This window comes from Thalassophryne amazonica, chromosome 4 (genome assembly GCF_902500255.1).
Source record: "Thalassophryne amazonica chromosome 4, fThaAma1.1, whole genome shotgun sequence".
Taxonomy (NCBI): Eukaryota; Metazoa; Chordata; class Actinopteri; order Batrachoidiformes; family Batrachoididae; genus Thalassophryne; species Thalassophryne amazonica.
The window spans coordinates 111,607,376-111,751,554 of NC_047106.1; the positions used below are offsets into that span (position 1 = coordinate 111,607,376).

A 144,179-nucleotide genomic window follows, 5' to 3' on the forward strand; every position below is an offset into this window, starting at 1 on the left:
GGAATATATAAAACATAAAAGCACATATCGTTACAAAATTGCTTATATAATAAAAAAAAATAAAATGCTTTTCTAATTTTTAAGTAGCTCTCTGAAAATGACTTCTTGCTCTTTCACTGGTTTGTTTGACCAAGAAGGCATAAGCAGAAACATCAGTCAGACCCATTGATGTCACATTAGTCGTTGTAATTATTTTTATTAATTTATTGACCCAGGTCAGGTCATGCTTGCAAACGTGCTCACAGAACTGTTGTGAGTGCCGCCTTATAGACTACCAGGGAACACGGCCGATTAATCTGCACCACCTAACTCAACTCAACTTTATTATATAGCACTTTAAAACAACCGCAGTTGAAAACAAAGCACCGAGCAGGAGCGTAGGGTTGAAGGAGCTCACAGAGGTAAGGGGAGACGAGACCATAAAATGGACTCTAAAATGCACAGGCAGCCAGTGGAGGGAGGCCAGGATGGGGGTTATGTGCTCCAGTTAGGAGGCGAGCAGGTGCATTTTGCACCAGCTGGAGATGTACGAGGGAGGACTGGACTCCAAAAGCAGGGCTGTGAAATGAAAATTGTGAAATTGGGGAAAATTTGCAAGGGGTCAAGAAACCTAATTAATTTTGTATCTAATGATACATTTTCAGCATCTTCTGCCAGAAAAAAAAAATCTCAAAAGAATGCATATTTAAGAGTGCATATTTAAATGATCCTAGACTCGACATTTCATTTGAACTGCCAGTGATCATGTTGAAATAACAGAATATGACATGGAAGTAGAACCTGGAATGATTTTCCTTTTAATTGTAAACCAAATTATGCATTAACTCAGAACAATTAAACTACATGAAGTTCATGAAGACTGAAAAGACTGTTAAAGCATTTCAAAAACCAGAGCTAAAAAGCTTGTACAAGATTTTGAAAATCATGGTAAAATATCATTAACATACCTTATAGTAAAAAAGTCACATATTGTGTAAATTCCTGTAAATCCAGTCTTTTTTCCTATGAAAAAAACTCTACATTAATAAAAACTCATTTACATTCTTGTGTAAATTCATGTAAATCCATGCAAAGCCACATCTATTTTTCCAATGAAAGAAAGTCTACATTAATGATAAAAAAAAAAAAAAAAAAAAAAAATCACATAATCTAAAATCCTGTTTGAACAGCACAATGTTTATTTTCTAGGGAGAGAAAAATTCTGTTTCCTGATGGCACAGTTCACTTTTTCCGTTTATCTTTCAGGTGTGTTCATGAAGCCAACGACAATTCCGCAGAATTTTGTCCTTATCAGACTTTTTCAAGCCGTCTTTCTCGCCATCTTCCCTCTGTCTGATGTTGCTCCGTAACACAGACATGCTGCAAAATTCTTCTTTTAAAAACTTGAGAGCTCTAAAAGTTTGTGATGTCCACATGCTACATTTAGCTTAAGCGTCTTGCAGAAGCCACGCAGCATCGCTGCAGCAACCAGCCAGTCCCGCTTTATGACAACTGTCCCAACAGCTACACTTTGAGTGGCATTTTTCCTCTGCGAAGTTCCGCAGATCCGAGGACACAGATTTGTATCTGTAACACAGATCAGTGTCCGCAGACTTATAAAACTTACACAATGTCCTTAAAAAAAAGGAAACGCTTTGCGATAGAGGCATTTTAAAAACTCAGTGATGGTCACAATTACAGAGTACAACACTAACATGATGAAATCTGTGGAATTCCTTGGATCCAGAGTTTTCACAGCCCTGCAAAAGTAATCAGCACCACCCAAAAATAGTCAGCACCACCCAAAGGTAGCCATCTATATACAGCTGACATTCTGTCATGATGCAAGTAGTGCGAGTCTCTCCAGTGGGGTACCAAACGCATCCAATTCACTGCTTTAATGTTTCCCATAATCCGCCTGCACTTCCCAGAATGCATCGCAGTGCCAGCAGAGTTCCAGCAACTTGCTGTTGCTTGATTTTGACCCATGTGTCATCAACATATCTGAACCAGTGACTGGGAGAGATGCCTGTGAAAGACGTCAAGGCTGTCTTCTCCACTCGCTCCATGTACAGATTGGCCACAATGGGGGATACCGGAGACCCCATCGCACAACCATGAATCTGAATTGGGTTGTTTTTCTTTTTTCTTTGTTCTTTTTTTGTTTTTATTGTGCCCTCTCTTCTCCTCTGGCTCCAGCTGTGTGAGCCGTAGGTTGTCGGCGTTGCCGGAGTGGTGCAGTTTGGTTATGCTGGGCATTTCCCAGGTAACCTCTGCACCCGGGGGGGGGGGGGGGGGGGGGGGGTTCGGGGTGTTTTTTTTTTCTTGATTCCCTGTTCCACCTCCGGCTTCAGCGCGCCTTTGAGCCGTATGCCATCGGCGTAGCTGAGGTTTGGGGCAGTGGAATATACCCGCAGCTGGTGGCTGGTTTGGAAGTCGGAGGGGTGGCGCCATTTTGTGCCGTCTGCCATTACCGCTGTTCCACTCCTCCCGGTTGACTTCTGGGGTATAGTCGTGGTTGGTGACACTGGACGTACTTCCAGTTTCCACTGCGCCGAGGGGGTGGGGTTGGGGTTGTTTTGTTTGTATGTTTTTTTTTCTTTTGTTTTTCCCCACAGTTTCCGCCCTCAGGGTGTGACTGTGGTGTCCTCTGGGGGGGGAAAGGGCTGTGGGTCCATCTAGCCATAGACGGCCGGGGCTGGGTCTGTTAGTCATGAGGGGGGGCGTCTCCTGGGGTTTGATGGAACGGTCCTCTGGGAGGCGCTGGGAGTCCCCGTGGGTGACTTTGGATCCCAGAGGGACCTCGGCTGTGGTTATTACTCCTGGAGCTGGCGGGATGTCCTCTGGGGGGTGTTGGTCCCTACATGTCGTCCGGGGGGGGGTGTTAGCATTTTTTTTTTTTGCAAGCTTAAGTTTGGTTTGTGTTGTTTCTTTTCTCCTCTTCCCGGGGTTTGATGGAACGGTCCTCTGGGGAGGGGGGGTTGGTTTGGTTGTTTGTGTTTGTCTTTTTTGTTTTATGACTAAACAGACTTTAAACATGGTCGGACAAAGGCTGACCGCACAGGTTCAAGAACTCCTGGCCACACCTGTGCAAATTAAATGACAGAAACAAAGGCAAAGATGCAGTCAGAGGAGAAGACGTCAACCGTTCTGTTAGATGAAGATTCAGTTGGAAGATGAATGCAGATACGGTTTCCAGCCATGGTCCCTGGAGGGGGGTGTTTTTCCTGGGCCAGGTTTGTGTGGTCGCCGGGAGGCTTCCCGTGAGGGTGGGGTGCTGTTGTGTGGCTGGGGTGCCTGGCTGGCTTTTGTTTCTGTCTTCTGTTTTCTGTCTTCTGTTTTCTGTCTTTTGTTTTTCCTTCCACGTGGCATGCATTCAGGACTGAGTGGCTGTGTGGCTGAGTTATTAGGACCTCACCCTGATCACCTGAGGCTGGTCATGTGCAGCTCGTCAGGACTCACAGCTGTGGTGCATCTATATGGATTGGGGCATGGTTGCATTTAAGTCTGGAGTACACAGTGTGTATTTGCCAGAGACTCGACCTTGTGACCAGACGGGTGAGATCGACGTTCGGAGAACCATCTCATCATCATGGACGCAGAGACCGTACCAGGTTTGATGCCATGGTCTGTGAAAGAGGAGGGGGTGAGGTCTCACGCTCGTCAGCACACTTCCTGAGGTACTTTAGGTTTTGTGACTAACATGAGTACAGTCAGTAGATATGGTGTCCCTCACACCTTATTATATTGAGCTGTTATGTTAGTCGTTTAATCAGCTTCCACTGCAGTGGAGAATTGAACTGGGTGTTCCATGCCTGCAGGGTGGGAAGCTGATTGGTGATTAAGCCAGGAAGTGTTTGCTGATTATGTACACCTTTGAGTGGTCTCTCTGTGTGTGGAGTGGTGGACTCACATTATGGTTTGTTCTTTCACAGACTCGGCTGGTCGTGGCCACCTGGGGGGTGTCGGCGGGGTCCTTGGGTCCGAACTGTTCTGGCTCTGGACCGTTTGTGCTGCTGGGAGCGCACCGTTTTTCCACCTCGCCAGACCGTGCACTTATTTGTTATTAATTAAGCACTCACTGTTATGTCATTAAATTCTGTTATCCTTTGAACCGTGCTCTGCTTATTTTATGCTGGGTCCTAATGTCAAACGCTGGTCGGTTCTCCGACTGCGTCCGACACATAACAGCTTTGGGCCTTCTGCAGTGCTGACAAAGCTTTCCGTTCTTCTCCTGTGATGTTGGACGGAGGAGGCTTAGCACTGTTCAGCACTGCTGTGATTCTTAGTCGGAGGTCCCCAGCTTCTGACTCTGACAAACTGTTATGTTTAATGGCTGCCTCTACTGCAGTGACGTAATCTACTGTCGGTATATGTTTAGGGGTCACTGAGAAATTTAGTCCTTTAGCGAGCACATCCTTTTCTGTCTGTGTAAGAACCCTGTTGGATTCTTTACCCAATTTTCCTTGTTGTCACTAATTTGTCTGGGTGTATCTGGGTGTATTTAAAAATACTCCCACTGAAAGTACGCCTTTTCTGCACTAAAAGGTTGTGAAACTTCCTGATTTGCCGCTCCTTACTTTTTAAATGCTCAGCCATTTGAATTTTAACTATGAACTTTATCTTATTATGGGCCTCTTCCCCCACTAAGGTTTCTAACATTTTGTGCAGACTATCCAGATTATTTTGGAGGTCTAATATTTTAAAATGAAGCCTTCTAATTCTAAGACCCAAAATCCTCCTAAGTTAACTGTGCTGGATCTTTTCTGCTGTGTGACCTGGTTCTAGTGCCTTTTGCTTCATGCATTTGGGAATAACATTGTTTTGTTTGCGTCTCAGGTTAAATCTTAAGTGGTTTCTAAAGTTAGCTATCTTTTTAGCAGTCTTTTCCAGCTTACGTACCAGTGCCAAGGTCTCATGCCCACAGTTGGTCGCAATGTTTCTGTGTAGGCTCTCAAAATGTGGCTTGAATTCAGAGTTTGGGGGTCGTCTCACAAACTGTCTGCACCCCTTGGACCCAAAAAGAACAATTTTACTCTCATCAGTCCACAAAATATTCCTCCATTACTCTTTAGGCCAGTTGATGTGTTCTTTGGCAAATTGTAACCTCTTCTGCACGTCTTTTATTTAACAGAGGGACTTTGTGGGGGATTCTTGCAAATAAATTATCTTCACACAGGCGTCTTCTAACTGTCACAGCACTTACAGGTAACTCCAGACTGTCTTTGATCAACCTGGAGCTGATGGGTGAGCCTTTGCCATTCTGGTTATTCTTCTATCCATTTTGATGGTTGTTTTCCGTTTTCTTCCACGCATCTGGTTTTTTTTTTTTTTTTTTGTCCATTTTAAAGCATTGGAGATCATTGTAGATGAACAGCCTATAATTTTTTGCACCTGTGTATAAGTTTTCCCCTCGCCAATCAACTTTTCAATCAAACGACGCTGTTCTTCTGAACAATGTCTTGAACGTCCCATTTTCCTCAGGGTTTCAAAGAGAAAAGCATGTTCAACAGGTGTTGGCTTCATCCTTAAATAGGGGACACCTGATTCACACCTGTTTGTTCCACAAAATTGACAACTCACTGACTGAATGCCACACTACTATTATTGTGAACACCCCCTTTTCTACTTTTTTTTTACTAATAGCCCAATTTCATAGCCTTAAGAGTGTGCATATCATGAATGCTTGGTCTTGTTGGATTTGTGAGAATCTACTGAATCCACTGGTACCTTGTTTCCCATGTAACAATAAGAAATATACTCAAAACCTGGATTAATCTTTTTAGTCACATTGCACGACTATTATTCTGAACACTACTGTACAAACAGTGTTTTCTTAATTTATTTATTAACATTGTCTTTGATGTGTAACTTATAGACATACATTTGTGGGCTGTTTACCCAAAGACTTAATTTTGTCTGGGTCTATCAAACACATCAAGTTGGCTATACACTGTAAAAAAAATTTGACCAATGGTTACTTAAAAATGTGGCAACAAAGTGACATAATATTACTTGAATAGATTTTAAGTTGTACAATTTTGATTAGAAAGTACTGAATACATTATCTAAACTTATAAAAAAAAATGTTAATAAAAGCAACAGTTGAAAAGTGTTGCATTGCACGCCAAATGAGTTATATCGCCAAAATATATTTAGTAAATCCGAGTCAATTTCACAAGGAAAGCATCTGGCGTAGGATTTATGCCAGATGCACTTCCTGACGCAACTCCACATTACATGGAGAGATGTGACACGAGTGGGGTTTGAACCGGAAATTAAGCAACAATGTGCTAGAATATGAGTCAGGTAGGGGTGGTGGCCAAGTGGTTAGTTAACTTGGTTTTAGTGCGGACGATTCGGTCACTCAGTTTTTGAGGGCTGACTCCTCCAGATTTACCGTACAATAGCATGCTGTATTTTGTAGTGAATGAAGGAAATGAAGTCCAAGACATATTCAGTAACTTGGAAATGTTTTATGCACTTGTCAAAAGAAAACTGGCTGTAAAGGTGATGAATATTTGTCCAATTACTTATGGGCTCTGAAAACAGAGGAACTATGCAAAAAAAAAAAAAAAAAAAAAAAAAGGCTGTATTTCCTAAATGACTGATAAATTTATTAAACCCCTTAGATTAAGGCTAAAATTTGTTACATCTAGATTGTTTTATTTCAACCCCAGTGTGGCGGTGTACCCAAGTAACATTACAAAAACCGGATTATTATACGATTATTGATTAAGTGACAAAAAGAGACATTTACTGTAGTGTAATTACACTAATTTTCCACACTCATCTCAATATGACTTTTTCTTCAAATCTGGCTGCCCAAGTCACTGCTGGTCATTAACATCTTGATAGGACTGTGTACTTAGTCATTGTGTTAAAATGAGGAGGAATGGAACTGTACTACCATCTACTGGTCAAACTAAGGAACTGCATGGCAATAGAAGGAAAAACATCCTAAAGTGGAGCACCGCGCTTGTACGACACTAGTTTCCAATTACACAAATTTTTACCTTGGAAAACATTTTCAAGGTCAACATCCTGTTAGAAGCGGCTTTTCATAAGATAAATAACATCATGCACTTCAAGTTTTTTGTGGCAACAGTTTCTGAATTGTTTTTCAGATCATTTGCACAGTTATCTCTGCTATGCACAATTTGTCACTGTTTTTTTGCCATTTGGTTTCCGTCGATAACTGGAAGATAAACAAAGGCATAAAATTTAAATGGCCACAAATCTGTAATCTGGATCAGATCCGGATCAAACTGTGTCAGTCAATTAAGTACACCATACTACATATTGCTCTCAAATATTAAAGAAATTCAGTCTTTTATGACAGTAATGAATATCTGAAAATTTGTTCAATATTAAAGGACAGGGATTTTCTGAGATTTTTCCTATGACCTTGAAAATTGAATCAGTTCTTGCCTATCAGGATATGAATCCTCTGTAAAAATTTCATGATATATGAAATATTGTGGGTTGCAGGCTGTTCATAAACAAAAACAAACGGGTGAAAACAACCTCCGCCAAATTTTGTAAATATAAAATGAAACACCCAATGGTTTAAAAAGATACTTTTTATTTGAATTTTTTCAGTCATTTATTAGAAAATGCTGGACATGCAAACAGATCCAAACTTAACCGAATGTCATCATTATTGACCTATAGGTTAATGTGCAACAGTGCTTTAGATAAGAATACACAAAGACTGCCTTTGTCTTTCTGATGTTCACTCTGTACTACTGCATAAGGCACAAATAGCATCAAATAACACAATTTACTTAATGCTTCTGGACACCCTGCCACTATACTTCAAATGTCAAGACAAGATGTCAGTTATTCAAATTATACATTGGCATTCAAATAATGTTGAAGAAATACATTTGCATTAAACAATTCACATTACAAACAATTCACTAGACCAACAAATCAGGGGAGGTGATAGTCTAGTGGTTAAAGTGTTGGGCTTGAGACCAGAGGATCCTCGGTTCAAATCCCAGCCTGACCGGAAAATCACTAAGGGTCCTTGGGCAAGGTCCTTATTCCCCTAGTTGCTCCCGGTGTGTAGTGGGCGCCTTGCACGGCAGCACCCTCACGTCAGGGTGAATTTGAGGCATTGATGTGTAAAGCACTTTGAGCGTCTGATGCAGATGGAAAAGCGCTATATAAATGCAGTCCATTCACATTAATGTACTTTCAAAAGTTTTGTTAGTGCTGTGCATATTTAATCATTAAAGTAGAATAGCAGTGAAGATATGGTGCAGATTAGTTAATGTAAAATCAAAGAAATGCTCAACTAGCAATTAACTAGCGAGTTATGTCTGCACATCATTTAAGAATCGTAGGAATCAAAATCATAGGAATCGTAGGAATCCGCTTGTGTGTTTCCCTGAGAAAATGACGTGTGAGAAATCACCACAAAATTGTCTGCACCTTGAAGAATAACCGGCATTTCTTTACAGATTCTATTTTTCGATAGTGAAATGTATTTGTCATGTTAAGATACCAGATGCTAAGATCAGGCAGAAATCCAACAGGTGAAACATTCGGGAGATATTTTTCCCCGAAAAGAAGTTACAGTAAATGCTACAAATTCCTCACACTCACAGGTCCTGCAGGAACAGGAATGACAGAACTGGAATTGATCTATGAGTATTCATTAATGTCCAGACAGGCGCTCAGGAGGGCAGTAGGAACAGGACAGCTCTGTGGAGAGCCTACCTGCTGCTGCTCCTCTGTATGCGCTACGGCGTAGTGGATTGAGTCTGCAGGCAGCACAAGGGGGTCGCACTCTGACGAACAACTTACCATTTCAATGGCATTGTCTGAGTGCTCGTTCTTAGCCAAAAGGCCTGCAGAGGGCATGTTCACATATGAGGAAGAGAGCTTGGCAAGAAGTTGCGGGTAGTCCTGCTCTGAGTCACAGTCGATGTTCAGAGTCGCACATAACCCGCACAGGCTCTGTCGAGCTTCCTCAAGGTTGTTCTCCAGCTGAGTCTGCTCGCACAGCAAACGCTCCTTCTCATTCCTCTGCAGAGCAGGAAAGGATGACACAGCAGCTAAGGAACAAACTTACAACCAACACACGATGACGTGTCACAAAAGAGCTCAGCAAATGATTGACAGAATTCTATTCTTTAACCTCTTATGATTAAGCCACAATACCTGCTGCTTCCCTTCCTTTTGTCCATTTTTTATCCCGTGTGTGTGTGTGTGTGTGAATGTGAGGCATCGATGTAAAGCACTTTGACCATGAAAAGGCTATGTAAATGCAGTCCCATGCAACCACTGTTCGAGTAAAATTTACGAAGAAAACAAAAAAGTAGACATCTGTGACCATTAGGGATGAAGCTATCAAATATTTTTGGAATTGAATATTCTATCAATTATTTTAACAATTAATCAGATAAAAAGTACTTTTGTGTTTTTAAACAATATCAATAATGGCAGGGCTCTCCCTAAGCAATGGCACAATGTCGCTGTGCCATCAAGCAGATTTTTAAGATTAGGGTGTTCCCTCTCTCTCTGTTTTCTCAGGTAATTCTTTATTTTTTTCATGTTGTTAAAGAGTTTTGGAGCTTTCCCAAACCATAAGCCCAGGCGGTCGGTGAAATCTTCAGTCTGCGGACAGGACATTCTTTTTTGTTTCTCTTATTGCACATTTTATTTTACTTGCACATTTCATTTGCACTTTTTATTGCTGCGATTTATCCAGTGTTTAGTGTGTGTATATATATATATAATGTGAACTCCCCAAAGTTACATATTCTGAACCACCATGACATGGGCTACAACCTGGTACTATTTTCAAACTAAAAAAAAATAATATTAAGACAACAATATTAACAATAATCTGGTACATACAGTTGAACCATATGTACTTCAGTGACAGTTGTACTCCAGCACAAATCTCTCAGCTTTAATAGCTGGTCGCTGGCCCTATGCATATATGCAGGAGCTCAGTAGCCTGCCTACTGCTATAAACAGAGCCCGGACCCCTGGGCTATCTGCTGCTGGCTAGCACACATAGCGTGGGTGTGCATGCCAGCTTGGTTGTATAACCAAGCAGATTCAAATATCCCCCTTGATATGAATGCATCCTTTCTCTGCACATGCTGCATGTGGGTGCTACAAACCTGTTTGACTCTCCTTGAAAGATTTGAACAACTCTACAAACTTTAGTGTTTTCAGACCTGTTTATAGCAAAAACAAATGTGAGTATTCTGTCATTTACTGACTAATCATATACGATTATACGATTTATATTCTTACAATCATATGATTGTAAGAATATAAATACACAATTCAATACAAAGTAACTTTCTTCCATGTGCTTTGTTATCCCCATACTCCCCTCTACCAATATTACACCCATGACATTTGACACCATGTGTGAATGAGTAGATATGCCATCCTACTTAAAAATAGTCCTTAAATCTGGTTTAATCATTATGGCAATATGCACCCTCAAATTGAGATTTTTCTGTACCTAATGGCCAATACTGCGTTATGTTTATCAACTTCAAAATAAATACAGGGTAAACTTGAGATTTTTCTGTACCTAATGGCCAATACTGCGTTATGTTTATCAACTTCAAAATAAATACAGGGTAAACTCTTCATAATGCTGTCCCCAGGAACAAGGATTTAGACCTGCAGATAAGGTGCCAGCTCAGAGATGTAGATGGGTTCTCCCCATGCCAGGCATTGGTGGCTGAGAGGGGGGGCAATCCACATGAATTTTGATAGTTCTCCCCATGCCAGGCATTGGTGGCTGAGAAGGGGTGGGGGTGGCTGGGGGTCAAACCACATGAATTTTGATAAAACTTGTACACAATCACTATAATACTTATCAGAATACAGCCTACTCCTTCTTGGAATGAAGGTTTTCACTCTTAGCAGAGAGCTTTCAACCACAGGCTGTAAATTAAACTTTAAAAGTTTACTGGATAAACTATCAAGCTTTGTCTTTTCTTGCAATTTGTACATGTATTTCTAAACATCTGCACATTTTCTAAAAATAAAGGTGTAGAGTGTACATGATGTGTATCACTTGCCTAGCGTTGATCATAATGTATCAGGCAAACGCATGTTTTCTGTATCACAATGGCACTCTGCAGATCATTTGAAAAAGTGATGTAGTTCTAACTGCTGATGGTGCAGCATCCTTTCAATCAGCCAGTAAGCAGGCATAGAGCCTGTGTTCTCCAATGGCACGTTGTATATAGGCTGGTCATTATGATGTAAATATCATAAATTAAATTTTGTTATTCATCAACTCTTCACAACCTGCTGTCCTATTATAATAGTGCACTAGCTTTGGGGTTGATCTAATAGTTTTGGTATGTTGATGTTTCATGGCTCAAACTGTTTTTAGTGGTCAAACCTCTTTTTTTACAATTGAAAATACTGTTTGTTCTCTAAATATACCAATGAATGCATAACTTTAAGAAATATGCAAGGCAACATTTACACCATTTAAAGATGGAATGCCTCAAAGTGTGCAAAAAGAAACCACTACTTTTGCTGATAATGTGGCTGGCCTGAATGTGGCAGAACCTGCGATCTTCCACAATTAGTTAGTCAGATACTTCAGAGTTGGTAACCCCAATCAGCTGTATATCCACTTTCCTGACAGAAGGACAAGGAACATTGTCTACCAAGAGGCTTTTCAGAACTATTGGTCAGTAAAAGCTACATTTAAATATATATTCAACATCTCAAATCCAAAATTAACATTTGCTTAAAAGCCATTTTATTTTTGTAGCATTCTTATAAACTAGATTTGCAATGTATCAACAATTATAAAGGTCATAACATCAATTCTGATTAATGATTATGAGCATACTTGATCTGCAATATAAAGTCTGAAGAACTTCATTGTTGTTTCTTGCATGCAGCAAAATTCAGTTTTCTCTCTTGGTTTGGGGATTCCACCTATTGTGGGTTTTTAGTTCAAACCTTTGCCTATTCGGACTACATATATACTTATAAGATATCTACAGTTATGACAAAATATAAACTTTGGAATATTTTGTAGATTAAATCTTAAACAGGTTAACCTGGGCAACACCGGGTACCCCAGCTAGTATATATATATATATATATATATATATACACATGTCGTACAGAGAGAGTGCGGCTCAAACCGATGTCAAATTCCTTATTTTCTGTGGATACTTGGCGAATAAAGGTTATTATGATTCTGAGGCTGCATGTGAAGGTAAACACAGCCCATGAAATCAACTGCAAATTTGTGTCATCACACCAGAACCTAAAAATTGTACACAAAGCCTCACAAGATTCCTTTTAAGTTTTACAACAGCCAATGTCATTTTGAGAGGGGAAAACTTGTTCTGTCATGATATGTGGAGGTGAATGACACCATCCCGTTTTGTACATTAAAAAAAAAAAAATGATGTTATATGTTATGGTGGTAGTCAATTCGTGTATGATGCAATAAGCAACCCTGAATTGTGATAGTAAAAGCTACCAGAAAATGATTAAAAAAAGGCTTAATGAGTAATAGTTTATGGCACATTAATTTTTTTCAAGATTGAAGAAATAGATCTACTAACGTGTTTCCTTTGCGTCATTTAATAGCAATAATTAATTAATTTTAAACTGTATGTACCTTGCTGTTGTACCTTGTCTCAACGGTGTAGGAACTCTACTTCCTTTTTGTGACATCACTGGCAGAAGGAGTCAAATTACCGTTATATTGTCCATAAGCACACACACTCAAGCAGGAGGCTGCCATTTAAACCTGCAGCTGCTCACACAGGCACACAGGCAAACAGCCGGGTAGCGACACCTGGCGGCTAACATACTTGACCCGCTCTTTAAACAAGACCGGCACGTATTTAAGGCAGGCGCTTAATTATATGATATATAATAATTATTATATTATACAAAGCAATTTCCTTTGGAATTAATACAGTCTTCTGATTCTGATATAAGAAAAATAAATTAAATAAAATTTCAGTCAGATATAAAGACTTGTTTTTAGAGAAATCTGAAATATCTGAAATACAAGGTCTATTAGAAAAGTATCCGACCTTAGTTTTTTCAAAAACCATATGGATTTGAATCACGTGTGATTGCGTCAGACAAGCTTGAACCCTTGTGCGCATGCGTGAGTTTTTCCACGCCTGTCGGTTGCGTCATTCGCCTGTGAGCAGGCTTTGAGTGAGGAGTGGTCCAGCCTCCTCGTCGGATTTTCATTGTCAGGAAATGGCGGAATGATTTGGGCTTTTTTTCCATCAGAATTTTTTCAGAAACTGTTAGAGACTGGCAGCTGGAAACCATTAGAAAAATGTATCTGGCTTTCGATGAAAATGTTACAGGCTTGGTAGAGAATAAGGAGTGTTACTGTCACTTTAAGGATGGCCCCCAGCGGCTGTGGGGCGTGCCGCGCTCCGAAGCCGCCATCGACAGGCTGAATGACCATTTCATTTCTAAACGGATGGCTGTCTGGATCCGTGACCATCGTGTACCATTTCTCTGGTTATCACAAGAGCTGGACATCAACCATTTTCCGGCAGATTTCACTTTTAACAAGGGATTTTGTCATGGAAAGCCGAGCAGAGGCTTCGCGCGTCACGATGGATTCGCTACTGGAGCGAGACAAAACCACCTCCGTTTTGGTCTCACAGGACGGCTTTGAGATGGCGTTCAGACAGCTGTCGGTGGTTTTTCCATCGAGTGATTATCCGAGAAATTGTGGATGTGCCTGGACATGCCAGAACATGTCCCGTGAGGCTTCATCACGGCGTTGCTCTGCGCCATGCGGCACCGCTGCGACGCGCGGAATTCCTCCGCACGTCTGTCTCAATGTGCCGAAAAAGTGCTGATGTCCACGTCTTTTCACAATTCCTGTGCTAGTCAGACGACGTCCCGGATAAAACACAGCATCCAGTTTGGAAATGAACGGCACATTCCACTGTTACAGGAGTTTTTGTCATGGGAAGAGGAGCGGAGGCTTTGCACGTCGCGGCGGTGCCGCATGGCGCACAGCAACGCCATGATGAAGCCTCACGGGACATGTTCTGGCATGTCCAGGCCTTTTCTAATAGACCTCGTATCTTAAGTGAATGAGTGCTGGACACATCTTGTTTTGAGTCACATCTGAGATGAAACCAGCTTTCTGACTTGCCATGAGATTTTTAAGATGCTTTGTTGCTGAAGTGAATTTGTTTTTATTTTTTTACTTGTTAAAAAGTGAATATCTAAACTGACAACTCATGAAAAGTTAGGATGAAAATGTTCAGCTCATGGTGATAAATACACAAGAGTCATCAAACAACTCTCAAGTTCTAAATCAGAGAGTGGCTTAATGTAGTTTTTATTTTATTTAACCTTTTGCAAGGGAGACCTGGACAATTCTAAAGTTTCCAATTCACCTAACCTGCATGTCTTTAAATGTGGGAGGAAACCAGAGCACCCGGAGGAAGCCCACACAAACATGGAGACAACATGCAAACTCCACACAGCAGTGACAGAAGATGGTACAATTTTCCATACCAGATTCAAGACACTTTTGGAGTTTCTGAAAATGTGATCTCATTGAGCACATTACATTAGATTAAATTATACTGCCTCCCCCAACCCCAAAGTCTCATATCTCTCTATACATGAACGTCACTGAATGTCCAACACCCTCTGCACATTAACTCTAACAGCTGCTAACAGAGCTCAATTTACTGCGTTGACTTTTAATATCTTCTCATGCTCATTATCACTATATGTAACTCAACCTCACAGCAAACTGTTTTTGACAAGTGTACTTTGTAGCATTTCTCATCAGTTATCATTATCTGTCATATCAATGTATTTATGCTACTGTTCATGATTGTGTTCATTTATTATGCTACTGAATGTGCACATGTATGCGATATTTTAGGGCAGAGTCATGGTCACACCGGTGTCAAATTCAGATATTTTACAAACATAAATGTGAATTATTGTGTCAAAGATCTGAGAATGCAATATTATCAGGTCATATGTTGATAATCGGCAGCACGGTGCCTTAGTGATTAGCACTGTTGGTCACTGAAGGTCATGGGTTCAATTCCTGCTTGTGGCCCCTCTGTGTGGAGTTTGCATGTTCCCCCCGTGTTTGCGTGGGTTTCCTCCGGGTGCAAGACGTGGGTTAGGTGGATTGGAATCTTTAAATTGTCCATAGGTGTGCGAGTAGGTGTGAATGTGTCTGTTTGTCTGTTTGTGGCCCTGTGACAGACTGGTGTCCTGTCCTGAGTGTACCCTGCCTTGCGCTCTATGACTGCTGGGATAGGCTCCAGCCCCCTGAAGATGAGTGAGTGACGTTGATAATCCCGCAAAGTACAAAGACAACATACCAGTGTGTTGATTTCACACTCCAGCTGTTGTATGCCATCTAGCTTTCGCTTTCGACAGCGCTGAGCAGCGACGCGGTTTTTGCTTCGTCGCCGGACATCCTGGACAAACTCCAGCTGTTCTTGACTCAGATGCTGCCGTTTCAGAAGCTGCTGGAAATCACTCCGAGTCAGCTCTGAGATCTCTTGCACTGAGAACGGCAGCTTCATCTGTAGGAAAGAGCGGTTAAAGGGGTAAACATGTTTGACTTCATTCTTCAATCAGCTACTGTGTGTGTGAGTGTTTGTCAGTGACCTCTGCTGCTTTTTTGTTGTTGGCCTCAGAGTCTCCATCTGTGTCCAGATCTGAGTCATCTGCTGAGTTGAGTGCAGAAGACATACACGGACTCTTCTCTGACTGGGACAAGTTGTCCGTCTGTGGAGGTGGATCATCACCTGCATCCAGGTCCCTGAGGAAGGGACAGTCTCCCACAGTGGCGGACAGATCCAGCTGCTTCAGCCAATGGAAGTCTGATGCTTTTGCTAAACTATTTTGGTTCATGGCATCAAGAGGGAGTGGCTGAACTTGAGATGGGTGTGAGTCTGGCCAAAATCCCTTTGCCAAATGTTCAGCCACTTCCCTCTCCACACTGCTCCTCTCCTCAAATGCTTCTTCAGTCAGTGTGGGCTCTGAGAGCTCACCCATTACTCGCTCTACAAGGCCAGCCTGACTCTTCTCCGATAACTCACAACAATCTCCAGGCTCCGATGCATTGATCGGACATAGAGCAGGGTTACAGTTAGTTTCAGCACCAAGTGTCTCGACTGTCTCGATGCTTTTGCCTGCTGGGTGAATGAGTTCTGGAAGATTCGTGTGTCTTGTATTTGACAACTCGCAGGTTAGGTCACAGTCTGACAAAGTGAACTTGCTTTGATTACACACATCCATCCCTAAAATGTTTCTGTCACAGAACTCAGAGGAATGATCTGCTTTGTCTGAGTTAGAACAAGGCAAAGGCAGCATAGGACAGATACCATTCTCTGTTAACTGAAGAGTTAGGGGAGCCACTTGTGGTCCACAGTGGTCTATATTCAAGTGTTCTTCCTCAGACTTTGTCGCACTCTGAGGACACAGGAACTGGAAGTCTGCCTGTTCATCACCTTTAGAAGACACCGAGCTGGGTGAGTCAGATGACTGTGGTTGGCTGCTCTCTACACTCGGGCCAAAACTGCCACTGGGATTTCGACTCTTACAACAAACTCTTCGGCTGTGCACCTGTGTTGCTCTTCTGCCTTCAGAGAACTTGGGAATGAGGAAATCGAAGCATGCCGACTCCAAGCTGTGAAATCCTAAAAACTGTGCACTGCTGTGAATGGCTTGAATGTTTTCTTTGGTGAACAGCAGCTTTGATGTGTAGGCAAACTGCAGCAAAGGTTCAAATCCATCCACAGTCACCTACAGGGAAAAGATGCAAAAGAAATTTGAAATAAATCTCACTTTTTCTGATATTAGTCAGCAGTAAACCCTTCTACATACTTTTCACTTGTGATCTATTGCTGGCAATGTCTCTTTTGTGCAGAAAACCTATTATAGTGTTGTAAATGCCAGCATCTCAAACATTACCAAACATCTGTTGGGTAATTTTTATCTTTGGCTCATATAGATAATAGTTCCTTTCTTTATCAATTCAAATGCCAGTCATGTTACATCAAATGCTCCAAAAACAAAAGAGAAACTGTTGCTCAAAATATACCACGCTAAAGGTTAAGGCAGTATTCTCACAGCATGACAGCACCATTTCTTCAGTAGTTACTCACTGTTGTGCAATAATGTCAAAAGCAGCTAACTATTTTCCCGGCACTGGACAGAAATGCGGATGTGATTTTTCTGTAATCACAGACAAAATGTGCTTTATCCACACTATAACACCGCAACTTATATTTCTCAGTTAAATTATCTATAGGTGGAAGCAAGACTCAGGACAGAGACCACAACAGAAATACATCACTTGCACATAACGGTACGCAACTAATGCAGGATGTCAAAGACGCTCGTGGATGTTATGTCAACATGCTTACCAGTGTCATGTCTAACACCTAACGTGGGAGTAGGGATAGGTATTGATACGATTTTATCAATATTGATATCATTATCAATTCCGCTTATCGATCCGATTCCTTGTCGATTCCCCTATCGATACCTCCTGTAAATTTTCTATGTACTACAAATAGGCTTTACAGGTTTGCTATGGCAACAACATTTTTGCTATGGCAACAACATAGAGTCTTAAAGTAAATAAATATGAAATTGGTCACTGGATCCTTGATCTCTGAACATAAATAGAAATAAATAAAATCTTTAGTTTTTGTCAAAAGCATTTCCTTTCAAACCTTAATGGCATGAAAGTCTCTCCATACATCTGAGTTGAACTCAGACGGCTGCTGGAGTCTGTAGGTTTGCAGCAATACAGTCTTGGGCTGCTGCACGTCAGCGCAGGATGTCTCATTTTTGGAGGAAAAAAACATTTTCATCGATTGCAGTTTATTGGAAAGAGGTGTCATTTGATTTAAATGGTGATTCACTTTGAAGTTATTAATTCCAAGCTCACTCTATCTTCCTAACCTGTCTCAGTAGAGAGCGGCGCAATATTTGGAGAAACGGAACGGACGACTAACACAGGACTAACACAGTTAGTCACTTTAATCTGCACAAAAGTGACTCACGATTGACATACAGTAGTGTTCAGAATAACAGTAGTGCTATGTGACTAAAAAGATTCATCCAGGTTTTGAGTATATTTCTTATCGTTACATGGGAAACAAGGTACCAGTAGATTCAGTAGATTCTCACAAATCCAACAAGACCAAGCATTCATGATATGCACACTCTTAAGGCTATGAAACTGGGCTATTAGTAAAAAAAAAAAGTAGAAAAGGGGGTGTTCACAATAATAGTAGCATCTGCTGTTGACGCTACAAACTCAAAACTATTATGATCAAACTGCTTTTTTAGCAATCCTGTGAATCACTAAACTAGTATTTAGTTGTATAACCACAGTTTTTCATGATTTCTTCACATCTGCGAGGCATTAATTTTGTTGGTTTGGAACCAAGATTTTGCTTGTTTACTAGTGTGCTTGGGGTCATCGTCTTGTTGAAACACCCATTTTAAGGGCATGTCTTCTTCAGCATAAGGCAACATGACCTCTTCAAGTATTTTGACATATCCAAACTGATACCTGGTATGTAATATATAGGCCCAACACCATAGTAGGAGCTTATTGCCCATATCATGATGCTTGCACCACCATCCTTCACTGTCTTCACTGTGAACTGTGGCTTGAATTCAGAGTTTGGGGGTCATCTCACAAACTGTCTGCAGCCCTTGGACCCAAAAAGAACAGTTTTACTCTCATCAGTCCACAAAATATTCCTCCATTTCTCTTTAGGCCAGTTGATGTGTTCTTTGGCAAACTGTAACCTCTTCTGCACGTCTTATTTAACAGAGAGACTTTGCGGGGGATTCTTGCAAATAAATTAGCTTCACACAGGCGTCTTCTAACTGTCACAGCACTTACAGGTAACTCCAGACTGTCTTTGATCATCCTGGAACTGATCAATGGGTGAGCCTTTGCCATTCTGGTTATTCTTCTATCCATTTTAATTGTTATTTTCCGTTTTCTTTTCTTTCTTTTTTTGTCCATTTTAAAGCATTGAAGATCTTTGTAGATGAACAGCCTACAATTTTTTGCACCTGCGTATAAGTTTTCCCCTGTGTTTGGCAAACTGTAACCTCTTTAGCACATATTTGTTCAACAATGAGACTGCGGGGGCTTCTTGCCCATAGCCTGGCCTCACATGGGCATCTTCTAATTGTGACAGTACTCTTACAGGTAACTTTAGACCTTGTCTAATCACCCAGGAGCTGATCATTGGCTGAGTCTTTGCCATTCAACTCTTCTTTGATCCATTTGGAGTGTGGTTTTCTGTTTTCTTTCATATCTTTCTGGTTTTGGTTGCCATTTTAAATCATGTGAGCTCATTTTAGCAAAGCAGCCTTTTTTCTTTTTTTTTTGCACATCCTCTGAACAGTATCTGCAATGACCCATTTCACTCAGATTTTCAGAGAGAAATTCACTACAACCAGCATGTACATTTGCTGTGTTTGTCCTTAAATAAGGGCCACCTCTAAGGCTGTAATAAGGTCACAGGAGAAATGCAGACACTGCTTAGTCTTCACTTTCTGTAAAGTAATAACAAATTTAATCAATGTTACTTAATGTTTTGATTTGGAATAGAATGTGCAGTGTTCCCAATCCATTTTGGTGTATGGAAATAAAAGCTATTATAAAGAATTTGTGCTTTGCTCACATTTTTTAAACACACTGCTGTTATTTTCAACACAACTGTATCAGTAGTAGTAAATCTTTTGTTACAAAATATCTTTATTTGCAAATTGGTGAACCTCTGTACAAGTAAGCAACATGAGACTTTGTGGGGGATTCTTGCAAATAAATTAGCTTCACACAGGCATCTTCTAACTGTCACAGCACTTACAGGTAACTCCAGACTGTCTTTGATCATCCTGGAGCTGATCAATGGGTGAGCCTTTGCCATTCTGGTTATTCTTCTATCCATTTTGATGGTTGTTTTCCATTTTCTTCCACGCGTCTCTGTTTTTTTTTGTCCATTTTCAAGCATTGGAGATCATTGTAGATGAACAGCCTAAAATTTTTTGCACCTGCGTATAAGTTTCCCCCTCTCCAATCAACTTTTTAATCAAACTACGCTGTTCTTAAGAACAATGTCTTGAACGTCCCATTTTCCTCAGGCTTTCAAACAGAAAAGCATGTTCAACAGGTGCTGGCTTCATCCTTAAATAGGGGACACCTGATTCACACCTGTTTGTTCCACAAAATTGACGAGCTCACTGACTGAATGCCACACTACTATTATTGTGAACACCCCCTTTTCTACTTTTTTTTTTTTTTACTAGCCCAATTTCATAGCCTTAAGAGTGTGCATATCATGAATGCTTGGGCTTGTTGGATTTGTGAGAATCTACTGAATCTACTGGTACCTTGTTTCCCATGTAACAATAAGAAATATACTCAAAACCTGGATTAAACTTTTTAGTCACATAGCACTACTATTATTCTGAACACTACTGTAGGTTCAAATCCAGCTGAAAAAATATGTGTTTGTTTTTAAAGTGTGTATCACTAGTAAATGAAATGTCAAATGAGCTGCAGGCTTGCTCACACACCCACATGCTCACCTGTCATTCACCCACAACACACATCCACCAACAAGAGGACAGGAATACACAGAGGACGGACGAGACTCATGCACACACTCACACACCACCATATTAGGAGAAAACAGGCAGGGGTTGCACGTTCTCATGCGCCACGCACTGCATATATCCACACAGAACACGAGGGGCAGACACACACTCACAGAAGACAGATAGGTGACAGGGACTCATGAAGGGCACAGACCACGAACAGACAGGACAGAACACGACCAAAGACATAAAAGACACGAGGACAACAACGACCAAAACCCAATAATATCATACTGCTATCAATTTCTTATTTTTCAATTTCTTATATTTCTTTTCGCCTTTGACTTTGCTGTTATGAGTTTGGTTGTTTCTATACGAGTGAATTTCTGTTATGCATGGGTGTCTAATAAATTCAGTTCAATTCAAGTCAATTCATTTACTGGGATAATTTCTCTGCACGGTAAGAATTTGCCATACTGATATAGTTGATGAAATGCCTATATATGCCTTGCATGTGGCATAGCAGCTCACATGCAGGGAAAAAAAACACGTTAGAAGGCAGTTCACACCTTAGGCCTTTCCAAAGGGAAAGAAGAAGTCAGCAGGTCACAAAGCTTTTTCTGATTGTGCATCTTTTCTGTAGAATAGTTTACATGCTGAGATAAGTTTAATTCTGTGAAGTTATTTAAAACTAGATTAGTTTATTGAGTAGTGCCTTGAGGCAATTTGCATTGTGATTTTCCACTGTATAAATAAATTGATCTGAAATAAAATGAACTGTATGAATAAAATGATATGGCAGGATGTGATCCTGCCACATCATACAACCCCAATTCCAATGAAGTTGGGATGTTGTGTAAATTGTACATAAAAACAGAATACAATGATTTGCAAATCCTCTTCAACCTATATTCAATACACCACAAAGACAAGATATTTAATGTTCAAACTGATAAACTTTGTTTTTGTGCAAATATTTGCTCATTTTGAAATGGATGCCTGCAACACGTTTCAAAAATGTTGGGACTGGCAACAAAAGACTGGGAAAGTTGATGAATGCTCAAAGAACACTTAATTGGAAACAGGTGAGTGTCATGATTGTTCATCACTGTGTTATATCACCTTTCCTTCTAACAACACTCAATAAGCAATTGTTGAAGCTTTGTAGGTGGAATTCTTTCCCATTCTTGCTTGATGTACGGTTTCAGTTGTTCAACAGTTCGGGGTCTCCGTTGTCGTATTTTGCGCTTCATAATGCGCCACACATTTTCAATGGGCGACAGGGCTGGACTGCAGGCAGGCCGGTCTAGTATCAGCACTCTTTAACTACGAAGCCACGCTGTTGTAACATGTGCAGAATGTGGCTTGGCACTGTCTTGCTGAAATAAGCAGGGACGTCCCTGAAAAAGACGTTGCTTGGATGGCAGCATGTGGTCCTCCAAAACCTAGATGTACCTTTCAGCATTGATGGTGTCCTCACAGATGTGTAAGTTGCCCATGCCATGGGCACTAACACACCCCCATACCATCACAGGCGCCGTCACCAATCTGGATGGTTTTTATCCTCTTTTGTCCGGAGGACACAACGTCCATGATTTCCAAAAACAATTTGAAATATGGACTCATCAGACCACAGCACACTTTTCCACTTTGCGTCTGTCCATTTCAAATGAGCTCGGGCCCAGAGAAGGTGGCGGTGTTTCTGGATGTTGTTGATGTATGGCTTTTGCTTTGCATGGTAGAGTTTTAACTTGCACTTGTAGATGTAGCGACAAACTGTGTTACTGACAATGGTTTTCTGAAGTGTTCCTGAGCCCATGCCGTAAGATCCTTTACACAATGATGTTGGTTTTTAATGCAGTGCCGCCTGAGGGATCGAAGGTCACAGGCAGTCAATGATGGTTTTCGGCCTTGCCGCTTACGTGTAGAAAGTTCTCCAGATTGTCTGAGTCTTCTGATTATATTATGGACTGTGGATGATGGAATCCCTAAATTCCTTGCAATTGAACACTGAGAAACATTGTTCTTAAACTGTTGGACTATTTTTTTCATGCAGTTGTTCACAAAGTGGTGATCCTCGCCCCATCTTTGCTTGTGAACAGCTGAGCCTTTTGGAGATGCTCCTTTTATACCCAGTCATGACACTCACCTGTTTCCAATTAAGTGTTCTTTGAGCATTCATCAACTTTCCCAGTCTTTTGTTGCCAGTCCCAACTTTTTTGAAACGTGCTGCAGGCATCCATTTCAAAATGAGCAAATATTTGCACAAAAACAATAAAGTTTATCAGTTTGAACATTAAATATTTTGTCTTTGTGGTGTATTCAACTGAATATTGGTTGAAGAGGATTTGCAAATCATTGTATTCTGTTTTTAATTAATTTAATTAATTTAATTAATTTATATTTGACACAACGTCCCACCTTCATTGGAACTGGGGTTGTAGATACATCAATGTGATGCAGAATGCAGAAGCACACTGCAGAAGAATCACAGAATAACAGCGCTGGAGTGCCCCTCTATTTGATCTGTACAGTGAATGAGAACAGGAGGAGATGTGCAATAGTTTGGTCCTATCTGTACTCCACGCAGTGGCATTTGTACTTACAGTGCATCCAGGAAGAATTCACAGCACTTTTTGCCACATTTTTTTTTATGTTACAGCCTTATACCAAAATGGAGTAAATTCATTTTTTCCCGCACAATTCTACTCGCAACACCCCATAATAACAACATGAAAAAAGTTTTGTTGAAATTTTTGCAAATATATTAAAATAAAAAACTAAGAAATCACATGTACATACATAAGTATTCACACACTTTCCTGATGCACTGTATGTGGATAATAAACACAAAAATACATTTCTTGAGCACACTAGATTTGAACTGTTCAGAGATTCTGTGCATGCAAATGCAAAATACTGTTTTTGTCATATCTACAGGCAAAAATATTTAATTACACTGGTCAACAACAACACCACAATTTTTCTTGCATGGACTCTGAGAACTGATTTAAGGCAATTTTGGGGTACTGAATCTAAATCTGAGCTCAGATGTCCTCTATCACATCACATTTCTTTGCAATCTGCATGTTCCGTATTGATGGATTATGCAAATGTTGCTCCCTCACTCAGGAGTTTGACCCCACAGATTGCAGCTTTTGCTTCAATGCTTGATACAAGAAATATGTTATCATAGCTCAAAAAATGTGATGTGACTGGCAAACGCTAACACCAGATTTGGATTCAGTGCCCCCAACTTACCCAAAATTGTACATGACACTCTGCTGCAGAATGGAATTGTTTCCCAAACAAAAGAGTTCCACTGACCTCATCAGGTAAGGTAATGATGGAATTGTGCCTGGTGAAATTGGTGAATCTGTTGTGAAAATATGCACTGCAGGAAGCCAGCACGGAGCAGTGGGCCTGGAAGCTTCTGTTTTCCACCATCACTGTGACATCACAGAGGATGTCCCGCTCTCGTTGTTCATTCAGACACTGGAGAACATGGGCACTGTGCACCGCAGACTGAAAGGTGAACACTGAGACGCGTGGTTCTTGGAGGGACATGGTTATTACAAGCTCAGCCTGTGTGACACAGGGAGCAAGGAGAAGTTAAATGGAGACCTAAAACAAGCACTGTACATTTAGACATCATATTTCTGTTAATGTTAGTTTACTGTAAAAACTACTAACATTTAAAATTCTGGATGCTGAAGTTAATAATTATTTGAACAACATGTATGGTACATGTTTTGTTCAGTACTGGTGGAGAAGCATGTCATATGGCTGACTAATCCACAGAGATCCAGATCTGGCAATGCATAACTTTTGTCTTTGTTCCATAGTTAAGAAAGGATATAAAGTTCCAGCCTCATATTATCTTAGAGAAAAGGAGAGATTCACACAGAGTGGTATACAAATTTTAGGAGCAGTTTTATGCAGTGGTATTGATACTGCAGTGACGTGCATCACAGATACAAATAATCTGCAAATCTGAGACGCTCAAACCATCCAATCTGCCAAAAACAGTTCCAGAATTAAAGCCACTCTGATCATATTTCTTCTCCATCTTAATGTTTAGTCTAAACAACTGAATCTGTGCACTTACAAAGATTCAGTTTTTTTCTTATGATTGGCTAATTAGGGACTTTAACTAGCACAGTAATTCTATTGCAAGTTTTTATGACCATTTTTCCAATTCCCATTCCCGCATACTAAAACCTTTTCAAATTGTTTGCCACAAGTACAGCAAACCAATCTGCAATAAAAAAATAACTAAATAACAACTGCAACCCGTGACAACAACAGCAACATTAATAATAGAAAGGAGTTGCATTTTAAAAAACTGGACCCAATCAAATGAACCTGATGCATACAGACAAAAAAGTGGCTCCAGCAACAACAAACATTACTGCTTATTTTTAAGTTCTTACTTCGCCTGATGTCAAACTACCATCAGTTCCCTGCAAAAGCATGAAAACAATATCTGACATAAGATTCGATCGACAGTGTCCTCTTTTCAAATTGTTTCAAATACACCAATATCATACATGTTAAATTCACATTTAAAAACTGGTATGTCCAGAAAATACCATAGCTGAACAGAGCAATATGCCAGAAGCCTGAATTTTCATGATGTCAGTGAGAGATGAGACTAAAAGTGGTGCCATACAAATCACATTTGGCCACACCTCTTCTTCTTAATTTAGAGTATGCACACTTTCTCCAGTCACAGCCAAAGAAGTCTATAAATTCTCAGTGTTGTCATGAGTGTCTTGGTGGCTGACTCAGTTTTGGAGAAGTGCCAAATCTACTTAGATTCTATTGCTTAATCATTGTTTTTCTTAATAATTATATTTCTTAAAGACAGATGGAAATGAAGTCAAAGACATATTCAGTTACTTGGAAATGCCCATCCCGACTCATCTACAAATAAATGTAGCAGTAGTAGTAATAATAATGGTGGAATCGTTGCCTCACAGTAAGGAGGTCCTGGGATCTCTTCCCACCTGGTCCTATCTGTGTGGAAATTGCATGTTCTCCCCGTGTTTGTGTGGGTCCCTCAGGGTCCTCCAGCTTCCTCCCACTTCCAAAGACATGAAACTTATGAAATGGAAACTTCAAATTAATCCTAAGTGTGAATGAGAGTGTGCATGAGTTTGTCCTTACATGGCCCTGCAACAGCCTGGTGACCCTCAGCTGGAATAAGCAGGTACAGAAAATGAATGAATGAATAAATAATCATAAAAATAAAAATAGATAGCTGTGAAAGTAGTGATTGAGTTGTTACATGCATAAGGGTTTCCATACTTACATATCATTGTTTTTGATTTATATTTTTATTTAGGTCATGTTATACAGATTTGTTTTCACTGTGCTCTTACGGGGCGTCATTTGAGCAATTTTAATATGAAGGAGATGACTCAGACATGTAGAGAGTAGGGAATACAGGGTCAAGGATGGTGAGGATGGAGCCACCAAGCCAGACTGGAAAGTTTGTTGTTTGAGAAGTTCTTTCCCATGCAGTTGTCCCCACAAAATTTACATCCGTGCAAACGTATGCTTCTAAGCAACTGATATTTTCACATATGCACAAAATAAGAACTAGAAAAGTTAAAAATCCACATGATTTGAATGCAAAAAATACGCAGTCTGTACCTACGGCCTGTGTCCGGTAATCTGCAGACGTAATAATTGCTGTCACTCGCTTCCGAGGACCTGCGTGAAATATTATTACTCATACGAGGTCTGTCCGTAAAGTATAGGTCCTTTTTATTTTTTTCAAAAACTATATGGATTTCATTCATATGTTTTTACGTCAGACATGCTTGAACCCTCGTGCGCATGCGTGAGTTTTTCCACGCCTGTCGGTGACATCATTCGCCTGTGAGCACTCCTTGTGGGAGGAGTCGTCCAGCCCCTCGTCGGAATTCCTTTGTCTGAGAAATTGCTGAGAGACTGGCGCTTTGTTTGATCAAAATTTTTTCTAAACCTGTGAGACACATCGAAGTGGACATGGTTCGAAAAATTAAGCTGGTTTTCAGTGAAAATTTTAACAGCTGATGAGAGATTTTGAGGTGATTCTGTCGCTTTAAGGACTTCCCACGGTGCGAGATGTCGTGCAGCGCTCTCAGGCGGCGTCATCAGCCTGTTTCAAGCTTAAAACCTCCACATTTCAGGCTCTGTTGATCCAGGACGTCGTGAGAGAACAGAGTTTCAGAAGAAGTCGGTTTCAGCATTTTATCTGGATATTCCACTGTTAAAGGAGATTTTTTTTAATGAAAGACATGCGGGCGGATTGCAGCGTCGGCTTGCAGCCGCCGCGACGCTCCGTCACAGGAAAAACACCTCTGCTGGAAGCCTTAAGGACAAGTTGGAACATCTCCAGCTGATAAACAATTTCTCATATACTCACTCCACTGAAAGCCATCAAAAGCCAACTGGATTTTAACAAATGGTTAAACACGGAGGTGTTTTTCATGTGCCGCCGCGCCGCATCGGCTGCGTCCCGACGCGCGGACCCGTCCGCACGTCTTTCATTAAAAAAATCTCCTTTAACAGTGGAATATCCGGATAAAATGCTGAAACCGACTTCTTCTGAAACGTCTCTGTTCTCTCACGACGTCCTGGATCAATAGAGCCTGAAATGTGGAGGTTTTAAGCTTGAAACAGGCTGATGACGCCGCCTGAGAGCGCTGCACGATGTCTCGCACCGTGAAAAGTCCTTAAAGCGACAGAATCACCTCAAAATCTCTCATCAGCTGTTAAAATTTTCACTGAAAACCAGCTTAATTTTTCGAACCATGTCCACTTCGATGTGTCTCACAGGTTTAGAAAAAATTTTGATCAAACAAAGCGCCAGTCTCTCAGCAACTTCTCAGACAAAGGAATTCCGACGAGGGGCTGGACGACTCCTCCCACAAGGAGTGCTCACAGGCGAATGACGTCACCGACAGGCATGGAAAAACTCACGCATGCGCACGAGGGTTCAAGCATGTCTGACGTAAAAACATATGAATGAAATCCATATAGTTTTTGAAAAAAATAAAAAGGACCTATACTTTACGGACAGACCTCGTATGCTACTTACTGCAGTTCATTTGTGCAATTATAAAATGGATCAAAATGTCTTCCTCACACACTTAACACTTGTGATCAGCAGAGGAATCAAAACATCTGGTGTCTGCGGTGTGCACGCTTTTTCTCACTCACTCATTCCTGCAAGTTTGAAAGTAACAATCTCTAAGACGTTGCAAAGGTGAGTTAGCCATTCAGTGTTTTTGGTTCAAGAGTGGGAAAATACTTACGAGAAAATTTGCTGGTTGTGGATCACTGAAGCAGCAGCCTCGTGTCAGTACTTGTGAGCCATGTGTACTTTGGGGTCATCTCAACATCACGAATGGGCATGAATGTGGGGGCTTTTACTTTTTAATTCGGGAGAAACCTCACCTCCACACTTCATTTTTTGCTCGTAAAAATGTATAACAGTGCCTTTCGAAACCAAGTAAATTCTCATTTAATAAGTATAATTTATATCATTTTGTGTTCAAAACACATTCTCGGGAACAGTGTGTATCATTCTGCATTAGAAGGCCTCCAGCCAGATGCCAGGAATGACCCCAAAGTGACACAGAGTGTCGTGATCCAGAACCGGGGAAAGTGATCCATTTCCGGCAAATATTTGCACCACACATAATGTGGCTTCACACTTTAAGTAGAAGAGCCATCCAGACTTCTTCAGCTATAACATCCAAAAACCCAATACAATACCCAATAAAGGACATTCAGTTGCATAAAGTCCGTATAGTGGGACTTTAAAAAAGGTGATCCGGAACTGGGTAACTGTCTGTACTATTAACAGTAACAGCACGTCATAACATTATTACATGTAATAGCATTTTTTATTTTTTTTGGCTGCCATGGACTTGCACCATGCACCTTTAAAAATATAATATTACCATGAATTTATTGTAATTGGATGGGTTTATATTTAATGCTGAGTCATGTTTAGCCAGCAGAGCTGGGCCTGATGTCGTAACACACCAATTCAGTCCAAATCATAAAACTAAAACAAATCATGCTAACGTTAGCCAAGTAAAACAGCTAACTCATACACCGAGCCGAAATACCTCCCATTTGTTAAAGCTTTACGTTAAAGGGTAGGTAAAAAAAAAATGCCCACTGACCTATAATCGTGTCGGCTCGATAAGAACGCCATGGGGGAGTTTGGACACAGACGGTTCTGGTCCTCTGGAGCTTTTCTGTCATCATGTGACAGACTGGACCAGGAAATGTATTGAACCGCTACTGCGCATGCTCAGTACAAATCAACTACAACAGCTGTTTTTTTAAAGCGTTTTATTACACAGAATTGTAAAAAAACAAACAAAAAAAACCCATAACTCACTTTCATTTAACTGAAATGCTGAAATTATATATATATATATATATATATATATACATACATACAGTCACAATCGCTTTTACAGTCAGTTTCTGTTAAGAATAGGGACTTCTCCAAAAGTGAGTCATCGTACAAAATAGATATGCGTGAGGAAACCGTGACAAATCTAAAGGAGTTATAGGTTAATGTGATTGTGAATGAAAAAACTGACACGGTTCATTGTGCAACATTTTATTAAATTTTTACCCAAGGCCAAAATACGGCCATCGGCTATTGCGAAGACTTTGCGTTCGTCCGCCTGCGCTCAACGTAAGTCCAGTTTTATTACTGCCAGAGTCTTCAAATTCACAGGGAACATTCTTGGGACCCAGACCTTAGACAAGTTCAAAGATGGCTAACCTTGACCTATTTTAAGGGATAAAAAGGTCACATTCTTTCTACACACTCTTTCATTAATTATACATGCTCATAAGGCTGAGGGTACTTTAGCATTGCGTTCAATATTTTTCTGTTGTCAGTCAACGTTTACAAGGCTTCGTGGTGAAGGAGCACAGAAAAGGATAAAAAAAAAAAAAAAATCAGCCATAGTTTAGAAGGAGCATGGCAGAATCAAGCCTAAACTTGAACTGTTTACTTGTATTTTTACCTGAGGCCAAAATATGGCCATTGGGTATTGCGAAGGCTTTGCATCCATCTGTCCGGGCTCAGCGCAAGTCCAGTCCTATTACTGCCAGGGTCTTCAAATTCACAAAGAACGCTCTTGGGACACAGACCTTGGACAAGTTCAAAGATAGCTAACGTTGACCTATTTTAAGAGGTCAAAAGGTCACATTGTGTTTCCTGTTGTTATGGTCATACAGCTGACAGCACAGTCCAGTCCTATTACTGGCAGGGTCTTCAACTTTAAATGGCCCATTCTTGGGACACAGACCTTGGACAAGTTCAAAGATGGCTGACCTAGACCTATTTTAAAAGGTCGACAGGTCACATTGTTTCCTACGGCAGAGGGTATTTTAGCATTGTGTTATATTTATAATTTCTCTGCTCCATTTCACCATGAAGCTGTGATATATTATGCAGTTTGTCCAATCACATCCACAGAAGCCCAAAACAAGCCCTCGACTCCAGAGTTCTCACGGTTTTCTTGGTGGCTTCCTTCGCTAATCTTCTTGCATGACTGCTCAATTTTTTTGAGAATTATCCAGTCTAGGTAAAGTTACCATAGAGTAACGTCCTGTTGATTGATGCAAATTTAGTCAGACATATTTAAGCATTTTCTATATTTACTTATTGCAATTAAGGGTCACAGGGTAGCTGGAGCCTATCCCAGTAGTAACTGGGCGAGTGATTTGAAAATGTTACTATATCATCCCGACTTGTCAAAAGAAAACTGGCTGTAAATGTCACAGTTTATATTAATAATAATCCTTATATTCAGCTTGTCCATGGACAAAGCATCACCTATGAAAATAGAGGGACTGCATAGGACTAGATTTTTTGACCAATCTCACAAATACTGCCTGTACTGACATACTAGTTGTTGTCATGTGTTATATACAGTTGTGTTCAAAATAACAGCAGTGTGTTTAAAAATTAAGTAAATGTCAAAATCCTTAAAATAGCTTTTATTTCCAGATATAAATGCATTGGGAACACCATGCATTCTATTCCAAATCAAAACATGAAGAAAAATGTATCAAATTTGTTATTTTGCAGAAAGTGAACAGAATATGTAGTCTGCATTTTTTTTAAATCAACTCATTTACTGTATAAACTGAAAAATACTTTAAGATTTAGCTTTGCTGTGAATCACTGAACTAATATTTAGTTGTATAACCACTGTTTCTGAGAACTGCTTCACATCTGTGTTGCATGGAGTCGACAAACTTACAGTAGTGTTCAGAATAATAGTAGTGCTATGTGACTAAAAACATTAATCCAGGTTTTGAGTATATTTCTTATTGTTACATGGGAAACAAGGTACCAGTAGATTCAGTAGATTCTCACAAATCCAACAAGACCAAGCATTCATGATATGCACTCTTAAGGCTATGAAACTGGGCTATTAGTAAAAAAAAAAGTAGAAAAAGGGGTGTTCACAATAATAGTAGCATCTGCTGTTGACACTACAAACACAAAACTATTATATTCAAACTGCTTTTTTAGTAATCCTGTGAATCACTAAACTAGTATTTAGTTGTACAACCACAGTTTTTCATGATTTCTTCACATCTGCGAGGCATTAATTTTGTTGGTTTGGAACCAAGATTTTGCTTGTTTACTAGTGTGCTTGGGGTCATCGTCTTGTTGAAACACCCATTTCAAGGGCATGTCTTCTTCAGCATAAGGCAACATGACCTCTTCAAGTATTTTGACATATCCAAACTGATACCTGGTATGTAATATATAGGCCCAACATCATAGTAGGAGAAACATGCCCATATCATGATGCTTGCACCACCATCCTTCACTGTCTTCACTGTGAACTGTGGCTTGAATTCAGAGTTTGGGGGTCGTCTCACAAACTGTCTGCAGCCCTTGGACCCAAAAAGAACAGTTTTACTCTCATCAGTCCACAAAATATTCCTCCATTTCTCTTTAGGCCAGTTGATGTGTTCTTTGGCAAATTGTAACCTCTTCTGCACGTCTTATTTAAGAGAGACTTTGCGGGGGATTCTTGCAAATAAATTAGCTTCACACAGGCGTCTTCTGTCACAGCACTTACAGGTAACTCCAGACTGTCTTTGATCATCCTGGAGCTGATCAATGGGTGAGCCTTTGCCATTCTGGTAATTTTTCTATCCATTTTGATTGTTATTTTCTGTTTTCTTTTCTTTCTTTCTTTTTTGTCCATTTTAAAGCATTGAAGATCTTTGTAGATGAACAGCCTACAATTTTTTGCACCTGCGTATAAGTTTTCCCCTGTGTTTGGCAAACTGTAACCTCTTTAGCACATATTTGTTCAACAATGAGACTGCGGGGGCTTCTTGCCCATAGCCTGGCCTCACATGGGCATCTTCTAATTGTGACAGTACTCTTACAGGTAACTTTAGACCTTGTCTAATCACCCAGGAGCTGATCATTGGCTGAGTCTTTGCCATTCAACTCTTCTTTGATCCATTTGGAGTGCTGTTTTCTGTTTTCTTTCATATCTTTCTGGTTTTGGTTGCCATTATAAATCATTTGAGATCATTTTAGCAAAGCAGCCCATTTTTTTTTTTTTTTTTTGCACATCCTCTGAACAGTATCTGCAATGACCCATTTCACTCAGATTTTCAGAGAGAAATTCACTACAACCAGCATGTACATTTGCTGTGTTTGTCCTTAATAAGGGCCACCTCTAAGGCTGTAATAAGGTCACAGGAGAAATGCAGACACTGCTTAGTCTTCACTTTCTGTAAAGTAATAAATTTAATCAATGTTACTTAATGTTTCGATTTGGAATAGAATGTGCAGTGTTCCCAATCCATTTTGGTGTATGGAAATAAAAGCTATTATAAAGAATTTGTGCTTTGCTCACATTTTTTAAACACACTGCTGTTATTTTCAACACAACTGTATCAGTAGTAGTAAATCTTTTGTTATAAAATATCTTTATTTGCAAACTGGTGAACCTCTGTACAAGTAAGCAACATGATGTATTAAAATCAACAAGGAACCAATTATCTCCTCTTGAAAACATCAGACCAGAATTATTGTCCTTTGTGTACATCTTCACATGGTGTGCTACCACTGTGTGAAGTTCCACTAAAACCCACCAAACAGTTTAAGAGGAGGTGGCCTCCCCAAATTGTCACTTGCAGGGGCTACAAAAATGGCTGCAAGACTTAAATGTTAAGGCAATGGTTTTGTTAACCCCTGGGGTCCGCAGATGCAATGCCACATCTAGATCAACTTTTTGTCATGACTTTGTTCACTCACTTTCTGAAACTACAACTGCTGTAATCTATTTTTCCTTTGATCTGTCACTGACAGCCAGTCCTTGAAGCCAGAGATCATCACATGGCTTTCCAAAGTCAGCATGTCAGTCTGGGATTCTCAGTGAAACACATCAAATAAACACTCAGAAAATCCAAACAAACCTTCACACTGATCTGAAAACAGCTAATTCTTCCATACTTTGGAAAAACAAGTGGGGGATTACTTTTTCAAGAGCAGAGCACTGCAATTACATTTGTTTTCAACGCAGGAACTGTGGGAATTTTAGCAACATGGATGGGGATTTTTTTTTCATACATTCAGCTGACACTGGCAAGTGATTTCATATTACAAAAACGTTCTTTTCCAATATACCAGTTCCCTGCTGTACAGCTCCCAGTGGGCAGCACTGCACATATTTTAAACATTTATTACATATTGATTTAAAAATGTTTTCATATATTGCTATACTGTTTTGATGGAAAGACTTTGGTGAAACCCATTTAACACCAAAACAATTTGTCCAAATGCATAAGTGTTTTCTGTAAAAATTTGAATATTTTTTAAAAACACATTTAAAAAAAATAGCTTGAAACAAGTATCTTTTACAGAGTTAAAGATATATAAATACCTCACATTCAGAAAAGAGATTGTTCTCAACATTTTGATATACAACACAGACTATGCAAGTACCTTAAAAGGGGAATTACTGAAAGTATAGTAAAATGACCTGGAAACACTGGCAAGGTTGTGGACCCCAGATGGATTCATTACACCCCTTAAATTAAAGGTGATAGTCTACACTACAAGCAAGGACAACTTTATTTTATTTCAACTCCACTGTGGTTGTGTACAAAGCCAAAATCATAAATTTGTGTCACTGTCCAACTATCTATCTATCTATCTATGTATATACAGTGAGGCAGATAAGTATTTGATCCACTGTCGATTTTGCAAGTTTTCCCACCTACAAAGAATGGAGAGGGCTGTCATTTTTATCATAAGTACATTTCAACTGTGACAGACGGAATCAAAAAAAAAAAAAACTAAATAAAATAAAATCAGAAAATCATATTGTATGGTTTTTAAATATAATTATTTATTTCAATAGAAAATCTTAGGAGGAAGCTGAAACTCGAAAGATCTGGAGAAGATCTGTATGGAGGAGTGGACCAAAATCCCTGCTGCAGTGTGCACACTTGGTTAGGAAACATCTGACCTCTATAATTGCAAACAAAAGTTTCTGTACCAAATATTAGTTCTGTTTTTCTATTGTATCAAATACTTATTTCATGCAATAAAATGCAAATTAATTATTTAAAAATCATACAATGTGATTTTCTAGATTTTTTTAAAGATTGTCTCTCACAGTTGAAGTGTACCTATGATAAAAATTACAGACCTCTATATTCTTTGTAGGTGGGAAAATGCAAAATCGACAGTGGATCAAAAACTTATGTGCCTCACTGTATTACACACACACACACACACACACACACACACACACACACACACACACACACACACACACACACACACACACACACACACACACAAATTGTTTGAATGCTGAAGAAAGCAGCTGATTAGTTTGGTCAGATGTCCTGAGCATTGAAGTCTGATACAACTAGAGGATTCTTTCGTAGAACAAAAGGTAGGCTTGGCTACTCTGGACTTTGCTCTCGGTCACAGGCTGGACACTCGTGTCACTGATATGGAACCAGGATCCTCTGGGTGACTCTAAATCTCCTGTGGGGGATGACATCAGCCACATCAGATATTAGAATAGAATTATTGTTCTGCAGTTTATTCTGTAAAATGTCCCATTCATGCAAGTGCTCATCTTTGGATTCCGTAGCATCAAGCAGATGATAGTCTATGACTCCCACTGGACAGAACGCCAGTCTGACATGGGTTACTTCCCCAGCTGAGGGTGGTACCCATTTACAGCTGGGTGGACTGAGACAAAGCAGGATAAGTGTCTTGTCCAAGGACACAAACAGATACCATGAGTGGGATTCAAACCCAAGTCTACATATTGGTAGGCACACTCCTTATCCAGTCAGCTCCTTGCTAGAAATGTCATTTAACATAAATAACACTGAGAAAGTGACAATTACAATGACCCGATTGACATCTGATCTGAGTTTTATTAAATGTCAGAAAACTGACACTTATAATGACCCTATTAACCATTCAATCAGTTTCATTAAAAGTCAAGAAAAAAGTAAAATAAATTAAAACTGACCATAATAAATTTGTGCAGTTTAACCGCTGCACACACACAACGGCATTAACATTCCAAGGTAAAACTCTTTGTATATTGTGCCTAAAACTCTTGTGAATATATTATCTAGGTTTTTAAACATTGTTATTGTGTGTTTTATGTAAACATAAGAATCTCAAGTGATTTTGTTTTATTTACAATGGGAATTGCTGTGAGCCGTGATCGCTTCTTGTTCTCGTCATTGTCAACAGTGAAATATGCTCTCTTAATGTCCTGCTTATATATATACACATACACACACACACATACATACATACATACATACACACACACATACAGAATAATAGTAGTGCTATGTGACTAAAAAGATTAATCCAGGTTTTGAGTATATTTCTTATTGTTACATGGGAAACAAGGTACCAGTAGATTCAGTAGATTCTCACAAATCCAACAAGACCAAGCATTCATGATATACGCACTCTTAAGGCTATGAAATTGGGCTATTAGTAAAAAAAAAAAAAAAAAAGTAGAAAAGGGGGTGCTCACAATAATAGTAGTGTGGCATTCAGTCAGTTAGTTTGTCAATTTTGTGGAACAAACAGGTGTGAATCAGGTGTCCACTATTTAAGGATGAAGCCAGCACCTGTTGAACATGCTTTTCTCTTTGAAAGCCTGAGGAAAATGGGACGTTCAAGACATTGTTCAGAAGAACAGCGTAGTTTGATTAAAAAGTTGATTGTAGAGGGGAAAACTTATACGCAGGTGCAAAAAAGTATAGGCTGTTCATCTACAATGATCTCCAATGCTTTAAAATGGACAAAAAAAAAAAGACGCGTGGAAGAAAACGGAAAACAACCATTAAAATGGATAGAAGAATAACCAGAATGGCAAAGGCTCACCCATTGATCAGCTCCAGGATGATCAAAAACAGTCTGGAGTTACCTGTAAGTGCTGTGACAGAAGACGCCTGTGTGAAGCTAATTTATTTGCGAGAATCCCCCGCAAAGTCCCTCTGTTAAATAAAAGATGTGTAGAAGAGCTTACAATTTGCCAAAGAACACATCAACTGGCCTAAAGAGAAATGGAGGAATATTTTGTGGACTGATGAGAGTAAAATTGTTCTTTTTGGGTCCAAGGGCCACAGACAGTTTGTGAGACGACCCCCAAACTCTGAATTCAAGCCACAGTTCACAGTGAAGACAGTGAAGCATGGTGGTGCAAGCATCATGATATGGGCATGTTTCTCCTACTATGGGCCTATATATCGCATACCAGGTATCATGGATCAGTCTGGATATGTCATAATACTTGAAGAGGTCATGTTGCCTTGTGCTGAAGAGGACATGCCCTTGAAATGGGTGTTTCAACAAGACAATGACCCCAAGCACACTAGTAAACGAGCAAAATCTTGGTTCCAGACCAACAAAATTAATGCCTCGCAGATGTGAAGAAATCATGAAAAACTGTGGTTATACTGTACAACTAAATACTAGTTTAGTGATTCACAGGATTGCTAAAAAAGCAGAATAGTTTTGAGTTTGTAGCGTCAACAGCAGATGCTACTATTATTGTGAACACCCCCTTTTCTACTTTTTTTTACTAATAGCCCAATTCCATAGCTTTAAGAGTGTGCATATCATGAATGCTTGGTCTTGTTGGATTTGTGAGAATCTACTGAATCTACTGGTACCTTGTTTCCCATGTAACAATAAGAAATATACTCAAAACCTGGATTAATCTTTTTAGTCACATAGCACTGCTATTATTCTGAACACTACTGTAAATGGTGGAAACTCTACATCTGGTGATGTCCATAGATTCCAGATGTCAGGCAGTCACTAACTGCAAAGGATTCTCATTCAAATATAATAATAATGCCTACAATTTAATGTTTTCATAGTTCAACAACCTTTGATGTCTGAAAATGCATGAAAAACTTGAAAGTCCATTACATCTCGTTTAATTTCAGCTCTTAATTTCAGTGTAAACACACTTGGTTAAACTCAATACCTCACTTTGAATATTTTGTTTTGTTCCTATTCACACAACCTAAAGATCAATGGAAACACATGCCATAATTGTTTTGCAGTAACACAAACTTAAAAAAAATAAAATTCTTTCTTTAAGGGGTGCACGTACCCCTGGCTGGGAATCAATGTTCGACAGACTCACCTTTTGCTGCATATCCATTGGACGAAGGTGTAGAGCACTGAGGTTGAACTTTCACATAAGCTGTGTAATGGCCTGACCTCATTGTTCCACTGTGTTCTACAACACCATACAGGCTGTACAAAACCTGAGATTCTCCTTCCATCACATTCTGTGGGGAAACAAGTCTTTGTTAGTGCAATCAGCAAAACATAAATAAATTCATAAATTAAATCCCTTCAGGTCAGACATTTACCTTACAATTTACAGCACAGAAAGGAGCCAGGTCCAGGATGAAAGGGAAGTGGACATGTCTGTTCACCTTACAAATACTATAGTCATTCTACAAGACAACAAAAGTCAGTCTCACTCACTATATATGACATTTTTCTAAAAATGAAAAAAAAAAAAAAAGTGACTAAAACAAATATGTTCATGAAAAGTGGTCACAACGTATAAATAACTTTTTGTTTCGTGTAACCTAAAAACTTGGTTTGCAATCAATTGGAAAAGCTTCATATGTACGTTTTGGTGTTTTCTAAAAGCGAATAACCTGTTGAAATCTCTTCAAATGAAGGGTTAGTATTGGTGGAGGAGAGGAGACCAGCATTTGCTTCAGAGCATCAGTGTACACATTCTTCTTGGTTCCTAAAAGAAGCACAAGTAAAACACACAGAACAACTTTATTGATGCCTAAATAGAAAACAGAATTAAACACTAATAAAAATATTAAGAAAATACACAAAACCTATATATAAAGTTTTCAAAGGCTTTATGTCCTATGAGAAAAGATTTATTTGTAGGTAGTGGCCTCAGATTGAGAGGTGCCTAGGAAGAGCTTATGCATTCGTGAGGCCGCGGGAGAGAGGTGTTTGGCGATGCCCATATCTTTGCAAGCAAACGAAGGTCCACGTCTTTAGGGTCCTGGTGCTACCTGTCTTAGTGTATGGTTGTGAGACTTGGCCTCTAACCAATGACCTAAGGTGACGACTGGATGTCTTTGACACTAGATGTCTTCAGAGGATCCTTGGGTACCGCTGGAATTACTTTGTATTAAACAAGCGGTTGCTGAGAGACTAAGATGAGGAGTATCACTTGCACTGTGAGGGAGCATCAGCTCTGTCATTTTGGCCATGTGGCCTGTTTCACTGTGCATGATCCAGCACATATGTGCCTGAGTGTTGTGAGGACCCCTAGTAGCTGAGAAGGCCAAGGGACTGCTCACATTTCACCTGACTGCAGCAGACAGATGGTTATTTTAGAGATTCTGGAATAATGGATTGGCTGTCTGCCTGGGTGGTTGTCCTACAGAACCCAAGATGGTTCTGTGGTGTCATGGATGGGACAAAGCACAGTACCAGCACAAGCACAAGCTCCCAGATTTGATTTGTCTCAACAGCAAAGGGACAGTGATGTTACTGTATGTTGTTCACCTACTTAAAGTTGCAACGTCCACATTTGACTGTAATGGTTTTGTCAAGATAATTGGAATTCGATTGTTCTGTGTCTGATAATATTTGCTGTTTAAAAAAATACATCCAGGGAATATGGCCTTGCCCCAATTGATGCAGTTCAACTACCTCGGGGTCTTGTTCATGAGTGAGGGGACGATGGAGCGTGAGATTGGCCGGAGAATTGGCGTAGCAGGGGCGGTATTGCATTCGCTCTACCGTACTGTTGTGACGAAAAGGGAGCGGCGCCAAAAGGCGAAGCTCTCGATCTACTGGTCAATCTTCGTTCCTACTCTCACCTATGGTCATGAGTGTTGGGTCATGACCGAAATAACTAGATCACGTGTGCAAGCGGTCAAAATGGGCTTCCTAAGGAGGGTGACTGGTGTCTCCCTTAGAGATAGGGTGAGAAATTCGGTCATCCATGGGGAGCTTGGAGTAGAGTCGCTGCTCCTTCGCATTGAAAGGAGCCAGCTGAGGTGTTTCAGGCATCTGGTAAAGATGCCTCCTGGGTGCCTCCCTAGGGAGGTGTTCCAGGCACGTCCATCTGGGAGGAGATCCCAGGGAAGACCCAGGACTAGGTGGAGAGATTATATCTCCACACTGGCCTGGGAACACCTCGGGATCCCCCAGTCAGAGGTGGTCAATGTGGCACGGGAATGGGACGTCTGGGGTCCCCTGCTGGAGATGCTGCCCCTGCGATCTGAACCCGGAAAAGCGGTTGAAGATGAGTGATGAGTGAGTGACATCCAGTGTGAAGTTGCACATTAAACCTGAACAAATGTTCCTGCCTGGCATTTGTACATGTTTGAAGCATGCATTACATAAGGCCAACTAGGTTGTGAATCAATGCTTCATAGTACCTCATTAAGACATACAATGGAGTCAGGGACAGCCAGCCGTGATGTGACACTGTTGTTGGTAATAAAAATTAAAGTTGGCCAAAGAAAGACGTCACAGAACAGTGTTAGATGGCTTTAAACCAGGGGTCACCAACCCTTTTCCTTGAGGGCACCTGTCCTGCATGTTTTCTAATTCTCCTGTTCCACTACCAGGCAATGAACTCAGGGGTGTTCAGCCAATCAAGAGCTGGAAAACAAAAATCAGGTGTGACTTGAGTAGGTAGACGTGGAAAATGTGTTGGGCAGGGCCTCTCCAGGAACAGGGTTGGTGACCCCTGCTTTAAACAGTCTTGAGTATGTGTCATTTGCTGACTCACAGACTTCGCAAAAGATCCATTACTTGAATTGTCATACTAATGCCTCGTTACCACCGAGTGGTGCAGGTCCATATGGCACGGTATGGTACGGTTCAGAATGGTTAAACATGGCTTGGCTTGCATTTCCACTGCCAGCAGTACACTTTGTTTGGTAGGTGGAGCATGGTAGATGCCCACATGCATGTTATCCAGATGGACAGCGTGACCTCATATCATTGTTCCACTGCAATGATCACCAGGATAGTCTGCACCTCCTTATTTGACCAAGCTTGGCTGCTTTTCACTGACATTCTTCGTTATGCGGATATTTAAAATGCCACATATATTTTCAACAGGATTCTGTCTAATGCGTAAATTGTTGCAGGGTGATGATGCGTTCCAATGTTGCTATGAGCCTGTTCTGGGAAGTCTCCTGGACTCAGTGCAGCAGGTGGGAGAAAGGAGGGTGACGGCTAAGCTGTCATCCCTGCTGGAGAACGCCTCCCACCCCGTGCGTGACACCCTGACTGCCCTGGACAGCTCCTTCAGTGACAGGCTGCTCCACCCCAAGTGCGTGAAGGAGCATTACGGCACATCCTTCCTTACTGCTGCTGTCAGACTCCACAACCAGCACTTCTCCCAATAGACCACTCAGATCACTCAAATCGCTAACACCATTATAGTAACAATGTTTCTGTCTCTTGTGTGCAATAGTACTACACATTCTTGTACAATAACCTGCACACTCATGTACAACATCACTTAACACTCATGTGCAATATTATGAAGCATTCTCTTTTTTCTTGCTTGTATTCTACAGCATATATTGCTATTCCGCACAGAACTTGACTTCCGCGTGTTTTTGGTATTTATCTTCCTTTACCTTATTTCTGCATACTTTGCAAAATTGTTCTATGACTACCCCGTTGATGCTGTAGTACTGTAAATTTCCTCGCCGTGGGATAAATAAAGGATCATCTTATCTCATCAATGGAAAGCAGTGGGTTAGTTCCTCGCTTTTGTTGCTGTTCCAATATATTGGTACTCTAAGTGAAGGTGCCAAAATCTGAAAGCGGAAATGCTCAAAATCGCATTTTGTACTGTACTGGCTGCTCTGTGCAAATGAGGCTTAACATCATCTTCTAGCTGCTCTGTCAGGTGTTACCACACCATCTTATTGTCATCTTGCCATCTGTTGGTCAAATAATTTTTAGCACAATATTATAATATACAAAGTTATTTTTCTTTTGGCTTCTTCAACTATTAATATTATAGTCATTATTGACTAGCTATGTAGAACAACTCCAGCTAACAATTACTAGGGGTGCCGGAAGGGGGGGGAATCGATCCAAAATATCCAAGAATCGATTTTTAAACAGCATTTTTTTAAAACATTTTCTTGCTTACTCACTGCGTGTACTGTTTGTCAGGCAATGGCTTCCGTACTGCAGCGCTCCCGCGAGGGGAGGGTCCAACATGCTTCAAACATTCATGAGCTGCAGCTTAGCATGGCAGACGAAGAGCTAATTCAGCCAACACAGTCTTTGCTGAAGGTAAATGTTTGGGTGCATTTTGGATTTTATTATTTGTTGTGTAAGAGCTTGACATGACTTTTGCAGTGTGCAAAATCTGCAAAATGAAAGTCAAATACTTTGGAAACACTTCAAATCCTCGAGCCCACATGCGACGCCATCACCCAGAGCTAAAAGAAGTGGAGCAGCGGTTTCTGCCAACTACTGACCAGCGCATACTCCACTTCACTAAACTGCCAGCCAACTCTGAACGAGCAAAGCAGATAAGTAAATTTACATCTTTAGAATCACTTGATTAACCTTGTAAAGCTGCATTTCCTTAAACATAAACATTTTTTAAGTAATATAACTATTTCTCAGAGCTCTTTGAATCAAAAATTGATTCTGAATTGAATTGTCACCCCAAGAATCGGAATCGAATTGAACTGTGAGTTGTAAGATTCACATCCCTATTAATTACTACTGTAGATTTTTATTTATCTACTGTATGTCTGGATCATACAATTTTATTGGGTGCATTTAGTCAATACCATTTGTGAATATATAAATAAAGCTTAAAAGATTAGATATTTTTGTTATTTAATCAACACCTCTGCTTGATCACTAGAGACCTCTCTGGAGAATTGTGTAAATGCATTGGCAGTGATATCAACTACTAAATTTTTGGTATTGTGAAACCCATAGTTCATATGGTCTGTAAAGAAATAGAAGTCAAAGTAAATGCAATCTTCAAATACACCCTGCAGTGCAGTAGTACCCAGAGTTGTACCGTCTCAGCTTACTCAGTAATTTCAGAGTGAGCAGAGATAGAAGTCAAAGTAAATGAAACTACTTTTGTTTTTATTTTTTTTTTTTTTTTGCATTTTCCGTTTTGGGGTTGTAATAGTAAGTTAAATGAACACAACACAACATTTGAAGGCGCAAATATATGAGTCATCTCTGTAAATACCTCCAGCTTTGTTGTTGTTCGGCTGCTGTTTTGTGCAAGTCACACACAGCAGGCTGTTATTCTGGGTCAGAGGGTCCACTTGTGTGAAATGAAACAAGCATGAATGTACTGAACACTCCTGCTTGTCTGGGTCCCTTCTGGATGCCCACGTTTGGAAGGCTTGTTCTGGGTCCTGATTTACAACGGTGTACTCTCTGGCCTCCAGTGGTTCATCTTTACACTCTGGGCTTTCTTCCCCAGCATCAGAGTCTTCTATGAAGGCATTGTTCAAGCTTACCTTCTCCATTTCACTCACTAACAGTGAGTCGTCCTCTAAATCTTGATCCACGTCAGACATTTTGTCATCATCGACGATGCTGCTCTTCGAGTCCTGACCCTCTGATAAAACATTAAAACGATTGCCGACCACTGACGTTCCAGATGAATCACAGTCCATCACTGAATCCTCATGGTCTTCATCTTCATTCTTGTCCTGAACTGTGTCAATGTTCTTTTGGTCCTGTTCAGAGATCATTTGCTCAGGATTCCTTTCACTCAGTGGGGTTTCTTCATCTGTCCGACTGTCAGCATTTTCCTGATCATTTGCATCACTGGAGTCAGTTTGTGTGCTCTCACAGCTCGGAGATGTGAGACTATCCAAAGTCATCCTGCCTTCAAACTTCTGCTGCCTCCTCTGATGCTGTGGGCAAATGTAAAGATTAATGTGGGCTGTTTAGTTTACTTAGCACAGAGTCAACACTTGCAAAATAAGGAAATGCACAACATTCACTGACGTACCTTTGCTTGCTTCTTTGCCTGTTTCTTGGCTTTCTTTTGCTGGTACTTGCTGCCACCACCTATGGGAATATCGTCACTTCCATTTGTCATCACAGAGCCATTCATGTCTTCCTGGCTCAGCTCACTGGTCTTCTGCACTCCTTTTCTCTGGGTCTTTTTCCTGTACACCTGCAACACATTTAAATATGACATTGTTCGAATTCAGTCACAACTTATGACAAATGTGTGAAAACATATTTCATAATAAAAAATGGTACTTACCCCTAAAATAGGTGTTTTTCAGGGACAATATTTTTTACGTTGTGATTTTTTTTCAAGCAATAGACTAGTGACAGTATGTTTTAAGATGTTTTAAGATGATGCTTTATTCCTAGTTCTTGTGTTGTTTTGTTACAAGTTGAATTTTAAGCTTTTCAGGCAGCAGACAAATCATACTTCAGGATTATTTGTCCTATGGCTGAGTGACAATTTTTTGGTAATATTTAATGCAAAGCTATATTTACAAACTGCATACCAAATTAATCAGAAAAGAGTATGCGATGTTGCAAAAAAAAAAACAACAACAAAAAAAACACATTAAAAAACATTACTTCCAGTTAAGATGGGATATGTGTCCTGTTGGCACTATTTAGAGATAAGAGACCTAATTAAGCATCTACAGTTATGAATTCTTCATCAACCTAAATTATAAAGTATGTTTTTTCTTTATTTTAGGTGACTGAAATGTGAATTTATCATGCCCAAGAAAGATAACTAAAGCTCTCAGGGTCGTGGCCAGCTTGCTGGCACTTACTCTTAGATGACCCCAGAGCAGAATCACAAAATTATTAACTCTGTGATGGTCACCCTTCATCTACTGTCAGTAGATGGCAGTGTGCCACACATTTGCTAAAAGTGATGGACTTAAACAGAATTTTCAGTTTTCAAATCGCCATTTTTTTTTAACAAATGAAAAAAAGACGACATTTACAAATACAGATTTACTTGTAAAACTCACCACACATTTCAGTAAATGTGTGTTATACTGACCAGGCAGCCAACCACTGACGTCAGGAAACTAATGTACCCATAATGCAATGCGGCATGTGTGTCTAAATGCTAAAACCTTCAAAATTAGTGCATTACTTTAAAACTAAAACATATAGCTGGTATTTTCACTTTGTAAAATGACAGACGTGATGTTAATTTCAATAACTTGTCCAGAGTTAGTTTGTTTAAAATTATAACCATAAGTGAAAACTCTCTACTTGTGCAAGACTCCAGTGAAATGACTGGTAGGTCTGTATGGTGTGAAGAGAAATTATCTTTTTGTTTTTTCCTCTCTCCACCAGGTTTCTTTTGCTGAGAGAAAGCCGATCTGAGGCAGAAGCGCTGACTCGTGTCAGTAACTGCCATGTACTGAAGTCAAGACTGAACGTTATCCGTTTATCTTTTAACTGTAACGTCCGCTAATTTTTTTAGCGATTTATCAGTTTAGCTTTATAAAAGTTAACTTTCAGTTAGTGGATTAACGGTTATCGAAGCTAACTTTTTGGTTATCTGTGCCCACCACTGGTGAGCTCAAGACATCTTCAGTAATGTGTAAATGTTCATGTATCCATCCCCTGACTAGCCTTAAGAAAAGTGTCTGTAAAAGAGATGATATGCATTAACAATAATGCTGATATTTAGCTTTTCCAATTACTGATTCATACATTTGTTTCTTCTAAATTAGACTACTGCAATGCTCCATTTTCTGGTTTACTGGCCGACTGATTGCATTCTTTTTCTCTCTGTCCGAGGTATGGATAATGTTCCATAGGATTGCAGGATTGACTGCTACAAATTGCAGGGTGCCGGAATGACCGTGAAATGCCCGGACTGAAGCGGGTGCCGCACACTGCAGGCTGCATTTGGAAAAGATGTTACTGCAGGAACAGGCCCACTATCGCCATGAGGAATGCTGGATGACCCCTGCTGTGGTGCAATTGCCTGTGTGGACTTATCATCAAATTCATCTTTTCTTTTGCCATGTTATGTTGTTTGATTTCCTGTTTTCTGTTTCTGCAGCTTTGTAAAACTCTGCAAAAAGCTTGTAACTGTTAGAATGACCTAAGCAGTGGGTCAGCCCTTGGTGTCTGGTCTGCTTGAGGTTTCTTGCTCAATATCATCAGAGGGAGTTTTTCCTTACCACTGTTGCCTATGTGCTTGCTCCAGAGGTTGGTAAGGTCACTTACTTGTGTGATGCACCTTGAGGCAGCTTTGTTGTGATTTGGCATGATATAAAACAAAATAAATTGAACTGAAGATGCTGGTCAGTGTTGTAATTAGTCTCCAACGTGTGATGTCTCTGTTTAAACTTTGTCACAAGCCCACAAGGCCACGAGGGTACACTTGACAAGATAGGGGTAAGATTTGTTATTGGTTCGGTTGCAATTTCGAATCTCAACACTAGTCGTCATTGAAAACTCTGTCAAGCGGCTTTAAACCCTTTGAATTTAAGCTGGAATTCTACACTGCAAGCACACTTGGATCATTTCATTTCAGCTCTACTGTGGTTATGTAGAGGCAAAATTTAAATAAATAAAAATGTGCCACCGTCCAAATACCTATGGACCTGACTATATGCCTCAAAGACTGTGCATCTGTAACATACACACAACATAAACATGAATTAGGAAACAAACTGTCACAAAGCCCTTGTGAAGTCTTCACCTCATCAGCAACAGGAAGAGAAAGATCCAAAAACATTTCTGTGATGACAGACACCTGCGGAAGCAAAGCAGCAACCACTCAGCTTTAACGTCATTGCAATCGCCTAAAACCTTTACATCTACACTCAACAAAAATATTTCTGATAAAAAAGTTTTAGATCTTTGAGTTCATCTCATACAAAATGGGAGCAAAACCAAAAGTGTTGCATTTATATTTTTGTTGAGTGTATTTACTTCACAATACATACCGTTTTACATTGTTGACATATTATCGTGCTTGTCATTTCCCCACCAAATACTTCATCAACAAAGGTTTTTGGAAACATGCTTTTCTCATACTCTGAAATAAAATGATCAACACTACAATCATACTCAAATGAACACTTTTCAGACTGCAGAATCTTGTCTTTGTAGATTGCAGTTATTCCTAACCTTTCACGACTGTTTTCAGCTCCTCTCCATCTGTGTTTCCTCTGGATTGTTTAAGTGCCTCCATTATCCCAGAGCTTACCCTCTGAAAAAAACAAACAAACAAACAATATGGCATCCCTTTAAACGTAAGTGATAACAAAATAACCCAATGATAAACCAACAGCATAAAATCTTGCAAATGCATAACATTCTCCAGGAGACTCGGTAATTTCACCCACTTTGCTCCCTGATTGCTCTCTGATAAAACCTCCTGTTCTGTTAAAATTATCCAGCCTATCAGAGGAGCGCTTGGGGAAAGACAAATCTCTGAGGTAATTAAATGAGAGAGAAAAGCGTTTTATGTGCAATTCTTTGCAATTCTTGCACAAGGTGTCCTTGACTAAATTTATAGTCCAAATGAGTGGGAGCAGATGAGACTGAAGTAAGAAAAAGAAACAGGAAAGTGGGATTGCAATGCACACTGGCAGTATGATTCAGATTATAGAATATCAACCAGGAGGTACAAATCAAATTACACATTTTAATATGTATTGTCTGTTGTATTTTTTGGTAATCAAATTAAAAAGCAAGACTGTCAGTTTCTGACAGTCTTGCTTCTAACTTAAAAAGTTGTTGTGGCAATCCTTCGGTGGTGAGGGAGATTGCCTTTTGATCGATTCCTGAAAGGAATATCAACATCCAGGTAATGATCTAGTGATACCTGTGTGTGGGTTTGTTCAACGTGGGAATGTCGTTGTACGCTGATAAACACATAGTCCTTGACAGATCATTAGGCAGGTCCGATGGCTGGGAAATCCCAGCAGATCAGTCTGAGGACCTGCTGCAGCACTCATGCACCTTCACAGCCGTTGGGTGACCGGTCATCACATCCTCTGCCTGAGTCACCGTTGAAGACTTCTGGTTTCAACAGAGCCCCTTTAGCCACCTCATGTTCAGGGTTCCTGTTGGGCCTTCCTGACTACCATAGCAGCCACAGAGCACACAAGGTCTCGCACAAATTTTACCCCAACAGGAAATCCCCTGCTTGATCAGATACCCAAGGTGTCATGACAATTAACTAAAAAAATGAATTTCAATTAAATTTGTTGAGCAGACAGAAAATGTTATGAGAAATAAGTTATTTGTTTTTGGAGGTAATGGGGACTATATGCTGGAACTGAGAGCTAGAAGAATGTTTATCAATTAGCTACATTTAACTCAAAAAGTTGCAAAAGGAAGCGCCTTGAGGCAAACTTGTTGTGATTTGGCGCTATGTAAATGAAAACAAATTGAAATTGGATGTTGATGAAGCCTGGTGAGCAGATGGACAATGTCCAAAAAAAATGAGGGGTTTTATTTTCAATTTAATGTGGAACATAATTTTGGATCCAGGATCCAGAAGTTTTAGTCAATACGTGGCCTTGGTGGAGGTATGGTCTGAGTCCCTTCCTAGTTTATACTGCCATTATCAATGCCACTTAGTAAAGCATTGTAGTAGTAAACCAAGAACAGCCAAAGTAATAGTGAACAACAATGATGAAAGACTGGTGGCTGTTTTAGCTGTTAACAAAAGCCATTCATTTTCATTTTTTATCCAAATTTATTTTCATTTATATAGCGCCAAATCACAACAAGGTTGCCTCAAGGCGCATCACACAAGTAAGGTCTAACCTTACCATTCATCCTCATAATTATCATTATTATAAAGTTTGTTCCCCCTGACAAAAAAACAAAACAAAACCAAAAAAAAAAACAAGGGGGGGGGGGGGGTCTTTTGTACACTCAACTTTGCACTTAGCTGAATAGGCAAGGACGTTCATTTGTATTTGTATTCACTAATCCTGAAAACAAAGAGGGGCCTTTGGTGCATACGCACTCACAATTCCAACTTGGCTTATATCAATCAATTTAATAAAATAAATGAAAAGAGCCCTGATCGGGACCAATTCCAATTGTTGTGTTTGGACTGAGACATAACCAGTTTTAAACCACACAATGAAGGCATTCCTACATTTATACTTGTACATTATTTTAACAATCCAACAAATTTTTTTTATTTTCAGCTTCATGCTGCTTTTTAATGGCCCGGTCACATGGCACTTAACAAAGGGCAACGAAGCCCAAAAGAAACAAGAAATCTGGACTTCGTTCCTGCAGCTGGCGCTTCATCAGGATTTTTAAACTTGAAAAATTTGAACGAATGCCTTAACGAAACCTTAATTTATGCTGTGGATTTGTTTGCGGGGGGGTAATGCGGGAGCATGATCAGCCTCGTTTCCTTGTAGCTGCTGAGTGCCGACAGGATCCTTGATGGCTGTGTATTTGTTCACTGCAGGGGGGGGGGTGTCTTTGCAGGAGCACGATCAGCCTCACTGCCATCATGACGTAGTAATATTTTGTGTCATCTGTGGTGATCTCTCAGAGTGAACTGTGCCTCAGTTTGTGCAAACCAGGCAGCAGTTTACAGAAGCGTGACTTTGTGCATCAAGTGTGGAAAAGTTTCAGATCTCGGATGAACAGGTTTGATCCATGCAGCCCGCAGAGTCTGTGATAAAATTATCCACACAGCCCACAGCTTGTGTGCATGAGCTGGCAGTGATCCATCCATTAAAATGCACATCAGAAAACATGGTTAGATTCTTTCAATTCATAAAATGAAAAATGTATTTATTTCAAAATCCAGAGAACACAAACTGCAGGTCTGGTCAAACAAGAAGCCTGCCGTTTAAGTATGTGAGTTTAAATGGCAATATTTTCTCTATTTTTTTGGGGGGGGGGGGGGGGGGGGGGTGCACAATAGGCTCTGAACTTTGTGATCTGATGTTACGAACCGCGATGAGACAGCAGTGTGTCCCACTGCATGTCGGAAAACATGTGTGCTGTGGCTGCAGACAGTGAGGATTCTGATGATGAAGGAGATGATCCTTCTTTTGTTCTGGAAGACGAACCAGAGCAGGTGGATCCACTGACGTGCGCACATATCTCCACAGTGGATATGATCGCGCACCTATTCTTTGCCGCTTCTCCAGGACTCAAGCACTAGAGCTCCGTTCCAGTGCCGAGTTGTGAAACGCAGAGCGGGATGCAGACACATACTGCTCCAGCAGTGGCTCCAGCCACGTTTCATTTAAAGCATGGAGATCAACGTTAGCTTCAGTTTCATTTTGTTCTTCTTTCATTTTTTTTTTGCGCAGGATAGTCAGTGATGGTAAAAGTCAAAAACTCATTTGTCCACCTTTTCTCGACGATTTGTGACTTTTTTCCCTTCGCTCAGGAATTGTTGTATGCCGTGTGCCTTAAGCTAACTGCTTGGAACAATCAAAATATTTGCTGTCAAACCATCAGTCTGTGAATGTGTACAGAAAATACTTTGAGACAGGGCGCCTACTTTGGTCTCCTCAGATCGCATTCCGTCCAGGAGGTAGCGCAGGAGCTCCTGGCTATCCTGCTGCTGAAATCCTTTGAACCTGGCAGCTCTGCAGAAAGTAGATTGGCAATTGTGAATGCAAATATCACGTTTTAAAATATGTACTTCAGTACATCTAAACAAGAGGCATTTTGAGTGCATAACAGCCCACTAAGCTTAAAGTAGACCTGCGTTGAAATAAATGTGGTCAGATTTCAGAAAGAAATAGCTGATATGTATTTATAAGACCCTTGTGAATGCAGTAAAGTAAATCTGTAAGCCCAAATTTGTAATTCAGTGGAGAAATCTTCATTTAAAAATGACAAATTTGCAGCTAAAATTTAGCCCTCTGAAAACAGTTTGTACAGCCGTATCATTTCCATGACGTCAGGGACAAGAAGACGCGCTCCCGGCTTCAGTCCGATCCCGCATTGAAATTGATTTTATCTGTTAGTAATGTTACTTATACACGTCCTGGTTTCAACATCCAAAAGTAAGCTGCAATGAATGTGAGATACAGATCTGTGTGCTCAGATCAGCAACAACATCGACAGCGGGCGCCGTTCTTCCTCTCCCGCTCTCTGCCTCCGCGGCGCTTATTAAGTCTGTGGGCTCGTTAACGAGCTCGTTAACCGCCAACGCGGGACACTCACACCGCCCGTGTCTGCTTTGCAGCCGGTGTTGTGCCAGATTCAGCGCACAACACCGGCATCACCTCTCTGTCTACTGAATGGAGCTGCAGCACACTTGGCACAAGTCCTGAGATTACGCTCGCTGTTTTATAAGCGAAGCGGCCGGTACACCTGTTGCTGCAAGGACAGACTTCTTGCGGCAAAATCCACAGCACCGCACGTCTCGGCAATCGGAGCCCCAGAGCTCCATGGACGCTGAGAGAGGTTTATATATTTGTAATGACTGGGATTCTTTGCGGATCTCGCCTCCATATCCCACGATGGTACCGGAGGCGAAAGACAGTAGATTTTCATTGCGACACCACTCAAACGGGCGTATGAAAAAGTCCCCCAAAATAATTTTCAAGCACAAATAAAAGAAATGTGTACTCACCAAACGTGCCGCAAGACAATATGAAGTTTTAAAAAAAGTAGATCCTTCCGTATAAGACAAGAAAAAAGGTGCAGATGCAAACTGACGTAAATCCACAAATTACAATTGGCGCAATGCATGCTGGGAGAGGGTATTGTCCGTGATGTCTCGGCAGCGTCCATGATGAGAGGGACAGTTTGCGAAGGGCTAAATGTTAGCTGTAAATTTGTCATTTTCAAATGAAGATTTCTCCGTTGAATGACAGATCTGGGCTTGCAGATTTACTTTACTACATTCAGAAGGATCTCATGTGTAAATGTAAGTCATTTTTTGTTCAAAAAATCTGACTGCATTTTTTCAAGGCAGACCCGAACTGAAAGTGGATGTCAGCACCTTAATTATCATACAATCCCAATTCCAATGAAATTGGGACGTTGTGTAAAATGTAAATAAAAACAAAACAATGATTTGCAAATCTTCTTTGACCTATATTCAACTGAATACACCACAAAGACAAGATATTTAATGTTCAAACTGACAGACTTCTTTGTTTTTGTGCAAATATTTGCTCATTTTGAAATGGATGCCTGCAACACATTTCAAAAAAGCTGGGACGGGGCAACAAAAGACTGGTAAAGTTGATGAATGCTCAAAGAACACCTTTCTGGAACATTCCACAGGTAAACAGGTTAATTGGAAACAGGTGAGTGTCATGACTGGAAAAAAGGAATAAGGATAAAAGGAACATCCCCAAAAGGCTCAGCCGTTCATAAGCAAAGATGGGGCAAGGATCACCACTTTGTGAACAACTGCATGAAAAAAATAGCCCAACAATTTAAGAACAATGTTTCTCAACGTTCAATTGGAAGGAATTTAGGGACTCCATCATCTACAGTCCATAATATAACCAGAAGATTCAGAGAACTTTCTACATGTAAGCAGCAAGGCTGAAAACCAACACTGAGCCCGTGACCTTCAATCCCTCAGGCGGCTCTGCATTAAAAACCGACATCATTGTGTAAAGGATCTTACCACGTGGGCTCAGGAACACTTCGAAAAAAACATTGTCAGTTAACACAGTTCATCTCTACATCTACACGTGCAAGTTAAAACTCTACCATGCAAAGCGAAAGCCATACATCAACAACATCCAGAAACGCCGCCGCCTTCTCTGAATTACAACCACCAATTGCGTCTGTCCATTTCAAAGAATGGACAGACGCAAAGTGGAAAAGTGTGCTGTGGTCTGATGAGTCCACATTTCAAATTGTTTTTGGAAATCATGGATGTACGTCCTCCGGACAGAAGAGGAAAAAGACCATCCAGATTGTTACAAGCGCAAAGTTCAACATGTGATGGTATGGGGGTGTGTTAGTGCCTATGGCATGGACAACTTACACATGTGTGATGGCACCATCAATGCTGAAAGGTACATCCAGGTTTTGGAGCAACACATGCTGCCATCCAAGCAACATCTTTTTCAGGGACGTCCCTGCTTATTTCAGTAAGACAATGCCAAGCCACATTCTGCACGTGTTACAACAGTGTGGCTTCATAGTAAAAGAGTGCAGGTACTAGACTGGCCTGCCTGCAGTCCAGACCTGTCGCACATTCAAAATGTGTGGCGCATTATGAACCGCAAAATACAACAATGGAAACCCTGGACTGTTGAACAACTGAAGTCATACATCAAGCAAGAATGGGCAAGAATTCCATCTACAAAGCTTCAACAATTAGTGTCCTCAGTTCCCAAATGCTTATTGAGCATAGTTAGAAGGAAAGGTGATGTAACACAGTGGTAAACATACCACTGTCCAGGCTTTTTTGAAACGAGTTACAGGCATCAATTTCAAAATGAGCAAATATTTGCACAAAAACAATAAAGTTTATCAGTTTGAACATTAAATATCTTGTCTTTGTGGTGGATGTAACTGAATATAGGTTGAAGTGAATTTACAAATCATTGTATTCTGTTTTTATCTACATTTCACACAACGTCCCAACTTCATTGGAATTGGGGTTGTATCACGTCATCACAGATGTGTCTACACAACGTATATACACTTTGTGACCATGACAACGCTTATCAGGCATTCTGGAGCTGCGGCTGCTGGTATTATTTATGCAAGTTGGCAGTCACATTTGCATATTTGTTGTCACCCAACCCTAATATTCACACATTCTGCATGCAAAGTCTCAATTATAAAACATTTTTGAATGGTGTGTGTGTGTGTGTGTGTTAGTGAGTGAGGTGGCATCTTCAGAAATGATAAGAAGCACATGGAAATGACAAATATGATGTATTTAAAATAATTCAACAAGTCAAATTTTCTCCAATTAGAAGACATCAAACTGGAAGTATTGTCCTTCATGCACAACTTAGTGTGCACCATTATGTGAATTTTACTGAAATCCATTAATCAGTTTAGGAGGAGCTGCGCTGTCAAGACTGTTGGACAGAGAGAGCGATGAGCAAACTGGGTGCACTTTTGTTACATAGTATATCACAGGGAGATAAAAAACAAAAAAAACAGGTTTTGACCATATGACCCCTTTCATAAGACTTTTTTTTCTCCACTGTCAAATCTGTGACTTGAAAGCTAAAAATTAGCCTTCACAAATGAAAGATTTCAACAGATTTATATGTTTAACAAAGGCATGGATATGCTGACTTAATTATAAAAGCTTAAAACGAGCTCGCAGTGCAAAGTCTGCTGGCTCACACAACAGGATCGTAATTTAACCGTAGTTTCATGAGCAGTGATGGACAAACTGAAAATTTTGAACCACTGAGTCAATAAGTAATTGTGTTGAAATGGTTAAATATGGCGACATCTGCTGGCCAATCTTCAACATAGCACGTGCATGGAACAATAAAGGGCAGCGTATCATGAAATAGTAAGGCATGGTTATAAATTTTTAATAATAAAGGCTCTACATGCATCTTGAGATTTTTGACTATTTTTTCTTTTAGACGATCATATACAGTAAAACTTGCCTAAACTGTCATCGTATAAACCGGATACTCACACTCACTGGACAAAAGCAAAAGTCCCAATGCTTTCATATGGTTTTCCATGTAATGAACACCATATACTCGTATACTGCATTTTGAATAAAGCATTTCCACTTACATCAGACAAATGTCCTGTCCCATCACAATGTACGCGTACCCAGTTGCAACAGAGGTACAAAATTAAGTTCAGCACTGACACTAGCTGATACGAGCAAAGTGGGTACTGTATTTCCTTGATTAGAAGCCCGGGCTTTTATTTTTTCAAACCGTGCTCAGACACAGCGCCTAAACGAGAGTCCTTTATTCAAGGCCAGTGATTATTAACAAAATGCTTCTTGCTGCTTGCACTGTAATAAGGTGTTAAGTTTCACACATATCCCTGTGTGTGGCAAACCAAAGATAACCGCTTTAGATCAGAGCCCTCTGTGTGGTTGCGAAGCTTCTCCATTGCCTGAAACGACGGAGACCGCAAAGGCTGTGATTGGTCAACTTTGCAGTTTCACTCCTTCCTCTCCTGTCATATTTTAAAAGTTTTTGCAGTGCACACACCGATTACATTTCAATCATGGATCAGAGGAACATTTGGCAGGAAAGTCTGCAAATATGACCAACTTCACAACAGAGTTGAAAAACTATAAAGACGCTCAAATAACCACAATTCATAGAGGGAAATTGCAGGTACCGTAATGTTGGTCTGGATGTTGATGATTGTATAAAGAAGTGGAGCTCATTGGAGGACAAACTGATACAGAAAAAGCCACTGTTCATGCGGCAAAATGAAATAACACACCCACACACAAGGACTCAGACACCGCTAGGGTTCTGCTGTTATTAGATCTCGGTGCTGCGTTTGATACCGTGGATAATCATATTGTACTCGATAAGCTGGACAATAACTTTGGGATTACTGGAAGTGCCCTTGCGTGGTTGATGTCATACCTGTCCAGTCGTTCTCACTGTTTTTTTGTATAATAACACTACCTCTAACCTTCGTGATATGAAATTTGGGGTTCCACAGGGATCCGTCTTAGGCCCCCTGCTTTTCTCCCTTTACATAGCACCCCTTGGGCATATACTGTGGCATTTTGGGATTGCTTTTCACTGCTATGCTGATGATACTCAACTGTACATGCCAATAACTGCTGGTAATCTCATCCACATAAAATTCTTCGAAGATTGCCTTGCATCAGTGAGAAGATGGATGTCTAGTAACTTCCTCCTTTTCAACTCTGATAAGACTGAAATGATGAGATAAGACTGAAACCAATACTTTTACGAGGGGGGGGGGGGGAATCTTGCCAAGGTTTTGTCTAATATTGGGGCCTCTGCTACATCATGCCTGATTAGCCTATTTTTTATACACTCAGCTTTATGGCTGTGCATCACTAAACCAGTGTTATTTTTAAAGGAAGACTCACTTTTTACAAACTTGTGCGAACAGCTCCCGTGGTGTCACCACAGCTTTCTTTGACTCTTGGAGCTCATTGAGCAACTGATACATAGCTGAAGTCATGGATCCAGGCTGGTCTAAGTGGACTGAGAGAGGCTCCTGCATTCACAACAAAACAATGAGTCACACCCACAATACACAGCAGACCACATCTGCCTTTATTAAAAGATACGTGGAAACAGACCAGATGTGAGGAAGCACCAGACGTAACGTTCAGGCTTGTTTTCTCTTCAGTCACTTTACTGAGAGTCTGTCGTAAGAGTTGAGTTTGAGAAAGGCTCTGGAAAACCAAAGACAACAAGTCATGATAAACCTATTAACATTTCATTTTAATGCAAAAATGCAGTCAGTGATGACATATATTCATACCTGAATAACAGCATTAAAAAAGCAAGTGTTTCCAAGATTGTTAAGTCCCTTTACAGATACTCCATTGTTGTCTTGAAATGTGCCACATTTTTGCAAATTTACGCTCTCTTTCTTGCGGTTTTTCATTTGTTGGTTCTGATTCTCCTTGTCCTCACTTTCCTCTGTTTTTACATTCACAGGCTCTTCCGTCAACATGACGTCTTCTTCCTTCAGCCCTACAGTCACCAAAACCAATAATGGCAACAAAACCTTCACAACAGAGTGATTAATTTCCTGTGCCACCTACTTTTCTCTGATCTATTTGTGGTTTCTGATGAAGCGTGTTTTTTTATGTTGGCCACCAGCTGAGCCACAAGGCCGGTTCCAGAGTACAGGACTTCAGTGTCGCATATGTAACACCTGTAGGATTGACAAAAGATAAAGAGAAAAGCTCAAATGTGACAGAAAAAAAAAACCCAAACTCAATCTTACATGATTGCACATCACAGCAGAACACACACCAAACACTCCAGGTGTCCAAGCTGACCACCAGGCAATGAGGATCTGATCGAGGAGTGTCATAATGTTTGACTGCATGTTGGTTTTCAGAGCTTCGCCCGCAGCCCTGAGAGGAAAAACATAACTTGACATTTTGCACAAAAGTGACATCATGCACTGTGAAAACCTGCATGATCAATGTGTCTCTGAAACTCACTCTGTGGCCACATTTCAAGCACATCCATAGCGATACGGTTTCTTTTTCATCTTCAGAGTCCTGTGGCAGGTTTGAGCTGCTACCATCTTTGCATTTGGTCTGTTTGCAATCTTGGCAAGTCGTCCAGTCAAAATTCCAAGACTTTTTAAGGAAATTTTGGTCTATTCCCTTCTTGATATGCCTGCATGATGGCCCTATGATTATTGGAGAAACACACACACACACACACACACACACACACACACACACACACACACACACACACACACACACACACACACACACACACAATAAATAACAAACCCTTTGCTTATTTGACATATTGTGGTAGAAAATGCTGAAATGTTCTTGGGTCATTCCGTGTGAAATCATCAGATGCCTCCCAAGTCACCGACTCAGATTTTTTTTGCAAGTACCTACATATGTCTGATGAACACATGCAAAACGTTTCTGCTTAATTCCAAGTAGTTTTTTATATATTTTTTTTTAATCAGGGTACCCACAATCCTATTTTACACTCATGAATGGATTTTGAGCTTTTTTCCATTTTTAAAAGGCATTATCTCAGCTAAAAATGCAGATATGAAGTGCAAATTTGGAATATACCCTATTTGGGCACCCCAGATACAGTAGTAAATTTAAAAAAAATGGGATAGAGCTAATTTTTCATTCTGTAGCGTCACATAAATGGCAGTTTGTCCATACTCGCAAAAAAAAAAAAAAAAAAAAAAAAAATTCAAAGAGCTGTACTAAAGAAGAGATTCAATGGATAATCTTCATATTGTAGAATACACAAATCTGGGTACTAGTTATATGTGTGTGTAAAACACTGTGGTCATACCTTGAAGGGTTTTCGAATTATTGACTCTTAAAAATTGAACATGATCGTAGAATGTGAAAAATAGGCCTCTGAAGTACAATTTGTCAAAAAAGGTCTATATTTAATCAGTGTACAATTTAAAGAAATATGATGACATTTTGCACAAAGATGATCTTTGAGTCATGGAAGAGATTATTAAGTTTTTGTGATGCTCTGGCTTTGCTTTGAAGTTTCTTCTTTTATCCCTCTGACATTTTAAAATTTAATTTAGTCTTTATTTAACCAGGTTAGTGCCACTGAGATCAAGACCTCTTTTACAAGGGAGACTTGGACAATTATAAAGTTACAAGCTAACCACCTATGAACCATGCTGCCCTGAACTGTTGCTGTGCTGTCTGCATTCTGAATGGACATTGTAGCAGGAACAGGCCCAATGATGGCATGAGGAAGTCTGGATGACCCTGCCTGTGGTGCAAACACCTGCATGGACTTCTCATCAAATTAATTTTTTTTTTTCTTTTGCAAAGTTGTGATGTTTGATTTCCTGTTTTCTGTTTTTTCAGCTTTGTAAAACTTCGCAAAAACCTTGTAACTGTTAGAATGGCCTAAGCAGTGGATCACCCCTCTGAGTTTGGTCTGCCTGAGGTTTCTTTCTCAGTATCATCAGAGGGAGTTTTTCCTTACCACCGTCACCTGTGTACTTGCTCTAAGAGTTAGTAAGGGTAGACCTTACTTGTTTGAAGTGCCTTGGGGCAGCTTTGTTGTGATTTGGAGCTATATAAACTAAATAAATTGAACAGCAGGTACTGCAGGTTATTTCCCCAACCAAGGCAGTATCCCTTTGCAGTTATACTAATCATGTCCTTGGACAAAACAGTTCATCTGCATTGTCTCGGTTCCCCCAGCTTTGGCTGGAGAACTGACCGATGTAGGATTGGCGTTCCATTCAGGGGAAGTCTTAAAACTGTCACCTGCTTCATGCTACAGTCTGGTGATAAGCTCTGGCACCAGTGGGCCGTGGAGTCGATACAGGACTGAAACAACACAAATGAAATGTCTTGCTCAAGGACACTGACAGGTAGCGTAATTGGGGCTCAAACCTAGATCCACATATTGGTTACTACATTCATTGAAAAATATAATCAGCAGAATAACGAACAACAACAACAACAACAAAAAAAGCTGTTTGTTGGCGCTCCAACAATGATTTCATTGTTAAACGACAGATGGTCTTATTATTTCATTTTACCTGTGAAGTCAGTGTCATCTTCCTCTCTTGAGCTCTTGTCCTTGCCTCTTTTCTTTCCCATTTCTACCTAAATAACATGTATGACTCACTGCAGCCACTTTAACATTCAGACAGGCTGAACCACACACGCTCAGATCAACTTACACTCACTTTTCTCTACTTCACGACTCTAAAAACTCCAATGCAGTCATATGTAACTCAGGTGAACAATTTAAGACGAAAAACGAGCACATCCAGAGAAAACAAACAGTTAAATAAGTCAAAGAAAAAGTAACTGCAGTATTTTAGACACGGTGCTGCGCCGACGTTTCCTGTGTGCGTCGCCTGCAAAAGTCCGACCTGAAACAAACATTCAAGCGTTGCCAGGTCAGTTTACAATAAGCGACCTTCGACGTCTTTCTTCCTTCAACTTCAGGCGGTTTTTGAACACGACCTGATGCCATTTGTGATATCAGATTTGATCACCTGCAGTCCAATAAATACATAAATAAATAAATGGCATGCCAATATCAAGTTGGAATGACATTCAATGTTTATAGCTCGTCCAGTGAGCGGCTTGTTGTCGTCACTGTTCTTTATTTCCTGCAGCAGTCAAGATATTTTTAATGAACACTTTTAGTTGCTGCTCTGATCCAGTGCTGTAGATCATGCTTTATTCATTTATTTATTTATTCATTCATTCATTCCATTGTTTTATTTGTATTGCTGTATGTATGATTTTGTATGGAGCTAAATCCAGGCCAAAAGTTTTGTAATCTGAAACTTTTGGCCTGGATTTAGCTCCATAGAATTTGGTACTAAATGCATTCCCTTACCAAAAAATAGTATTGATAAGTATATAAAAAGTAAACTGGAAGTATACTTGAAACATACTTGCATGTACTACTTTTTGGTAAGGGTTTCCCCATTGAGGGTTAATAATAATAATGATCAAATCTAAAAAAAAAAAAAATGATGAAAACTTAAAGAACAATCCATCACAAATTTGTGGGAAAAAATAACCACATCATCATCTACAACAACACCACCATCACTGAATTTATTCCATCCATCCATCCATCCATTTTCTTCCGCTTTATCCGGAGTCGGGTCGCGGGGGCAGCAGCTCAAGCAAAGCTGCCCAGACCTCCCGATCCACACACACACCTCCTCCAGCTCCTCCGGGGGAACCCCAAGGCGTTCCCAAGCCAGCCAAGAGATGTAGTCCCTCCAGCGTGTCCTGGGTCTTCCCCGGGGCCTCCTCCCAATGGGACGTGCCCGGAACACCTCTCCAGCGAGGCGTCCAGGGGGCATCCGGAAAAAATGCCCGAGCCACCTCAACTGACTCCTTTCGACGTGAAGGAGCAGCGGCTCGACTCCAAGCTCCTCCCGAGTGACCAAGCTCCTCACCCTATCTCTAAGGGAGCGCCCAGCCACCCTGCGGAGGAAACTCATCTCGGCCGCTTGTACTCGCGATCTCGTTCTTTCGGTCATGAGCCAAATCTCATGACCATAGGTGAGGATCGGAACGTAGATCGATCGGTAAATTGAGAGCTTTGCCCCCCTACTCAGCTCTTTCTTCACCACAACGGTCCGATACAGCGACCGCATCACTGCAGATGCTGCACCGATCCGTCTATCGATCTCACGCTCCATCTGTCCCTCACTCGTGAACAAGACCCCGAGATACTTAAACTCCTCCACTTGAGGCAAGGACACTCTACCGACCTGAAGAGGGCAAAGCACCTTTTTCCGGTCGAGAACCATGGCCTCGGATTTGGAGGTGCTGATTTTCATCCCGGACGCTTCACACTCGGCTGTAAACCGCCCCAGTGTACGCTGAAGGTCCTGATTTGACGAAGCCAACAGAACCACATTGTCCGCAAACAGCAGAGACGAAATTCTGTGGTTTCCAAACCAGACCCCCTCTACACCCTGGCTGCGCCTAGAAATTCTGTCCATAAAAATAATGAACAGAACCCGTGACAAAGGGCAGCCCTGGCGGAGGCCAACGTGCACTGGAAACAGGTTTGACTTACTACCGGCAATGCGAACCAAGCTCCTGCTGCGGTCGTACAGGGACCGGATAGCCCTTAGCAAAGGAACCCGGACCCCGTACCCCGGAGCACTCCCCACAGGGTGCCCCGACGGACATGGTCGAACGCCTTCTCCAGATCCACAAAACACATGTGGACTGGTTAGGCAAACTCCCATGAACCCTCGAGCACCCGATGGAGCATGTAGAGCTGGTCCAGTGTGCCGCGACCAGGACGAAAACCACACTGCTCCTCCTGAATCCGAGGTTCGACCATCGGTCAAATTATCCTCTCCAGTACTCTGGAATAGACCTTACCGGGGAGGCTGAGGAGTGTGATCCCCCTATAGTTGGAACACACCCTCCGGTCCCACTTCTTAAACAGAGGGACCACCACCCCGGTCTCCCAATCCAGAGGCACTGTCCCCGATCGCCACGCGATGTTGCAGAGGCGTGTCAGCCAAGACAGCCCCACAACATCCAGAGACTTAAGGTACTCAGGACGGATTTCATCCACCCCAGGAGCCTTGCCACCAAGGAGCTTTCTAACCACCTCGGTGACTTCGGCCTGGGTAATGGATGAGTCCGCCTCCGAGTCCCCAGTCTCTGCTTCCTCTTCGGAAGACGTGACGATGGGATTGAGGAGATCCTCGAAGTACTCCTTCCACTGCCCGACAACATCCCCAGTCAGGGTCAACAACTCCCCACCCACACTGTAAACAGTGCTGGTGGAGAGCTGCTTCCGCCTCCTGAGGCGTTGGACGGTTTGCCAGAATCTCTTCGAGGCCGACCGATAGTCCTCCTCCATAGCCTCCCCGAACTCCTCCTAGACCCGAGTTTTTGCCTCTGCGACCGACGCTTGGCCTGCCTGTACCTGTCAGCTGCCTCTGGGGTCCCACCTACCAACAAAGATAAGTAGGACTCCTTCTTCAGCTTGATGGCATCCCTTACTTCCGGTGTCCTCCACTGGGTTCGGGGATTGCCGACGCAACAGGCACCAGAGACCTTGTGACCACAGCTACGAGCAGCCGCATCGACAATGGAGGTGGAGAACATGGTCCACTCGGACTCCATGTCTCCAACCTCCCCCGGGATCTGGGAGAAGCTCTCCCGGAGGTGGGACTTGAAGACCTCGCTGACAGAGGGTTCCACCAGTCGTTCCCAGCAGACCCTCACGATACGTTTGGGCCTGCCAGGTCTTACTGGCTTCCTACCCTCCCAGCGGATCCAACTCACCACCAGGTGGTGATCAGTCGACAGCTCTGTCCTTCTCTTCACTCGAGTGTCCGAGACACGTGGCCGAAGGTCAGATGATACGACTACAAAGTCGATCATCGACCTCCGGCTCAGGGTGTCCTGGTGCCACGTGCACTTATGGACACCCTTGTGCTCGAACATGGTGTTCGTGATGGACAAACTGTGACTAGCACAGAAGTCCAACAACTGAACACCACTCAGGTTCAGATCCGGGAGGCCGTGCTTCCCGATCACCCCCCTCCAGGTCTCACTGTCGCCGCCCACGTGGGCGTTGAAATCCCCCAGGAGAACAATGGAGTCCCCAGTCGGAGCGCTATCTAGTACCCCTCCCAGGGACTCCAGGAAGGTCGGGTACTCTGCACTGCTGCTCGGCCCGTAGGCTGAGACAACGGTGAGAGACCTGTCCCCGACCCGAAGGCGTAGGGACGCGACCCTCTTGTTCACCGGAGTGAACTCCAACACTTGGCGACTGAGCTGGGGAGCAATAAGCAATGCGACCCCAGCTCTCCGCCTCTCCCCGTGGGCGACACCAGAAAAATGAAGCGTCCAGCCCCTCTCCAGGAGTTGGGTACCAGAGCCCAAGCTGTGCGTGGAGGTGAGCCCGACTATCTTTAGTCGGTATCTCTCAACCTCCCGCATAAGCTCAGGCTCCTTCCCCCCTAGCGAGGTGACATTCCATGTCCCAACAGCCAGGGGTTGTGGGCATGGACCGGGCCGCCGGGCCACCCGCCCTCGACCGCCACCCAATCCTCTCTGCACCGGACCCCCATGGCCCCCTCTGCAGGTGGTGAACCCACAGGAGGGCACTGAATTTATTAATATTAATAAGAGTATAAACAACTATGATCTATGTCATCATCAGCATCATTATTTATTATTATTATTATTATCAGGATTATTGAAACTACTAATATGCTGTATATTTTTTAGAATACATTGTTTATATTTTGCTATTATTAAGCATGCATTAACGAAAACAGTACAAGTGCACACACGCGCTCGCACGCACGCACACACACACTTCTTTTGAGAACTTTTTTGTCTATAATTTTCATAGTATGCTGTATTTTTGCTTGTTGCTTTTCAAGAAATCTGGCAACACGGTCTCATACGCGTAGCATTATTGAAGCTAGCTTGCGCCACGTTTTAACTTTGTTTTCCTTTTCAGTGTCCCGTCTTCACTATGTGTAGCAGCTGTACATCTCAAATTAATATTAAAGTTCTGTTCTTGACCAGACGTTCAGCCTGTTAACGTAGGGAGGTGGGCGTGAAGCGTGAAACTCGTTTGAAAGTTGTCTTACAATGTAGCCGTGGTAGTAAACGTTAAGGCGTGTAGTTTTTAGTTCAGATTATTATTAAGGAGTTTAAATGTCTCGGTTGGAGTGGGCCGAGTGTCAGCTGGCAGAGCTGGAGCTGCTGTGCAGCATGTTTCCCTCTCAGGAGGAGCTGCAGATCTCAGATCAGCTGGCTGTGGCTGAGCTCAGGAGCTTTGTGGAGGGATCTGCACACACTCCTGCGTCCAGACCACAGTTTGTCATCAAACAAAACCTGCACCCAGCAGCCACAGAGAAGGTAACCCCATCACCGCTCTGAGTCTGTGACTGATTTACACATCTTCTAAAACCACCACATTCCTCTCTGTCTTGAACTGTTTTGCTGCTTGGCTCAGGTGGACGTCACTGTATCCTGTGCTTTTCCATCCGAATATCCCAGTGTGTTACCGGAGATAACAGTGAGGTAAGCCCCGTCCTGCTGATGGGTACTGTACATGATCTGGCAATAAATGCCATCCTGCAAGTTGTTCTATGTTAGAGAGGGGATAAAGCATCAGTTATTAGGTCTGAAACACTTTGCAAGCATCACTGCTGTGCTGTGTGTATAGATTTTCATTTCAGTGACCTTACGTCAGACATGCTTGAACCCTCGTGCGCATGCGTGAGTTTTTCCACGCCTGTCGGTGACGTCATTTGCCTGTGAGCACTCCTTGTGGGAGGAGTCGTCCAGCCCCTCGTCGGAATTCCTTTGTCTGAGAAGTTGCTGAGAGACTGGCGCTTTGTTTGATCAAAATTTTTTCTAAACCTGTGAGACACATCGAAGTGGACACGGTTCGAAAAATTAAGCTGGTTTTCTGTGAAAATTTTAACGGCTGATGAGAGATTTTGAGGTGATACTGTCGCTTTAAGGACTTCCCACGGTGTGAGACGTCGCACAGCGCTCTCAGGCGCCGTCGTCAGCCTGTTTCAAGCTGAAAACCTCCACATTTCAGGCTCTATTGATCCAGGACGTCGTGAGAGAACAGAGAAGTTTCAGAAGAAGTCGGTTTCAGCATTTTATCTGGATATTCCACTGTTAAAGGAGATTTTTTTTAATGAAAGACATGCGGACGGGTCCATGCGTCGGGACGCAGCCGGCGCGGTGCGGCGGCACAGGAAAAACACCTCCGTGTTGATAGCCATTTGTAAAATCCAGGCAGCTTTTGATGGCTTTCAGTGGAGTGAGTATATGAGAAATTGTTTAACAGCTGGACATGTTCCAACTTGTCCTTAAGGCTTCCACCGGAGGTGTTTTTCCTGTGGCGGAGCGTTGCGGCGGCTGTGAGCCGACGCTGCAATCCGCCCGCACGTCTTTCATTAAAAAAATCTCCTTTAACAGTGGAATATCCGGATAAAATGCTGAAACCGACTTCTTCTGAAACTTCTCTGTTCTCTCCCGACGTCCTGGATCAATAGAGCCTGAAATGTGGAGGTTTTCAGCTTGAAACAGGCTGACGACGGAGCCTGGGACCGCTGCGCGACGTCTCGCACCGTGGGAAGTCCTTAAAGCGACAGTATCACCTCAAAATCTCTCATCAGCCGTTAAAATTTTCACCGAAAACCAGCTTAATTTTTCGAACCGTGTCCACTTCGATGTGTCTCACAGGTTTAGAAAAAATTTTGATCAAACAAAGCGCCAGTCTCTCAGCAACTTCTCAGACAAAGGAATTCCGACGAGGGGCTGGACGACTCCTCCCACAAGGAGTGCTCACAGGCGAATGACGTCACCGACAGGCGTGGAAAAACTCACGCATGCGCACGAGGGTTTCAGCATGTCTGACGTAAAAACATATGAATGAAATCCATATAGTTTTTGAAAAAATAAAAAGGACTTATATTTTATTGACAGACCTCGTATATCAAAGTAAACATATGAATAAAGTACAGTTTAAAAAAGTGGCTGTAAACTTTTAGGTGAGTAGTAGTAGTAGTAGTGGCAGTGATTGTGAATAAGTGCATTGCATGGAAAAATGTGAAGCACTCACAAGCACAAAACCTAAATCATTTATGTAATCCTGCCACAGTCCTGCAAAGCGTGATTAAAAATAAAATAAAACCAACTTTTCACAGAACAATACACATATCGTTCTTATTAAAGAATACCCAAAGAAGAGCATCACTCAGTTCAGCTTCACTAACCACACCGCCAACTGCATGGGTGCAAATAGTATATTTGGGTATAAGTTGATTTTTATCTCTATCTTTATTGTCAGAATCCCTCTCAGTGATCATTGACAGATCTCATGTTGCATGTGCACCCACTTTTTTCTTCAAACGTTAAGTCCAGACACCCTCTTAAAGCATGTCCACACAAAAGGAGACTGGGCCAGATATGGCCTGTAGGGTGCCACTTAGTAGCCCTCATTCATGCGCTGCACAATGGCAGACTTGTTGTCCTACAAACCATCACTCATGCCATATTAACAACCACAAATACTTTTTTTATTACTCCTTTAGCAGAGCAGATCTCTTGTGAGTTTTAAAGGCAACAATGGATTGTGAAATTGGTTTAAAACTAGAAATCATTTAAAAACTAGAAGGGCACTCTGTAGAGCGCATACCTCCACCACGCCACATATCAATATCAAAGGATGTGGATTCACAAAAGGGCAAACTAATACATTATGCTATATTCCAGAGTTTAATCCGGATCATCACCAAATTTTAATCGATTGATCCTGAATATATTTCCCATCATTCCACCGAATTTGGTTCAAATGCGTTCAAAACTTTTTGAGTTATCCTGTTAACCCTCTGGGGTCCGAGGGCATTTTTTGACAGTTCACTCACCTGGCATAAATGTTTTATTATTGCTGTTAACAGCTCTCCCTGCATCCCACAATCAAGTTTTTTGTCTCTTTTTTTTCAGGACAACCTGTGCTTTCAGAATATATATGTTTTTGTTGTGTTTTATAAGTGTAATAAAGGTTTACAATCAAAAATAGGCAAGGAAAAAATAAAGCAAAAAATAATTTTCCACACACATTTATTCAAAACACACAGCATACTATAATAAACAACTGTTTTGACACTTGATAAAGGTAATTTGAGGTCTTGTGTGAAGGACTGTGAATGCAGTAAAGTAAATCTGTAAGCCCAAATTTGTAATTCAGTGGAGAAATCTTCGTTTAAAAATGACAAATTTGCAGCTAAAATTTAGCCCTCTGTGAAAACAGTTTGTACAGCCGTATCATTTCCATGATGTCAGGGACAAGACGACGCGCTCCCGCCTTCAGTCCGATCCCGCATTGAAATTGATTTTATCTGTTAGTAATGTTACTTATACACGTCCTGGTTTCAACAACCAAAAGTAAGCTGCAATGAATGTGAGATACAGATCTGTGTGCTCAGATCAGCAACGACATCGACAGCGAGCGCCGTTCTTCCTCTCCCGCTCTCTGCCTCCGCGGCGCTTATTAAGTCTGTGGGCTCGTTAATGAGCTCGTTAACCGCCAACGCGGGCCACTCACACCGCCCGTGTCTGCTTTGCAGCCGGTGTTATGCCAGATTCAGCGCACAACACCGGCATCACCTCTCTATCTACTGAATGGAGCTGCAGCACACTTGGCACAAGTCCTGAGATTACGCTCGCTGTTTTATAAGCGAAGCGGCCGGTACACCTGTTGCTGCAAGGACAGACTTCTTGCGGCAAAATCCACAGCACCGCACGTCTCGGCAATCGGAGCCCCAGAGCTCCATGGACGCTGAGAGAGGTTTATATATTTTTAATGACTGGGATTCTTTGTGGGTCTCGCCTCCATATCCCGCGATGGTACTGGAGGTGAAAGACAATAGATTTTCATTGCGACACCACTCAATCAAACGGGCGTATGAAAAAGTCCCCCAAAATAATCTTCAAGCACAAATAAAAGAAATGTGTACTCACCAAACGTGCCGCAAGACAATATGAAGTTTTAAAAAAAGTAGATCCTTTCGTATAAGACAAGAAAAAGGTGCAGATGCAAACTGACGTAAATCCACAAATTACAATTGGCGCAATGCATGCTGGGAGAGCTGTAAATTTGTCATTTTCAAATGAAGATTTCTCCGTTGAATGACAGATCTGGGCTTGCAGATTTACTTTACTACATTCAGAAGGATCTCATGTGTAAATGTTTGTCATTTTTTGTTCAAAAAATCTGACTGCATTTTTTTCAGTGCAGGTCTCCTTTAAAGTTGAGGCCTGTTCTTTTTTTAATATATGCTGCTGTTATGAAACCTGCAAAAAAAGTGCAAATGCCTGGGAAAATGTATCTGTTCTTTTTATGTGCTGGATCCTTGTGGAAGTTTTCTTTTGCTTCACATTCTTTGTCAGAAAGGTTTTTTTTTTTTTTTTTTTTTTTTTTTTTTTTTTTTGCTCTGCCAGTTCCTCCTTGAATATTTTCTCTTGAGCTGCCATCTCTTGGACATATTGGTCCTCCTTGGATTGGAATCATTCTTTTAGCACCCCAGTTCCTTTTCAGAATGTTTTTTTCAGTGTCTCCACCTCTTTCCTAAAGTATTCCTTCGAGTTCCCTATTGAAATTGTCCTCCTTAGCTTCCCGTTCTTGCTTAAAGAACTCCTGCTGGCTTTCAAGTTTACCCTTAAAGCAACCTTCCTTAGCTTCCAGCTCCTGCCTGTAGTTCTCCCTCTGTACTTCCAGCTCCCTCTTGAAACAGTCCTCCTTAGCCTCCAGCTGCTGCCTGAAGCACTCGTGCTGGCTTTCCAGTTTCTCCTTAAAACAACCCTCTTTAGTTCTCTTTCTAGGTTTCTACTTCCTTCTTAAATTTTCCTCTTTAGCTCCCACCTCAGTCCTGTTCACCTTATTCAGCCTGCCCACTTTTGCAACAGAGGCATTTTTTTGTCTTAGGACTTCTGGTGAGCGGTGTTTTCAGTATAGAACAATTAAAGATATTACATGGGTAGAAACAAAAACCTTTTTGAAAAGCTCAAAGGGAGCAACTCTGGCTCACCCACAGGTCATAACAGAGTGGGAAGATGTCATGAAAAAGTGGCCCTCGATTATTTTTAACTACTTTGTGTTGTCACTCGGTGTGGACGGTTTGGCTATGAGGAACTACGAGCTCCATACCGCACAGTGCCGCTGAAGCTCGTATAAAAGCACAATCAAGTTAAAATACTACCTGACAAACAGTACCACCGTAACGTCAAGATTACGTAACGTTAATATACGTATGGTGTTATTTCATGCAGTGTTTGGTTGAATCAAATGCCAGAAAATGAGTAAATTAGATAGCAGCTAATGCTACAAACACAGCTCACCCGTTTGTCTTACTAGCATCCGCCGTGGCTTCTTCAATGGAGCGTTGTAGTCCAACCATTTCTCTGGGAAAAGATCCAGTGATGTGGGGTTTTTATTCTCCACAAAATGAAAAGAACAGACATAGGGATGTTTGGATAGATTTTTCAAATTCATCGCCTTTAGCGATCACCGGAGATCCTCGTCTTTCAATGGAGGAGGGAACAAGTTAAATGCTGGTCCACAGCATTCAAATCGCTCCTTTCCATGTTCAAAACATTGTTCTGAAAGCGATAGTTTCGTCTTCTTCCAGTTGTTGTGACACCCAAGAACTGAACAGTTAATGCTGCTCATGTTTGGACACTTCTAGCGTACTGTTTTTCCACATAGATAATCATCAGACGCAGCGGCAAATCGGAAGTTGCTTGACGAAATGCAGCCACCCACCCTAACTTCCTGAATAATGTGAATAGAACTCCTTCTGGTGCTCTAGCTACTCATTAAATTTCAATTTTCAATTTATTTTCATCTATCTAGTGCCAAATCAAGGCGCTTCACACAAGTAAGGTCTAACCTTACCAACTCCCAGAGCAAGCACACAGGTGACAGTAGTAAGGAAAAACTCCCTTTGATGATTTGAGGAAGAAACCTCAAACAGACCAGACTCAAAGGGGTGACCCTCTGCTTGGGCCATGCTACCGACACAAATTACAAAACAATTCACAAAATGAACATAGAGGAAATGTTGCCGGTGCATAGGACAGGAGGGTTACAGAAACCACACCCATCCAGAGATGGGCATCAGAAAGACAACAAATACAGTATCATTTGTTAGCATTAAGCAACAAGAAAACAGAAGAAATACTAAGGTGATCGACGGCCACTAGCCCTAAGCTTCACTAAAAGACCCAGAATTTAGATAAAGTTGAGTCCGTGTCCCGCTCCGTTTCCTAATAAAATGAATTAAAAGAGTAAAAAGCATAGTAACATACTATGCCAGTATGCTAGCCATACAAAAGGGAAAATAAGTGTGTCTTAAGTCTGGACTTGAAAGTCTCTACAAAATCTCTCTGTTTTATTGACGCAGGGAGATCATTCCACAGAACAGGGGCACGATAGAGAAAGCTCTGTGACCCGCAGACTTCTTATTCACCCTAGAGACGCAAAGTAGTCCTGCACCCTGAGAAAGTAAAGCCTGGGCTGTGCCTGGGCTCCTTAAAACTGTACTCCTTAACCCTCAGTTCTACTGTTTTGTTGGTAGCCTCCAACTCCTCTTGATAACGCTTTGCCTGGGCTGCCAGCTGCACTCTGCATCGTTCCTCTTGAGCTTCCCTGTCTCTGGTGAAGGTTTTTAGGGCGAACCTCAGGCGTGTCCCCACATTGATTAAATTTTCCTGACCAGTCAATGTGTGCTCTCTCTTTCAGTTTGCTTTGTGTGTTCTCTGGATGAGGTCTCTGCTGAGATGTGACAAGTCGCCCATCTTCTGTCACAGTCAGTCCGTAATGCTCCAGGCTGAGTTTTAACCAAGTCATTTACTATCTTATATGTCATATTTCAGATGAACTGGATGGAGCAGATGTGTGAAAATGGGAGCAAAAACTAAAGTGATGCATTTATATTTTAGTTCAGTGACAATACATGTGTTCTGTAACACACATTTAATATTATTATTTGAAAACTCAAAAGTTCTTTTTATCAGAATCAGAATCGCCTTTATTGTTTGTCATTGTAATTTGCATTACAACGAGATTTGAGTGCAACTCCAAAAAGGTGCTTTCCATGGTGTGAGTTATTTTTAGCCAAATAAAAGATAGTGAAATTTAACAGTAAATTATTCAGAGTATATGCACAACTAATATAAACGTAAGGTAAAATAAAATGAAATGTGGACTAAGTACAAGAATTATATACAACTGTGGAATCATATTGCACGGGAATATTGCACATGGTTTACAGATATTGCACAAGAAACTTGAAGGTGCGGATTAGAGTGATTTGTTATTGTTCAGTGCAGTGATCACTCTGGGGAGAAAGCTGTCCCTGAGTCTGTTTGTCCTAGTTTTGATTGACCTATACCATTGGCCGGAGGGTAGTAGGTCAAACAGGTGGTTGCTGGGGTGGGATGTGTCTTTGCTGATGCTGACAGCTCTGCTGAGGTAGCAAGAGCTGGCAGTGTCTTCCAGGCTGGGCAGAGAGCAGCCAGTGATCCCCTGGGCCGTTTTGGTCACCCTCTGCAGCGCTCTCCTGTCTGCTGCTGTGCACCCCTCGTACCACGCTGTGATGCAGTACGTCAGGATGCTCTCGATGGTGGCTCTGTAGAACAACATCAGCAGCTTCTCCTCTAGATTGTTAGTCCTGAGCACCCTCAGGAAGTGGAGTCGCTGCTGGACTTTCTTCACCACCACTGTGGTGTTGGCAGTCCAGGTGAGGCTGTCAGAGAGCTGCACTCCCAGGAACCTGATGGAGCTGATCCTTTCCACACAGTCTCCTTGGATGTAGAGCGGTCAGGCCTGTTCTTCCTGAAGTCCAGGATTATTTCTTTTGTTTTAATGGTGTTCAGTGGCAGGTTGTTAGCTGAACACCACGCTGTCAGTCGATTTACCTCGTCTCTGTAGTCAGTCTCATCCCCCCCTGAGATGAGCCCAATCACGGTGGTATCATCCGCAAACTTTATGATGGTGTTTGTGGGATGGGTTGGAGAGCAGTCGTGTGTGTAAAGGGTGAACAGGAGGGCTCAGTACACAGCCTTGAGGGGAACTGGTGCTGAGTATGATGGTGGAGGAATGGTGGGGGCCAAGTTTCATGGGCTGTGGGCGGTTTGTGAGGAAGTCCTTGATCCACTGGCAGATGGGGGTGGAGATGCCCAGATGTCAGTTTCTAGATTAGGATCTCCGGGATGATGTGGTTGAATGCTGAGCTGAAGTCCAGGAAGAGCATCCTCACATAGCTCCCCTGGTGCTCCAGGTGGCTCAGCGCAGTGTGGAAAGCTGTGGTGATAGCATCCTCTGTGGTGCGGTTTGCCCTGTAGGCAAACTGTTGAGGATCCAGAGTGGGAGGCAGACAGGCTCTGATGTGCTGAGAGACCAATCTTTCAAAGCACTTCATGACCACAGGCATAAGTGCAACAGGTCTGTAGTCATTTATGCTCTTCACTGCTGACTTCTTTGGGAGTGGAATGATGGTGGAGGATTTGAGGCAGAGTGGAATGATGGCCTGCGACAGGGACAGGTTGAAGATGCAGGTGAAAACTCCAGCCAGTTGGTCAGCACATGCTTTCAGTACCTTGGCAGGTACACCATCGGGGCCGACCGCCTTCCTGGGGTTCACCGCCTTCAGCGCACATCTCACTTCATGTTCCTGAAGTGTTAGCGTGCTAGTGCTGGATGGTGGTGGGTGTGGAGTTGCTGCTGGTCTGTCTGCTTTGAAGCGGGCAAAGAAGCGGTTTAGCTCCTCTGCCAGTGAGGCGTTAGGCATCAGAATTACTTATTATCAATTACTCAATTAATCGATACAATACTCCATTCCAAAAATATTTGATAGCTGCAGCCCTAAAAAGGAGTGATATTGAGAAGCAGAAAAGATGTGAAAAGAGCCACAGAAGCCAATGACTCCTTCAAGTCTTTTGCTTCACAAACAGTCCCAGAATGTAGATGTGATGAGACTGAGTCCTGCTTTGTTATTAGCATCATAATTTAAGATGGAGGGAGTTCAGTGCAACACCAGAATGTTAATCATACAAAAAGGAGAACAGATGTGTCTTTTGTCTGGATTTGAATGACTCCACAGAATTGGAGTGTTTTATCTCAGCAGACTGACTGTGTGCGCTTAATGTGCTCAAGACATACCCAGATGGCCTCAGTGACACTTTCAGGTTGTAGGCTGTCAAATGGTGTCAGGGAGAGTTGTTTCAAAGGTACAACAGCTACACATTCACCAAAGAAAAACTGAGCTCAAGAATTTTGATGCAACAGACCAATCAAAAAGCAACGTCGTTTTACCTAAATAATATTCTGTGACTTGCTGCGTGCTTACTGGATGCTGGAAAGATTGGAAATTAGATGTGCTTGTGCAGAAACAGTTTTTACACAGAAATGTACGAAATCAGTTGAGAAAAGTGTGATTTTCTAATTACCCCCCACCCACCACACACTCACACAGAAAAGCCCAAACTAAACTGTTGAAAACGCAGTCACACGCCACATACAGCAGTTGCACATGTGTGCACAACAGGCAGTATTTCAGAGTGGCCCCTCTATCTTTTCACATCATTAGTGCCTTTTATTCTACATGATTCCATACTGTGACTGTCATTTGAGCATGAGTTAGGGCACAATCATTTTTTGTATGTGCGTGTCCAGCCGTCACTCAGCAGTAGCACAATACATAAAAAAATAAAAATACTTACATCACCATCAACTGGAATTATAATCCAGATTAATCAGAGCTCCATGTGAATAAAATTGAACCTTGTCAACTCCATAGTGGCACAGACAGCAGTCATGTGACTGTTTCCATACGTGCATTACTGTAACAACAATGTGACTTATTATGGGAGTCACAAAACTGATCTCATCATTTATTCTACAGTGCAGTGAAAAAGTTAGTGCACCCTTGAGCTTTTACATTTGAATCGTCTATGTGGGCAAATATGACATCAAAATAACAAAACAAAAAAATCTGGTGTTTTGTGTGTGTGTGTGTGTGTGTGTGTGTGTGTGTGTGTGTGTGTGTGTGTGTGTGTGTGTGTGTGTATATATATATATATATATATATATACGAGGTCTGTTAGAAAACTATCCGACCTTTTAATTTAAAAAAAAAAACTATATGGTTTTGAATCATGTACGCTTGCATCAGCCAAGCTTGAACCTTCGTGCGCATGTGTGAGTTTTTTCACGCCTGTCGGTTGCGTCATTCGCCTGTGGGCAGGCTTTGAGTGAGCACTGGTCCACCCCCCACGTCGGATTTTCATTGTCAGGACAACGGCTGAGCGATTAGAGCAGCGCTGAATCAAATTTTTCCAGAAACTGTGTGAGACATCCAGGTGGAAAGCATTCGGAAGATTCAGACGGCTTTCGGTGAAGATACTCTGGGCGTCACACATATTAAGGATCATTACAACCTGATTAAAGACGGCCCACAGTGGCGCAGGGCGCGCAGCACTCCGAGCGGCCATCAACAGGCTGAAACGACCAGATCATTTCCAAAGTGAAGGCTGTGTTGATCCGGGACGTCATCTGACTACCAGAGAAATTATGGAAGAGGCGGACATCAGCACTTTTGCGGCACATTCCACTGTTACAGGAGATTTTGTAATGAAAGACGTGCAGAGGAATTCGCGCGTCGGGACGGAGCCGCTCATGGCGCACAACAAAAAGCACGTCCGTGTTGGAAGTCTCACAGGACAAGTTGTGACATGCCCAGCTGTTATGCAATTTCTTGGATACTCACTCGACTGAAAAGCCACCGAAAGCCGTCTGAATCTTCCGAATGGTTTCCAACACGGACGTGCCCACAGGCGAATGACGCAACCGACAGGCGTGAAAAAACTCACGCATGCGCACGAAGGTTCAAGCTTGGCTGATGCAAGTGCACATGATTCAAATCCATATAGTTTTTAAAAAAAAATAAAAAGGTCGGATAGTTTTCTAACAGACCTCGTGTGTGTGTGTGTGTATATATACACTCAACAAAAATATAAACGCAACACTTTCGGTTTTGCTCCCATTTTGTATGAGATGAACTCAAAGATCTAAAACTTTTTTCCACATACACAATATCACCATTTCCCTCAAATATTGTTCACAAACCAGTCTAAATCTGTGATAGTGAGCACTTCTCCTTTGCTGAGATAATCCATCCCACCTCACAGGTGTACCATATCAGGATGGGGGGGGGGGGGGGTGTTAGTGTTGTACTCTTTAATCATGATCGTTACTGAGTTTTTAAAATGCTTATTGCAAAGCGTTCGTTTTTTTTTTTTTTTTTTTACATCATGCAAGTTTTATAAGTCCGTGGACACTGATCTGTGTGTTACAGATACAAATCAGTTTCCTCAGATCCGCGGAGTTTCGAGGAGAATAAATGCCACTCAAAGCGTAGCTGTTACGACAATTGTCGTAAAGCGGGACTGGTTGGTTGCTGCGGTGACACTGTGTGGCTCCTGTGCAAAGCTTAGCTAAACGTAGCATGTGGACATCGCACACTTTTAGAACTTTAAAGTTTTTAAAAGAAGAATTTTGCAGCATGTCTGTGTCACGGAGCAACATGAGACAGAGCGAAGATGGCGAGAAAGACAGTTTGAAAAAGTATTATCACACTTTTCAAACCGTCTTTCTCGACAAGAGTCTGTGGAATTGTTACTGGCTTCATGAACACACCTGATAGATAAACGGAAAAAGTGAACTGGTAAGAATTTTTTCCTCTCTCTGGAAGATAAACATTGTGCTGTTCAAACAGGATTTCAGAAAAGATTATGTGCCTTTTTTTTTCATTCATTAATCTAGACTTTCTTTCATTTAAAAAAAGACATTGTGGCTTTGTATGAATTTAGGCTACATGAATTTACACAACAATGTAAATTAGTTTTTATTAATGTAGACTTTTTTCATGGGAAAAAAGACACTGTGGCTTTTGAGTGGATTTACAGGAATTTACACAAGAATGTGTGGCTTTTTTACTATGTTCATTCGGCTGCTCGCGGTTTTGTTCGGGGTCGCCACAGCAGATACAACCAGATCCGCATTGGTAATTGGCACAAGTTTCACGCCGGGTGTAGGGTAGTCACAATTATTACAATATTCACCAATCGCGATTATTTTTCATATTCGCGATTACCCAGAATTATTTATTTTATCCACAAAGCATACAATGACTCGCTCACTCACTCTGTTTCGCTCTCGTCTTAAGGCAGGACAATAACATGGAGGCTGAGGAGCGATCCGTCCTGCTGTTTGGATAAGACGGCCGATTAAAACTGTGGCCGTCTTCTTCGAAGCCGTCTAAAATGCGGAGTTTACCGAAGGAGCTGTGTGTGTGTGTGTGTGTGTGTGTGTGTGTGTGTGTGTGTGTGTGTGTGTGTGTGTGTGTGTGTGTGTGTGTGTGTGTGTGTGTGCGCATGCGTGCGGAGTCAACAGGCTGCGAGGGAGGGGTGGGGGAGGGAGATTCCTGAATGGAGGCACAACACGTTAGTCTCCTGAGAACCATCAGTGCACAGCGAGCGCGGAGCAGAGAGAGGATTTTAACCAGAGTAAACAAAAAACCAAAACGTGGAGCTGCCTTTACTTCTCTCTGAACTTGCTCTCCCGGTATGATTCTGCTGTTAACGTCCTGTTCACACCATGTGCGCGTGGTATACTGAATTTATGAGATCATGAGATGAAATAAACGGTCAGATATCTTTAAAAACATATTTAAAAAATGAGAATATGTTCAGACGCACAGATCACAAAAAGCAGGTGAGAACTCTGAACTTTAACAGCTGTTATTTTCCAAAGGTATTTATTTGTTCAATCTTGAGCTTAATGTCATGTTTAAGCACAAAACGTGACTGATGAGGAAAAACAATTTCAGAAATGCAACAGAAACAACCACAAATCAGAAAAAGTTGGGACTGTATGTAAAATGAAGATTAAAAATAAAAATGTTGCATTATTCCCAGTTTCTCCACTCACAAAAGCCAAACATTCTTCCAGAGTTGTGTAATTATACTATGATAGTAGAATATAAAGAAGGGAAAAAAGAAAAAAAAAATAGACAATATATTCGTCAATCGCAGTTATTTGTCTGACAATTAATCGTCTCCAGAAATTCCTAATCGTGACAACCCTAGCCGGATGCTCTTCCTGACGCAACTCCAGTTTTACCTGGAGAAACACACACAGCTGCTGGTGTTCCAAAGAGGTCTCCCATCCAAGTACTAACCAGATCCTGCTCTGCTTAGCTTCTGAGATCTGTATGTTACTGATATTTTACCATGATTTTTAAAATATTCTACAATCTTTAGCTGTGGTTTTTGACATGGTTTAACAGTCTTTTCAGTCATCATGAATTTCATGTAGTTTAATTGTTCTGAGTTAATGCATAATTTGGTTTACAATTAAAAGGAAAATCATACCGTGTCCTACTTCCACGTCATATTCTGTTATTTCAACATGATCATTGACGGTTCAAATGAAAGGTTGAATCTAGGATCATTTAAATATGCACTAATTTTGAGATTTGTTCTACCAGGAGATGAAAATTTAATTTGGTTTCGGGGGTCCCACAAGGCCCTAGACCCCGGCTTTATAAGAACACCACAGACAAATGCCTGAGGCGTGGTTTGAACCCACAACCTCTGGTTGTGAGTCGGGGTCTAACAATACGTAGATCCATCTTTAGCAAGGTATTTACAGTCTTCAGTGATCCATTATAATCAATGCAAAGTGAAAACATCAATTCATATAATGCTGTCTTTATTTTGAAATTCCCACAGCACATCAGAGTCCACATTTCTGTCCATGTGTTCCTTTTTCCTAAACATTCATTCTGTGGATGCGGCCTATGTCCAGGCACATAATGGACACCTGATATCATCTTATTGATCGCGGGGTCCTGAATTGAGTCATGGCAGATTTTGTGATATTAGTAGAACATATTGTGTTGTTGACCAAAGAGCTGATATAAAATTATGTTGTGTAACCTGGTTCACAGTGTTAATTATTAGGTGACAGCACTGTCATAGCACCACCAGTGAAAACTCACAGCATGTGTCACAAAAACTCCTTTTTCTCATTTTTCATTCAGGTCAAAATTACACATCTGTAGAGTTGGCTTGGACTCCTAGAGAGTTTATTCAGCACTTACATGATCAGCTTTCAGAAAGGTGTAACACAGAACGTACTAAAATAATGCTTCTTAATTGAAAATTAACTCTGCAATATCAGATTTTAACACTTCAGTTTTTGCTGTGTTTGTCAGTGGGAGGGATTTGGAGACTGATAAACGATCAGACATCATTTGTATTGATTACGTAATCATTCAACTTACTGAAAGTCTCAGTTATTTTTGTTCAAACAAGCTCAACTAGTCACAGTTGCTGCTCTTTTTTTCCTTAAGTGTTTCATGAAAAGTTTATTTTTTCTCCCTGAGGACAGCGACTCTGCTTTTGGTGTGTTCTTGAGTGGTGAATCTCTCCCTCACAGCATGTATTATTTGTACCCTAGGTGTGCCAGTCTCAGCAGGGCCCAGCAGACACGGCTGCATGCAGATCTCACTGCGTACCTCATGGAAAACTGCCAGGGGGAAGTGTGCGTGCTGTCTGCTGTGGACTGGGTGAAAGACAACCTGCAGCTCTTCATTAACAAGAGCTCATCAGCTGCAGCGCCTTCAAAGAAAGAGCCTGCGTCTCCGCGGCCACACCAAGTCTTCAGCCGACTTTGGATCTACAGCCACCACATCTACAACAAGACAAAGAGGAAGAATATTTTGGAGTGGTCCAAGGAGCTGGGCCTGTCAGGATTTAGCATGCCTGGTAAACCTGGCATTGTGTGTGTGGAAGGCCCTCAAATCGCCTGCGAGGAGTTCTGGTCCAGGTATCATGAGAGTCGTCGTTTTCTGTATCTGATATCACTGCAAACAGACTGCAGAATGGGCTCACGTTTCTTACTTTTCCAAACTTTTTCTTTGCCTCAGAGTGAAGGTTCTGACATGGAAGAAGATCATGATTCGACACAGAGAGGATATTCCCCTGGATGGACAGGGTGACGAAAAGATGGAGTCACTGCGTAAATTCACAGGCTTTGAAGAGGCAATGTTTGATCCCCATGGGAACAGAGGTAATCACATGGACCTTGGACAGTTGTATAAATTCTTAAATGAAAAAGGTTGTTGTGATGTCTTTCAGATGTATTTTGGCATTGAAGGGAGATAGAAGTCAGACCATGTGCAGGGATGCCAGGTCCACTCAGGGCTGCTATTCATTCATTTATAAGCTGATTAAAAATTTTGAGTTTCATTAGTGTGTGTGTGTGTGTGTGTTTGTGTGGGGGGTGGGGGGGGGGTGTCTTTTATTTTTGGCTTTATCTCGGCATTCAAATAATGAATAAAATTTACTTAAGTTTCCAAATATTGCTGGTTGAGAGAAATGGGCTCTCTCCGTGCATACACACACATACACATACACACACACACACACACACACCCTTTCCCATGTGATGAAGCCACTTTCACACCAGGCTTGCATACAGTTGCGTTGTGATGCGTATGGAGTACGCTGGAAAATTGCACATATTTTACGTAGTCACTGTGTAGGCTGGTTTGTGATGCCGCATGATTGCATTCCTAGTCTTGCTTAGAGTTGCATATGGTTGCTAACTGTATGCTTACCGCCATAGTCTTCGCCGCTATTTTTCTGCCTCTCACAGTCCACTACTGCCTACTTTTTTCTTTGTTTGTTTGGCATTGTGGAATTGCGCTCCGTTCTCAGAACGGTTCATGAAAAGCAAACGGCACTCACATTTTCCGACGTACAGCGGGACACAAGCTGCTGTCTCGTCAGGGCTCGGAACATCAGATCACAAAGTTCAGAGTCCGTTGTGTGTCCCTCCCCCCCAAAAAATATATATATATTGCCATTTAAACTCACAGACATCTTTAAACATCATGTGTCAGCATGCGAGAGAGAGACGCAGACAGCGTACTGTCTTAGGTCCTGAAAATAGAGCTGATCACAGACAGCGCTGTCTCTGCTCTGCTCTTTTTTGCTTTTGTTCTCTGGATTTCGAAAGAAATTCAGTTTATGAATTGAAAGAATGTAACCATGTTTTCTGATTATCAGATTACTGAAGTGCATATGGATGCATCCCTGCCGTAGGCTCATGCACACGCAATGACTTGTTCAGCCAGTTCAGTCAGCTGTTTTAAGTACGCACAGGCACTACGGGCTGAGTTTCACCACACACTCACACGCCCGTTCAATCATCTCTTTTAAGCACACACAGGCGCTGCGGGCATGGATCATTTCACTACACACTTGCGCGCAGGTTAGATTAAACATGTTTCATTTTTTCTGCATCCAGTGCTCTACACAGAAAAAATTAAACATGTTTAATTTCTTGCGTCCACCTTGCGTAGCCCTCAGCATACTGCCGCGTAGGGGAGCAAAAACTCAGCGTAGAGCTGCTTAAACTCAGCATAGAGCTGCTTAACTCTGTGTACTTGGTATGCAGCAATACGCAACTCTACGGTGGCCCCGGTGTGACAGGGGCTTTACTCAACACTACGTCAACGTAAATCCAAGATATTTGAAATTCAGATTCATCTCCCAGCACTCCTCATTGAATTCAGAGAGTGACTGGGTCAAATCAGGGAGCTTTAAAATGTCAGAGTACTTGCAGAGCTGCCCCACTATTCCACAATAGCAATTCACCAGGAGCTACTAGTCTTTCAGGACAAATCTCTTATTTACAGTAGCTGTCAGGATCTATTGGTCCACTGCAGTCCCCAATGACTAACAACAACCCCTCACTGTACACAGTGCAAAGGCAAACAAGCCACATATTTAATGCTAGCATAGACTGAGACAAAGACACTACGTACAATGGCAGAAATAGATTTTAAAAATTAAATCTGCACAAAAGTAGAGTACTCTGTTTTCAGAGTATTGAAAGAGATGATTATTCATTCATTAATTTCTATACCTGCTTGTTCCAATTAAGGGTCACAGAGGAGCTGGAGCCTATGCCAGCGGTCATCGGGCGAGAGGCGGGGTACACCCTTGACAGGATCACAGGGCTGACCTGTATAGGCAGACAAACCTCATTCACACAGATGGTCAATTTAGAGTCACCAAGTCACCTAACCTGCCCAATGGGTGCTTACCCTTAATTGGAATAAGCGGGTATAGAAAGTGCATGAATGAATAAAATATGTGGACACTGTTTCAGGAGGACAAAGTGAATACATAAATGTGTCACATTTACTCAAAAAATTGTCTTGTTAATATTGATACTGTGCTTCATTATAAAGCATTTGCCTTTTAAATTGTATCCATAAGCCAAAACAGGGATTTTAAATTACAGGGAATTTTTGGATTTGTTTGCTGGAGTGACTGATTTAAATTATGAACCCCCCCCCCCCCCCAAAAAAAAAAAAAAAAACAATTTTTTTTTTAAAATATAAAATAAAAAAATGAGAATTTTGGAAAGGGATGGCGGAAGTAAATATATGTCACCCTGTCCATCTGTCCATCAGTCCATGAATCTTAAAAATGCAACTTTCCTTGAGGTTGTTAGTGTATTTCAATGAAACGCACAGTGGAAGCACACAACATATGAAAATGTGCATTAAAGAAGTAATTCTAGTCTGTCATTTTCAGTGGGAGATAATTGGACATTTGTGTTTATTGATGCTTCATGATACTGACTTAGTAACTGCAACCCCCCCTTAAATCAGTCTATGCATTTCAAATAAACTTCACACAATGGTAACAAAACATATGTCAATGTGCATAGAGGAAAATAATTAAACTCTGACATCTTCAACAACAGATTTTATATAAGTGCAGAAATACCATTGGTTAGAAAGCATAATGCAGAAGATTAAACAATAAATAAATGCAATTGGTTATAATACATGACAAAATAAAAGAATCCACTGTTGTTTTTGTCATTTTTATGGACAATTTATATTGAGAAAGACTTCCTAATCCAAGTCATCAGAGATAAAATATGCATGGAGACAAACATTCTGTATAATGTACTTTTAATAATTATGTGATTGTAAGACTGATGTAATATCTACTCAAGGTTGGGCGTTGAAGAAAACTGTGTAAAACATTTTTAGGGGTGGGAAATATATATTCCTGTGTATTTTTATGTGCGGGCTTTTCAATACACAGGTTTACCAGTTTGTTATTTCAGCACAAATGACTGATGCATAGTACATGCAAGTAATGAGTCTGGCAGAGTGGGGTATTGTCGTTTTACATTTTGGTTGTGCACATATAAATGGAAAAATGTAAAATAAATTGTTATTGTTGACGTTTGTTAAAATTGGGCTTCTTTTAAAGTTGTTTTTTTTCTTTTGTGTGTTTGAGCCCCTCACACACAGGTATATTCACTTCTTTCTCATGGAAAATTACTCACACAAGCCCACATTCCCACACCCCTAACAACAACAACAACAAAAACAATTGGAATGTTTTCCACCTTTATGCACATCCACTCCTAAGTTTTTAATTATGTTCCAGGTTAGGCACTAGGCCTCTATACAGGTCACGGTGTTATCAAAGCATCAGAATAATTTGTTCCGTATTTGTACCGGTAATCCTGCCCCCATATTTTTAATATATCCATGCTGGAGGTGCTGTTGTGTGCAGCAGCAGTGTTGTGTTTGCTTGCTGTGTCTCACAGTGCGATGGGAATGAAACAAACAAAAGCACTACACCCGCGGTGAATCTTAGAAACATTTTTGTGCTTTCATTTCTTTCAAATAACACTCAAATTCTGTGCGCGTCATCTGGCTGTGTTAGCACGGCGCAGACCCCCCCCCCCCCCCCCCCGCCCCCAAAAAATGCACACAAACTGTTTTTGAGGATGGTACATATTTGCCTGTGAAAATCCACGGAATTCTGATGATTTCACCGTGGGAGGGTCCTGTTTTACTCTGCCAATGGTCTGTAATCGTGATTGTCACCAAGTTTGGAAAACGGCTATTGCAAAGGATTCTTTTTTTTACGACATCATACAAGTTTTATAAATCGGTGGAATTCCATGGAGGAAAATGCGTATCTCAAAGCATTCTATATTTTTGACATTGTACAAGTTTTATTGACGACATGTCGTAAAGTGGTATTGGTTGTTTGCTACGGCGAGGCTGTCGTCTGTATCGTTCCCTAATTGCTTCTGTTTGTTGTGTTCTGTCTTGTGTCTAATTAAAGACGCTATTCTTAAGGGCCTCTTCATACATAGTATGAATGTGGTCGAATTGTACATGAAATGCGCATGAAGCAGGAATCGTATGCAATACGTGTAAAATCGAAGTTTCCTCCAATGCCTTGTACACCTGTTGTTAGAGCTATTTACGCACACCAGCGGCTGAAAGACAAAGTGTGCACTGTGAGAGTCCATTTGATCCTTCTCGCGGCACGTGTCGGCCAAATTCCAGGTCACACACACGAACACAGCTCGTTTGGCACTTAGTGCGAATGGCCACACATTTTCTATTAGCATGAAAGTAAGAAACAGTCAGCAGACAATCACTTTCGAGTTGGATGTAAAATTTGTCTAAGTGCCTTCACGACTGTGGAGTTGCAAAGCAACACACATGGTGCATGTGTCTTGCATGTGTGCGTGTGTGTCGAGCCCACTCCTCCACTCCCCCCAACACATATGGCATGCCAGGGGGGGGCACACTTGCATAAAATGCTTATATGTATGTACAGATGTGATCACATGGGGGCCGGAATGCCAAGTCTGATTGCATACAGCATGGGGAGGGGCCTGTCAGCTGATCACAGCACACTGACAGCTGGATGACAGCTCAGTGCACACATTAAATAATTACGACAATACCTACATACGCAATTACATAACAAATAACAAATATTAATGACCACATAACAGACATGTTGGTCTGGCTGCTGAACGGACAAGGGGGGTGGGTGTGTGTCTGCTCACACAACAGCTGCTGTTGTGATCTGTGCTCCTGGACGTCCAAGTTGGAGAACATGTACTGTGTTTTGAAGGACATGACCTTACAGCATTTCTCCCTGAGGTACGTGCCTCTGCCTTCTGTCCTCATGTGGAAATATATAAAGACATATATCGCTTTTGTGACAGGCTGGAGAGCGAGCACAGTGCGCACATTGACAGGCTGTCCCAGGTGGAATGCACCATAAGTTCATGTGGACATACAGCAGGCGATATGAATGTCATGTCTGTCTGACAGGACACACGTGTCCTGTGAGCGGCGCGCCGCAGGACCATATGACAAGTCAACAGTGCGACAAATGCGCCACTTTCAGTCAAGTATCAGCAGAAATACACTGTAACAAATGCCGTTTGGTCAGTTATCACAGCGCTTTTTTCTCTTTTTTACAAACACATTTATCTGCTTGTTAATTTTAGCCATTTAACGCTCCTGTTATAAGACAGTAATTGTAGCCCAGTGGTAAAGTTTCCGTCTGGTGCTCAGAGCTTGCAGGTTTGAATCCCGTGAGTGGCATTTATTTTTTATTTAACCAGGGTTATTTAACTGCGGGGTTCTGTATTGCATCCCCTTTTATTTATTATTTATATCAACCCAGAGATATTCACTAATTATACAGCTGGTTTTTATTTTATTTTTCTCTACATCAGTGGCGCGATGTGGTGCACCATGTCCCAGCTGCTCGCACTATGTTCCTGCTCACATGATACCGTCCCGCTGTGATGGTATCATGCACGGCTGCCCGTCAGCTCGATGTTTTCATGGTTCGCTCATACGAGCTGTTCTACCGTGATTTCCCCTGATTTATACTTATTTGTACTATGTGTGAAGGGGCCCTTAGCTAAAAGTAGCATCTGGGCATCGCATACATTTACAGCTGTCAAGTTTTTCAAAGAAGAATTTTGAGGTATGTCGGTGTCACAGAGGAACATCGTACAGAGGGAGGACAGCAAGAAAGACCATTATCCTTATCCATCAAAATGATGGATAAGGATAATGGAGTCAAGAATCCGTGGAATTAGTGCTGGCTTGAATTTAAAGTCAGCAATGAATATCTTCATGAACACATCAGAAAGATAAAAGAACCGAGTGTACTGCATCTTGTGTCATCAGGAATTAAGCACGGTAAGAATATTTCTCTCACTAGAAAACAGACATTGAATATAAGTGACTTTTTATTACTATAGACTTTTTCATTTGAAAAAAGACATTATGGCTTTTAATGGATTGACAAGAATTCACACAAGAATATAAGTGACGTAAGGATTAAACAACTCAAAGCTGTGCATTATATGGTTTGAATGCACGACACAGAGTCTAAAACACCACAACGCGAAGCATTCAGACCGTATAATGCACAGCTTTGAGTTGTTTAATCCGTTTATACCATGGTCCCACACAGTGAGCTAACACACAAATATTTATTTAAGTTAACAGAACTTGATAAAAATGCGTAAGTATTTGGGACTATTTCATGTCAGTCTCAAGACATTTTGCCTCCGATGCGCTTACCGTGTCTACGGGCTCGGTAAGCGGGCCACTCACCGCCCCCCTCTTTGCTTTGTGGAGCTGCGGCCAACTCTGGCAACAGGTCCAGAAACTACGCTCGCTGGTTTGATGCGGAGCGCTCCGGCAGCCCGCAAGGATAGAACCGTTCTCTTCTTCTTTGCCGTCTTCAATCTTGTCCAGTTCGTCCAATGTTAAATCTTTACGCTGTTGCTTTTGCTGTTCTTCTCGTTTGCTCTCCTCCTCTTTCCATTCCTCAAACATTTTACTTTGGTCAAAAATATTAAAATTCACTTGGAAACCCATGTTTTATCACGTTTCTGTCATTTACCTGTCAAAACACAGCTGATCTGTGCCAGCTGATTTGCGCGTTGCTGTGGTGACAACCAGAGCGGAGTGATTATAACAAGTGACTTAACTCGCTGAACTACATGTGCGTATACACGAAAATAATGCACGCCAGTTAGACATGGAATTCTCACTGACCATGGTATAATTTTTATTAATGCAGACTTTCTTTCATTGGAAAAAAGACATTGTGGCTTTTAGTGGATTTACAAGAATTCACACAAGAACATAAGTGACTTTTTATTAATGTAGGCTTTCTTTCATTGGAAAAAAGATATTGTGGCTTTTAATGGATTTAGAGGAATTCACACAAAAATAGACTTTTTTTTTGTTACTGTCAAGTATGTTATTGATATTTTACCCTGATTTTCAAAATATTCTACAAGCATTAGGTTGAATCTAGGATCTTTTGAGATTTTTCTTCAAGGAGATGCTGAAAATGTATAATTAGATACAAAAATAATTTGGCTTGCGGTCCCCCAGACCACCTGCAAATTTTCCTCAGATTTTACAATTTTAATTTCACAGCCCTGTGCATGTGATAAAAGCACAGATAAAACCTTACCTGTCAATCAGGTAGCACTTTACTAACACATACACACACACACGAGTTCTTCATTCTTCCTGATTACAGACATAGCCAGAGGAGAAAGAGGACAGAAGCCTCCAAATGCCCTTAGATTAAATGTCCCCTTTTGAAGAGGTTTTTTTTTTTGTATCTACTACTACTACTACTACTACTAATGTGACAATAATAATAATAATGAAGATGATAATGATATATGTTTTAACTAAAATCTGGGTCTGTTTGGGATAAGAGCTTTTAAATAAAGTCAGTTAGGGTTAGGGAAGCCAGAAATATGAAAATGATAAAGAGAATTGTGGTTAGTAACGTTATCAAACAAACCTATGTTCTGAAGTCAGTTTAGGGTAAAGCAAAGAAAATGTGCAAAAGAAAATTAATTAATACAACACACAATAAGCAGTATAACTGAAGTATTAAAAAGCTGGGTTACACACTAACACTACACCCTGTGGTTTATGCATTCAAATAGGATCTTTTTTTACATCATAATGCAGGTTCTTGGAGGGGAAAAAATAAAGTGAAAACATGAGTGTAATACTAAGTCAAATCAAGTCTGGGATCACGCACTGGTTGTATGTGTTGCCACATTCACAACAGAACTTCCATGGGTGCTGGATGGCAACCACCCTGGCAGACAACTTGTCCATCCCCATGTCTCAAAAGTAACCATCTGTCTGCTACAGCCAGGTAAAAAGTAGGTGTCCCCTTAGGCATCTGCAGCAACTGGTATCCCAAACACTGAGGCACCTTCATGTTGGATCATGCACAGAGAAATGCACCACATGGTCAAAATTTCGTAGCTGACGAGCCAGGGATCCTCCAAACAGACCTCTGTCAAAGACATCTAGTCATCAGCTTAGGTCAGTGGGTAGCATCCATGCCTCACTACCGTACAGTACACGCGAAACACCAGGAACGTAAAGTCTTGGACTTTTGTTGTCTTGCAAAGATAACTGCGTTGCCAAACACCTCTGTCCAGCAACCTCATAATTCTATCAGCATTTCTCAGACATCTCACGATCTCAAAGGCAGAGGATACAGAGACATAAATGCCACTGCCAATATATATGAACATCTCTATAATTTCAACACTTTACCCCATGGAGATACACTTTTGATTCCAGAGTCCAGGAAGTCATTGAAAGCCTGAATCTTAGTCTTGATCGAGGACAAACACAGACACTCTGATTCCTCAGTCAGCTTCTCAATTGTTGTAATCAAAGTATCCATTAATTCCTTTCCTCACCAACAAAAGCACCCAAGTTGCTGTTTTCCACAACCTTACACAACACCCAGTCCATGCAAGCATTGAACAGTATAGGAGCTAGAACAGATCCCTGAAGAACACCGGTTTTCACTGGATAAACAGCGTAATTTCTGCCACCATTTTGTACAGCACTCACAGGTTCTGTGTATAAGCTAACTATATTCTCCAGCAACTTCTTCAGAATCCTACAAGTTCTCAGGATGCTGCAGAGAGCCATCAGTTTTGTGAAAATCAACATACAGTAGTGTTCAGAATAATAGTAGTGCTATGTGACTAAAAAGATTAATCCAGGTTTTGAGTATATTTCTTATTGTTTCTGTGTAGGCTCTCAGTTGTCCAGGTGGTTTCCATAGTAGAGAAGCTTGAATCTTCGACTGGACTGGGTTGCTTGACGCGAGGACGTTTCGCTTCAAATCGCAGAAGCTTCCTCAGCTAAAATTCTTGCTCTGGTGGTCTGACTTCTGTCTTGACTCTTGTAGAGAAGAATAATCAAGAAGTCACAAAAGCTGGAGTTTTAAACCTAACCAGACCCCTCCTACCGAGAGGCAGACTGCTATAGGCTGGTGACTAAACAATAGCTCTGATTAGCACCTATTGTGCTCTAGTTGGCACCCTCCTAATGACAGGGCAGCTGTCCCTCTCCTGATGGCTCCCTTGACGACTCTGCTGATGACGTGAATGACTCATTACCATGAACAAAAGACTGAAACTGCTTTGACCTGAGTACCCCATTGTAAACAGGGGATAAAGCGTGTCTCAGACCCCCTCCCCGGTTAAGGCTGGGTTTCAAACGTTTGACAAAGAATGCCTCCTTGACCCCTCTCTCAAACCATTTCTTCTCTCTGGCTAATATTTTAACTTCCTTGTCCTCAAACGTGTGGTTAGTGTCTTTAAGGTGGAGATGAACTGCAGACTGAGGTCCACTGGCGCCCTCTCTGTGGTGCTGGTATAGCCTTTTGTGTAAAGGTTGCTTAGTCTCACCTATGTAGTGTTCGTTACAGTTTTCCTGACATCTGATAGAATACACTACATTGCTCTGTTTGTAACTAGGGATCCTGTCCTTAGGGTGAACTAATTTCTGTCTCAAGGTGTTAACCGGTTTAAAGTAAACTGGGATTTTGTGCTGTCTGAAGATCCTCTGTAGTTTTTCCCCTACTCCTGCTAAATAAGGGAGAGACACTCCTCTTCTTCTTGTCTCCGTCTCCTGTCTATCTGGTCTCTTTGTTCTCTGGGACTGGGACTTCTGCACTTTGTCCAGGGACCATCGTGGGTACCCACATACTGTGAGGGCTTTCTGGACAAGTTATTGTTCTTTAGCTCTTCCCTCTGCAGTTGTGGGCACCTGTAGGGCTCTGTGTTGAAGCGTCCTGATCACCCCGAGCTTGTGTTCAAGGGGGTGGTTTGAGCCAAAGAGCAGATATTGGTCAGTGTGAGTTGGTTTTCTGTAAACCCCTGTCTGGATCTATCTATCGATCTATCTATCTGTCTTCTTATTGTTACATGGGAAACAGGGTACCAGTAGATTCATTAGATTCTCACAAATCCAACAAGACCAAGCATTCATGATATGCACACCCTTAAGGCTATGAAATTGGGCTATTAGTAAAAAAAAATAAATAGAAAAGGGGGTGTTCACAATAATAGTAGTGTGGCATTCAGTCAGTGAGTTCTTCAATTTTGTGGAACAAAGAGGTGTGAATCAGGTGTCCCCTATTTAAGGATGAAGCCAGCACCTGTTGAACATGCTTTTCTCTTTGAAAGCCTGAGGAAAATGGGACGTTCAAGACATTGTTCAGAACAACAGCATAGTTTGATTAAAAAGTTGATTGGAGAGGGGAAAACTTATACGCAGGTGCAAAAAATTATAGGCTGTTCATCTACAATGATCTCCAATGCTTTAAAATGGACAAAAAAAAAAACCAGAGACGCGTGGAAGAAAACGGAAAACAATCATCAAAATGGATAGAAGAATAACCAGAATGGCAAAGGTCACCCATTGATCAGCTCCAGGATGATCAAAGACAGTCTGGAGTTACCTGTAAGTGCTGTGACAGTTAGAAGACGCGTGTGTGAAGCTAATTTATTTGCAAGAATCCCCCGCAAAATCCCTCTGTTAAATAAAAGACGTGCAGAAGAGGACACAGTTTGCCAAAGAACACATCAACTGGCCTAAAGAGAAATGGAGGAATATTTTGTGGACTGATGAGAGTAAAATTGTTCTTTTTGGGTCCAAGGGCCACAGACAGTTTGTGAGACGACCCCCCAAACTCTGAATTCAAGCCACAGTTCACAGTGAAGACAGTGAAGCATGGTGGTGCAAGCATCATGATATGGGCATGTTTCTCCTACTATGGTGTTGGGCCTATATATCGCATACCATGTATCATGGATCAGTTTTGGATATGTCAGAATACTTGAAGAGGTCATGTTGCCTTATACTGAAGAGGACATGCCCTTGAAATGGGTGTTTCAACAAGACAATGACCCCAAGCACACTTGTAACCGAGCAAAATTTTGGTTCCAAACCAACAAAATTAATGCCTCGCAGATGTGAAGAAATCATGAAAAACTGTGTTTATACAATTAAATACTAGTTTAGTGATTCACAGGATTGCTAATAAAGCAGTTTGAACATAATAGTTTTGAGTTTGTAGCGTCAACAGCAGATGCTGCTATTATTGTGAACACCCCCTTTTCTACTTTTTTTTACTCATAGCCCAATTTCATAGCCTTAAGAGTGTGCATATCATGAATGCTTGGTCTTGTTGGATTTGTGAGAATCTACTGAATCTACTGGTACCTTGTTTTCCATGTAACAATAAGAAATATACTCAAAACCTGGATTAATCTTTTTAGTCATATAGCACTACTATTATTCTGAACAGTACTATAGAACCACTGCTGATATTCATACCTGCAGTCTCTCAATATCAATATAATGTACAAAATCTCAGAAAGAGATAAAGGGAAAATGTTTGAGAAAGATAGGGATCACCACAAAAACTCTAATTAATATGTTCCTAACTCTAATGTCACGTGACTGGTTAATAACATGCCATGAAAGATATAAAGAAATAAATAGAAAACAGTTTTGAAACAGGTGTGGAGCTGCCTTGAAGCTGAATCAGCTCTTCTCTGAACCAGCGAACTGTGTCTCCACAGTCAAAATCTGCCCTCTCAATGGACAAAGTCAGACAAAGGTGGTCAGTGGAGTAACACCACGTTATGGCATAAATCAAGAGCCTGAATACAAATACAATAGGATAGAAAGCAGAATATAATTTGTTGGAAAACATCAATAACGGCAAACAAGCAAAGTGCAAATGGTTGAGAACTGGCTGTTTTTTGTACAGGAGCCAGAAAGTCTTTGGCTGGGAGGGGAGAATCGAGTTTAAATGTGACACAGTATAGGATGGAGTTAGACTGTTTAATGTCATGTGAAGTGTTGCACAATTCTCAATGTACAATTTTGAGCATGGAATATATTCAATTCCAGGCTGGGATGAACCTTCATAAAAACTGCCACAATACTTTCTGAGTGATACAGCTCACAAATAACAAGACACACAAGTGAAAACCTGTTTGGCGGACTTAATAAACGTAAAAATAGATGTGCTTTCATGCTTTTTGTTTGTTACATGCGAGCCATGAATGAATCATGTGGCCCTGATTCAGTGAACACAATTTTTATGCATGTTGCTTCACAGTGGCAGCCCACCTGAGCCATATTTGAGATAAACAACAGAAAGAACATTAGTGCATTTTGAAAATCGATGTTCCCTGACTCAGTGGAGTAGCAAATAGGCAGGTTTTTTTTAAATGTGCATCACAAATATTTTATGTACTATTATGGGGTATTCTCAAGGACCTCCTTTATACTAGCAGCTATAATACTGCAGTTTGAGTGATTCATCGCACTTCACCCTGGGTGTTTGTTTCCTGAAATTGTACTGTTGTGTTACTGTGAGGCTGTTATTGGATTTGCAGCTCTGATACCCCATTAATAATTGGACAACTGTCAATGAAATTCTGAATATAAAATCTGTTGATTTGCCTCTTATGAATTAAAGATAACTTAATCATCGAAATTCTCTCTCCAGTTTTCTCTGTATGATTAGTTTGGAGATTAATTGTGAATAATCGTGGAATTAAACTCTGGCAATTAAAATGTTGGTTATTCCACATCATTCTTATTTCCCCCTCATCAACAACGACATGGAAATGATGTCGCCTCTCCAGGATTTATTGCAACAATATGGTTTATAGATTCATTCACCCAATGGGAGATGCAGCTGACTGCAAGATTCCCTGATTTTTCGATGCATCTTCCATTGGACTGACAGACATTCCTTGTCTGTCAGTGCACCATGTTAGCAAACAATTGAAATGATGTAGATTCTAAATGTTACTGCAAATCATATTAGCTAGCCATAGTACTTCAGCAATTAAATTCTGTCTTAATAGGGGCTAAACTATTCCAAAAACAAATTAATATAACATTCAGTCAGTATTATAAAAAGACCAGATGGCACAATTCATGTAACTTTTAATCTGTTATCAGCGACTTACTTGCTACAGTGCTGTCCATCCCAGTTTATGCTTTCCACCATCATATTAAATAACCATAATACTATGTCATCTAATTTCATAAAATTGTGACCTAAACTTATATGTTGGAAAAGATTGAGATCATTTGAGATGAGATGAGATATACTTTATTGATCTCACAGTGGAGAAATTATGTTTACACTCCAGTTACCTCAGACAGCAATTAGTCCACAATTATTACTTGTTTACCATAATAATGGCACACATCAGAATTAAAGACAGCACATACATATTTGACATTGTTTATGTGCAGTCAAGTGTAAACAAGCCAGGACACCCCTTCATTTACTTCATAGAGCTGACTACACTGACATTGCTGATGGTATACCCTGGATGGTAACCTGTGGTGTTAACCACAGACTGTACAGTGGTAATGCATAACATTGCCATTTTGGTGTATACATATAACAACATCAGAGGTGACACAATGGGCATGGCTAAAACAGGAATATTGCTCAAATGGCTGTGTCATTTGATTGCTGGTGCATTCATTTGTCAAGATTACAAATATCAAATTTCTGGTCATATATGGCACCTTCTTATAGTAGGAGTTCATCATAATGGTGTTATGACATCCTGACACCGCTGTTGTGCTCCTACTTTTATACCTCACACTGGCTACCACCCTCCTGGTGGCTGAAGTGGGAGCTACATAGCTGCCAACTGTCCTGTATTGCGTGGGACAGTGCCAGTATTTACCCCCATGTTCTGTGTCCTGCATGAGTGTGTGTGGGACGCCCATTTGTCCCGCAGTTGTGTGGGTCCGGGCCCGCTCCTGGACCCCTGTAGTCATGCTTTGCGCCATTGGCGCATTCGTGCTGTGAATTCGAATGTTGGCAGGTATGGAATTACCAAAAATTACTGATGTGTAGACAACCCTATGACTGGCTACTGACCATACCATGACCACTGATATCTTTAGTGATCATTTAAAATATCAACTAAAAATTGATTATTGGTAACTTTAACATTCATACAGATAAGCCTTCTGATCCCCTCTGCAAATCATTTATAGAAATTGTGGATGCATTAGGGTTTCACCAATGCATTCAGGATTCGACACACATTAGTGGAAGTACCCTGGATTTGGTTCTCGCACGTGGTATTGCTGTCACAAATATTGACATCATGCCTCTTGCATCAGTGGTCTCTGATCACTCACTTATTAGGTTTACAGTTTCACTGCCGTGTTTAGTGAAACAGCAACCTTATTTATCATTGTGGTGACGCATCAACTCCTCAACTATGACTGAACTCGAAGCTAGGCTGCCTGATATCTTAGCTTCACGTTTGTAAAATGCCCAATTAGTAGACAATCTTGTGAATAGTTTAAACTCTGTGCTCAAAACTACACTCAACATGATTGCGCCACCTTTGTTAAAACCACACCCCCCCAAAACACAGTCACCTTGGTGCAATGATTACTTGCGAGACCTCAAGCATAAGGCTAGAGGTCTAGAACGGAAATGGCGTAGATCAAAATTACACTCAACAAAAATATAAACGCAACACTTTTGGTTTTGCTCCCATTTTGTATGAGATGAACTCAAAGATCTAAAACTTTTTCCACATACACAATATCACCATTTCCCTCAAATATTGTTCACAAACCAGTCTAAATCTGTGATAGTGAGCACTTCTCCTTTGCTGAGATAATCCATCCCACCTCACAGGTGTGCCATATCAAGATGCTGATTAGACACCATGATTAGTGCACAGGTGTGCCTTAGACTGTCCACAATAAAAGGCCACTCTGAAAGGTGCAGTTTTATCACACAGCACAATGCCACAGATGTCGCAAGATTTGAGGGAGCGTGCAATTGGCATGCTGACAGCAAGAATGTCAACCAGAGCTGTTGCTCGTGTATTGAATGTTCATTTCTCTACCATAAGCCGTCTCCAAAGGCATTTCAGAGAATTTGGCAGTACATCCAACCAGCCTCACAACCGCAGACCACGTGTAACCACACCAGCCCAGGACCTCCACATCCAGCATGTTCACCTCCAAGATCGTCTGAGACCAGCCACTCGGACAGCTGCTGAAACAATTGGTTTGCATAACCAAAGAATTTCTGCACAAACTGTCAGAAACCGTCTCAGGGAAGCTCATCTGCATGCTCGTCGTCCTCATCGGGGTCTCGACCTGACTCCAGTTCGTCATCGTAACCGACTTGATTGGGCAAATGCTCACATTCGCTGGCATTTGGCATGTTGGAGAGGTGATCTCTTCACGGATCAATCCCGGTTCACACTGTTCAGGGCAGATGGCAGACAGCGTGTGTGGTGTCGTGTGGGTGAGCGGTTTTCTGATGTCAATGTTGTGGATCGAGTGGCCCATGGTGGCGGTGGGGTTATGGTATGGGCAGGCGTCTGTTATGGACGAAGAACACAGGTGCATTTTATTGATGGCATTTTGAATGCACAGAGATACCGTGACGAGATCTTGAGGCCCATTGTTGTGCCATACATCCAAGAACATCACCTCATGTTGCAGCAGGATAATGCACGGCCCCATGTTGCAAGGACCTGTACACAATTCTTGGAAGCTGAAAATGTCCCAGTTCTTGCATGGCCGGCATACTCACCGGACATGTCACCCATTGAGCATGTTTGGGATGCTCTGGAGCGGCATATACGACACCGTGTACCAGTTCCTGCCAATATCCAGCACCTTCGCATCAGCCATTGAAGAGGAGTGGACCAACATTCCACAGGCCACAATTGACAACCTGATCAACTCTATGCGAAGGAGATGTGTTGCACTGCATGAGGCAAATGGTGGTCACACCAGATACTGACTGGTATCCCCCCCCAATAAAACAAAACTGCACCTTTCAGAGTGGCCTTTTATTGTGGGCAGTCTAAGGCACACCTGTGCACTAATCATGGTGTCTAATCAGCATCTTGATATGGCACACCTGTGAGGTGGGATGGATTATCTCAGCAAAGGAGAAGTGCTCACTATCACAGATTTAGACTGGTTTGTGAACAATATTTGAGGGAAATGGTGATATTGTGTATGTGGAAAAAGTTTTAGATCTTTGAGTTCATCTCATACAAAATGGGAGCAAAACCAAAAGTGTTGCGTTTATATTTTTGTTGAGTGTAGAAGTATTCCACCTTGTGTGGCATGATGCTATCTTAGACTATAAGCATGCAGTACTGGCTACAAATCTGACCTATTACTCTGATTTGATCAAGAAAAACAAGCATAACTCAAAGTTCTTGTTCAACACGGTGGCAACACAACCATGGACAAAAACCTCTAAGTCACTCTCCTTTTACAGCAAAAGATTTCTTGGATTACTTCGAGAAGAAAATAGATGACATTAGGTTAAACATATCCCAGCATGCCTCAACCCAGGCACTACATCCTGCTGTTGAGGTGGGCACCATTACTGAGGTATTACCTAGATTTACAGAATTTCATAGTATCTCACTAGGCATGCTGACAAAACTCGTAATGTCTACAAAAAGCACAACCTGCTTATTTGATCCTATACCAACAAAACTGTTTAAGGACCTGTGGCCCACTGTTGAGCTGACTTGCTGGAAATTATTCATCTCTCATTAACCTCTGGATCTGTTCCTAAATGTTTTAAATCTGCAGTGATTAAACCATTACTTAAGAAATCTAATCTTAACCCTAGTGTATTGAAAAATTATAGGCTGATGTCAAATCTATCATTTTGCTCTAAAATTCTGGAAAAGGTGGTTTCACAGCAGTTTGTGGACTATCTTTACTGAGAATAATCTTTTGAGCCACTGCAGTCTGCTTTTAGAGAATACAACCCCAATTCCAATGAAGTTGGGACATTGTATGAAATGTAAATTAAAAACAGAATGCAATGATTTGCAAATCCTCTTCAACCTATATTCAATTGAATACACCCTAAAGACAACATATTTAATGTTCAAACTGATAGACTTTTTGTGCAAATATTTGATCATTTTGAAATGGATGTCTGCAACACATTTCAAAAAAGCTGGGACAGGGGCAACAAAAGACTAGGAAAGTTGATGAATGCTCAAAGAACACCTGTTTGGAACATTCCACAGGTGAACAGGTTAATTGGAAAGAGGTGAGTGTCATGATTGGGTATAAAAGGAACATCCCCAAAAAGCTCAGCTGTTCACAAGCAAAGATGAGGCGAGCATCAGCACTTTGTGAACAACTGTGTGAAAAAATAGTCCAACAGTTTAAGAACAATGTTTCTCAACGTTCAATTGCAAGGAATTTAGGGATTCCATCATCTACAGTCCATAATATAATCAGAAGAGTCAGAGAATCTGGACAAATTTCTACACATAAGCGGCAAGGCCGTAAACCAACATTGAATGCCCGTGACCTTCGATCCCTCAGGCGGCACTGTATTAAAAACCAACATCGTGTAAAGGATCTTGTGGGCGTGAGCTCAATAACACTTCAGGAAACCATTGTCAGTTAACACAGTTCATCACTACATCTACAAGTGCAAGTTAAAACTCTACCGTGCAAAACAAAAGCTATACATCAACAGCATCCAGAAACACTGCCGCCTTCTCTGGGCCCAAGCTCATTTGAAATGGACAGACGCAAAGTGGAAAAGTGTGCTGTGGTCTGATGAGTCCACATTTCAGATTGTTTTTGGAAATCATGGACGTAGCGTCCTTCAGACAAAAGAGGACAACTGATCATCCAGATTGTTACCAGCGTTAAGTTCAAAAGCCAGCATCTGTGATGGTATGGGCGTGTGTTAGTGTCCATGACATGGGCAACTTACACATCTGTGATGGCAGCATCAATGCTGAAAGGTACATCCAGGTTTTGGAGCAACACATGCTGCCATCCAAGCGACATCTTTTTCAGGGACATCCCTGCTTATTTCAGCAAGACAATGCCAAGCCACATTCTGCACGTGTTACAACAGCGTGGATTTGTAGTAAAAGAGTACGGGTACTAGACTGGCCTGTCTGCAGTCCAGACTTGTCGCTCATTGAAAATGTGTGGCACATTATGAAGCACAAAATACGACAACGGAGACCCCGGACTGTTGAACAACTGAAGTCATACGTCAAGCAAGAATGGGAAAGAATTCCACCTACAAAGCTTCAACAATTAGTGTCCTCAGTTCCCAAATGCTTATTGAGTGTTGTTAGAAGGAAAGGTGATGTAACACAGTGGTAAACATACAACTGTCCCAGCTTTTTTGAAACATGTTGCAGGCATCCATTTCATACGTATTTGCACAAAAACAATAAAGTTTATCAGTTTGAACATTAAATATCTTGTCTTTGTGGTGTATTCAATTGAATATAGGTTGAAGAGGATTTGCAAATCATTGTATTTTGTTTTTATTTACATTTTACACAACGTCCCAACTTCATTGGAATTGGGGTTGTAAGTAAAGCAAAAATAAGTACTGAAAAAACAATTACTAAATTAATTATTGGTTGCACCCACTATGCTCGTTTGGCGAATGCAGCTGACAAGCAACAAAAGGTAAGAGCGGAGAAAAGATAAACTGCAATCAAAAATCAAGTCTAATTTGCCTTTCTTTATCGCATGCGTTCATCTTTCACCTCCTCTGCTTGGAAAATATTGGTCCTTATGACAATCATGCCTATATTTGACTATGGGGACATAATATACAGACTAGCTTCTAAGTCTTCATTGCATAAGCTTGATGTTATGTACCACTCTGCCTTATGTTTTGTAACAAATGCCTCTTTTCATACACACCGTTGTAATCTGTATTCTACTGTTAACTGGTCATCTTTACAAAACCGAAGGAAGTTCCACTGGTATGTGTTTATTTATAAATGTCTATTAGGTCTATCTCCACCTTATCTTAGTAATTTATAGCAAGTTTCTTCTCCATATAGTACACACTCAGCCCAACTCATCTTGCTTAATGTACCTAAAATCAAATCAAAATATGGAGAACTATCCTTTACTTCTGCTGCAAAAAACTGGAACAAGATTCAAAAGGCATTAAAAGTGAGCACCTTTATGTCGATAGGAATTTTTAAACATATTTTAAAGAATCTGCTGGCTGAAACCTGCTCATGCTTTGGTTAAAATGAAGTAATTAGTACTTTTTTATATATTACTGAAAATGTTATTGCCTCTTACTAATTGTAGTCTGTTGTATATACTGTAAAAATGTGGTGTTTGATCCACATTTGTGATTTACTTCTGTGTTTTTCCTATCCACGAGGTCGTTATTGTAAAGAATTTTTTTTCTTAATAGCTTACCTGGTTAAATAAAAGTTAAATCAAACACACTGTACTAGACTGTCTCATTTCAGAACAGCATGTTCTGGCCTCTGCTATGGCTGAAGGGCTGAAGATTGAAATGTTTTGTGAGAAACGGCCAGATCCTGAATTGGGACATAGCCACTGCCCCATAATTGCTATTCTAATCAATTACATTTTTCCACAAATCTGATTGGTTAATCGTGTGAGATTTTAGACCTTATAATATCGGAGTAACGGTGACAAAATATTCGACCATTTCACATTTGGATGCATTACTCTGTGCCCTGACCAGTGTTCTGACGAGATGTCATTCTTGTCGAATATCATTCCTGTCCATCGCGCAAGTGTGCATGCACACTCATGGGCAGTTGCGCGGAGGACGCAACTGCGCACGCATGCGCAGTACTGTTGGGACGCTGAATTGTCGATCTATGCAACGAGATGCACAATTCGACAGAACACTGGCCGTGCGCTGCTCGCTGTTAGCGCTGTTAGCTGACAGCGAGAGGAAGTTGTGTCCCGCCACCGCCGAAATGGGTGAATTCAAAATACCGTATGAAAGTATCGATGTGGATTCTGATACAGAATTACCATTTCACATTTGATGGGTTTTCACATTTGATGGATTACTCTGCACCCTGACCGCTCATTGGAGCGCCGCTGCCTCGACTCGATGGTAAGCCTCGCCGACCGAATTACCTATAGAAAAATAAACCGTGCAAACAATGGAATTGTATTAGAATGGGAATAACGCCCTTGAGTCTGATTTGCAGACATTCATGCTGTTATACGGTCGCAAATAGCCGGTACATACATGCTCGTGCACTACAGACTTTGCACTCACTAGCATTCATAATTTGATATGGAGGCACATTCCTCAGCAGCCCAGGAGGAGTCTGTATTCAGCAGGTAAGTAGCGTAATCTCTTCCTTTTGTGACTCTGGAACAATGTTTTTTTGAAAGGCACACTGTCTCAGATGGGTTAATCCACCCAGCCAGGGATTTTATGAAATAGTTTCATGTGTTTGATTAACTGCACATATAAAATGAAATATGCTATCTGGCTGCAATGTGACAATAGCATGAAGCAAATAATGAAAACACTGACAGGATATTGTTGAAAATGGAAAAAAAAAATAATCCAGTGGTTTCATGTATGTTATACCCTACAAGTGTTCAACTATCCATCAAATTACACACATTACTATTACCCGTACAAGGTCTCTATGAACTCATTTCATGACCTTGCATATACTGCTACATTTTTTTTTTTTTTTTGACTACACTAATTTGAAATGATTAGCATTACTGTGCAACGGATTTGAGCTAAATTAACTGCATTCACTGGATTCATTTTTTTTAATTGCCTGTGCAGTGGTGCCCAGTAGATGGCAGCCTTGCACAGTAAAAGTATGGTCATATATTTTGTCCAAGTTAATATTCTCTGTTTTCAGAATGTTAACTTTGAAACACAGCTTGCTCAAACATAAAACCTGGAGCAAGTAAATGATTGAATAGATACTGCAGTACTTAGTTAAAATATATATTCCAGCTCAGAACCACATGAATTCTTTATAAATATTTATTTTGAGAAATAAACCACATAGTTGAAAACATTACCTGCAGTAATTGTATGATGTGAAAAGGCTTTGGAATATGCTCATGGCTGTGACCTTGTATATCAGATTTGCACATGGTAGTCATTTACTTCTGGCAAAGACTTGAACTAATAACAGCAAGGATTTTCTTTAATTCTCTGAAATATCCCACTCATTTCTCCGTTGTCTCATTTCAGCATGTTTTTAATAATGATTCAGCAGTTATAAGAACAAGCAGGACTGCAGTAGAGTTTGTCATTCCATCTTCAGTAGTAAAGCCAAAAGCCATAGAATACACTTTAAATTGATAATAGTCATACAATAGATTAAAAATAATTTTTCCAAATGAAAGCACATTTAACTACACTAATGCCTGAGAAGCTGTAAGTTACACTTAATGTCATACTTTTTTCAATTCTTTTGTTTCAAGGGGGTCATATTGTTTTAAATTAATTTTAAGCAACTTGTTACAGTTAAACATGTTGGAGGATTTCATGATAAACATACCCATAAGTACATGATCACATCCAGAAACTGTTCTTATTCAGAATTTTGGTGTGAAACAACTTGTTTTACAGTTCTGTGACATGTGTCTCTATATTGAGAATCATGTTTTTCTGTGAGACGTGTTGAGCCCAGGAGAGACGCACAACATCCACAAAGGATGAAGAGTTGCAGTGAGAAATAGCCATAAAAAGAGGTCATATGTCAGAAACCTGCAAAAAAATAATAATTTTTTGTTGTTGTTTTGTAAGATGTAGGTCCTAATGTATCACCTAAGGGGCCTAATTTAAAAATGTGTATGCACAGAAACCACACTTACATTGTTTTCCACTCATGAACTGGTATTGTATATAAGGGAAGATTGGGCCTCCTGCATGAATTACTTGTACGAAAAGAGTAGATCCTAAGTTTGATCTGTATAAATAATTTAAGAGAAGTTGGTGCTTTCACTAATTTTCAGATTTTTTTTTTTCCTTTCCTGAAGTATGATCACAGTTTTAGCGGTCCAGACCTGTCGCAGGTGTCGTTCAATTAGTCTGCCGTTATCCAAGCTCAGCTTTTTAACAATTGATTTTGTATTTCACGAGTGTGTTGCCTGTGGGGATCCACGGGCTCTAGATTGGGTAGAGTTTATAAAATAGATAGCTGACATTTTTCAAGGGTGGTAATAAATTATGCAAAGTTTCTATAATGAGTTGGAATGGTGTGTGAGTCCAGAATGTTTTTAGAATCTTAGACCTCAAGTTTTTAGAGGAAGAAGTTAAGCCCTTTATTTCTTGTTAATTACATAATTTTTTAAGTTAACTTACAGTCTTAATATATTTATAAATTGTTTAGGTTCTGACAGACACGATCCTCTGCAAAAATGAGCAGCAAGGGCCAGCAGCTGTCAGTGGAGCTCTGAGTCTGATGAAATATCAGCGCATACTACTGACATCATACACAAGCAGGATGTGAAAGCGTTTTATGATGCCTTGGATCACTAAATTTGTTTGCATTTCAGGTGGGTGTTTAAACAACTTTGATACAAAAAGGGGGCGGGTGCATGCTTGATAGTGGGGGTGGGGGTGCATGTTACACTTACAAAAAGTCATTTCTTAATGACTGACAGGGCCGTATATAGGAATGTGAAAGGGGGGGTTCAAATCCTTGAGTTGGGGGTCCAGTGGGCCGCAGGGCCCCTGGTGGGGTCGAGGGGCAACGCCCTCGTGGGGGGCTCGGGGGCAAAGCCCCCTGAAGCAGAAGCTTTTTGAGGATTTCGAGGGGTAAAAAGCTACATAAATTTCATTTGAAACCTAAAATGTATCATTTTAGGAAATACATTTTTATATACAAATAGTCCTTGCTTTGGATTGGATCAGTTGCCATAAGAACCACCCAGGAAGAACCAAGATGACATTAATGCAAACTTTATACCTGCCTGTCGGTTGCGTCATTCGCAGGCGTGAAAAAACTCACGCATGCGCACGAAGGTTCAAGCTTGGCTGATGCAAGCGCACATGATTCAAATCCATATAGTTTTTGCAAAAAATAAAAAGGTCGGATAGTTTTCTAACAGACCTCGTATTTAGCGGCATTAATATTCTCGTTTACATTATGAATATGTATGTATATGTACGTTATGTATTAAAATAGTGCTATTTAATTTGGCGACCTTGTTTAACTCGCGAAATTCGCATAATAAATCCCACGTGAATATTTGCACCTTTACAGTATTTGCAACAGGAAGGAGAAGCTCCCTTTATTTCTCAGCTTATACATACAAACATTTTTACAAACCAGACAAGTGTAATTGTGTGTCTACATGGGTATTTACAAGTCTACTAATCTGTTTGATATCAGAGGAGGATAGGGACCAGGGAGCAAAAATTCTCAACCCCCATGGGAAAAGTTTATCTAGCAGTTTCCCCTTTCATCACTTAAGAGATTACTCTGGCAGAGGAAATTGAAACTTGAGGGTGTGTGATAATAGCTATGTAACAGTTAGTGCTTGTTGCTTATTATCAATGAAAAGAAAATACATAACGTTGATATCCAGATGAGAAAAAAATCAGCAGAATGCTTGGGGGGGGGGGGGGGTTCGGCTGAACCCCCTCTATGTACGGGCATGTCTGATGTGTGTAAGTGAAGTCCGACATATTCAGTCAATTACAAATGTTCATGTATCATCGCCTGACTTGTCTAAAGAAAATTGGCAGTAAAAGTGATGATTTAATCTTATATTGACAATAAATTGGCCCTTTCTCAGCTTTTATTTTTTATGCATTGCAGGCCTGTGCAAAACTCTTGAATTTCAGTTCAGTTTTCAACTGAGCTACACAGCAAAATCACCAGTGTTAAATTAACACTCAGTGTTAATTTAACACTGCCGGTGTCTATATATTCCTCACTGATGCAGTGTTGGACCCATATAGACACTGTCGGTGTTAATTTATGATGATTTTGCTGTGTTGAAAACAATCTAAATAATGAATTTTGCACATATATGTAAAACATATATGTAAACAAATGAAATGTCTTGGGTTCATGTTGCCTACAATGAAATAAAAGTTCAAGTAAATGTAAGGATCCCTGATTTTATTTTATTTGCATTTGCCATATCAAGGTCATGAGCCATCAATAGTCAAACATGCCATCCCAACGTAACAGCACGGTGGTTAGTGGTTAGCACTGTTGCTTCACAGCAGGAAGGTCATGGGTTTGATTCCCACCTGTGGCCTTTCTATGTGGAGTTTGCATGTTCTCCCCTTGTTTGCGTGGGTTTCCATCAGGTGCTCCGGTTTCCTCCCACATTTAAAGGCATTTAGAACTGTCCAGGTCTCCCTTGTAAAAGAGGTCTCAATCTCAATGAGACTAATCTTGTTAAATAAAGGTTAAAAAAAAAAAAAGAACAACAGTGTCCCGCATAAATAATGGGATGTTCTACATCAGGAAACCTAAAAACCTTTATCACTGTAAATGATGTCATATTGAAAATGTCAGCCAGGATAGTGGCCTATTTGCACAAATTCTACTGCTAAACAGATTCACCCTGGAGATGACAAAAATCTGAAATGAGGAAGAAATATCAGCTCCGGAGAAGGCAGAGGGAGCTGGTTGCTCTTAATCATTTAGCTGTGTCAGTTTGTGGGATTTAGGTCATGTTGCTGGTCTTTCTGGTCCCATGGTGACTCTGATCCTCAGGTTATGTTCTCAGAATGTCCACACAACTTTAGTCAGAGCTCTGTGTCCATTTGATTGATTCAGATGTGCTTTTCCTGAAGACTCATCAGAGGAACCTTCTCTTTGACAGCTTGTTTAATTAGGAGAGCTCGACCCCCACGTACACATCTCCCACTTGTCTCCTAGGAAGTCAGACTCTAAATCAGGATGAGCAACTTCCTCTTCATCCTGCATCTCTGGGTGTCATACGTCTTCCTCAGTTGGCATTTTAGATTATGCTCTCTATGACGGGTGCTTTAATAAGCTGCATTCATCATTGCTATTACTGCACATGGATTTATCTTATTAGTATTCCTTCTTTATGCTGGAAAAATTACATTCAATGCATCTTAAACCAGCTAATAATATTATTTCATTTACTTATAACTTGGTTAGTATTCAGACGGTTACAAACAGTTTGGTACATCTGTACAGGCAAAGGTGTGTCAAATACAAGCAAAAGCTTATGAGGCAATATATTAAAACAGACTCCACTACAGACGGGTGCAGTGGCATTACAAGAGCGAGCTGGTGCTGCACACACACAGCGCAACAATCGGACATGCCTGACATAAGTGGCTCCACAACACGCATCCACTCTGCCTGCACATACCGTCTGCAGCGGTGTAATATTAATATGACGTCACGTGATTACGGGGGTAATAGTTTCAATGAGGAATCTCTCTCTCTTTGTAATTAACTTTGTGTTATTCAATAATGACTTAAGGAACAGAATGTGATGATAGTGTCTTTTGAACAAGGGAAATTATTTATCCAAAGAGAAAATTTAAATACTGTCACTCACATCAAATCGGACACTCAAGAATGATCAGCCTTAACTGTGACAGACAGACAAAAGTCTCCAGGGGAAGCAAAATTAACATTTAATTAAGCTTTTGAAATTTTTGTTTTTCTTTTATTTTTAAATGGTCCTGCTAAAATAATCAGGTGGATTTACTCTAAATGATTTTATATGGACATTGGAAGATGTTTTTTTGAGCCGATCTGGGGAGATCATGCAAGACAGCCCAGGAATTTAGAGGAACTAGAAGCTTTTTGCCAAATAGAATGGGCATCTTTACAATCAGAGAAAATAAAGAGCCTCATCCACAACTACCACAAAAGACTCCAAGCTGTCGTTGATGTTGAAGGGGGTAATACACGGTATTATTAAGACACAGAAACCGGATGAAAATCCGCGAACCAATAATGAAATGGGGAACCACAAAACATTCCACCTGCTTTTACTGAAGCAGGTGGAATGTTTTGTGGTTCCCCATTTAGGTGGTTCCCCAGTTCTTCGGTGAAAGCTGGACCATACCATTCAACTTGGCTTTGCCTTGTTGAATGGTATGGTCCATCATCAAATATTCATAAAATTGAGCTCATAAACATTCATTATTTGGATACTATGTCATATATGTGTTTGGGGTAAGTTTAAACATTTGTTTAGCTAGGGTTCATCCAGTTATGGTACCACCATAAAAATTTCTGTATCAGCTAATTAATAACCAAAGAAGTTTTGCATAAAGAAATTCTTTGGGATTGCAGTTTTAAAAAAAATGTTCTATGACTGTGCCTAGAAATGCCAAAGCATATTGAGTGTGTAGAGTATGTTGCAGTTTATTATCTGGTGATGTCTGGAGGTGCACTGAGGACACATTTGTCAACGTTAAAGGGTCAGAATATTCCAAAACCATCAGGCCCCCGTGGAACATGCAAGTTATCACAATGTAAAGTTCCTGATCTATCCATATGGACACATGTTTTTTTGAAAAGCGACATTGGTTACATGCCAGATGCTGCAAGCTGCTTGAGTATGGTTGTTCCTGCAATAAAGATCTTGGTGTCACATGGACATACTGTGACTTGCCACAGTGCATACATGTATGGCACCTCTACCAGTCATCTATCAGAATCTGACTGGCAGATTAGTCCAAAATGCACAACTCGAGACAGATAAGTGAAAAGATCAGGGGAACATGACAATATTCTGAAAACTCAGATGTCTTTTTTTCTGTATAACCCTAATTTTTCCTGAATGTATGAAGTTTTTAAAAGTGAATGTAATCAACCATATGATGGAGTATTTTAAATATGTCACAAAGAGGGAATTAGTAAATTCCCAGCTGATGCATTTACATAAACCTATGACAGAGCTTTCTAAAAATAAATAGTAGTGTTCACTGTTGTTAGGGCACTTTTTTGACCCATATGCATTTTGCACCTTTATATATTTGGGATTTTAATGTCATCATTTGTCTAATTTTTATCACCATGCTGAGTAAGCAGTGGTGTAAGAAATGAAAATGTATCTAAAATCATCTGCGGAAAGCTCTTGAGTAGTAACTGTTTTATTTAAACATTTTTCATTCCACAGACTACCTATTTTCAAGGAGTGTGACTGATTTGCTTTCTTTTTTATTCTACAGTGTCTTGTAAGCCAACAAATGTTGATGTTGGCAACATGTTGTAACCATTGAATAGAAATGGCCTGAGGACTAATGAAAAGAAATGTGTCCAGGAATGTTTTTAGAGCTCTTTTGCTTGTTGTTGCACACTGTAAATGTCCTTGTCCATCAGTCCTTGCATAAATGAGCAGCTGATGAGCTCTCAAGTAGTATATGATCCTGACTTTACCAAGAATGCTGTCATTCAAATGCAGCCATAATGATTTTGCATACTAGTATCTAACCAATGTAATAATAACAATAATAATAAAACAACACTGTAAAACAGACACTTCTGACGGGTCATTTTAATATCTAAAATGTTTCAAATAATTGACTGCAGGAACATTGTTGATATCTACAAATGCATTTTGCACCAAAAGATACCACACTATATAATTTGTACAACTTTTGTACAAAGGTGTTTGGAGTGGGGTGGGGGGTTTGAGACCTGAAAATGAGAATTTCTTCCATTGATTTCATCAATGCTAGTTTCTTAAAAGTAGAACATTAGTAATAAAGTAATCAAATCACATAATGTGCATATACATTATTCTTTGTCCTGTAGAGCCTTTGCTTCATGTGCACCTATGTTGTGAAATGGGTTGTGTACAATATTAATTTGATTCTATTGAATGTTTTAAATCCACACCTAACAGTGTTTTTCTGTAATATACTGCACAACTAGTTACACAGTGCATCCAGGAAGTATTTACAGTGCTTCACCTTTTCAACATTTTATGTTACAGCCTTATTCCAAAATGTATGAAACACATTTTTTCCCCCAAAGTTCTACACACAATACCCCATAATGACAAATGCAAAAAAGTATTTATTTACACCGGCACAGTGAGAAGACACTTTCAGCGCATGACTGTAGTAAGAAAGTATGATATCATGATTCCCGAGCATGCCAGATTTGAGCCACATTTGCATTCAAACCTTGGCAAATCCTGCTCAAATCTGGCTCCTCCACAGTACACATATATCCTGAAACCCAGAAAATCATTTTGCTGAATGTGGCTGTTTGTGTTGCCAGTGGAAGTGTGACATCATCCACAGTTCCATCATTCCGCACACGCAAATTGCGCGCTGCGCGTAGGGCACCATGCTGCCTGGGGGCACCACAAAAACCAAGCTTGTGAAAAATCATCCTAATAGGCTACTAGTAACGATCTATATAAAATTTGTGTAAAGCATGTTAATAGGTATAAGCAAAAGTATAATAGGTATAAGCAAAAGTAATCGGAAGAGGAGGCATGCAGGCAGGAAGCGGAGTGGGCAGCCTCTGTGCGTGTCAAAAAGGCTGCCGCGGCCCGGCGTGAAAAGACAGTGTGAGGCTCTCCTCTTGTCTTCTCCCAGCCTGGGAGAACCTCGCGCACGGACTGATTGATCATGCAGGTAACGATCCGGACTGTGCACCGGAATCATTGTTGCCACATTGGATTGTTGCCAGTTTTTTTTTTTTTTAAAGAAGAAAACCACATTGTTCTCATCTTTAACATTTCAGGAGAACGAAAGTATAATGACTTGTAAGATTAGTGAGGGTTTTTTTTTTTTTTCCTGCTGTTTTTCATTAAGAACTTGAATCTTCCAAATCCAGAGTGTATGATTTTTTTTTTTTTTTTTTTAAGCCACTGCATCACTTTAATAGTCTCTAGTACGACCTCACCCAGATCATTTTTGGAATCATGTTTTCTAGAATTAGGCTACAGAAAGCTGAATGATCCTTTGTTTACAGCCAGGGCTCTGAAACACTTGATGCTTTAAATTCCACATGCGATTAAATTCCCACTTATGCTCACCGATATTAAATAAGCCTTAACTGTTGTATAATTGAACATTTTATTTCAAAATCATGATTTTGATCTGGCTAAATGTTTTACTTCTGTATGCCACATTTAATGCTGCAGCTGCTGATTCTTTTCATTATTACGCTGATTTTTTTCAGAATTAATTTAGTATGTAAAATGTCAAATATTTGTGAAAATTTACATTGACTTGATGTTTCGTTCATGAAATGTTCCAAAAATATAAGAATTCAATTGACAATTATCTAAATGGGAGAAAAGCACAAAATCCTGTGTTAAAAGCTGAAACATGAAAAAGTTTAACTTAATTAACCAGAGACTGTAGTTATTAATTACATTTTTAAATAATGGTGGTGATATTTATTTATTTAAAATTTTATATTTATTTCTTGTCATGTTCGGTGCCATTGTTAATGCAAAATTATTTATTTGCAGCCATTTTCAAAACATGAATAAATTATTCTTAAAATAATTAGTACTGAGTATTATTGAGAAGTTATTTTGGAAATAAAGAGAACTGCACTGTCAAATTCTGAATTATTGTTCATTTCGAGAGGGTGGGAGGGAGGCACCCAAATGGCTAGCACCAGCCCTGATCATCCATCCATCAGAGCACCAAGTCCACCTTAGACTGACAGATTAAGCGATATTTGCCACCAGACCAATTATTTCAATCTGTTACTAATTAGTTTACATAATCTGTCATAGTGTGGTGGGGTACTCCATTCTTAGCTGCAAATGGTCATAAGAGTGAATAATGGCTCCAGTTTCACTGGAGGTCATTAGAATCATTTCCATTGTCATGTGGTTGTTAGGCTAATGTCTCTTTGGGGAAAGAGTGAAGTGGTTCTGACTTTTCTAGGTAGAGATGAAAGGACAACATTGTGTGGAAAGGTGATGTCTCAGACCTCCACCCCAGTTGAGTGAAGGCCTTTCAATTCTGACAGGGATAGCGTGAACTTGGTCATCTTCAAAAGAGTGTCCTTTGTTCTTAAGGTGAAGGAATACAGCTGAGTCCTGACCAGAGGAAATGCACCTCCTATGGGCCGTCTGTTTGTGCAATGCCTCTCCAATGTATAGGTCATAGTACTCCTCACTACACATGACACATACACCTTCACCTGCAGTGGAATTGGGTCTTTAGGGTGGACGAGTCTCTGTCTGTGTGTTTGTGGGCTTGAAAAAAAAACCAGGAATGTTGTGTTTCCTAAAAATTCTTTTTACCTTTTCCGAAAGACCAGCTACATATGGGATGATCAGATTTTTACTTTGTCCTGGCTATCCAATCGGCCTGTATCATTTCTGTTCATTCACTGTTTGGTGGACTTGGCAAAAGCCCACTGGGGGTATCCAGAGGCCTGCAAAGCTTTCTTCAAGTGTTGTTTTTTTGTTTTTGCTTATGTACTGGTAGGAATGTGTTCTACTCTGTTGTGTAGTGTCTTCTTGATGATGCTGAGTTTCTGTTGAAATGGATGATATGAATCAAAGAATATGTACTGATCTGTGTGGTTGGGTTTCCTGTTGAATGAAATTTCAAGGTTTCCGATGTTCTTGACATGTACTGTGCAATCCAGAAAAGCCAGCATATTATCATTGGTGTCCTCTGTGGTGAACTTGATGTTGGCATCCACCTTGTGGACATGACCAGTAAAGGTTTGCACCTTGTGCATCTTTAAAGAAAAAAGAAAAAAAAAAAATCAAGAAAATACTTAGTCTCACACCTGCCTTTCATAAACTGAAGCCTAGATCCTAGGCCCAATTTCTCACCTAATCTCAATCTCTCATTTTCCCCTTCCCAATTTTTGCAATTTTCGCAAAATGATGGGAAAAATGTTGTAATTGACAAATCAACAAGGAAATATTATTTGCACTTTCTCCCCAATCACAGGCACTGAAGCTGACAACTCCTTCAGGATTGCCATGGTATCTTGGTGTCTTCCCTCACCAGTTTCCTTCGTGCACACTCATTCAGTTCTTGAGGAGAGCTAGTTCTAGGCACATTTGCCATAATTTGTCATATACAGTAGTGTTCAGAATAATAGTAGTGCTATGTGACTAAAAAGATTAATCCAGGTTTTGAGTATATTTCTTATTGTTACATGGGAAACAAGGTACCAGTAGATTCAGTAGATTCTCACAAATCCAACAAGACCAAGCATTCATGATATGCACACTCTTAAGGCTATGAAATTGGGCTAATAGTAAAAAAAAAAAAAGTAGAAAAGGGGGTGTTCACAATAATAGTAGTGTGGCATTCAGTCAGTGAGTTCGTCAGTTATGTGGAACAAACAGGTGTGAATCAGGTGTCCCCTATTAAAGGATGAAGCCAGCACCTGTTGAACATGCTTTTCTCTTTGAAAGCCTGAGGAAAATGGGATGTTCAAGACATTGTTCAGAAGAACAGTGTAGTTTGATTAAGAAGTTGATTGGAGAGGGGAAAACTTATATGCAGGTGCAAAAAATTATAGGCTGTTCATCTACAGTGATCTCCAATGCTTTAAAATGGACAAAAAAAAAAAAAAAAAAGAGATGCATGGAAGAAAACAGAAAACAACCATCAAAATGGATAGAAGAATAACCAGAATGGCAAAGGCTCACCCATTGATCAGCTCCAGGATGATCAAAGACAGTCTGGAGTTACCTGTAAGTGCTGTGACAGAAGACGCCTGTGTGAAGCTAATTTATTTGCAAGAATCCCCCGCAAAGTATCTCTGTTAAATAAGACATGTGCAGAAGAGGTTACAATTTGCCAAAGAACACATCAACTGGCCTAAAGAGAAATGGAGGAATATTTTGTGGACTGATGAGAGTAAAATTGTTCTTTTTGGGTCCAAGGGCTGCAGACAGTTTGTGAGACGACCCCCAAACTCTGAATTCAAGCCACAGTTCACAGTGAAGACAGTGAAGCATGGTGGTGCAAGCATCATGATATGGGCATGTTTCTCCTACTATGGTGCTGGGCCTATATATCACATACCAGGTATCATGGATCAGTTTGGATATGTCAAAATACTTGAAGAGGTCATGTTGCCTTATGCTGAAGAGGACATGCCCTTGAAATGGGTGTTTCAACAAGACAATGACCCCAGGCACACTAGTAAACAAGCAAAATCTTGGTTCCAGACCAACAAAATTAATGCCTCGCAGATGTGAAGAAATCATGAAAAACTGTTGTTATACAACTAAATACTAGTTTAGTGATTCCCCAGATTGCTAAAAAAAAAGCAGTTTGTTTGTAGCGTCAACAGCAGATGCTACTATTACTGTGAACACCCCCTTTTCTACTTTTTTTTTAAATAGTAGCCCAATTTCATAGCCTTAAGAGTGTGCATATCATGAATGCTTGGTCTTGTTGGATTTGTGAGAATCTACTGAATCTACTGGTACCTTGTTTCCCATGTAACAATAAGAAATATACTCAAAACCTGGATTACTCTTTTTTGTCACATAGCACTACTATTATTCTGAACACTACTGTACTTTCCATTTCCCAATGACTGTTTTAACTGAATTCCAAAGACCATATCAGAATATTCCACTAATTGGTTATTTAAAAACTGCTTTGTTCATTTGTGTATGTTTGAAGGATCGATATCATTAAACTAACAGACTCTACAAACAAAGAGCTACAATTCCTGCATTATTGCTTTAATATAATATTAACATCCTCAAAACGTCTGAATTTCAGGACCGTCTTCTGTGTAAATCAGTGTGCTGGAGTTCAAAGCCAAAACAATGAAAAATGTGACACTGTCCTTCAACTTGCTGCTGGTCTATAACTATCCAGAGAGTTTAATAGAATATGTGCAGAGGTCACTCATTGGATGATGATTATCCTGCCTACCTTGGCTGTCAGCAGATCAAGGTCCTGCTCGGAGCATCAGGAAATCTCTGGGCACTTTTCTGTCTCCTCTGATCAGGCGACTCTGTGACTCTCACATCATTATCACAAAACTGCAGCGACAAGGTGGTGCAGGTAGGTGAAGGGTGCAGCAATGATGATATCCCACCACATACCTGCTTCTCAGTTCTCTGACTTTCACATTGGAATAGAAAAAAAATGGTTAAATGATTGAGATTATTTGTATTGTTTACTTATCAGAGTGACAGTCAGGACTTGAAGGGTCTGGATTTGAGTCATTCCTAGATCAAGACTAAGTTCCAATGCCTCATTTATCAACTGTTTTTATGCACACATTTGTGCTGAAAACATGCTGTCTAACATTTCTATGTAAAATATGGAATTTACTACGTTGTACTTAGAAATATGTATACAATGTTTTGCCATGTGTACACACAGCATCTAGTGGTAAAACCGATATACTGGATACTAGACAAAGTCTGCATGACATCACCCATAGGTTTTCTATCGAAACCCATAACATCAGATATGAAGCCCATGGCTGGGCATCGCCATGTTGATAGCAACAACATGATAAACTCAATGCAGAAAGAGGTAGCACATGGGTGGCTCTGTGTGTGATGTACAGTGCATCCAGAAAGTATTCACAGCTCTTCACTTTTTCCACATTTTTTATATTACAGTCTGATTCAAAAATAGATAACATTTTTTTTTTCAAAATTCTGCACACAGTACCCCATAATGACAATGTGAAAATTTTTACAACTAGTTCTCATGAAGACACTCCTTTGATATCCTGGCTGTGCGTTTAGGGACACCACCATGCTTCACTGTAGGGATGGTGCCTTGTTTTCTCCAAACATGACACCTGGCATTCACAGCAAAGAGTTCAGTTTTTGTCTCATCAGGCCAGAGAAATTCGTTTCTCATGGTCTGAGAGTCCTTCAGGTGCCTTTTGGCAAACTCCAGGTGGACTGCCATGTGCCTTTTACTGAGGATTGGCTTCCATCTGGCCACTTTACCATGCCTGCCTTGTTGGTGGATTGCTGCAGAGATGGTTGTCCTTCTGTAAGCTTCCCCTCTCTTCACAGAGGAATGCTGGAGCTCTGACAGAGTGACCATCGGGTTCTTGGTCACCTCCTTGATTCCATTTACGGATGATGAAGGCCGCTGTGCTCATTCGGACCTTCAAAAGCAGCAGAAATGTTTCTGTACCCTTCCTCACATTTGTGCCTCGAGACAATCCTGTCTCATAAGGTCCTTTGACTTCATGCTTGTTTTGTGCTCTGACATGCACTGCCAACTGTGGGACCTTATATGTAGACGGTTGTGTGCCTTTCCAAATCATATCCATTCAACTGAATTTACCCCAGATGGACTCCAGTTAAGCTGTCGAAACATCTCAACGATGATCAGTGGAAACAGAATGCACCTTAGCCCAATATTGAGCTTCATGGCAAAGATTGTGAATACTTACTGTATGTATGTGTGATTTCTTAGGGGTTTTTTTTTAATTAAATTTGCAACAACTTAAAAAAAAAACTTTGTTCATCTTGTCATTATGTCAAATGAGTTTACTCCATTTTGGAATAGGGCTGTAACATAGCAAAATGTGGAAAAAGGGAAGTGCTGTGAATACTTTCCAGATGCACTGTAAGAAGCCTAAGCACACCCCTCTCTTCTAGTCTGAGCCAGTTAAGCTAACAGGCAGACCTGGTTTGGGTGTTTTTGTAGATTTATTTGTAGATTTGCTTTGTTGTGGACATTAAAAGTTATGAAGTGCTGATTTTCTCAGTAATTGTGGATTAACATGACTTAACGGATCAGGCTTTGGACACCTGCTTAAAGTACTAACACCATTAGCATACAACATTAAATACAACAACAGTTTCATTCAGTGTGAGGCACATCTTAGAAGATCCGTTAGGTTTCACCACACAGCAAGCCATATTATTACAAATGTTTGTTAAAAATACTGTAAAACAAACAGCCTCCACAACAGCGAGTAGCCACAGAGTGGCCTCTGAGCTAAAGATGCTATGAGAGAAAATGTAGACTGATATGCCTCAACACATTACAAACAACAGTAATGACATACTCCAATGTTAACAATGAACAACTCACCCACTCCCTCTGTGTGTTACAACACAGCGTGTGCCACAGTGTAATAGTGAACAGTTTTTAACTTACTATTAACAGCACTGAAGGGATGCTTCTCAGAGTGAAGTTTAGGATCCTTTCATTAATTCCATTAATGCACACTGGTCAGTCATCAATCTTCACACAAAGCAGTAGAGTTAAGAAATGTTATTCCAACTGTCAGATCAGTGAACACTCTGACACCTTTTTTTTACTACTGCATGCCGTTTGTGTGTGCCAAATCATTGCAAGAAAAGCTATTACTTCTCAGCGTGCCCTCATCGGAGCAATGAACTGTAACTTGGTGCATTGTTTTAAAATTACAATTTCTCACTGGTTGAATTTGTGTGCCCACCACAACACACCCTTGAAGCTGGCCCATTTGCACTATGTGCCTTATTCTCTGCTCACATTCTGCACTGTGTAAATATCAAAAATGAGTTGGGCCTTCCCCAGATGGGCTTATGCTTTGCACTGAAGACTATGCACCGTAGATCACCAAGACACGTAATGTATTACATAAGCATTTATTTAGGGAGAACTAAATGAGGCCTACTTATTTGCAGTGTGAGGGAATGACAGTTACAGTACTCCGGCAATATGGCACATTTTGCTGTGCGTGATCAAGGTGCGTCAGCGTTGAGGAACCCCACAAACTGGAAAAGGTGACAGGGACACCCATACTTCACCTGGTTGTGGCAAACAGATGGCTCCTTTTAACCAATGGTAATACTACGGTAGTTTGATTGGGTGGTTGTCAGTCGAGACTTTGGCCCATTCCACACTGCACACCTGTACAGTCTACTATCTTTGGGACCTTTTGTCATCTATAGAAATGCCTGATACTGCACATATTCATTCATTATGACTAAAGGGAGCGTTAGATGCAGTCTGCATTTTGTGGTTTTGTTTAAAAGTTTCCATTGTGCTGTTTTTTGTACCTGTTTTGTTTGTTTGCCCAATTTGGCCCTCCGCCACATTATCTCAACACAAAAGCAACAAGGCTTTGAAGATAATAGGATGCACAGTTGATGCAGAGTAAATAGTGTGGCAAATGACTGAAGAAATCATTTGTTATCCCTTGTTCTCAAAGCCCATTTTGGCAAAGTCATTGTGAAAATGATTCTTACATTATACTTCATTCACACATGATTTATTGGTATGTTTCTTCTTCTCAACTGAACCCATTCCTCTGTGCCTGTTGAACTGCTGATGCATGTAATTGAATTAGCTATGGTGAGCTACTTTAACACAGGGATTTCTTCATGTCTCTATGGCTGGCACCATTTCACAGCCTTTAGTGTATACAAACAGCATTCTTTGGAATTCTGCTTTGCCGCAATAAAGATTGGAAGGAAGGTTTTTTTTCGGTACTGTGATGAATTGAAATCTTCAGACCTGTTGAAAGGTATCCTTAATGAACTGAAGATTAACAACCACAATGTTTTCCAACTTGCAAAACTGACATGGTGGCACGACCGGAACCCTTCCAAAGCAATAAAGATAGAAATGGCTGTGTGAAGCAAGTAGGTACTTAGGGAAACTAATAATAAGTACCCCTTACATTGTGAGGGAACATCAGCTATGACATTTTGCCATTTCTTGGGGCATGGGTGGTCCTTTTTATCTTTGGTCCAAAGCAAACAGCATCTGCTTCTCATAAAAAAATATCTAGAATAGTGATTCATCTCACCACAATACACATTTCCACTATGTGAGGGTCCTACCCAGATGCCTCCAAGCCCAGAGATGTTGACACAGTTTCTGGACAAGGTTAGCAAAAGGTTTATTTTTTGCACAGTAAAGTTTTAAATGGCAAGTGAATGTAACCATCAGGTTTTGTAACCAGGAATGGCTGGACACACACGCTAAACATAGACACCAAGGTTTGACGTTCAGAAGGCTTTGGTGAGTGAACTTGCACTGCTCGGTATACAAAAAGGTAGTCCAATAACAGCAACAGTGACAAAAATAACAGGCAGGGTGATCGCAAAATACAGCAAGGCAATCAAAAAACAAGGGTTCTGAAGGAAGGCTGGAAGCAAAGGGAGTTAAACAGAATGATGTGGCAGGGAAGAGAGAAAGAGAGGCTTAAGTATAGAGAGTGATGAGCAAGTGATGGGAAATGGGTGTGAGAGAAGGATCCAGACAGACAGTAACTACAGTTGGGGCCAAAAGTTTACATATCCTGGCAGAAGTTTAGTTTTTTGACCATTTTTCAGAGAATATGCATGATAACACAAAACTTTTTTTTCGCTTATGGTTAGTGGTTGGGTGAAGCCATTTATTGGCAGTGTTTCCTCTTTTCAAATCAGACACCCAGACAACGCAGGAGAAGTTATGGGCTTATGTAGCTGTGATTAGAGAAATTAAGCACAGTGCAAGCTTTGCATTTTGCATCACTACTCTTAGCCTCATAGTGGAGTAGAGCAGAGAAGGATTTTCTTTCACCAAAACAGATCGAATCCAGGCTTGCATCTCAGATGTACCTTCTGGCAATTTGTAGCTAAACTTTCAGGTCTTCTTTTTAAGAAAGTCCTCCTATATACCACTTCATCATGAAGATGGATAACTGGTGATACAAAATGCAAAACTTGCACTGTGTATAATTTCTCCAATCACAGCCACGTAAGCCTATAACTTCTCCTGAGTTGTCTGGGTGTCTTGGTGGCCTTCCTCACTCTTCTACTTCTTGCACAGTCACTCAGTTTTTGAGAACTGTCTACTCCATGCAGATTTACCATAGAGTGCCATATTGTTTGTATTTCTTTGTAATTGATGTAAATAAAGTCCAAAACATATTCAGTGGCAGCTTCACCATCAGAGAGCCTCGTCCACAACGACCACAAAAGACTCCAAGCTGTCATTGATGTTAAAAGGGGCAATACACAATATTAAGAACAGGGGTATGTAAATTTTTGATCAGGTTCATTTGGGTAGTTTCTGTTGTCATTTTGATTTAAAAAGAGGAAACACTGTTGTTTTCCAATAAATAGCTTCACCCAACCACTAACCATGAGCGAAAAAAAAGTTTTTGTGTTATCGTTCATATTTTCTGAAAAATGGGCCAAAAAAACTAAATGTCTGCCAGGGTATGTAAACCTTTGGCCCCAACTGTACATATTGTCATGCTTGAAAAAGGTTTTCCAAAGTAATCCCTTGGTCATGTGGTTATATCACCTATTCATGAATCACAGTTTTTGACGCAATGCCATCTGAGGGATTGAAGATCTTTTCTTTGGCCTTACCCCTTACACAGTGAAATTCCTCCAGATTCCTTGAATTGTTTCCTAATATTATGAACTGTAGATGGGAAACTATGCATATCCTTTCCATTCTTTCTTTGAAGAACATTGTTTTTAAATATTTCCATACTTTTCTACAGGCATTTATTGACCAACTGCAGATCCTCTGCCCATCTTTCCTTCTCAAAGACTCAGCCTTTCATGGATACTGCTTTTGTATCAAATCATGGCTGCAGTCACCTGTTAACATCACCTGTTTGAAATTACATTATTTATTTATTTACTAATTCATTTTTACATCATTATTAGCTCTAATTTTCCCATATCCCATATTCCAACATATTTGGAATATGTTGCAGGCCTGAAATGCAGGATTAGATGTGTATTACTAAATGGAATGAAGATGACTAGAAAAAAGAAAAAAAAAATTCAGAAAATGTCTTCGATTCATGCTGTCTGCACATTGCTTTTTCCATGCTGTCCCAACGTTTTCTGATTTGGGGTTGCAAATTGGGCCTCATTATGTCGCAAACTATTTTGAAACAAATGTTTCAAGACTTTATAGTTGATAACAGAAGCAAACCAAATTTGCTTCTTTGGGTGGTAAAATATAATATAACCCAAGTTACTGAACTGTGACAATGACCCGTAGGGTCACTGTGCTTTGATTCATAAATACTTAAATGTTTGAAATAAAGGCTACAGAAATAATGAAAAAAGTTGCATTATTCATGGAAAGGCTACAGTTAGGGCAGGGTCTGTATATGCACCAGCACTGTTTCCTTATGGCTGATGAAAGTGAAACCCGGCACATACTGTATTCAGGGACTTGGAAATGATCATGTCTTCATCCTGTGGCTTGTCTTGGAATGGAGAGAAGCTGCTTGAACATTGATGATTCAGTTGTGTTATATTAAAGGACTTACAAATACAGTCCATTAGTTTAAATTTTATATTTTTGATTCTTTCATGTTCTGTAGATTAATTTTAACTGTAACATCAAATAGTATAGTTAAAGAGATTTTCATACAACAAACTTTTTTTGTTGTTTTGTTTTACTGGTTTGATGACAAGATTTTACTTCACACGTTTTATTGAGCATGACTGAAGAAGCCTGAGTCTCCTTCTCATTTTCATGGATATGAATCATGGAAGCTGGAAATCCTGAGAGGGTCCTGGAAAATGTCTGAGGTCTTGTTTTAACTGTAGCTGAATTTCCAGGATGTTCCAAAATTGCTTTTTTCTGCTGTGATCTTTGACATTGTACAAAGGTCTCCTGACTTATTTACCTTTCTTGTTGTTGCAGTTTATCTCTTATGGGCAAATGTTGTGTTTTCTATGGAGGAATGAGAGTGCCAAAATTAAATAAATAAATAACTCATTAAATAATTACTTAAAAGTGTCATTAATTAATTAAAAGTGTCATTAATTAAATAAATACATCATTAAATAATTACTTAAATTTTCAATTCAATTTATTTCATTTATATAGTGCCAAATCACAACAAGGTTACCTCAAGGCGCTTCACACAAGTAAGGTCTAACCTTACCAACCCCCAGAGCAACAGTGGGAAAGAAAAAGTCCCTCTGAGGAAGAAACCTCAAGCAAACCAGACTCAAAGGGGTGACCCTTTGCTTGGGCCATGCTACAGACACAAATTACAAAACAATTCACAAAATGATCATACAGGAAATGTTGCCAGTGCACAGGACGGTTTCCGTAACGGATACCACACCCATCTCTGGATGGAGCCGCACCTCAAACAGAGAGAAAAGGAAAAACAGAATCAAGCATCAGAAAGACAACAAATACAGTGTAATTTGTCAGCATTAAGCAACAAGAAAAACAAGAAATACTAAGGTGATCACCGGCCACTAGTCGTACGCTTCACTAAAAGACCCAGGCTTTAGATAAAGTTGAGGCCGCGGCATGCTGCATTTCCTAATAAAATGAATGAAAAGAGTAAAAAGCATAGAAACATACTATGCCAGCATGCTAGCGATACGAAAGGGAAAATAAGTGGGTCTTAAGTCTGGTCTTGAAAGTCTCTACAGAATCTGACTGTTTTATTGACGCAGAGAGATCATTCCACAGAACAGGGGCATGATAAGAGAAAGCTCTGTGACCCGCAGACTTTTTATTCACCCTAGGGACACTAAGTAGTCCTGCACCTTGAGAACACAAAGCCTGGGCCAGTATGTAGGGTTTAATTAGGTCAGCTAGGTAGGGAGGTGCCAGTCCATGAACAATTTTATAGACTAGTAGCAGAACCTTAAAATCTGATTTCACTGGGACAGGAATTCAGTGAAGAGATGCCAAAATGGGTGTAATGTGGTCAAACTTTCTGCTTCGTGTCAAAACTCAGCAGCATTTTGAACCAACTGGAGACCCCTAATGCTGGACTGTGGTAAACCAGAAAATAGAACATTGTAGTAGTCCAATCTAGAAGAGACAAGCGTATGAATCAGGGTCTCAGCATCAGCCATAGACAGGATGGGACGAATCTACGCTATATTTTGCAGGTGGAAGAAAGCAGTCCTCATAATATCTCGAATGTGGAGGTCAAAGGACAACGTAGGATCAAAAATTACCCCAAGGTTCCTCACTTTGTCAGTGTGATGTATAACACACAAGCCTAGGCTAAGCATTAACTGGTCAAATTGATGCCGATGTCTCACTGGTCCAAGAACCATTATTTCAGTCTTATCAGAGTTTAAAACTAGGTAGTTGCTAGACATGCAGCTTCTCACTGATCAAGCCAATCTTCTAAGGGTTTTATGTGGATGAGATTACCAGTAGTTATCAGCATGTATAACTGATTATCATCAGCATAGCAGTAAAAGGTAACCCAAAAACGCCGCAATATGAGCCCAAGGGGTGCTATATTAAGGGAGAAAAGATCCCTGTGGAACCCTAAATTTCATGTCACTAAGGTTAGAGGTAGTGTTACTGTACAAAACACAGTGAGAACGACTGGTCAAGTATGACGTCAACCATGCAAGGGCACTCCCAGTAATCCCAAAATGATTCTCCAGCCTATCAAGTAGAATATGATGATCCACAGTATCAAACGCAGCACTGAGATCTAACAGCAGCAGAACTGTAGTGGTGTCTGAATCCATTGCAAGTAGAAGATCATTCACTACTTTAGTGAGAGCCGTCTCAGTGGAATGATATTTTCTAAAAGCAGACTGCAGTGGCACAAAAAGATTATTCTCAGTAAGACAGTCCACAAGCTGCCATGAAAGCAGCTTGTCCACAATTTTAGAGCAAAATGACAGATTTGATATCGGCCTACAGTTTGTCAATACACTAGGGTCAAGATTAGATTTCTTAAGTAATGGTTTAATCACTGCAGATTTGAAACATTTAGGAACAGATCCAGAAGTTAATGAGAGATTAATAATTTCCAGTACAGTCTGCCCAAGAGTGGGTCACAGGTCCTTAAACAGTTTTGTTGGTATAGGATCAAATAAACAGGTTGTGCTTTTTGCAGACCTTGCGATTTTTGTCAGCACGCCAAGTGAGATACTATCAAATTCTGTAAATCTAGGTAATACCTCAATAATGGCGCCCACCTCAATAGCAGGGTGTAGTGGTTGGGTGAAGGCACTACACCCTGTATCATCATGCATTAATAATTAATAGTAAAAGTAAAACAGTAAAGTAAAAGTAATATTAAGAGTAATAGTCTCACACTCAGAACAGACCCGGCGCCAGAAAAAAAATATTAAGGGGGTGGAGTTTATCACGGGGGGCGGGGTCCCCCCCCCCCCCCCCCAAAAAAAAAGTGCGCACCGGAGGGGACATGCCTCTGAGCATGCACAATGAATTGGGTGCACTCCTGGAAAGCTCGTGTATTTAGGCTACACCGTTGTAAGAGACTGGCTGAGTAAGAGTAAAGAGTGATGACAGTATTTTTTTAATTATTATTTGAACGTATAGACCCTCGTGATCTCCTGCATACCACAGAGCCAGTGTTCTGTCGAGATGAGGTGCGCCAACTTTCGACACTCTCAGCTGTGACGTACCTTCGTGTTGTCCAATAGGAACGACGTGTCGGGCCAAAACACAGAAGACTCGTGGCATTTTGTACAGATCAGTGGTTTCTGCACCAATCTGATTGGTGCAGAAACCACTGATCTGTACAAAACATTAACGTGTGACAGGACTGCTCATTTATAGAGCAGTTTTCTGAAGAGAAATCATTGGAAATGTTTTCTGTTGTTGTTACCTCAAAATTTCTGATTACTGTTAAAAAAGTTTAGAACACTTGTAATTAAAATAGCTAAATAAATCAATAAATGGTTCTTTAGAAACCTTTCATCTGTAAATTAAAACCACCTGTTATTTCAGATTAGATAATTTCTTGTTTAACATAAGGAACCTTGGACATTTATTTTTAGACAAATAAAATAACATGGAAACTTTTTAAAGTCTGGTAGATTATTTATATCTCATTTCAACCAGAAAAACAAACACTAAATAAATACAAATGTTTATTATAAATGCAACAGGAAATAATTTAACAATGACTGCAGTGTGATTGTAAAGTAGGATTTCTGTGACATAAACCTCATGATGTTTTTTTTATAGTCATTTAAACTTGTAATTTCGTCAAAATATGTAATTGCCTTTAATGTTATCAAGACAGAGTCATTTCTAAAATATTATTTTGAGCACAAGTGGAGAGCCTGTGCAAATGTCTGACTGTGCAAATGTTTGACTTTGATTTGTGGACATTTTTAATGATCCGTTCATTTATTGATAAAATATAAAATTAAATAGCTTGTTAAAAAATAATGAAATAGTTGCTGTTCAAAGAGCCTTTTATTTAGAAGCAGGTGATGTTATGCTGAATTCTCGGGACCAGATGAAGGTCTCTTCTGCAGCTTTGAACTCTGGTGGTGTTGCTGAAGACACTTTTGTCCTATTTTGAAGAGCAGAGATGTTTTCTTTCGACTGGACTTCGCGGTGTTCAGCTCATCAATGGAAGTTTGGTTGTCTGCACAGCAAATGTTCCTGATTGGGACAAATAAAAATATTTCTTTAAATATAAAGAAACACTAAACAGTTTATATATACAAAAGAAAAAACGGAAAAAAAAAAAAACGATGGAAAAAAAACATCCGAAAAAATAAGTTATTTAAAGTTGAGCTTTTGTGGTGTCTGAAAAAAACTGTAGTTTTATTTGGTAAAAATAAGAAAGACTGAACCATCTACAAATTAAAGCACTCACTCAGATCAACTGTGCTAAAAAGCTGAGCTAACATTAGCCGATCAATAAACCTTCACAGCAGTGCAGAAACGTCACATTTTACTTTTATTTTATCCTTACCTTGATAAAGCTGCAGTACTAACCTCCGCTGGGCAAACTGGGACTTCGCATATATCCAAAAAGTGGGAGATTTCGGACTGAGTGGGTTTGCTGCATCACCCCGGCTGCCTGCCTCGGTCTGCCCAGGAATGATTCCTGAAGGCCGGCTTCTCCCTGCGGGTCGGCCCGCTGTCGCGGTTCAGTCGATATCCCACCAAGTCGTCAGTCCTCCCTCGGTCGGCGTCACTCTGAAAAGTAGCTGAAAAAAAGCTTCTCCCAGCAGGGTGATGGGAGAATCGTTCTACTGCTGTTTTTTAAAGCTTTTTTGTGGTTCAGGCGACCCAAATTCAAGATGGCGATCGCTAAACTTTTTTCAGGTTGTGGAAACAGCCAGAGTGTGACGTGGCCGCAATCTCTGCCCCCTTGCCGCTTCCGAAGCGACGTGTCACGTTACGACGCGTTGGAAACGCACCGGCCTGGCGTTACAAAGCATTTAAAGTGTCGCGCTGAAGCTTGCAGTGTGAAAGGCCCTTGACACTGCTTGAATAAATCGAGCTTGCCCTCTGCCACACTGACAAGCTCAACCCTCAACCTATCAAATCGCTTGAACACAGACACATGCCATATCCGTTTGTTTTAAAATTAATTACTTTAGTTAATTAATTTGGTTTATTTGTTAAATACGTGATATTATTGAATAACTAATATTTTGCTATATTTTCCAGTATTTCTTTTTCTTTCTTTTTTATTTTTATTTTTTGATAACTCTAACATCCGAGGGGACGAGGTTGATGACGTGAGGGGGCGTTGCCCCCAAACGCCCCCTCGTGGCGCCGGGTCCGACTCAGAAGTAAATGTAAATATTCAGCTGTAGAAAGCTTTCTCGTGCTCATTATTTTCTCTCATCTCATACAGGTGCACTGGATGTTGCAAACAGCAGCTGGAGGCTGAAGTAAAGGAGCTGGATGAAGATTTTACCACCTTCAAGATTCTCATCCCTAAGCTTCCGTACTTCCAATCCCTCAGCAAAGAAGTGGGCTAAGGTTAGCCAATGACAGCACACTGTGATCAGACCACAAAGTGTGGATTTTCCCCTAAGGTGATCCTAGATGAATGTCCAGTGAGGAGCAGAGGGCGTCTCACCAAAATAAGATGTCTCGCTCCCCTCCAGACTACCAGCTTTTACTCACACAGCCCCACCAACCACTGAGGGACAAAGAGGGGCTCACTCCCAGAAAAAAAAAAAAATCCAGAAAAACTGTCAAGGAAACTACTGAAGTAGCAGCAAATTTTATCTTTTAAGTGACACTCCAGCAGACTTTTTACCCTTGTCATTTTACTGCAGTTTGTATTAGAGTACCAGAGTGAAAAACAAGGCAGCAGCCGAAGGGACTTACTACTTGGTCTGAAATGCAGGAATGGAAAACCATGCAATATCTGTAAGGATCCATTAACCATGAGTGGGAAAAGCTTTTTGTGTTATCATTCATAATCTCTAAAAAAAGAATTCCACCAGCATATGTAATCTTATGAGCACAACTGTATGCTGCATCTGTTTTTGTTGTTGTTGTTGTTGTGTTGTCCTTGTCATTTTGCACTGCTCTGCAGCTGTTGTAACATTTTTGCCCTGCAGGGACAATGAATCTGATATGATTGATTGGTTTTGAGTGCCTTGCACTTTTCCAGCCATTCTTTGTTTTTTGATGTTGACTGATTCCCAGACAAACAAATTTAATTTGTAAAAATTGTTGTATTTTCTCCCCACATTGCAGAAAAAATAAATAAATAAACAAACAAACATATATCTATCAATTTTTATTTTTTAAGCCCTGTGCACACTTATATCATGCCTACCGTAATCATAGTGCAGTATGATTACCCCATTTAGCTATTTACCAGTGATTAGATGGAACAAATTAACTATGACACACACACAAATACACAGTGAAGCAAATAAGCATTTGATCCACTGTTGATTTTGCAAGTTTTCCCACCTACAAAGATCTAATCTTTAGATCTAATTTTTATCATACGTACACTTCAACTGTGAGACAGAATTTTTAAAAAAAAGTCAGAAATCACTGATTTTTAAATAATTTGCATTTTATTGTATGAATTAAGTACGAGGTCTGTTAGAAAAGTATCCGACCTTTTTATTTTTTTCAAAAACCTGATGGATTTGAATCGTGTGCTTGCGTGAGCCAACCTTGAACCTTCGTGCGCATGCGTGAGTTTTTTCACGCCTGTCATTTGTGTCATTTGCTTGTAAGCAGCCTTTGTGTGAGGATGGGTGGAGTCTCTTGTCGTTTTTTCTTTGCAAGGAAAATGGCGGAACGACTGGAGCAGCACGAATGCATCAGATTTTGCCAGAAACTTGGCGACAGCCAGGTGGAAACCATTCGGATTATTCAGACGGCTTTCAGTGACGATGCTATGGGCATCACACAGATTAAGGAGCGGTACAACCGGTTTAAAGACGTCTGCACAACGGTGGAGAGCGAGCCGCGGTCCGGGCGGCCATCAACATGCTGAAATGACCAGATCATTTCCAAAGTGAATGCTGTGGTGATGTGGGACCGTCGTGTGACTGTCCGAGAAATTGCGGAAGAGGTGGACATCAGCACTTTTTCGGCACATTCCACTGTGACATAAGATTTTGCCATGAAATGAGTGGCGGCGAAATTCATGCCGATGGCTTTGGCACGAAGCTGATGGCGCAGCAAAAGCGCCACTGTGTTGAAGTCTTACAGGACATGCTGTGACATGCCCAGCTCTTCCACCATTTCTCGGATAGTCACATGACTGAAAAGCCACCGAAAGCCGTCTGAATCTTCCGAATTGTGCTGTGTGTTTGGGGTCATTGTCACACACACACACACACACACACACACACACACACACACACACACACACACACACACACACACACACACACACACACACACACACACACACACACACACACACACACACTGTTTTCCAAAGTAGAAGTCACACCTGTTAAAAATTGCCTCGAAGATAAAAAGCCCACATATAAACCACACAGGAGTATAAGTTACTTTTTTCTGTATTATCAGCTGTTAAATTTGGAATTTTTGTACATTGTTAGAATGTGTGGTTTTCAGCAAAATGTCCGAACAGAGTAAAAGTCACAAGACTTTCCAAACTAAAACTAAAAAGCGTGCACCTTAAATACATTCCGTAAATGTTGTTTATCTGACACACACATCATCCAGCGCATGCATGGTGTCTTGCAGCATCTTTGATCCACACCCAGAACTGAGTACCGGTAATTTTAACTTTTTTTTCCTTTGTGCATCATGAGATAATGTCAATGTGCAGCCAGCATCACCTGGTGTCTGGTAAATGAGAAGTGAAAGGTCTGTGATGTTTTCAACATGTAGCGCAAAGACAGAGACATGGTGGGGATGGGAGCGAGAGAAGGCTCATCTGACTGATCTAACGGGATGCGCAACTGCAGTGCAAAGTGCCAGAGGGAATTTCTTCATCCACGGCAAGGATTTAATTGTTTTGAGACGTGGTTTTCTGCAGGACGTGTTGATGAATCCACTACAACTAACAGGTAAGACTTTATATTTATTGTGTGTGTGAGTTTACGCCGCATGAGGACCACAGCTTTCAGCCAATCAACAGACAGCATCAATTGACATGTTTCAACTTATGAGAAACCCTGTAAAAATCCATATTAGCCGCATTATTGTCTAAGCCGCAGTGTTTAAAGCATGTGAAAAAAGTAGTGGCTTATAGTCTGGAAATTACGATATTTACATCAGCATGTGTTCACCATGTGTAGCTTTCTGTGCTCATGCTACGTCACAGCATACCGCAAGTGACTCAAGGTTTTTTTTGTGACTGGTTAAAACTGTCAATGGCGGCATTTTTGAAATCGTAGATGATGGATGAATTCCAACCTTCGTGGCAGATATTTCAGTTGTAAGAGCTCCTTATTTTCATTTATACGCATCAATCATTAGTTTATAGCAGTCTATCTTCCCAGCAGTATTTTATCAGTGAGTTTACTTTTCCTTTAATATTTAAAGGATAGGGATTTTTCCAATTTGCAAGACTTTTCCTGACTTTGACCTATGAAAACTGAATCAGTTCTTACCCATCAGGATATGAATCATCTGTAAAAATTTCATAACAGTATATGAAAAATGGTGGGTTACAGGCTGTTCACAAACAGGCTAAAAATCATAACCTTTGTTCAACTGTGTTTTGTTTAAAACCATCAGTGGTCTGTGGGGCCCTCAGGTGGTCTGGGAGGGCGTTCCACAGCCTTGGAGCTGCAGAGCAAAAGGCCTGGTCGCCCATGGTGCAGAGCTTGGTTCTGGGGGCTTCGAGGGTGCTTGTATTTGCTGATCGGAGGGTGCGTAGCGGGGCTAGGGGGTGAGGAGTTCCTTGAGATATTGAGGGGCATGTCCATAAAGGCACTGGTGGGTGAGGAGGGAAACCTTATACTCAATTCTGTGTTGTGTGGGCCGCTGAAGAGGAGGTACTGCTGGCCCACCACCACCAGATGGCACCCTGCTTGGAGTGCGGGCTCCAAGCACGAGAGGGCGTAGGAGCCGCTGGAGGTGACAGCTGTCATCAATCAACACCAGCTGTCACCCATCACCACCACTATAAAGACCGGACTGCAACTCCACCTCCTCGCCGAGAAATCATCTACCATACAGGTAATTTTCTCTGCTGACTTAAACTTTGAGTATTAGTCTGATCTCTTTTTGCAGCCGTTTTCCTGTGATGTGCCTTATCTGCGGAGTTGGCGTTTGGTGTGGACTGCGACGGCTTCGCCTCACACCCCACTCAGATAAGTGGTTAATTCAGGAGCTGCACGAGTGTGTGATTGGAGGTGGAGGTTCTCCCTCCTTAACTGAACACAGACTGTGGGATTACTGAGTGTGCGGACTCACACTCATCCAGAACTGTTTCTGTTTTCTGCCAGCAGTACCGGGTCTGACTACTGAAGACAGTGGCCACCTGGGGCGCAGGGCTTGACAGCTCCGGTGTTCTTCAGGTCCGTTGGTGGTGAGGCTTGTGTGGGTTCCGGCTTCTCTCTCACCGGACGTCTCCTATCTTCGAGCCTGCCACACGTCACCTTTTGTTGGATTGATATAACACATATTTGTATCTGTCTGTATCACGTTGTGCACCTTCACAACATTAAATTGTTACTTTTTGGCTATTCCATTGTCCCTTCATTAACGCCCCCTGTGGTGGGTCCGTGTCACGACACTTCCCCAACATTCTGAGTGGGACAAGGAGCCAGTGAAGAGATTTGAAGATGGGGGTGATGTGACCGTATCTGCGCATCCTGATCAGGATCCTGGCAGCACTGTTCTGGATGTATTGCAGTCTCTGTAAGCTCCTGCCAGCGATCCTGATGAGGAGTGCATTACAGTAATCCAGCCTGGAGGAGACAACGGAGTGGACAAGCTTCTCTGCATCAGCTAGGGTAAGAGTTGAACGGAGCTTGGCAATGTTCCTGAGGTGGTAGAATGATGTTTTACAGAGATGTTTGATGTGGGTGTCAAAAGTGAGTTGTGGGTCAATTTTGACACCTAGGTTTGTGACAGAAGTGGAGAGGGGAATGCTTTGGCCAATGAAGTTAATGCTGGTGATGGTGGAAGAGCAGAGCTGATGTGGAGTGCCAACGAGAATGGCTTGTGTTTTGGAGCTGAAGTTGAAGGAAATTTAACTTCATCCACGCCTCTATCTCCTCCAAGCAGGTAGTCAGTGTGGATGTTGGCAGGAGAGCTGTGGAAGTGGGAGTTGTGTGTCATCAGCGTAGCAATGGTAGGATATCCCATGCTTGCTGATGACCTGGCCCAGAGGAAGCAGGTAGAGGGTGAAAACGGTGGGGCCCAGCACAGAACCCTGGGGGACACCACAGATGACCTTGTGGGCGTGTGACCTTGCTTTGCCCAGGGTGACATGCTCGGTTCTGTCGGTTAGATAGGAAGTGAATCAATGTAAAACATTTTCTGAGAGTCCAATGGTATGTTGCAGAGATGGAGGAGGACTCTGTGTTCAGTTGTGTCAAAAGCAGCTGTTAGGTCAAGGAGGATGAGAAGAGATGGGAAACCAGAATCTGATGCCATCAAAAGGACATTGGTGACCCCGACCAAGGCTGTTTCTGTGCTATGGCCAGGGAGAAAGCTGGACTAGAAGTTCTCAAAAAAATTATTGTGCTTGAGGTGGTTAAGTTGTGCAGCGACCATTTTCTCCAGAACTTTTGATAAAAATGGCAAGTTTGAAATGGGCCTGTAATTGGAGAGGATTTCTGGATGCAAGGTGGGTTTTTTCAGTAGTGGTCTGATGACAGCAGATTTTAATGAAGGTGGGATATGGTCAGCCAGGAAGGAGCGGTTTATGATCATGGTGATGAAAGGAGAGATGGCAGAGATGTTGGCCTTTAGCAGGGCTGAGGGTAAAGGGTCCAGAGCACAGGTGGATGGTTTCATTTTTCTGACAACGTCCTCCACCTCTCCCTGTGTGATGTTAAAGAAGGAGCAGAAAGGCTGGACATTGTCAAACAGTAGGTCAGCAGTTGGGTTGAGCTAGAAACACCGGCTGTGGAGGACGGCTTTCGGACTGTGGTTAGGCGGAGGAAGCCCCGTAGGGCTTGGAGCCCGCTTGTGGTAGCCTGATCACACTTGCCACTGCAAACTGTGAATCGTTTTTCTCCCTTGGATATGCCTGATCAATCAATCAATCAATTTTTTTATATAGCGCCAAATCACAACAAACAGTTGCCCCAAGGCGCTTTATATTGTAAGGCAAGGCCATACAATAATTATGTAAAACCCCAACGGTCAAAACGACCCCCTGTGAGCAAGCACTTGGCTACAGTGGGAAGGAAAAACTCCCTTTTAACAGGAAGAAACCTCCAGCAGAACCAGGCTCAGGGAGGGGCAGTCTTCTGCTGGGACTGGTTGGGGCTGAGGGAGAGAACCAGGAAAAAGACATGCTGTGGAGGGGAGCAGAGATCGATCACTAATGATTAAATGCAGAGTGGTGCATACAGAGCAAAAAGAGAAAGAAACAGTGCATCATGGGAACCCCCCAGCAGTCTACGTCTATAGCAGCATAACTAAGGGATGGTTCAGGGTCACCTGATCCAGCCCTAACTATAAGCTTTAGCAAAAAGGAAAGTTTTAAGCCTAATCTTAAAAGTAGAGAGGGTGTCTGTCTCCCTGATCTGAATTGGGAGCTGGTTCCACAGGAGAGGAGCCTGAAAGCTGAAGGCTCTGCCTCCCATTCTACTCTTACAAACCCTAGGAACTACAAGTAAGCCTGCAGTCTGAGAGCGAAGCGCTCTATTGGGGTGATATGGTACTACGAGGTCCCTAAGATAAGATGGGACCTGATTATTCAAAACCTTATAAGTAAGAAGAAGAATTTTAAATTCTATTCTAGAATTAAGAGGAAGCCAATGAAGAGAGGCCAATATGGGTGAGATATGCTCTCTCCTTCTAGTCCCCGTCAGTACTCTAGCTGCAGCATTTTGAATTAACTGAAGGCTTTTTAGGGAACTTTTAGGACAACCTGATAATAATGAATTACAATAGTCCAGCCTAGAGGAAATAAATGCATGAATTAGTTTTTCAGCATCACTCTGAGACAAGACCTTTCTGATTTTAGAGATATTGCGTAAATGCAAAAAAGCAGTCCTACATATTCTTTTTACAGACTCTTTTTCCAGGCTAAGTGAAGATCTTCTAAATTAGTGAGACGCCATTTCCTCTCCAACTTACGGGTTATCTGCTTTAAGCTACGAGTTTGTGAGTTATACCACGGAGTCAGACACTTCTGATTTAAAGCTCTCTTTTTCAGAGGAGCTACAGCATCCAAAGTTGTCTTCAATGAGGATGTAAAACTATTGACGAGATACTCTATCTCCCTTACAGAGTTTAGGTAGCTACTCTGCACTGTGTTGGTATATGGCATTAGAGAACATAAAGAAGGAATCATATCCTTAAACCTAGTTACAGCGCTTTCTGAAAGACTTCTAGTGTAATGAAACTTATTCCCCACTGCTGGGTAGTCCATCAGAGTAAATGTAAATGTTATTAAGAAATGATCAGACAGAAGGGAGTTTTCAGGGAATACTGTTAAGTCTTCTATTTCCATACCATAAGTCAGAACAAGATCTAAGATATGATTAAAGTGGTGGGTGGACTCATTTACTTTTTGAGCAAAGCCAATAGAGTCTAATAATAGATTAAATGCAGTGTTGAGGCTGTCATTCTCAGCATCTGTGTGGATGTTAAAATCGCCCACTATAATTATCTTATCTGAGCTAAGCACTAAGTCAGACAAAAGGTCTGAAAATTCACAGAGAAACTCACAGTAACGACCAGGTGGACGATAGATAATAACAAATAAAACTGGTTTTTGGGACTTCCAATTTGGATGGACAAGACTAAGAGACAAGCTTTCAAATGAATTAAAGCTCTGTCTGGGTTTTTGATTAATTAATAAGCTGGAATGGAAGATTGCTGCTAATCCTCCGCCCCGGCCCGTGCTATGAGCATTCTGACAGTTAGTGTGACTCGGGGGTGTTGACTCATTTAAACTAACATATTCATCCTGCTGTAACCAGGTTTCTGTTAGGCAGAATAAATCAATATGTTGATCAATTATTATATCATTTACCAACAGGGACTTAGAAGAGAGAGACCTAATGTTTAATAGACCACATTTAACTGTTTTAGTCTGTGGTGCAGTTGAAGGTGCTATATTATTTTTTCTTTTTGAATTTTTATGCTTAAATAGATTTTTGCTGGTTATTGGTAGTCTGGGAGCAGGCACCGTCTCTACGGGGATGGGGTAATGAGGGGATGGCAGGGGGAGAGAAGCTGCAGAGAGGTGTGTAAGACTACAACTCTGCTTCCTGGTCCCAACCCTGGATAGTCACGGTTTGGAGGATTTAAGAAAATTGGCCAGATTTCTAGAAATGAGAGCTGCTCCATCCAAAGTGGGATGGATGCCGTCTCTCCTAACAAGACCAGGTTTTCCCCAGAAGCTTTGCCAATTATCTATGAAGCCCACCTCATTTTTTGGACACCACTCAGACAGCCAGCAATTCAAGGAGAACATGCGGCTAAACATGTCACTCCCGGTCCGATTGGGGAGGGGCCCAGAGAAAACTACAGAGTCCGACATTGTTTTTGCAAAGTTATACACCGATTTAATGTTAATTTTAGTGACCTCCGATTGGCGTAACCGGGTGTCATTACTGCCGACGTGAATTACAATCTTACCAAATTTACGCTTAGCCTTAGCCAGCAGTTTCAAATTTCCTTCAATGTCGCCTGCTCTGGCCCCCGGAAGACAATTGACTATGGTTGCTGGTGTCGCTAACTTCACATTTCTCAAAACAGAGTCGCCAATAACCAGAGTTTGATCCTCGGCGGGTGTGTCGTCGAGTGGGGAAAAACGGTTAGAGATGTGAACGGGTTGGCGGTGTACACGGGGCTTCTGTTTAGGGCTATGCTTCCTCCTCACAGTCACCCAGTCGGCCTGCTTTCCCGGCTGCTCGGGATTTGCCAGGGGGGAACTAACGGCGGCTAAGCTACCTTGGTCCGCACCGACTACAGGGGCCTGGCTAGCTGTAGAATTTTCCACGGTGCGGAGCCGAGTCTCCAATTCGCCCAGCCTGGCCTCCAAAGCTACGAATAAGATACACTTATTACAAGTACCGTTACTGCTAAAGGAGGCCGAGGAATAACTAAACATTTCACACCCAGAGCAGAAAAGTGCGGGAGAGACAGGAGAAGCCGTCATGCTAAACCGGCTAAGAGCTAGTAGCTACGCTAAGCTAGCGGATTCCTAAAAACACGCAAAGTGAATAATGTGTAAATAATTTAGAGGTGATTCAGCAGAAGGAGTGCTTTAGTTAAGGCACGTAAAGATTACACTGGGAAACAAATCGTAATCTAGATAACTAGATCAATCTAACTGCGCAGATTAAACAGCTAACAGATACAGAAAAACACCGCTGTGCTCCGGAACAGGAAGTGAAGGTCTTAGAGACCCTACAAGGCTTATGACGAATGTGGATGTGGAATCCGTTAGCTTAGCAGGGAAATTAGTGCAAAAAATACACTATGGTGATAGTGCAGTTTATCTGCCAGGGAATTGAGGATGGCCTGTTGGCTATTCCAGCAATATCAAAGATTTCGAGTCTGCTGCCTACCATTCACGTGGACTGCCTCAAACCTGAACCTACTTCCAAGCATCTTATATATGCTACTCTGGAACCACCCCTAAATCCAAACAGTCCAACTGTCAACCCCACTGAGATCCTTAGTTTGGGTCTCATTAACATAAGATCACTGTCCTCAAAATCATTGGTGATTAATGATCTAATTATTGATTATCACTTAGATATGATTGGGTTATGTGAAACCTGGCTTAAACCTACAGCTGTCCTCGCCTTAAATGAGGCCTGCCCACCGGCATACACATTTAGTCACGTCCCTCGTAATGCAAAGCAAGAGGGGGGTGTTGCTCTTATTTATAAATCTAGGTTTAGCTTATTAGCTTTGGGGGTCCCAAATATAACTCGTTTGAGCATCTGATTCTCCGCTCTGCCCACAATGCTACTTGTCGCTGCTTGACAGGATGACCCATTTCTTGTTAGCTGGTTGACGATGCTTTTCTGGTGCTTCAAAATCATGCAGTCTGTGGCGCCTTTTAAATTTAAAATGTCACTGACTGTTGGTTGCTGAATTCTGATTAGTTATTTTGCTCCTAGCGATGGATGTGGGTTATTTGTTTGAATCATTGTGTGCCAAATACAGCAAACATATGGATTTTGATTTGTAGCACGTTTAAAATACACCACAAAATCACAACACCATGGCTCTCTTTGGGTCTTTTTTTACTGAGAGGCTGTAATAACACAACATGTGACAGGGCTGCATCAAGTCACATCCTTCTCTCCTCTCAAAATACTGTCTCTTTCAGCTCTAAATGCAGATTGAGTACAACAAAACATTTATACAGAACATGAACAAGATGAACAGCATGATTAAGCACGAATAAAAAAATGATCGTATAGTGGTAATATTTTTTTTTTCTCAATCATACCTGTAATGACACAACATGTGACAGGGCTCCATCAATTCACATCCTTCTCTCCTTAGTAGAGAAGCTTGAATCTTCGACTGGACTGGGTTGCTTGGTGCGAGGGCGTTTCGCTTCAAATCGCAGAAGCTTCCTCAGCTAAAATTCTTGCTCTGGTAGTCTGACTTCTGTCTTGACTCTTGTAGAGAAGAATAACAGAAGCCACAAAAGCTGGAGTTTTAAACCTAACCAGACCCTCCTACCAAGAGGCAGACTGCTATTGGCTAGTGACTTAACAATTGCTCTAATTAGCACCTATTGTGCTCTAGTTAGTACCCTCCTGATGACAGGGTAGCTGTCCCACCTAACGATGGGACTGACACCTCTACTAACGGCTCTCCTGATGACGTGAATGACTCATTACCATGAACAAAAGACCGAAACTGCTTAGACCTGGGTACCCCATTGTAAACAGGGGACAAAGCATGTCTCAGACCCCCTCCCCGGTTAAGGTTGGGTTTCAACTGTTTCACATACAATGCCTCCTTCACTCCCCTCTCAAACCATTTCTTTTCTCTGGCTAAGATATTACCTTCCCTGTCCTCAAACATGTGGTTAGTGTCTTTAAGATGGAGATGAACTGCAGACTGAGGTCCACTGGCGCCCTCTCTGCGGTGCTGGTATAGCCTTTTGTGTAACGGCTGCTTAGTCGACAAGCAGTACCACCGTAATGCATAATGGAATGTCACCCCGAGGGACCATTTTTACCCAAGGCCGTGGGGTGACGCCATTATGCTGCCCAATAAACCAGTCACCATTTGTTTTATTATACATCTGTGTAGTTAATAAATTTATCTTTACATCTGTGTAGTTAATAAATTTATCTTTACAATTGTGTGAAAAATTTGCTAAGTCATACCATAGTGACTTCATGGTACTGTGTTTCAGGCTCTGGCCAGACTTGGTGTTATGTGTCGGACGCAGCTCGGAGAACCGACCAGCGTTTGAAGGATCCAGTATGAAATAAGCAGAGCACGGTACAAAGGCTAACTGAATTTAATACATAACAGTGATACAAAAATAACAGAAAGTGCGGTCTGGCATGGTGCGCTCCCAGCAGCGCTAACGGTCCGGAGCCAGAAGCTGTTTGGACCCAAGGACTCCGCCGACACCCCCCAGGTGGCCGCAACAAACCGAGTCTGTGAAAGAAGGAACCATTATGTGAGTCCACACTCTACACACAGAGAGAACACTTAAAGGTGTACAAACAGCAAACACTTCCTGGCTTGATTACTAATCAGCTTCCCAACCTGCAGGCATGGAACATCCAGTTCACAAAACTCCACTGCAGTGGAAGCCGATACATGACTAACATACAGCTCAATATAATAAAGGTGTGAGGGACACCACATTTACTGACTGTATAAATGTTAGTCACAAAATCTAACGTACCTCAGGAAGTGTGCTGACGAGCGTGAGACCTCACCCCCTCCTCTTTCACAGACCGTGCATCAAACCCTGGACGTTCTCTGCATCCACTGATGATGAGATGGCTCCCGAGACGACGATCTCACCCGTCTGGTCACAAGGTCGAGTCTCTGGCAAATAAACACTGTATACTCCAGTCTTAAATGCCACCATGTTCCAATCCATATAGATGCACCTCAGCTGTGAGTCCTGACGAGCCGCAGGTGATCAGGGTGAGGTCCTGATAACCTCAGCAACACAGCCACTCAGTCCCAAATGCAAGCCACCTGGAAGGAAAAACAAAAGACAGAAACAAAAAGGCAGCCAGGCCCCCCAGCCATACAACAGTACCCCACCCTCACGGGAAGCCTCCCGGCGACCACACAAACCTGGCCCAGGAGAAACACCCCCCTCCAGGGACCATGGCTGGAAACCGCATCTGCATTTGTCTTCCAATAGAATGGTTGATGTCCTCTCCTCTGGCTGCATCCTTGCCTTTGTTTCAGTCAGTCACTTAGCACAGGTGTGGCCAGGAGTTCTTAAACCTGTGCAGTCAGCCTTTATCCAACCATGTGCGGTCATTAGTCATAAAACAAAAAAGACAAACACAAACAACCAAACCACCCCCCCCCCCCTCCCCAGGGGACCATCCTATCAAACCCCGCAATGAGGAGAAAAGAAAAACCCCAAACTTAAGCTTACAAATAAAAGCGCTAAACCCCCCCCCCCCCCCCAAACGACATGTAGGGACCAACACCCCCCAGAGGACCACTCGTCAACCCCAGGAGACGCCTCCCCTCACGACCAACGGACCCAGCCCCGGCCGTCTATGGCTAGATGGACCCACAGCCCTTTCCCCCCCAGAGGACACCACAGTCAAACCCTGAGGGCGGAAACTGGGGGGAAAACACCCCCCCCCCCCAGGTGCAGAGGTTACCTGGGAAACGCCCAGCATAACCACACTGCACCACTCCAGCAACGCCGACACTACGGCTCACACGGCTGGAGCCAGAGGAGAAGAGAGGGAACAAAAAGAAAATACCCCAAACCCCCCCCTCCCCTCCCGGGTGCAGAGGTTACCTGGGAAACGCCCAGCACAACCTAACTGCACCACTCCAGCAACGCCGACACTACGGCTCACATGGCTGGAGCCAGAGGATAAGAGAGGGCATAACAAAAAACAAAACAAAAAAAAAGAAAGAAAAAACAACAACCCAAATACCCCCCCCCATGACCCCCCAGGGGACCGTCCCATCAAACCCTGGGAGGTGAAAATGAAAAAAAAATAAATAAAAAGAAAGACTAACACACTGACATAAGGTTGCTCGGGTCTTTTTTTTTTTTTTTCTTGGCAGAACTGCAGGGTCACGACCCCAGACACTAAATAGTGAAAAACAAAAAATAAAATCCCACACAAAAACCAACTCAAAAAACACCCACACAAAATGAACTAACACAAAACAAATAAGTGATTTATACCGTCAAGCTCCAACAAATGGAACACACCTGTTCCAACTTAAGAGCTTGACGGTAATGTGACTCAGTCACCAAAAGAGGGAGCCAAAGTGCTAAAAATGAAAAACCCCCTTTGGTAACAGAAAACAAACTCATGCTGCCTTTCTGTGAACAGCACACAACCAAAAATGTGATTCAACTAAATAACACCGGAGCTGACACAACAGACGCAGTAGCTATCATTACCCGGGGAAACGGGGCTACGACTGTAACACAGGAAGCACCGCGACCCGTGCCACAGAGCTCCGCCGTGCGCGTTCACCCATTACAGACTCACTCCTGCAGCTCCCGTTCAAACCTCTTATCCGGTCGAAGTGCGACGCGAAGCCGTCGCCAGTCACACTCCACCACGACCCTCGGATAAGGCACACACACAGGAACACGGCTGCAAGAGAGCACAAATCAGTATTCAGTAATGGGTTCTCAAACACGCACCATCCGGGCGGAGAGCACCCGCAACTGATCCGGATAACTTCTGAATGTCTGCTGCCGCCTTCCTGGCGCGTTACCGTCTCTGCTACCGCTGGGTCCATGATGTTTGGCCAGAGACTACTGTTATGTGTCGGACGCAGCTCGGAGAACCGACCAACGTTTGAAGGACCCAGTATGGAATAAGCAGAGCACGGTACAAAGGCTAACTGAATTTAATACATAACAGTGATACAAAAATAACAGAAAGTGCGGTCTGGCGTGGTGCGCTCCCAGCAGCGCTAACGGTCCGGAGCCAGAAGCTGTTTGGACCCAAGGACCCCGCCGACACCCCCCAGGTGGCCGCAACAAACCGAGTCTGTGAAAGAAGGAACCATTATGTGAGTCCACACTCTACACACAGAGAGAACACTTAAAGGTGTACAAACAGCAAACACTTCCTGGCTTGATTACTAATCAGCTTCCCAACCTGCAGGCATGGAACATCCAGTTCACAAAACTCCACTGCAGTGGAAGCCGATACATGACTAACATACAGCTCAATATAATAAAGGTGTGAGGGACACCACATTTACTGACTGTATAAATGTTAGTCACAAAATCTAACGTACCTCAGGAAGTGTGCTGACGAGCGTGAGACCTCACCCCCTCCTCTTTCACAGACCGTGCATCAAACCCTGGACGTTCTCTGCATCCACTGATGATGAGATGGCTCCCAAGACGACGATCTCACCCGTCTGGTCACAAGGTCGAGTCTCTGGCAAATAAACACTGTATACTCCAGTCTTAAATGCCACCATGTTCCAATCCATATAGATGCACCTCAGCTGTGAGTCCTGACGAGCCGCAGGTGATCAGGGTGAGGTCCTGATAACCTCAGCAACACAGCCACTCAGTCCCAAATGCAAGCCACCTGGAAGGAAAAACAAAAGACAGAAACAAAAAGGCAGCCAGGCCCCCCAGCCATACAACACTTGGAGCACAGCAGTGAGAAGCTTCTCGAACTCGTCGGGTGAAACACCATGCAAATCTTTCCTGTCATCCTTCGCTAAAAACTCCTTGAACAGTGCGGAACTTTTCTTGATAGTTTTCGCGGTACTCTCACTGTCTTTATTGGACAGAAGAGCATTTTTCCCATCAGTATCCACGGACGCAAACCTTCTTCTCTCCGCCATGATGTCGTGACGTAGAGAGAGGAGTAGAGAGAGAGAGATGAGAAGTGAAGTAGAGAGAGAGAGAGAGAGAGACAAGTAGAGAAGTGGAGAGAGAAGTGAAGAAGAGAGCGAGAGAGAGATGAGTAGTCATCTGCGATGTATCACCCCTGTGCGTGTGCGAAACATTGTTGCTCCGTTATGACAAAATTGGTCCACAATCACTCATAATGTTTCCCGAAATGGTGCAGAATCAGTCAATAATGTGGCTATTGTTAACTTTGAATGATTTATTATGAAAAGTATTGCAATTATTACACACGAATCAGCCAATCAGAACAAAGGATTTCAGTCAGATGTATAATAAAACAAGTTATCCAGACCATTACAGAACCAAGCCTCTGTCAGCTTTAATTATTTATCTATTTTTTAATCTTTAGGTCACAGGTGTGATATTTGTTCACTCCGGGGGTCTATGCACAATGATGATTCAATATTTAAAGTTCTTTAGATTAATGGTGGCAGGAAGAAGTGTTTTTTCTGAGCCCATGGGATTGCAGTGTCTATTCAAATAGCGGTGCAAGGACACTGAAGTACATTGCCATTTGAACTTTTTTTCTGAATAGATACTGGCATCACGTGAACTTGGAACACTAACTTCTTTATGGGGCCCTGTTTAGCCATAACAGTGTGAGATATGGGCATCAATGCATTTTAAGGCCTCTGTTGCATAAGGACAGCTCATCCAAGTTTGCTAGAAATTGCTCTGTGAGAGTAGCTTCTCTCACTCAAAGTCTAAAAATGTAAAGCTTAGCTATAAACATAAATTCCAACTCCTAAGTCAGAGTATTTTGGACTTAATTTGCAGCAGTCATTATGAAATACAAATGTTACACTATAGGGTAAATCTATCTGGAGTACTTGCTGTACAACTGATTGCCTGTGTTAACTGTAATCTGTTTGTCCATATGCAGTGCATCCAGAAAGTATTCACAGCACTGCAGTTTTTTATTTTTAATAAATTTGCAAACATATTTTTTTCATATCATCATTATGGGGTGTTGTGAGTAGCATTTTGAGGCAAAAACGAATTCATCCATTCTGATATTAGTCTGTAACATAACAAAATGTGGAAAAAGTGAAGTGCTGTGAATACTTTCTGGATACGCTGCATATAGTTTGACTAGGTATAAAAATAGCTACATTTTAAATGGTTGCTGCAATATTAAGGAAAATATGCAGTTAATAGGCATAACTACAGTAAGTCACTGTCCAACACTTTAATGGACCTGACTGTATCCTGACTTTAGTGTCTTGTATGTAATTAACTATGACAGTGACTCAAATTTGCATTCTTTGAAGGCTGCATTCATCGACTGCATGTGTCAGAGTAGTGCAGTGAGGCCGTCTCATTTTGAGTGGCCCCCTTTCCCACTAAAACAGCTGTATCTTTTGCTTGCTCAAACAATTCCTTGAGTGATTCTGCAAGGCCAACATCCCCACCAAGACAAAATGGTTCTTAAATAAATAATAATAAAAAAAAGATGGACAATTCCAGGCTCCATATGAACGATTATTTATACTTACCAAAAAAATTATCTATAGTAAGTACAGAGAAATTATTACTAAACTACAGGTTATGCCCACTACACTAAGTTGTGCTGTTAAATTTAGTTGATTTTAATCATTTGCTGACTGCATCAGTTGATGCAGCGTGTGATTACACACTGATGTACCAAGTGAAGAAAACTTTAATGCAAACTCATAACTTCATCTAAACCATTTAACCGTCAACACAAGTTGCAGCATGTGTGCTCAGACTGAGCAGCAAAAATACAAACTTTACAAGCACAAACACTTCCTAAAAGGTATCCACAAACCAGGGGACTGTGGGATGTGGAAACACTTTGGATTTTGATGCACCTGATCCACTGGTATACAAATATTAAGAAGTTGTCTGCTTCAGAAATAAAATGGCATGTTGAATTCAAATATGACAGTAACAATGGCTAATTGGCTCCTGTTTCCAAGGTATATAAGGTTTTACATTTTGCATCTACTTAATTATTTTGTGTTAACAGTAGAGTTTTCATGAAAAATCATAAACATAGGTCTTTTTTATGTTTCTCTGACTGTTTATATAATTTTTCACCTGCTCTCTTTTTGTAACACTTTAAAAATCAGCAAAAGGATATATATTAACCCGTAGTAGCATGTAGTAGCATTTCTTAAAACTACAGCCACTCAACAATTTCAAACAACATTTTCATTGCCAGTGGCCCAAAATTAGTAAAGTTTGAGTATCTTTATTTCAGAAGCATTTTGTCTGTAGACCAGTTAACAGTAACAAGTTGAAGGGAACAGTGAGGACAGTGCATTTCCCCAACAAATATCAGTGATCAGGCTGGTGTGTCCAGTGGTCAACTAAATATGACCTCATCCCTTTTCATTCCTCCTAATCCCTTCTGTGTCTGAATTTGGTTTGCTCATATGTTAGGAAAAAAAAAAACATCCATTGTGTTACAGTTCAAACTGATCCTCCGGGTGGTCCGGCCCGCGTGCGTGCAAGTGTGGATTTGTCTGTCTGTGTGTGACCCTGCGATAGAGTGGCCTCCCATCTAGGGTGTACCCCACCTGCTGTCCAATGACTGCTGGGACAGGCTCAAGCCCCCACGTGACTCTTATTTGGAGCAAGCAGGTGTAGAAAATGAATTCCTCGACAAAAATTGGATCAGAAGTATTTTAAAATATTAGTTGGATAATATAGATTTTTCAATATTTGCACATTGTTTTTACTCTTTAACAATTTTTTTTAAGTAAATGTTTAATTCCTGGCAGCACAGTGGATTAGTGGTTAGCACTGTTGCCTCATAGTGAGAAGGTTATGGGTTTGATTCCCACCTGTGGCCTTTCTGTGTAGAGTTTGCATGTTCTCCCTGTGTTTGCGTGGGTTCTCTCTGGGTGCTCCGGCTTCCTCCCACATCCAAAGACATGCAGGTTCGGTGGATTGGAAACTTTAAATTGTTCATAGGTGTGAATGTGTTTGTTTGTCTATAAGTGGCCCTACGACAGAGTGGCGTCCTGTCCGGGGGTACCCCGCCTCATGTTGCATGACCGCTGGGATAGGCTCCAGCCCCCTGTGACCCTTAATTGGACTAAGCAGTTGAAGATGAGTGTGTGTGTGTGTGTGTGTTTAATTTCTCTGCACACTGTGAGCTCCGTGTCGGTGTGGCGCTTTCTGCAGGTTCCTGCAGTTTGCACATGTGCCAGTTTTATTGTCTTCTTCACAAAGTCACACTGCAGGTCTGAATACACCAGATGCACTGACTGAAGGACTCAGGTTCATCTTAATGTTGGAGTAATGTGGGTTATTTATTAATTTGTTGGTTTATATTTATCAAGGTCCTCCAGAAAGTTGACGTTTGTGATAAATTGCTATTATTTTGTTACTGGTTTATTTCAGGCCACAGCTCATTTTAAGGAGACACGTCTGTCTTACTGTTCATGCAGGCACAATGTTAATGCCTGACGATATGATGCTTCTTATAATGCTGTTGGACACAACATCGGTGATGTTACCCAGGGGCAGGCGGGCCTGGCTGTTTGGGGTGTTTAGAACATCATACACGCTCACCTGGGTGACCCAGCTGAAGTTGGTGAGGTGTTTCATGATTGTGAAGATCATGTTGATTTGGAGTATTTTCTTCTGCCGTGCTGACTTCCATCAGTTTTCCAGCTGTGGAAGGTTTCCAACATTGGGTTTTTCTTTTTCTGCAGATGGGCTCACCTGCTGCCCTCAACCAGGCCTGTAGCATGAAGGAAAGCAAACCAATAAATTGCCTGGGGCCCCAACCTGGCCTGGGGCCCTCACAACTGGTTATGAATTTTATGCAATGACAGCATTCTGCACCCATCCAGATGTGAAGAAGATGTAGGCCTCGAAACGTTTGTATGCATTCAGGGCCTCTCCTGTGTAGGGTGTTAGAGTGTTGATAAAGTAGTTGAAAATGTCTGGATAGTTGGAATTTGTTCCATGTGTGCAGTGCACATAGCTTTAAGTTTTGGCTACAGGCTGTTTCTGAGTAATGCAAAAGTAACAAGTAATGATTTACTTTTCACTGAAAGTAAAATCATTTTTGAAGTAGCGAGTGACATTACATGTGACATTACTTTTTTGAGTGACGACCTCAACAATGTTCAGCATTGTTCGTGTTGGAAAAATACTGAACCTTCATTTTCAAAATTAATGTTGATAAAAAAATGTTGAAATTTCCAGATAAGTAAAATCAACTCTTCAAAGACAAAAAAAAAAAAAAAAAAAAAAAAAAAAAAAAAAAAAATTCTTGTAGAATCGCCATCAAATCGTCCAGTCATGACACAGGTTAGTTATTTTATGAGATGCAAAAATTTCTGTCTACAAAACAGGTAGCACAGAACAAGAATAAAAGTCTTCAGTGTCAGTACATAGATCCATATAATGAAATATGTCCTCTGCATTTAACCATCTTAATTACAGTTTGACACAATCCAACCAGGAGGAGCCTGTGCAGCTACAGTCCAGAGCACAGGGATCAACTCCAGATGTGGAGATGTTGGAGTGCCCAGAGGAAACTCAGACACCAGAAGCGAATTCTGGAGTCTGTAGGGGCCCTTAACAAAAGTTCACAGGTGGGCCCTCCAACAAGGGTTCATCATCATGATGTTGTACTGTAGGTGTGGCCCTGGACTTATCACCGTCACTGTGAGGCCTTTACCTGAGTTCTGCACTACTTTACCACCTGAATCATTTTAATAATCTTCTATTTATTTAAAGTGATTGGAGACCAAAAACATTCCACATGATCTTTTTATTTGAAGTAAGAAATATTAACAATACAGTGATCAAGGAAAGTAATTCAATATGTGTTTGAAGATAATTCGATGTTACATTAATGCTGCTGTGAGAAGATGAACAAATATGTTACAGTAGTGCTGCTCTTTAAGAAAATTAGTAAGTTTAACATCAAAGAGTAAAAAAGTGATGATCCTGAAGAAAGAATAAAGTGATATAGCAGGGTTTTTCTTGACTTTTTATTAGCAGCTGGGGCAGGCCAGGAAACGCCCTCCAATCTACACTACACATTATTACTATATTAAAAATTGTCCTCGAACGTGGATTTTAAGGAGTCCCGCCTGTCATTGCCATCCTTCAGGGAGGGGGAGTCCTGCTGTACAGGATGACCTTCGTGGGGTCATCAGGTAGTGGAAAGATGATGTCACAGACGTCTTTAAGAAGATCCAGGTTCTCCAGGATGCATTCAGGCAATTTGGTCTGAAAAAGATACAAATACATTAGAGTTAAAAGTCCATCAGTCTATCAGTCAATTAGTAAAGTTTGACTATATTTCAGAAGCATTTTGGCTGTAGACCAGTGAAATTGATCCTTTCAGAAGAGTTCTCACAGACACTCATTAAGTCAGTTTTTAATGACGTGGTGTTTTGTAAAGTCATTCATTGATCACAGCTGCTCTGACTGATGAAGAGGGTAAAAGCAGATGGAGTGTTTCAGAATGTCACTTACTTTGTATTTGTCCTGGAAAACCTTCGGCAGCGCCTTGGCCCACAGTCCACGAGGGAAGGTCTTCAGCAGCTCCATCAGCTTCAGCTTCAGTTCTGCACTGAGAGCTGCAGGGGAGGAAGGAGGGCTGGAGGAGGAGTATTAGAAAGAATTCATCAGATGATTCTCAGATGATGTGATACTTTACCATCACTTCACTGTGTGTGACATGAATTTCATCTCAGCTTTAATTCAACATTTCAACTATTTCACTCCCTGACTGTTCCCTCTTCTTGTTCCCCACAGACACTGATTTACCCTCAAACATCAGACCATCATTTGAACGTTTGTCCAAACTTCATATGTGGATGACAGTCAGCTCCGGGAGTTGCCCCTAAAGGGTTTGTTTTGGCAAAGGTCAAGGTGGTGAAAGGTCAAAATTTTCTGCACCAAACACAGCACACATTTGGCGGTGGATTCTGGAATTGCCCAGGTCAGATTAAATTGATGAAGGTGAAGGTCATTGTTGTCAAAAAAGAAAAATGTTTCTCAGTGGGATTTACATTAAACTTGGGACACATTTGGAGGTGGTGTTTGGAATTGAGTAAATTCACATTTTCCTGACCTTTGTCATTGGGGCTGAGCTCATGTCTTCCTGTCATTATTGGCTAACTCCCCCTAGGTCCTTTTACTGATTTCTACCAAACTTGGCATGCCAATGAAAGCTGACCCTGAAACTGCCCTGAAATAATTAATTTTGACAAAGGTCAAGGTAAAGGAATTCGATTTTCAAATCAATCGGGTCTCTCCATGCAACCAAAGTAGGGGTTGTGTCCAAATTCTTGCCACTTTATTGGACCTGTTTCTTGTGGCTGCTGGACTGTCCCAGGGCTGTCCCTTGTCAACAATCCTGTTTGTGATTTTTGTTTTTTCTTATGGACAGGATTTCAAAGCTCAGTCAGAGATTGGAGGGTGTCCAGTTTGGTGGCCTCAGAATCACATCTCTGCTTTTTGCAGATGATGTGTTTCTGTTGGGGTCAGACTGAGACCTCTGATGTTCACTGGGCATGTTTGAGGCCCAACATGAAGCAACTAGGATGACAATCAGCACCTCCAAATGGTCATGAGCTTTGGGTAGGGACTGAAAGAACAAGATCATGAATAAAAGGGAAAAGAGGTCCCTTTGTACGGTATTCCAGTCTTACAGTCAGGGACAGGGTGAGACGTTTTAACAGTGATGGAGACTTGGAGTAGAGCCATGGAGCTTTCAGACTGAAAGCAGCCCACAGAGGTGGTTCAGGCATCTACTGAGGAAGCCCCCTGGTCATTTCCCACACAAAGTCTTCCAGGCACATGGGAGGAGGTCGCAGGGAAGACCCAGGACACACTGGAGGGATTTGATCTTCCAGGTGGTTTGGGAACAC

The 144,179-nt window shown here is 41.2% G+C and overlaps 3 protein-coding genes and 1 long non-coding RNA gene across 7 annotated transcripts; 2 read left to right on the forward strand and 2 right to left on the reverse strand.

Moving 5' to 3' along the window:
* Positions 1-8,348: 8,348 nt before the first annotated feature.
* On the reverse strand, positions 8,349-52,770 carry LOC117508631 (transcription regulator protein BACH1-like). Of its 2 annotated transcripts, none has more exons than XM_034168432.1 (5): positions 52,747-52,770; positions 23,932-24,189; positions 15,634-16,773; positions 15,342-15,548; positions 8,349-9,015 (listed from the first exon to the last, which is right to left on the reverse strand). In XM_034168432.1, the coding sequence occupies exons 2-5, from the start codon at positions 24,169-24,171 to the stop codon at positions 8,632-8,634; spliced, it is 1,971 nt and encodes a 656-aa protein (XP_034024323.1). In that variant the 5' UTR covers positions 24,172-24,189; positions 52,747-52,770; the 3' UTR covers positions 8,349-8,631. The 2 variants fall into 2 exon arrangements, with proteins under 2 accessions (XP_034024323.1, XP_034024322.1); XM_034168431.1 differs by lacking the exon at positions 52,747-52,770 and adding an exon at positions 28,791-28,895.
* usp16 (ubiquitin specific peptidase 16) lies at positions 34,543-58,658 on the reverse strand. Of its 3 annotated transcripts, none has more exons than XM_034168429.1 (18): positions 58,507-58,658; positions 58,361-58,423; positions 56,292-56,485; positions 56,098-56,201; positions 55,884-55,996; positions 55,598-55,812; positions 55,413-55,508; positions 55,197-55,327; positions 49,701-49,788; positions 46,334-46,415; positions 46,150-46,241; positions 45,903-45,956; positions 43,209-43,376; positions 42,432-43,110; positions 37,855-37,949; positions 37,558-37,644; positions 37,326-37,473; positions 34,543-34,675 (listed from the first exon to the last, which is right to left on the reverse strand). In XM_034168429.1, the coding sequence occupies exons 2-18, from the start codon at positions 58,419-58,421 to the stop codon at positions 34,554-34,556; spliced, it is 2,529 nt and encodes an 842-aa protein (XP_034024320.1). In that variant the 5' UTR covers positions 58,422-58,423; positions 58,507-58,658; the 3' UTR covers positions 34,543-34,553. The 3 variants fall into 3 exon arrangements, with proteins under 3 accessions (XP_034024320.1, XP_034024321.1, XP_034024319.1); XM_034168430.1 differs by having other exon boundaries at positions 58,501-58,658; XM_034168428.1 differs by having other exon boundaries at positions 58,361-58,658.
* A 4,077-nt stretch (positions 58,659-62,735) lies between these two features.
* rwdd2b (RWD domain containing 2B) lies at positions 62,736-78,171 on the forward strand. The gene is made up of 4 exons (XM_034168433.1): positions 62,736-63,203; positions 63,301-63,368; positions 77,392-77,760; positions 77,861-78,171. The coding sequence occupies exons 1-4, from the start codon at positions 63,000-63,002 to the stop codon at positions 78,096-78,098; spliced, it is 879 nt and encodes a 292-aa protein (XP_034024324.1). The 5' UTR covers positions 62,736-62,999; the 3' UTR covers positions 78,099-78,171.
* A 46,971-nt stretch (positions 78,172-125,142) lies between these two features.
* Positions 125,143-140,384, forward strand: LOC117509255. The gene is made up of 2 exons (XR_004560335.1): positions 125,143-125,172; positions 140,251-140,384. It is a non-coding gene; the product is annotated as an uncharacterized LOC117509255 (long non-coding RNA).
* Positions 140,385-144,179: the final 3,795 nt, after the last annotated feature.

Excerpts from the sequence above, each read along its gene's own strand:
- LOC117508631 (XM_034168432.1), bottom strand. The coding sequence starts at position 24,171 with ATGTCCCTCCAAGAACCACGCGTCTCAGTGTTCACCTTTCAGTCTGCG. Across the intron at positions 16,774-23,931 it reads TCATTACCTTACCTGATGAG|GTGACTGTGGATGGATTTGA; the intron begins GTCAGTGGAACT and ends TTTTCCCTGTAG. Across the intron at positions 15,549-15,633 it reads ACAACAAAAAAGCAGCAGAG|ATGAAGCTGCCGTTCTCAGT; the intron begins GTCACTGACAAA and ends TCTTTCCTACAG.
- usp16 (XM_034168429.1), bottom strand. The coding sequence starts at position 58,421 with ATGGGAAAGAAAAGAGGCAAGGACAAGAGCTCAAGAGAGGAAGATGAC. Across the intron at positions 46,416-49,700 it reads TGCGATCTGAGGAGACCAAA|AGGGTAAGCTCTGGGATAAT; the intron begins GTAGGCGCCCTG and ends TGTTTTTTTCAG. Across the intron at positions 37,474-37,557 it reads TCTGTGCTGTAAATTGTAAG|AATGTGATGGAAGGAGAATC; the intron begins GTAAATGTCTGA and ends GTTTCCCCACAG.
- rwdd2b (XM_034168433.1), top strand. The coding sequence starts at position 63,000 with ATGTCTCGGTTGGAGTGGGCCGAGTGTCAGCTGGCAGAGCTGGAGCTG. Across the intron at positions 63,369-77,391 it reads TTACCGGAGATAACAGTGAG|GTGTGCCAGTCTCAGCAGGG; the intron begins GTAAGCCCCGTC and ends TTTGTACCCTAG. Across the intron at positions 77,761-77,860 it reads TGCGAGGAGTTCTGGTCCAG|AGTGAAGGTTCTGACATGGA; the intron begins GTATCATGAGAG and ends TCTTTGCCTCAG.